Source organism: Phasianus colchicus, chromosome 2 (assembly GCF_987193195.1).
Source record: "Phasianus colchicus chromosome 2, bPhaCol1.hap1.1, whole genome shotgun sequence".
NCBI lineage: Eukaryota > Metazoa > Chordata > Aves > Galliformes > Phasianidae > Phasianus > Phasianus colchicus.
The window spans coordinates 84,524,302-84,627,277 of NC_143437.1; the positions used below are offsets into that span (position 1 = coordinate 84,524,302).

General features: G+C 37.6%; 2 protein-coding genes across 2 annotated transcripts; one reads left to right on the forward strand and one right to left on the reverse strand.

Moving 5' to 3' along the window:
- Nucleotides 1-18,199: 18,199 nt before the first annotated feature.
- On the forward strand, nt 18,200-89,801 carry LOC149919151 (protein eyes shut homolog). The gene is made up of 7 exons (XM_090136148.1): nt 18,200-18,432; nt 21,647-22,495; nt 24,534-24,647; nt 80,696-80,889; nt 82,066-82,193; nt 87,742-87,856; nt 89,748-89,801. Exons 2-7 carry the CDS (start codon nt 21,751-21,753, stop codon nt 89,799-89,801), a joined length of 1,350 nt encoding a protein of 449 aa, XP_089992274.1. The 5' UTR covers nt 18,200-18,432; nt 21,647-21,750.
- On the reverse strand, nt 40,529-47,232 carry LOC149919152 (uncharacterized). Its single transcript, XM_090136713.1, has 2 exons — nt 46,251-47,232; nt 40,529-40,551 (listed from the first exon to the last, which is right to left on the reverse strand). The coding sequence occupies exons 1-2, from the start codon at nt 47,191-47,193 to the stop codon at nt 40,529-40,531; spliced, it is 966 nt and encodes a 321-aa protein (XP_089992839.1). The 5' UTR covers nt 47,194-47,232.
- Nucleotides 89,802-102,976: the final 13,175 nt, after the last annotated feature.

Here is a 102,976-nt window from a genome sequence, read left to right on the forward strand (position 1 = left end):
AAGCCACAGCTCTCATTCCCATGATAACTTTATCAGGAACCAGCTTATAGGATGTTAATGTGAAAAGAAAGAGTCATAGCTCAGTTATCGGCTATGAGTAATTTGTTTTGTCAAAACAAAGACTGATATTAGAAGCCTTAGAAACAGGGCTGTAAACCAGTTTATCAACCCTTTGGAAAAAACAGTTTATCAACCCTATGGAAAAAGAGGATGAACTTCAAATTTAGTGGACTCGCTCAACCACCATTTCCAGCAAATACAGAGTAAAAATATCTAGCTGCCATTATGCTGTTTTCTTAACTCCCACCAAACTATAAAGCTGAAATGGATAGTGCTCAACAAATATTAAGCTCAAATGTAACCTTCTAGTACTTGCTTGTTGATCTCTTTCCTCACTTAACATGATATGCGATTCTGAAAAGTCAGGTTCAGAGTCCATAAAATATCTGGAGTGTTTCTATGGGAAAATGTTCAATTCAATTGCTGTGTCTCATGGCAGCAAATGAATAAATTAACTTTCATTTATACAGTATGCTCCAAAGCAGATACAGTTAAGTACAGTTCATGTCTATTCTATAAGTATAGCATTTAAGCCATATTTAAATTATTGTTTTTCTGTTAAGAGTATGCATATTCAAACTCTTATTCAAAGTTGCATTATTAAATTTGCATTGCCACTGTTTGTAGGAAGTTTAATAGTGTTAACATAGTAAATGGCTTTAAACAACACCAGCAAGAGGATGTAGTGTAGGCTTTCTACACAAATCCAGAAAATTGAGTTTATTTTTCCAGATACTTGAATGAATATAAATCCTTTGCATAAATAGATATATCATTGAGGGAAAAAAAAAAAAAAAAAAAAAAAAAAAAAAAAGGGGATCCAGAGAGGTAAAAGAAATAGTATTTTTGCTTTACATTACTACCTTAATGATAATATTTAATAGAGTTGAATAGAGATAATTTCACACCCTCCTTTATGGACTTGATTGGTCATGCTACAGTGGATGTTTTTGTTGTATTGTGTCATATGTCGTTTCTTAATCATGTTTTTTCTGAGGGAAGTTGTCATCTGTGAGCAGCTGCTCTACCTGCCAGACTGAGCAAAGAAAATGTCTATTTCAAGGTACAGAAGCAGCTGGGCTTCTTTAGTAGGTGCTAAAGGGGAATCTCAGTTAGTGCCTAATGAGTTTACATGAAGTTCTGCTCCCCCATGTCATTATTATCTAATCGAGTCCTTTTTCAATCACAATCTTTGTCAAAATGAGTACCATTAACACACTAAATATCAAATATTTAATCAATTTTATCTGTCTATGTGGAAAAGAACAGTAACACTGATTTTCCAATTTCTGTCAACTCTGTAGACAGAGTAGGTAAATGATGGAGGAAAAAAAGATGCCTACATTTTCCTTAAGTCTTCCTAGTATTTATTTAACTAGATATTTTTTCTAACAATATTTCTAAAAAACACATCTAAAATTTTTCAGATACTGTTAGTTTATTTACTTTCTCTTCAAAGCATAGTTCTTTTTCATCCATGTATGAAGAGTTTCAATCTCGAGTTCTAGGATTTCCACTCCTGACTGCCTATTTGTAAGCTCCTTTCACATTCACCCGGTACCTTCCCTTCCCTTGCAGGGCTTTTTATGTACTGCACTTCATAACACAGCTTGTATGTATGGCCCCTGCCCTCATTGTATTTCAGGTCCTTTAAAGACCCATTTGTTTGATGATGTAGGCTTATGGGCATTGAATCTAAGTAGGCTTGTGTTTCTACTTTTTTTGTGTGTGTGTGTGATTTTTCCCTTTCATTTCGTCCTCTTTGTTATTGGACTGTAGATACCAGAGGTCATCTTAGAAATGCAAAAGAAGATGCGTTTTGCACATTGAGAATGCAAATAAAAGAAATCCTAGTTATATGTATTCATGAAGATACAAATGAATAGAATGTGTAATGTTTTGAACATGCTGAAGCTTCTCATTTTAGAGAAAACTATGCTATAGAAAACTATTTCAGGTATTTTAGTACCCTATAGAAGTGAGAAATGTAGTAATAGAAGAATAGTATTTTCAGGACAGATATAATTGTGCCAAAACATCCAGTGCTCTTGGAGCCTCCCAGATCAGCATAACAGGAAAAGAAATGAGGATTTGATTAAATGAGCAGGAAATCAAGCATCCCAAGTTATTGATAGAGTAGTAAAAATTATCAAATTTCTCAGATTGCCTTTGAGCAAGTCTTGGTTAGGATTGATGGTTGCTGTGCTGTTTGGCCTTAGCCATTTTCCTTTCCATTTAAGACTTAACAAATATCTTCAGCATCTGCACACAGCTGCCCTGCTCCTTACCTCATCATTGCTTTGGCAAGTAAATTCTCAAAGTCATCTTCAGGTTTTAGCTTTGCTTTTGCAACAGTTTGCCAATTAAATCCTCCAAGGTAGCCATGCGGGTAGTGATGGTAGATAGCTGCTTTGCTTTCATTTGTCTAATGTCATTTTGTTTCAGAGCTAAGCCACTATTTCAAAGACATGAGGCTTTCTCTGTGAAGTGCTGTATATTGTTTTTTCAGCCGCTATGCTGATTTGAAGCTTGACATTTTAGCAATAAATTGAAAAGATTGCAGTGCTGCCATCTATTAGTTATGTTTAGCAACATGTCAACCTTCCTGTATTCTTTGATTATTATAAGTAATTGGTGACAAAGTAAATGAAATTGCTGAAAATCTTTCCCTTTTCAAATGTGAACTGTCACTGCTGAAATCAAGATTATTTTTTACTTTTCATACAGCATTGTATGAAAATTACCACGGATTGGTTTTGACCTGGTTTGGTTCTCCTTGCAAACTCTTTTTCTTCTTTGCATGTTCAACAATTTTTTTTTTAAATATTCTGATTATGTATCTCTTAGATTATCGTTACGGCATCTGCATCAGAACTGGATACAAGATTTCTCATGTTAAATATAGTTTATTGAAGTTGTGACTGGATCAAATGCTACAAATTATGTGCATGCTATGTAACTTCCTTTTTTTTTCCTTTAGTATGCAGAAAAGCTAAAGTCTTTACAGCTGTCAGAAAACTCCTGTTTTCACAATTAGTCTCTATACTTTCATAATCTGCACAGTTATTGAAGTAAGGAAGCTTGTGGCTGAAGAACAATAATGTTGTTTTTTAAGAACTTTATTCAATTTAACTCCATAAACACAGCCAACAAATGAACAGATTTATTTCAGATCTGAAATAACCTTAATTTATCAAGGGAATGTGAAAACACGTTGAAATACTCTCAGGTGATTTCTTAATGAAGATCTTTCCTACTTTCAAAGCATGGTTCTTGTCTAACTGGTGACATTGAAATGTGTTATTAAAAAGCAAAAATGATTCCAGATAAAAATTCCTACTTCCAAAAGTACTCTGGAAGTGGTGCAGTGTAATAATATGTAGCGTAATAATATGTAAATCAAGTTTGATTTAAGTTTTGGACATTGCATCCGATTTTGTCAGATCACAATATTTGTGGCTGGCTAACATTTTATATGAAACAGGGCAATTATAAACTCTTGGTATGCAAATGCAATAGCTTTATCCTTTCTGAGTATGTAGTAAAAATTTTTGTAGATAAAGATAATTGATATGAAAGGCTCTATACACTAACATAAAACTGAAACAATGGTGAATCAGCTAACTATTACCTGTGGTAATGTTTTTGAAAACTTTCTACGTTTCTTGTCTCAAATCCCTAGGATTTCTTGTCCAGTAATTTTTTTTTTTTTTTTTTTTTTTTCCGTCTAGTGATCTCACAGTTACACTATTTCCTGCTCAACACAAATAATGCTATAAATTGACTAAAGCATTGGGTATCACATGATATAGTTTAGTTGAGCAACTGGCATAATGTAAATTCTGGTTCTGATTTGTTTTTAAAAGTAAGAATTTGAGTAGAAGTATTCTGATAAGCAGGTTTAAATTTTAATCTCCTTAACTGTTTTTTACTGTTACAGAAGTTTTCATAATGAGGTTCCATTGCTGAGAACTCAGTATTGCTCCTGAAATCTCTGCAGAAATAATTAACCTCTTATGAGATGATTGTTTTCTTGGATGAAAAAAGGTGATTTATGTAGTATTTTTAGTCTAGAAAACAACCTTTTTATTATTATGTAGGTAATAGATTTTTGCATTTATAATAAAGCAATATGTACTGACATTTCTGATAATTACTTTCTTTGATTTTTCTTTTAGTGTGTCTTACCTAAATTGCTTCTGCAAATATGTACCATTACCTCCCAGTCACTAAGAGACTATCTCAGGAGAGCTAACACCTTTTTTCAAGTTCATTAACTGCTCTCATGATCTTCACCTGAAATGCTTGACTGATCAAATCTCATTTTCCTAAAGCCTATAACTTACATCTGTATACTCATCTTTTAAAGTGATCTCCTGCATCATTAGCGCTCCTTCAAATGCTGATGGGAAAGTGACTTCTACGTTCAAGATAATGCTTTCTACTACAGGGTAGTTCATTCTGTTAAAAGCCATAGTGGCCACTTTTGAAACAGAACATAAATCTTATTCCATTTTATTTCAGTTATGTGCTCTGGGTACTGTCATTGTACATTGCTGACAACAGATATATAAATGGTACAGCTGGCCAATAAATGCAGTCCTAAAAAAATCTGAAATACCACACACTACAAAATGTCAGCAGACTGGATAGCTTTATTTTTTTCTACACTTACTTTTATCTTGCTCTATGCATACATATATTTTTAGTATATGCATTTATTTCTTTGTTGGCCTAGCTAGCAAACATTAAGTTTTAATTATTGAAGCAATGGCTTTAATTTAAGGGTAAGGAAGATTATTTTCAAGTTCAAAAACATTTTTCATCCTATTCATATTCTATATGTTTAATAAATATTTTCCCAGCCGTCTGCTCTCCAGATGGGAAAAAAAAAAACAACAAAACACCCGTGCTGCAAATCTCCATGCTTACATTTACAGTATCACAGAGCAAATGCAGCAAATTACAAAATGAAGCAAACATAGGAAAACCTAGCACATGGTGTATACCTTTTCCTGAAGAAATGTTTGCCAAGTTACTAACTCTTGGTATTTCTGCTGAAATGCAGAAGATTCTAAAGAGTAGCAAATACCTCTGAGTAGGTTACTGCTATTATGCTAACGCAATATTTGTTCCATCCTACAAGGAAAGAAGACTTTTAAAATAGGTCATACATTGGTGTTTGGCTATTTCACTGTAAAGGGTGATATCATGGCCTGTTCTGTGAGAATGATTACCGTCAATTAACTGAACAGATGCTAAGCCTAACTACTTTATGAGAAATTATTACCATTTTAAAAGTTTTGAATATGATGAGTTGCTAGCAGCACATTTTTATGCAGTTACCTTCCTTTTTTTCTATTCCACTTGTAAATGTTTCATTGAACGTGAATTACAAATTAAAATTGATTCATGCATTTGTAAGAGACAAATTTCTAGCATTATTAATAATATAATTTTATAGGTCAATTATATCAATTTGTTTTATAGATCAATATGTATCAATTTGTTTATATACTTAGGGAAAGAACATTTTAATAATAGGAAAAGTAAAAAATGTGCACATTTTTATTCTCAAAATATGAATTGCCAGAAATATTAAACTTCTAATCTAATGAAGTTACAATGCTATTAGACAGATTTCTTACTACATCTAACCTACAGCTCAAATGAAAAAGTTACATGGTTATTTATGTATGAAACATTCAATCTAAAGTTATTATCCACAGTTTAATACTTCTCAGTGTAGCATATGCTAATATAAATACAACTCCTTATCAGAAGTTGTGTAGTTTAGCCAATGTGTTCCAGCTAGTAAGCTCTGCATCACAAGAGGAGTGGCCAGCAAGGAGAGGGAGGTGATTGTCCCCCTCTACCCTGACATTGTGATGGAGTGCTGCATCCCAGCTTGGTGACATCAGTACAAGAGGGAGGTGGAGCTTTTCGAGCAGATCCAGAGAAGGGCTTCAAGGATGATCAGAGGGCTGGAGCACCTCTCCTGTGGAGAAAGGTTGAGGAATGTGGACTTGTTAAGCTTGGAGGAGGCTCTGGGGAAACCTCATTGTGGCTTTCCAATTCTTGAAAGGAGATTATAAGAAGGAGGGAGAACAACTATTTATGCAGTCAGATAGTGACAAGACAAGGGGGAATGCTTTTAACTAAAAAAGAGCTAGGTTAGATAATAAGAACTTATTTATTTTTACTCTGAGAGTGATGTGGCACTGGCACAGGCTGTCCAGAGAGGCTGTAGATGCCCCATCCCTGGAGGTATTCAAGGCCAGGTTGGGTGGGGCCCTGCATAGCCTGGTTTAGTGGCTGGTGACCCTGTTCCATGGCAGGGTTGGAACTAGATGATCTTGATGATATTTTCCAACCCAAGCCATTCTAGAATTCTTTGATTCAAAAGGCAGTGTCTAGGAATAGCTACAGCTCAAAATATCTAGCAAATATACAGCTCAGGAAAAAAAAAAAAGGGGGGGGGGGAGGATGGTGGTGGGAAATCAGACTTTGACAGTTATATATAGAAGAAATGAGAAAGGCATAGCAAGGAAACTAAAAGGTTTTTCAACCACTACATGGTGAGCATACAAAAATTTTTGGGAAGTAAAATGTGTCAAATGGAAAAATATGAGAAAATAAGACTGAGGAGGGGAGAATGAAGTCTTACAGATAAATGCATTTCTTATTAATTTCTACAGAAGGATCTTTCTGACCTTTCTATGAAACTTTCTTCTCAAAACTTTCTAATCTGCAGATTGTGTTCTTAAAGATATATGGGAGTTGGACTTTTTCTTAGTGTTTGCGCAAATAACATAATAAAATCTTATTATGTGATTAGCTTTAAGAATAATATTTCTTGCAATTAATGAATAATGATAAATAGTTACAGTAACACAGAAAATCAATAGTCAATAAAATAAGCAAACAATTAAGAATGAAAAATCATTATAGAACTGTTCACTGTATTACAATTATATCATGTGTATTTTGCAGTCTGAAGTAAATATCTCTGAGTTATTTTAAAGATTTTAGTAAAATCTGTAGTATGGTTTCAATAAGACAAAACAAAATGAAAAATCATATTGATTGCTCAAGATAAACCATTCAGATAAGCCATGCTCATAAGAAAACATTTCTTATGACTAGTGTTGTCTGCTTCTTAGAATTTTGGAGGAATTATTAGGTAATCGTGAGATTTACAGAAGAAATCACTAGTAAAATGAAAGGCAACTTCTATATCAAGATGGTATGTTTTTGTGCTTCAGTAGATTTTTGAAAAACATTTTCATTATTTGCGTAATACAGAAATACAGATTTAGTTTACAGAACGTAATAAAAATAGTGCTTTTTCTAGAGAACAGATCAAAAACATTGTTCAGATGTACGAACTTAAAAGTCACTGATGATTAATTCTGATTAAAACCCCTAAGAAGTCACAGCAGTACATGACAACTGGATTTCACAGATGGAAAATTAATAGTAATACTGTTGGAAGATGTAAAATTGTGAATTTAATCATACATCAAATAAAAGTAATTTCAAATGTCAAAAATTGATTTGTAACCTCCAAGCATATCTCATATATTACAATTGTTAAACAAATACTGTTTTTAAAAATAATGCTTTTACACAAGGAAAACTGATGGTGATAAAAATTTTACAGTACCCAAAAGTGAGGAAAAATAAATGGACTGTAAATCTCATTTATGGGAGTTGAATTCCCTGATGAGTTAGTCAATATATCTGAAAGTAATTTCTTTTTCATTTAATATTTTTAAGGAAAGCAAATAAAATAATGTAATATCTAAGCATTTTCTAAAGTGAAATACCTGCTTTATTAATATAGGCATATTCCTTCAGAAAAGAAATTGCTATGAATTAAAAATATTTTATAGTTTTTGGAATGTTAATGCAAATTTCTGAAAATATTCAGAAACTGTTTTATGGACAGTGAGTTGAATTAATTTTCCAATTTTATTTATATAAGAGTTAATATAGTTAATTGTAACTAATGAGTTAATTGTAACTAATGGATTGTCTTTAGTCTTAATGTTGAAGACTTAGTAACTTTAAAAATTTGGAAAACCAGGATCTCTTTCCTTGGTTCTGAAGTGATGAACTTTTTGCATTTTTGGCTCTGATATAACAAATTTATTTCTATCATTCTTATGAGGAGATGAATGATATATCCTCTGGTATCATTTTAGAACTTCTGACATAGTTCTCACTTGAGCAATTCATTTTAGAATTTTCTCTCTACGAAGTCTGTCTCCTTGATACTTGTGACAGATGGTAGTGATTTCATTTGTTTGCTTACATTTTGCTGTGTTTTACATAATATGTTAAAATAAGTGTGGCTGAGCAGCAGAGAAGAGCAATATATGTTCCCCATCCTATCCTTATAGAAAACGATATCTACATGGAATTGTGAGCTTTGCCTGACTGTAGCTGAATAGAAGCTTCTGAGGAAGATGTTGCAATGCAGGTTTTGAGTATGAATCCCAGTAAACAAGGTTAGTTAAGCATGAATAGAGACAGGAGATTTGAAAGGAAAAAAAAAAAACAACAGGCATGTTTCAGAAATTTTAGGAGACACAGCCATTTTCTTCTCAGGTTCCTTAGAACACAGCAGGTTTTTTTTAATCTTGAAGAAAGATCTTCAAAAGCTGCTGAATCACAGGAAAGGTTGTATCTACACAAAACAGGTATTGGATTTTATAAACAACAATATTTTTTCTCCTTATCTGGTCATGTTTGGTCTATAAATAACTTGCTCTAATAATCCTAGAAATCCAAAATAATTGTCTCTTTTTAGAAAAGTGATTTTACTTTAAGCTGTAGCAGAGTTGGGGTCAGTAGCCATCAATCAGTTTCTAAGTATAGAAGTTTGAGAGAGACTTCACTAAATTTTTTCTTTGTCAGATGTTCTAAGGGTTTTGTTTTGTTTTGTTTCTGATCTCTGCTGAGTTTTGCCAAAGCCTACTGGGAGAAATGAAGTGCTCTCAGCACGAAGCATTGAACCAGTTTCTGTTTTGCTCTGCCAATTACAGTCTGCATGCTTCCTTCAGAGCTGAAATCTACTCTGGCAGATGAAACTCTTCCATGAATGATAGGGAGAACAGCACAGTTATGTGAAAGATTATTTTTCTGTGATCGTGATGAGGATCTGAGTAATATATAAACCTTTTTTCCGTATAAAATCTAACATTAGAACAATGGTATTCTCAAAACTCAGATGCCAATGCAAATTAATTTTGATGCATCAGTGACCTTTTTCCTCTGAGCCAAGAGGTGTTTCTGCCTTGATTTCTAACACAGGTATGTGACTGAATAAAATCACCAACTAAGTGAAAGCAGCCTGAGGACCAAAACAGTTATTTGTAGGCTATCAAATTTATCATAGCCTCTTTAGAGCTTCACAAGACACTTTGTGTCCTGCAATGTGATTCTGCAATTGAAACAAGTGACAAGATATCTGCCTTCTCACAATGAAAGCATTTGAATTCAGGAATTAATCCTAAGGCATTTGTTAACTAATATTGTGATCTTTTTTTTTTTTTTTTCCAAGGAGAGTCTGGAGAATATTTTTTTTCTTTTTCTATATACAGGTTTTTTACTTGAGTAAGTTAAAGTCTCCTTTTGAGTATTGTTGGTAGAGTCTTGATTACTTGAGTGTTCATTTTAGCTCAGCTTTTAGGAGAACTGAATGTTTATTCCTAATGCTATACTTTCCAGCTCTTCATATCTTTTTGACATTGTTGTGAAAATGTTAAGTCATGACCTGAACCAGCGATCAAGCAGCTGGTGGGAAGGCAGGGCCAACCCAGGGGAGCTCAGGAGCAAGCAGTGCATCTGAGTAACTGGAAGGGGTGGAGCCAGGATTCAGCCCTTTCCAGATCTCATTTAGGGGTTAGCAGTGGAGGTGAAGGTATCTCTTGCTGGAGATCCATGCCAACCTGTGGCCTGCCTAGGGTAAGCAGCTCTTTCCCTTCATTTCTGCAGCTACTGCATTCAGGTTCATTCTCATTTGCTGTACCCAAAGAATTTGCCACCCTGCTATTATTGCGGTACATTCCATCCCGTTATAGCATTGCAGACATTAATACTGAAGTTCTCTTATGCAATCCAGATGATACCTTGTTCAAAATTTAGATTAAAATTCTATTCATCTCAGCTAGTAGAAAGGCTGGCTTTGAAAAATGCTTTAATTTCCTGTGCTGTTTGTGGAAAAAAGATTTCCCCTGTGCACCTGCTGCAGTTTATCCCAGACAAAACATAGAGTTTTGACAGTAACTTGTATGTAAATGGTTGTTTGATATTCTGAATGTTGACAGTGATGACCTAAGGTAATTTCATCAGCAGTTCAATTGTTTGTTTGCTTCAAATTAAATAAGATGAGAATTGTGAGCTTTCTATGTTTTCATTCTTACAGAGGCTCCATATTCTTTATTCTGTGAGTTTGTGCAAGAATTTTGATGAGGGCAACTGAAACCTCAAAAAGTTGTATAACAGCTTTGCAGGTGGTACTATCTTTTGCTTTTTTAGTTATTATTTCAAAATTGAGTGTAAGGAAAGTTTGACATAGCAGGAGATGCAATGGGATGGTGGTTTAGTTCATGTTGTCCTGATTGTAAGCTAATAATTCACAAAATCTTCTGAAAGATAAATCATTTTTCCTTGGTACCTAGGTATGCTGTTGTACCTATAGTGTTAAATATATTAATTATTAACATTTTAAATAGATTGTCTTAATGCTAATATTAAATTTGTCGCATCTATTAGGAAAATTAAAGAAAAAAAAAGCAAACTATGGGGAACATACATTTCTAATACTCCTTGTGTATTCCTTGCATTTACTTATGCATTGTGGTAAGAATAAGGTTTCATCACTATGTGAACTAGAATATTTATCTGTAAGTAGGTATTGCGCATGCTGTTAGTATACATTTGGCAGATATGGGATGTTTACAAGGAAAGTTCCCAAATGTGAATTAATAATCACAGAATCACAGTATTGCCAGGGTTGGAAGGAACCTCAAGGATCATGAATCTCCAACCCTCCTGCCACAGGCAGGGCCACGAACCTTCCCACCTAATGCTAGACCAGGCTGCCCAGGACCCTATCCAATCTGGCCTTGAACACCTCCAGGGATGGGGCATCCACAACCTCTCTGGGCAGCCTGTTCCAGTACCTCACCACTCTCATAGTAAAGAATTTCACCCTGACGTCCAACCTAAATCTCCCCTCCCTCAACTTAAAACCATTTCCCCTTGTCCTGCTGTCACTCACCCTTTCAAAGAGTTGGTTCCCCTCCTGTTTGTAGGCTCCCTTTAGGTACTGAAAGGCTGCAATGAGGTCACCCCACAGCCTTCTTTTCTCCAAGCTGAACAAGCCCAGCTCTTTCAGCCTGTCCTCATAGGGGAGGTGCTCCAGTCCCCTGATCATCTTTGTAGCCCTCCTCTGGACCCTCTCCAACAGCTCCCTGTCTTTCTTGTACTGGGGGCTCCAGACCTGGACGCAGTATTCCAGATGGGGCCTCACAAGAGCAGAGTAGAGGGGAACAATCACCTCCCTGTCCCTGCTGGCCACCCCTCTTTTGATGGAGCCAGGATCCCATTTGCCTTCCGAGCCGCAAGGGCACACTGCTGGCTCATGTTAAGTTTTTCGTCTACCAAGACCCCCAGGTCCTTCTCCACAGGGCTGCTCTCAAGGACCTCTCCTTCCAGTCTGTAGGGATGCCTGGGATTCCTCCGGCCCAAGTGCAAAACTTTGCCGTGTTGAACCTCATCAGGTTCACCCGGGCCCACCTTTCTAGCCTCTCGAGGTCCCTCTGAATGGCATCCCTTCCTTCAACCGTGTCAACCGCACCACTCAGCTTGGTGTCGTCAGCAAACTTGCTGAGGGTGCACTCGATTCCGTCATCGATGTCATTGATAAAGATGTTAAAGAGCACCAGTCCCAAGACAGACCCCTGGGGGACGCCACTCGTTACCGGCCTCCACCTGGACATAGAGCTGTTGATGACCACCCTCTGTCTGTGGCCTTTCAACCAGTTTCTTATCCATCGAGTGGTCCACCCATCAAATCCACATCCCTCCTATTTGGAAGTAAGGATGTGTTGGGGGACTGTGTCAAAGGCCTTGCTCAAGTCCAGGTGAATGACATTGGTCACTTTTCCCTTGTCCACCGATGCCGTCACTCCATCATAAAAGGCCACCAGATTGGTCAAGCATGACCTTCCTCTGGTGAAGCCGCGCTGGCTGTCACGGATCACACACCCTTTCCTCATGTGATCAAGCATGTCATCCAGGATGATCTGTTCCTTGATCTTCCCAGGCACAGAGGTGAGATGTTGCTGCGCAACATCAACCATCGCCGTGGGGACAGACGATGGGCCAAACAACCAGCGTTCCTTCGCCGTAAGCCAATTTATTGCTGCGCAACAAGCACTTATATACCGTGACACGCGACCGCCCAGGAAACCCATGAACTTGCCCAGGAAATCCGTGAACCAGTCCCCACTCCCATTGTACCACCCTCAGCCCCGCCTGTTACCCCAACACTGAGACTCACCTGCCTGTAGTTCCCAGGGTCCTCCTTGCTCCCTTTCTTGTAAATGGGAGTGATGTGACCCTTCCTCCAGTCATCCGGGACCACACCTGACAGCCACGACTTTTCAAATATGATGGAGATAATGTCTAGGATTAAGTGAAACACGTAATTACTAAACTGTTAATTATCATTCAAAACCTTTAATACTGTGAGTGATAGAAATGAAATTATTGTCATCATTTTATTATTTACGTGTCTGATTTTTTTTTTTTTTTTTGCTTTTATATATAATTTGTATTTTAAAATCCAATAAAAGAGTAACATGTTCTGGGTATTTATTCTGGTTCATTTATTTTGCCAAAGTATTTAATTTCATGAAGTGGATATAGATTACTGTGTTTTGTCTTGTGTTTCCTAGCTCCCTGAAATGTAATAATCAAATTCAGCACTGAAGGCCTGAAGTTCTAAGAACTGAGCATTGACACAGGCTGTTTTCTAGTCCTGAGATTTGATGGGATGGTGTGACTTATCAAAGCTATCACTCTTTCTCAGCCTCCAGAGTGTCTGTCTACTCTCTGACTTTCTATTGAGAATGATCCTTGGCCAGAGATCTATCTCATAAACTGTGCCTCTAAATTCACTGATCAAGTCAGTTTGGTAAAGATGAGTTGATAATAGTCACAGCGGTTCCAAGAAACAGCCTAACAGCTGAACACTGAGGAAGAACAATGTCTTGTTCCTAGTACTGTACTTGGTAATATATATATATAAATTTACTCATTTATTTTTGTTGTTGTTGTTGTTGTTAATATCATTAGGCAGAGAAGTAGATATTTGTGGTCTAAATACTATTATTTATGCATCTTGCCTTCAGATTTGCTTTGACTTTGAAAATGTTTAGTGGTATGGATGTAGGTGTTGTATCTGCATTTTCAGTAATATCATACTACTAAATTTTGAAACATATATATGATTACGAAATAATACTGTTTTGTTTTTATTGGTAATAATTCCACTCATTTTTTTTTCTTTTATTGAAATAAGGGAAAATATGCATTCCAGTATATGACTTTAATAAAAGAGAAACAAACAAACAAACAAAAAACCTAAAATCATAGTCCGGTGATTCTTCCTGAACGCTTCGATACAAATTCAACAGAGAATCAAACCTTCCTTTATCATCCAACCTTACTCCATCTTTCTAAGTCCTTTGCTGTTCATTTTGTGCTTAAGTAGGACACCCAGGAGTCATCAGTAATCTTGCTCCTTTTTATCCTCAACTACAGTTACAATAGACTGAAATAGTCAAGCAATCCATGACTAATATAATTCCTTAAGAATGAAGAATTTAGGCTAATACTTCCTTTAACTGAGTTGTAGAGATCAATTCACAGTACCTAAATTAGCTGGGGTTAGCAAAAATAAATTTTCTTTTTAAATCTTCAGCTAATTTCAGGCAGATTAATCTACATGATTGATTTAATTCATTTCGCTCTAATTGGGGAACAATTCTGTTGAATACAGCAGGGTGTAACTCCTTGAATAGTTTTAGAAATTAGTTCTATTTTAGTTCACATTTAGTTCACTAAAGTCTACATTTCCAAGCAATGCAGAAAATAGAGAAATTGAAAGTGAAGCAGTGAAGCTACTTGATACAGCTACCTGATATCCATAACAGTCTCTTTTCAGAAGTGTTATTGCCAACTTGCCCTATACATACAGACTGATGACCGCTATTGGCTGCAGAGCACGGGTTAGTTAGTGAAATGTTTCTTTCAAGTTTGTTTAATTTGAAGGTCACTTGTTCTGAAACTGCTGCATTATGTGAACCAAAGCACACTAAAATGGTATAGTTTGGAGTGGAATTCAGAAGTAAAAATACTGTAGGAGCTATCACTAAGCTGATAATCAGTTTAAAATAGATTTGTGGATCTGAGTGTCTGGTACAGTAAAGATTGATTTGTTCTGTTCATATTTTTTATGTTCTTAAGGCAGTTACATATTGAAATTGGAAAAGATACACAAGAATAACTTTCTGTAGAATATAACTCAGTTTTAGCTAATGTGCAGATGATCCTAATTTAGTATGAATTGTGTTAATGACTACATAATATATAAACAGAAAAAAAAAGAGCAATACTTTTTTTTTTTAAAAAAAAAAAAAAAAAAAAAAAAGCTTAAAACACATCAGGAACAGTTTCAGTATAAAACAGGCTTCAGAAGAAACATATATGAAGTTTTAAATAGAGAATGGGTTCAGCAGGGCCAAGTGGTAGGTCCTGCACTTTGGCCATAACAACCCCAGGCAATGCTACAGGCTTGGGACAGAGTGGCTGGAAGGCTGTGTGGAGGAAAAGGACCTAGGGTTGTTGGTCAGTGCTCAGCAGTACATGAATCAGCAGTGTGTTCAGGTGGCCAGGGTCAATGGAATCCTGGCTTGTATAAGAAAGAGTACTGCCAGCAGGAGCAGGGAGGGTGATCATCCTCCTGTACTCAGCTCCTGTGAGGCTGCAGCTTGAATACTGTTTTCAGTTTTGGGCCCCTCACTACAAGAAATCATTGGTGACTTACAGCAAACCTGTGAATTCAGCAGAGTGGTGTCAGTGGTTCTAGAGGGAATGTCGTTCTCAGTGACTTGTGAAGCTCTCTTCCGGTTTGGCTGAGATATCTTCTGAATATGTCTTTTCCTTCTCTAGTTTGTACCGCGATCACATTTTTCACTAAATGTGATTGTGACTCATTGTGCCACCACAGGAATAACACAAGGACACACATCCTGGGACACAGTGATGTCTTCAGAGGATATAAGAAAAGGTGCTGTGTCAATCCTAAAGACAGAGAATACTTGTTCCTCCTAGAGAATCATGATCTGCATAGATCTTCTATTCCAGCAGGGTCCTCCAAAGGTTTAAGCAAAGAAAAATAATTTTTTTACTAAAAAAATTAGCAACTGTTTAATTATAAGTTTTGTAATAGAGAAAATGCAGGATAATCGGGAAAGATAGAACATATATAGATAGGGCTTATTAACAATTCTTCCCTGTTACACTATGTAGGTCCCTTAATCCAGTCATCTTGGTGAACTTCTGGCTTCCTTCAAATTCTGTGTGCTTCAGTCCTTAGAAAGTACTGTCATCACCCTGGAGGCCTGTGACTTCTCTTTAAGCATTGCAAGCGCCCAGCTACCTACTGTGCCTGCCTTGCCAATCAGTCCTGAATTTTCTCCTCTGAACATGAAAACTTTCCTTCATCCTTCTATCACCTCCTTCTATCGTCTCTGAGAAGATAAGCTGAATTCACAGGAGTCCACTTTTCAACTCTACTCCAGAAAACTGCAATGCCACTGAACAAAAAATAACTCAAGTTTCCCTGTTCATTAAGAATGAGCATAGTAGGACACTCAACTGAGAGGAAGGAGTAATGCCTTGACTCTGCCTACAAATGATGCTGTTAAATACATCAATTTCTTCTTAGCCTGAAGCCAGGATATCATAAAAGGCAAAGTCCCAATCCTGAATTTCTAGAGTGATTTTTATAATGTTCCTTTTATGAGGAATCCTCAGAGGACTCTGATAATTCTCTTGAGTCCTGACTTTGCATTACATCATATTGACTCTTCTCTAATATTTGACACGGAAGTATATCTCACAGCAAGAGGATATGTACAAGAATAAGTTATTTTATTTAATTCTTGAGTTCTTGTAACACTGGGTATTTTGAGGCATCAGACTCACTGTTGCTGTCTGTTTATCTACTTTTTCTATTAACGCTCCAAATGCTGACAAATTCTGTGTAGTAGATAACCAAACTCTTTGAGCAGAAAACTAAAATGTAATTTAGTTTTTCTAACTTATCTCTTCAAATGCTCCTGTTGTACAGAGAATGTCTGTTTGATATAAATGGAGGCTGCTATGCTTTCTGTTACTATAGTATTTCTAGTGATTTATTGTTCATTTCAATACTGTGTTATTTGCTTATTGAATTTTTCCATCCCTCTAGTGTTTTTTATATGAATCTATGCTTTAAAACTGTACCAATACACCAAAGCCTGTGATGTTTTTATTTCATTTATTTGTAGGGAATTGCAGATTGTGATATGTGCATCATTTCCTTCCTATGCACTCCTGTTCAGCCATATCAGCTCCTTTTATCTATTTGTCTGTTTTCAAGTCCTCATTAATGGCACAGCTTTTTTCCCCCCTCTAATACAGTGTCCTTAGATAGTGTTGGCTTTCTCTATGAGAATTTAACCCCGCTGAGTTCTTTTAAGACTCTTTCTACTAATTTAACTGTAAAAGTAGTTTCTTTTTTGGGAGCTGGGAACTAGAGTGGAGGTTTTTTATTTTGTTCTTCTACAATCATTTTGAATCTAAGAAAAGAAAGGCCTCTGCTAGAGTGCCATTCTTAAATTCTGAATAAAGAAGTAAAATATAACAAAAATAACAAATCATGGCAAGGCTTGCTTTGCATTTTGTAGGTTCTCTAACCTAATATTCCAAGAAACAGGCACTGATTCTATCTAAATATTTAACTGTTAATCTTTAAACATGCTGTGTTCAGCTGTTTGCCCAATTTACAAGGTAGCTGTAATCTCCTGTTATTCTTGAGCTTTCTTTCAGCCTTTGTGACCTCAGCAAGTGACTGTCAGGATCACAGTCAGGTGAAGCATCACAATCCCAGGTAGAGAAGTACAAGCAAAGAACACAGGAAAAAATAATGGTGCTTTCTATCTAGGCTATTTGAAAATGACGTATTTTGTCCAGCATGTATTTTGGCTTTTTGGCTCCTTGGACTTTATTTTTGGTAGTTGCTTGGTCTTTATATTGGTATGCAAGCACATTAGGTGCATAAAACTGCAAGAGAAGTAAACAGGAGTAAGAGGCATGGGGAAAGCTGCAGGGTTGTGGAGGAATCATGTCATGAATGGGCCTGTGCCCCTCATGGCTGGTTTCTGATGCTCTGCATCTGATGTTCGCAATGGAGGGAAAAACTGCCACCAAGCTAGAGGAGCTTACAGCCCAGCTCAAGTGTATCTGGCTCCATAGACAGTGGGAGCTGGAGACATAACAATGGAGGCCCACCACACCACTGCGGTACATATACCACCAAGGAGCTGCAGCTATAGGCAACCCACAGTATAAAGGTCTTGGGACCGGTGCTCTTTAACATCTTTATCAATGACATCGATGACGGAATCAAGTGCACCCTCAGCAAGTTTGCTGACGACACCAAGCTGAGTGGTGCGGTTGACACGGTTGAAGGAAGGGATGCCATTCAGAGGGACCTCGAGAGGCTAGAAAGGTGGGCCCGGGTGAACCTGATGAGGTTCAACACGGCAAAGTTTTGCACTTGGGCCGGAGGAATCCCAGGCATCCCTACAGACTGGAAGGAGAGGTCCTTGAGAGCAGCCCTGTGGAGAAGGACCTGGGGGTCTTGGTAGACGAAAAACTTAACATGAGCCAGCAGTGTGCCCTTGCGGCTCGGAAGGCAAATGGGATCCTGGCTCCATCAAAAGAGGGGTGGCCAGCAGGGACAGGGAGGTGATTGTTCCCCTCTACTCTGCTCTTGTGAGGCCCCATCTGGAATACTGCGTCCAGGTCTGGAGCCCCCAGTACAAGAAAGACAGGGAGCTGTTGGAGAGGGTCCAGAGGAGGGCCACAAAGATGATCAGGAGACTGGAGCACCTCCCCTATGAGGACAGGCTGAAAGAGCTGGGCTTGTTCAGCCTGGAGAAAAGAAGGCTGCGGGGTGACCTCATTGCAGCCTTTCAGTACCTAAAGGGAGCCTACAAACAGGAGGGGAATCAACTTTTTGAAAGGGTGAGTGACAGCAGGACAAGGGGAAATGGTTTTAAGCTGAGGGAAGGGAGATTTAGGTTGGATGTCAGGGTGAAATTCTTTACTATGAGAGTGGTGAGGTACTGGAACAGGCTGCCCAGAGAGGTTGTGGATGCCCCATCCCTGGAGGTGTTCAAGGCCAGATTGGATGGGGCCCTGGGCAGTCTGGTCTAGCATTAGGTGGAATAGTTGGTGGCCCTGCGTGTGGCAGGGGGGTTGGAGATTCATGATCCTTGAGGTCCCTTCCAACCCTGGCAATTCTGTGATTCTGTGATTCTGTGATAAAGGACAACTTGCTATGTAATAGACACAGATAGCACATATATTTGTAAAATGCACAGGATAGAAGCCATATTGTGCAAGCGCTTTAACTTGAGCCATTTTTTATATTATTTGTAGTTTAACTCATGCTTAAAAAAGATGTTTTCAGATGTGCATTGGAAATAAAGCAAGCGTGGTATCACTATCCCGTGGAGCAGCAAGTGGGCTGTCTTGCAAGGGTGAGGAGATGGTAGTGGGTGTGACAGTGAGCTCGAAGTACCATCACACAGCTGACAGCTCTGGTACCCCGAGCCAACAGTCCAGTGGTTCCCAGACTCAGGTCAATGAGAGAGAAATCCCCACATCAACTCAGGAAATTGAATATTTGAGTTAGGACCTGGATAAATGGGATACAATGCCAACTAATTTCCCAGCTCCAGCATAGCCCAGGTGAAGATCAGTTATGAGAGCCTGAGCTTAAATGCAGATCCTGAGTGAGGCAGGGGGTCTCCAGGAAGGTCCTCTACAGCTCTCCCAGCTCTCTTCATACCATCGTGATCCAAGGTCACAGCACTTTGCTACCAGAGCCAATCACAAGTGCGGACAGGCAGACCAGGAAGGATGTGTGCAAGATGCAAGGAGGGGGCAAGAAGTACATTCCTGGCCCAAGCAAACGGTCATGACTTTCCTAAATATTTTCTGATGTATTTCCTTCTTTGGCAAGTTCTTTTTTTCTTGGAGATTCTTTAGTAAGATAACTTGTATGGGTACTTCTGCAATCTTACTTAAAATGCATTTTGTTTTTGTCATTAATATTTAATAACTCATTAATAAAATAAAATAATAATATTTAAGATACTGGACTGGAATGCAAATGGCATAGACTTTGCTTTTTGCTTTTAAATGACTTCCCTGGGGTCCTGTGTAAACCTTGCTATTTCACTTCTCCATTACTATAAAAAGATTATGCTTTCTTTCACCCAGTCTTACATAACTTTTCCTTTGTGAGGTAGTTTTAAAGTATCTTACTGTGTATCTTACATGTGCAAGTCTTGGGTTTTTCTTTGTCCTTATAAATTACATGGAAGCATGTGGAATTATAAGAAGTATTTGTTCTTGCCTGATCTAGACATAAAATCTGACAGTTATAATTGCTTTCAAATTTTATCTCATGGAACGACTTTATCTCATGACTTATGGTATCAGCATTTTGTGGATATTGAATTTTTTTTGTTGACGTTCTACACCATCTATATTAGTATTGAAACTATTTCGTGCTTAGGTCTTAACTTTTAATACTCTTTACTGTATTTTTTTTTTTCCTCATGATTTTATTGCTAACACAAACAAATAATCTTTATTCACTCTTGGTTTTCATTTTCCCTATTCTTGCCCTATTCTTGCCACTCTCTTACAGGATGTATTTGCTTATTTAAAATTGCTTATTTAAAGTTAGTTATTCTAGTACTCTTACAGTAATATCTTTCAGTTATGTGAAGACTAATAATGAATTTTGTAAAGACCAAATATAAACTTTTTTAATGCTACTGATTACTTACTTAGAAAGAGTTCAGAAGTTTTTTTCCCATACAAATACTCTGTAGAAGTACCCTTTATCAGTAGAAAAGAAGCCCGTATTTGATATCAGAATTATGCAGAATTACAGAGATGAAAGAACTATGTGGGCAAGAATTCTTCCATGTTAGTCATTCAATTGCTCTCTTTTCAAAGTGTCTAAAAAGAAAGATAACCTTTTATAAACATTAATTTTAGTAACCTCTGACAAAATCTCATTACAAAAAAAGATGTGTAAAGACAGGTTGCAGAATGTAGAATTTCTTAATGCTCAGTAATACAAAGCATAGACTTTTATATCTGATAATAGTGACGGATGTAATAGAAGCTATAATGGATATAATAGTTCAACTTGCTAAATGAGAAGAAAAAATGCTAAATGATCCAAACTGTACATTTGCTAGAACATTATTTAATGGTATTGCTGAACATCATGTGACACTCAAGATGATGGAATAGTCTCAATATAGGTATATGCCAGTTATTCAAGGATAGTGATTCTGCAAAACTTTTTTTTTTAATTATTATTTTTTTCTCCTACGGGGAATTAGCTCCAACTGTGGAAGTAGTGAGAAATTAGAAATTATCTTACTGCCTGGCTGTGGAGTAGGTGGTTAGAGTATGTCTAACTTATCTGAAGGCAGAATTGGAATTTGATAATTAAATGAAAATAAAACAGTTTTGAGAAGGTGAGCAGAATGCATCTTCTACCTTTTGAATTTAATGTTCTAAGCCTCAGGTCTTGCACTGTTACTAGTTGCTAGTTAATAATTCACAACCTTATGGTTTCATCTAAGGCTTTAATAGCTCTGGTCATTGCTTCACAAAGGTCATTGGGCCAAGCTCTCATGCATGATTTACTAAGGAGGTCCAATTCTGTTAAAGGTTGGCTCAGACACTGAAGATTACTTTGAAGCAAAAGGAGAGGGAGAGCAAGAAGGCAAAGGCAAAAGCAAGTTGCTGACCAGCTGGAAGAGAAATCGTTTACTCCAGTGCAGTAAATGCTTGCCATGTGTTTTTAGCATAGTTAATACACAGTTTCATCAGATTGCCTATAGATTGTTTCTGCATGCACTGCAGTTGTGCATATAGGACTGACTGGATGTGGCTTTCTTTCGTCAGAGGCAGGTGCTATATACTGTTAAGCTTTACTCATAAATAATATTGGATCCTCCAATGGGTTTGCCCAAAAGAAAGAAAAACTGAGGAATGTCAGAGAAAGAATTCTGATGTTTTATTACATGTCAACCCTACTTTGCTGAATCTTTTCTTTGTTCCTTTCTTTCTTTTTTTTAATGAAGCTTTATCAATCTACTGCATTCAGCATGAAAACAATGTTTTTCTCTGTTTGAATTCCTAGGCTACCAAAGAGAATACAGAAACAGCATAGGAAAAAGGTGATCTAAATCCATCTTCAGTAATAAAACAGATGTGAATGAAGACTCCCACGTGCTAATTGAAACAATGACTCCAAAATCAACGGTTCACATGGTAGTGTGCTTTCTTCAGCTCTGCATTGTGAAGGCGCAGATCATATGTGAGAGGCAAATAACTGCTGAATGGCGAGTGGAACCAAAACACGTTGTAATGGAGTGGACACTAAGGAAAAATATATGCACAGACTTTTACTCAGAATGCTGGAATGAGAATAAAAATTCTACTAGGGAAGACAAAAATATCAGTGTCCCTCAGATATGCCCTGTACAGCTTCAATTGGGTGATAGTCTCTTCATCTCTTCTGAGACATCATTTCAATCCTATGGTATGAATTTGGTAAATGTCTCCAAGGAAGAATTTATTAATTGCCCTAAAACTGGCTTTCTTCAGGAGCAGCAGATTTTTGTTTGCCAGATAAGAGGACTGCACCAAGTTGACCCTACCTGGCTTGGTGTTGGAACTCATTACTTTGTGGAGCTACATAAGAGAGGCCCACATCTGTGCAACTTGGGCCTTCGTCTGAATGTAACTGTGAAGCAGCAGTTTTGTCAAGAGACTCCAAATGCACCATTGTGCTCCAAGCATGGAAGATGTTTAAGCCATGTTTGGGAAAAACAGTATAGTTGCCATTGTTTCTCACAGTATTCTGGAAAATTCTGCCAGAAGTTTAATCTGTGCTCCACTAAACCTTGCCATAACAATGCCTCTTGTACCGAGAAATCAGAAGGCACCAGAAATACATATGAATGCACTTGTCCTCCAGAGTTTTCAGGTATTTTTTTCCATCTATGACTAAGTGTTATTGTCCACTAAAGAGTATAAGTATATATAAAATGAGCATGTCATTAGCAATGTTTCCATACATTTTGGTTGTCCACTGCCCTTACTGTACATGCACAGTGCCTTTCACTGTTAGTCTCTCATACGAAACTAGGTAGTCATTCAAAGATAGTTTGTACTTGCTTACATTCTTGTGTTCATTGTAGAGGGAAAATTAAATGATCATCTTCATGCTTTTTTTCCTACTTAAGAACATGACAGAAGTAACAGATTTTTTTTAGTATGTTTGCTCAACAACAACAAAAAATTCTTATACAAAATAACAGAAATTCCTGGGAATCAGCCCATACAAAAACAACTACTTAAACAAAATTCTGAAAATTTAAAAAACAATGTCTTCAATAAAAATAATTCATTTAATTAGAAAAAAAAAAAAAGAAAAACCCAATACTTACGTTTTCCATAATTTTTACATTTTATGTTCCTTTCCAAAGAAGTTTGCTAAACATGCTTGTTTAACTAATTGTTGCTATCATCAGATTAAATATTTCATGTAATTATAATAATAAAAAAAAATGACTGAATTTTATGTATGTAAAACTGCAGTATTTATATTGTACATCTGGGCAAAAACATATTTGTTTGCTATCAGAGTACAGTACGATTATATACATTCTTACCCAGTCATTGACTTGATTTCATGGAAAAACAAAAGGGGATGATGTAAACAATGGATATATTTTTCCTGCATTCTGAATAATGCAGCTCAGGAAACCAGAAAGTACCAGAATTAGTCATTCCTATCAAAAGAAGGATTGTTGCAACTCTGTCCGTACTTGTGGAACAGAATTCTAGCAAATGTTCCTTCAGTTGCTGCCATTCTGTGCTCTTTCAATTGTGATGCTACATTATGATACACATTGGATGAGTCAGGAATGAGTAGGTTCACAAAAAGAATTTAAAGATTACGTTAAAATAAAGTTTGATGTAATTTATTTTTACTTGCTTTTCAAATGGCATAATTGTTCAGTTACCAATGCATTTGCAAATAGATTATGCAAGTATGAATATATCAGTGTTATGAGAAAAGTATTTTGTTATAATTTAAAACTTTAAACAGTAGCACAAAACTAATGGCAGAAATCACTGATGCAGTATGTTTCCCATTTCTTTTGTGACTTCTGGGGGCTGTGTAAAATGCTTTGAAAATAATAATGCCTAAAAAGCCTGCTACTCCTATTATTCAGACTGATTGGAATATTCATAAGTAATTAAAACTAATCATGTTTAGAGCAGACATTAAGCAACGCTCAAAATATTCTGCTAGCCTATATGAGACAGTGTTAACTAATGCTATCACTTTGTACTGACAGTACTGGTCCAATAAATAAACTGTATGAGAACAAGAACTAGGAGATTAAACCATCAAATCATGGCAACACAAAAGCACTGGAAGTAACAGCATTTCCCATAACAACAAGTGTGTTAGAAAGTGGGATAATTGCCAAATCATAAATTATGTTATAGTAACAATACAAGTAGGAAGTATATTCATGTTTTTTATGCCCATATGCTGTAATAGCATAAACAATTGATAATTGAAATGGCAATTCTCAGAAAGATGCATAATAAGAAAAACTTAGTTAAAAATTGGACTGCACATGAAAACAGCTTTGTGTTTCATTTTTACTTTTTATGCTGGAAGAAACTGTAAGCTGTATTCATGTCAAAAACAAACAAAAAACAATATCTACTCTATTAATTGCATTTCTGCATTTTATGTTACACGTGAATGTGTAACCGCGTGGTAGATGAGGTAGATAAACATTAGTTCATATTAAAGCAACTAAACAGTTTTGTACCGTTCATTAAAACTCCAGTAATTTTCTTGAAATATAGTGACCAGCATTAGCACTAACATCTATCTATCCATCTAATATATTATTTTATTTAACATATATATTAGAAATATTGAGAAAAAAATAAAATATTTAAATAAGTTCAGTGTTCTTATTACTCCTTTTAAATAGGTAAAAATTGTACAGAAATAGTTGGACAATGCCAACCACATACATGTTTCAATGGTAACTGCAGCAATGTAACTCCAAACACCTTTCTTTGTGAATGTGACAAGGGCTTTACAGGTAAGACAAAACGTTTTTTTTCTTGGGCTATAATAATGGTGTGAACCTTTTCTTTATTGAAATGGCTGATTTAGGTTGTTGTTGTACGGTTTTGCTTTTCCTCAGGTTTTCAAAATGTCTTGTATCATAAAGAAATCGGACTTCTTTAAAGGACTTCAAGTGAAACTGTATAAATAACAGAAGCTTTTGATACTTAATTTGCATCCATAAGGACCTTCCTCTTGGCAATATGACAAGAAAAGGTTCATAATCCTCATAATCTTTCAGAATCAATTCACTGGTTGTCAATTACAGTTTTGCAAGAATTCAGGATCAGTTCTTGTTGGATAATTTAGGATGTTCACAATGCTTGTATTCATAAATTCAGTATCCTTTTAATAGATGTGCTAGAAAAAATAAGATAGAAATAATTTAAAAAGTCAGTAATTTCCTGATTTAGTGGTGTCTCTTGATTTAAATAGAAAGAAGGTGACCAATTTTCTTCTGATTCATTTCACAAATAAAATGTCTTCATGAAAAAAGCTTAAATTAGAAAATATATCTACACCATGCTATTATACACACCTTTTTTTGGAAGTCAGACTTCAAATTTAAAGCTGTTCATTCTTGTACTTCACAGCAGAGATTTATTGTGTTGGTATAAGAGAAGTAGCAATATTCACAAGAACGGTAGTTAAGAATAAGATAAGCATAAAGCTAGTTAGAATTCTCAAGGGCAGTAAAACTTCTAAAAATGTACGTTTTGTGGAATCATTAGTTATCCCTGAAAAGAAAAAAAAAAAAAAGAAAAAAAAAAAAAGGTAAGTAAATCATTACATTGAGATATGGAATTAAAAGTAAGGCAAAACACAGTGGGTGGCAGGAGGGCAATTAGATGGAAGTAATAGGGATTCAAGTGTCAGTCTTTATTTTCTTAATGAGAGACTGAACATTCTTATTGACATTTTAGTTAAGTCTAAGTATAATTGTATTTTAAAAAATAAAACAGATGTTCCTAATTATATATTTTCTAACTCCATCTTATATTCTTCCTCCCTTTAGAATCACAGAATCACCAAGGTTGGAAAAGACCTACAAGATTATCCGGAACACCTGTCCACCTACCATCAATATTTCCCACTAAACCATGTCCCTCAGTTCAGTATCTAAATGTTTCTCAAACACCTCCAGGTTCAGTGACTCCACCACCTACCTGGGCAGCCTAGTCCAGCACCTGACCACTTGCTTAGAGAAGACTTTCTTCCTAACATCCAACCTGAATCTTCCCTGGCACAACTTGAGGCCATTCCCTCTAGTCCTATCGCTAGTTACTTGGGACAAAAGGCTGACTCCAACCTCATCATAACCTGCCTTCAGGTAGTTGTAGAGAGCAATAAGATCTCTCCTGAGCCTCCTCTTCTCCAGACTACACAACCTCAGCTCCCTCAGGTACTCCTCATAAGACTTGTGTTCCAGACCCCTCCCCAGCTTCATTTCCCTTCTCTGGAAATGCTCCAGGGCCTCAGTGTCTTTATTGTAATGAGGGGCCCAAAACTGAACACAGTACTTGAGATGCAGTGTCACCAGTACTGAGTACAGAGGGATGGTCACTTCCCTGCTCCTGCTGGCATCATTGCTTCTGATACATAAGGATGCCACTGGCCTTGTTGGCCACCTGGGCACACTGCTGGCTCATGTTCAGCAGAGCATCAACCAATACCCCAAGGTCTAGTTCCACTGCACAGTCTTCCATCACTCTGCCGCAAGCCTGTAGCATTGCCTGGGGTTGCTGTGCCCAAAGTGCAGGACTTGGCACTTGATTTTGTTGAACTTCATCCCACTGTGCTCAGTCCATCTATCCAGCCTGCCCACATTCCTTTGTAGGTCCTTCCTTCCCCCAGGCAGATCAATGCTTCCTGCCAACTTTGTGTCATCCTTCCTTCACTGTATAGGGCATCACAGTCAGCCACATTCTGTGAAAACTGAAAGTCCTTTTTTCAAAAGAAAAAAAACCTTTCAGTAAAGTTTTTTTTTTTTCCCATGCATGATCTATATCTTTATAAAATACCTACTTTTGTCCTTTTCACTCCTGAAACATTTCTTTTGAAATCTTTGAATCTCTACAGTTTTCACCTGCTGAGGTTGAGTTGGGGTGGCAAGGAAAATTCTTAAATATAGAAACCTGAACCCACAGTTACATGAATATAGTTCAGAGCACTCAACTCTAGAGAGGGTGGCATGGAAGCAGTCATTGCACTACAGTCTTCTAGGTTTCTGGTAAGAATTGAGAAGAAAAGTAAGGAAAGAAATTGTAATTTTGAATTCTCTCTCACTTTCTTCTCTGTCAAGTTTAAATGTAATTCAGTATTTTTTCTTTCTTCTAAGCAAAATAAGTACCATAGGAGGAGAAGGCAGGCCTTAAGGAATTGAGGAGGTTCTCTTTATCACTCTATAGAAAGTGATAGAACAAGAAGAAAATGAGTTGTGCCTGAGAAGGTTTAGCATGGATATATAGAAGAATTTCTTCATGGACATGATAGTCAAACATTGGAACAGGCTGCTCGGGGAAGTAGTGCAGTCCCTAGCCAAATAAGTATGTAAAAAATGCGTGGAAGTAGCACTAAGTGTCATGGTTTAGTGATGGGACTCCAGTAGGTCAGGTTAGTGTTTGGATTTGATGATCTTGGAGATCTTTTCCAACTTAGATGATTCTATTCTGTTAAATTACCTCATTTTTTCCTGTTGTAATATGAATTACTTCAGTTTTAACTGTTGGAAGTATGCAGTGCATTGGAATACCTTACATCAGAACTGATGCACAAATATAAAACATAGTATTGCAATTATTTTCTGACAAAATATGCTCGTTTTAAGTTTACATTTCTTTCTGTGCTAGCGTGTATTGGGGCAATTTCAAGAATACTTATCTAAAGAATTATAAAGATGTAAAAAGACATTCTTCTGTTGTTATTCCACTATAACTGTATTGTTTTCTCAGACAAGATGTTTTGTTTAATTACAAATTGTTTATTGAGAATGCTGTTACAAGTAGTAGATTAAAACCTTTCGTCTATTTTAGTGGTTGAACTCATGCGTAGAAAACATGAACATAAAACCAAGAATGTGCAAATGATGCTTAAGAACTTATAAACCTTAATAAACAAAATGCTACTGGCAGTAACAGTTAGCATGATCCAAAAGAAAATGCAAAATTTCTTGTCAGTGGAAATTGAGATATGTAAATGTACGTGTTCTAGCAAGTGAGATTCAATCGTGATAGATCAGAGAGGAAGACAGAGTTTTGTTGTTCTGTGCTTGTTTCAAGTCACTTTTGGTGGTTTTTCATATGGATGTTGTTAAAATCAGTGCCTTCTGTTTGGACCATCTTTATAGCTGGCCAAATTAGTGTCTTCTGCATACATGTGCATCCATCACTGGTATACCTGTTCATCTTTGCCACTGGTTGAACATGCAAATGGGAAAGTAGCAGCTTTCATGAGAAAGGATTCCTAGGTCTTTAGGTGCATAGGACTAGCTTCCCACAGACGAAAAGAGGATCCTTAGATTCTGGTCTCCATAGAGGATGTCCCTCTTATATATCCTCTATTCTAACAAAGAGAATGTTTCAGAAACTAGCATTCTGAGACATTTTGTGATCCTTAACTGAAGATGCACTGAAAATTAATGTGTCTAATTCACAAGCTGCAGGAAATATCAATATCTTAGCTATCTATAATGGCAATGCTTAGGATGTTTACCATGTACAGTGGTGGACTGAGATCAGTATTTTTCCACTTGAATATATTTTATTAAATCCAGGAAGCTTTTTATTCTATAGGTGGGGAAAAGGGAGACTTTATCACAAGAAGTGATTAAAATACAGTTCTGTATTGAACATGAGATTGTTGCCTCTTTTCACATATTTCTATAATTGAAATCCTTGTTTCATGCCTCCCCCAGAGACCCTGTTAGCCTCTTTACAGTCTATGACTAGTTCCCTCCTCACCTGTCAAACAGGAGATGTGATTGAGAATGAGGTGATTTTGTTTGAAGCTACTTTTTAGAGCTTCCATCATCTAGGTGCTTCAGTTTAAAATGGTCTGTTTGCTTAATCCATTCATTAAACCCCAAGTACTTTGAAAAAGGTCATAATTATAAAAAGACTTTAGTGTATATGTGTGTATATATATATGTGTGTGTGTGTGGAGTGAAAAATCCATTATTAGTACAATTAGTATTTTAACAGCCACATGTTTCAATTTATCCAATGCTAACACTCATAATCCAAATTAATACCCGAAACCTTATTATTAATATTCCAAATATATTATACAAGAGAAAAAACATGAAGCTACTCTTCCAAGTACCTATTTTTCACTTGGGTGTTATGCACAGCTTTCTAGTGTTCCTCTTGGTCCCAAGGTCAACACATGAATCTTCTTCATGGGGGAAATACTCAAAAGAAGTCATCAGCATTCTGAGAACTTGTAGGGAGGAGTATAATGTCCATGGTGGAAGATTCTTTCTTATTAGTCAAGAGACCATCTTAGGCTTCTATTACATACTTTACATATTTTCAGATGGAGCCTTCCAGCACTTCAGTGCCTCAAACACAAGTGACTTGTTTGTAAGGCACTGGGATGGGGTGGAGCCAGCCTGAAGAGATACTTGCTATACAGAATTTGGTTTTAACTGTTTTCAGGGAAGAGAGATGATAACGGGGATGCAGGAAAGTGAAGGGAAGTGGGCAATTAGAGATCAAGTCTTTTCAGGCTTAGACTATGAGGATGATGATCCTTGGTACTAAAATAATCCCCAAAATACAATTATTTATATATTACAACTAATATAAATATCTTATAACCTTATAACCTATAACCTAAATAAAAAACTTATAACTACTCAGTATCACTGGAGTGGAGAAAGTATGGCCAAGGTTTCTGGCCATTTTTATGCATGACACCAAAATGGCCATAGGTTTTATAGTGTTGTGGAAGAACATGCATGCAGTAGTTTGTTGTTTTTTTTTTAAATGAAGTGTTATTTTATTTATTTTTTTTTAATCATATGATTTCATGTATATGAAATCCATGCAGTACTGTGACATCTGTAACAGCATGTCCAGAATAAGAGTTTGCAATTCTCACCTATCTCAAGTCTCATAGATATATTTATTCCTTATTATAAAACGCTTTCTATACAATAAATCAAATTGGTTTGTTTTCTTTGTCCCTTTTGCAGTTTCATTTACAACTTATTTTTAATCTTTTTTTTTTAGAAAATTTAAATTAGAAATTTCAAAGTTTAGGGATTAACACTTACTCAGCATTCTTTGCTATATTTAAGATAATTATTAAATATAATTACAAATAATTATATTTAAAGTACAGTTTGTGCTTTAAATACAGCTGCAAAGTAGACATTTTGCTCCACTGCACATTCAACATGTTCCTAAAGCAGTTCCTGTCTTCTCCGATCTGATGGTTGGGACTCAACTATTTTCCAGATGGCATTCCTATTGCATACCAGAGATGTTATATGTCAGTCACATATGACTCAGACATGAAAATAAATTGCCTAAACTTGTGCCTGAACGTGGTACAGATAATCAGCCTTACCTAATAATAAAAATACTTAACAAAACCTTCTTGGAGCGACTCTAAACAATGAGTTAATTTATCTGATTTCGCAGAATTTTTCTTAAATGTTCTCTTCATGCGTGATTCTGCTGCACACTTCAATAATCTAATTTTCAAAATTTCTTATGAGTTTTGATAAAACCTTCTGCATAATACCATGCTTTTCCTTTTATTAATGGAAAAGTGTCATTAGTTAATAAATAATATTCAGGTTTTGAGTATATACTCAATATCTGATAGTGCTTTATGATAGGCAAATATAATTACACTAGGATAACACTGAACACATATTCTTCCTGTAGTTTACAGTTAGCTACTAGAATAGCTTCAAACACTGAGGAGGTCAGTGATCCTTTGCTCACTTTATAGGTATTAGTCAACTTGCACTCAAGTTTCCTTATTATTAAAATTTATGTCAGGGCAAATTCTATTGATCTTTCCAAAGCTTAAATGTAAGTCAAGACCTTGGAGAGTAAATTGTACATTTCATTGACACTCTAATCCAACCCGTCAACTAGCAAGCATTTAACGAAGTGAATTATAGTTATATATATATATATATATATATATATATATATATATATTTTTTTTTAAAGGAATGATTACTGAAAATGAGATGAATAAAAATATGTATTTCTACAGTTAGAGAACTTGACCTATTATAAGAAAAAGTGACACTGTCAACACCAAAAGAAGTCTAAAATAGATGACAATGTGTTAACACTTTTGGATTGTGTACTGATTTTAAGTATACTGATTATAAAATTCACTGGGGACGTGTACTTCAGCTTTGATAAAGTGAACTGTTTGGCTGATGAAAATGTAGAGTACAATATTAGGAATGACTAAACTCAGAAAATGTATTTTTCCTCATCAGTTCTATTCAGCTTTGTGAAAGCACGCTGTTTGTTGATAGTACAGGCAGTGTCACATTAAAAATTTGGTTTAAAAATATTTATTTTTTATTATTTATTTATTATGTGATTTGAAACCCCTTGATAACCCTGATGATATGAAGCTGGGAAAGAGATTGTCTGACACAACAGAAGTCTGTGCTGCAATTCAGCAAGTCCTGAAGTGGCTAAAGAGTTGAATGGAGAGGTTATATTATAAGATTCAACAAGGGCAACTGTAGAGTCCAACAGCTGGAGTGAAATAACCTCATGCATCAGTACAGGATAGTGGCTAACCTACTGGAAATGAGCTCTGCAGTGAAAGACCTAGGTGCCTTCTGAACACCTGATTGTCTGTGAGCTAGTAGTGTGCCCAAGTGAACAAGAAAGCCAATGGCATCTTGGGATGCATTAAGAAGAGCGTGGCCACCAGGTTGGGGGAGATGAATCCTCCTCCTCTGCTTTGTCTTGGTGAGGCTGCATCTGAAGTACTGTGTCCAGTTCTGGGCTCCTCAGTTCAGGAAAAATAGGAATTTCTAGAGGTGGTCTAGCAGGGGGCTACAAAGATGCCTGAAGCATCTCCCCTGTGAGAAAAGGCTGAGATGACTGAGAGGGAATCTCATCAACACTTATAAATATTTGAAGGGTAGAAATCAAGTAGATGAATCAGGCTTTTCCCAGCAGTGCCTAGCAACAGAACAAGTGGCGAGAGGCACAAACTGGAACACAGGAAGTTCCATATGAATACTTCAAGAAAAGAACAGAGCTTTATACAAGTGATATAAGTGCATATGAATATGCAATTGTATGACTAGACCCAGTTGCATTCTCTCCTAAGTGATTTGCTGGATCAGGGCCATAAGCTATTTCACACTTCCTTAAAATTTTATGGCTGATGTTACAGTTGGGAGAGTAAGATTGTTATCAAAAAGAAAAAAGACAAAAAATAATAACTTTGAGATTAAAAAAAAAAGAGAGAGAGAGAGAGAGAGTAATTGAATGCAATACTGTGTGGCCTAAAGTGATTTTTGCCATCAGTTTCAGTCAGTAGATTATATTACTAGTTTGTTCTGAACTGATACATTTGAAAAAAGTTGAAAACTGAGATTTCTTATGAAATAACTCTTATTAAAAACTAACCAAACAACAACAAAAATAGCAGTAGTCCAAATGCTGCATTTTACTGAGGTGTCAAGTATTACTGTAGATTTACTTTTTTTTTTTTCTTTTCTACACTATGCTGAATATTTTAATAAAGTCTTGTAAGACTTAAACATTATTATCTAAATATCTAACCACTAAGATCTAAACATCTATAAGTTACAATGAAGAAATGTATGTGTCTTCTCTATGTGCTGATAGCTTTTCTAGTTGCCTGTTTACAAAAAGTAAAAGATCCAAAATAAATTAGAAATTGCATTTTTATATATGGATATTGAAATAAAGAAGACTAGAGAAAAAATATATTTTCTCATTGCTATTCAGTTAAATATATTTTACACCAAGCTTAATTTCATCAGTAATATAATTTAGGTTAATGTATATGAAGTTGATATTAATTTTATTTTAGAGAAAAAGAAGCATACAAAGACAAATATATAAAGAGAAAGTGTCTCTTTCAAAACTATGCTTTCCATGTGCTATAAAAAATAAGGTCTGTGGCATCATGGATATAATATTTTATAAATGCATTATAAAGGAGAAAAAAAACCAACAAAACACTCAAAACCCAGCATTTGTTACATAATCACTGAACAAATACGTTGAATATCAGATAAACTATTTTTGATTAACTGTTTTTTGATAGGGACAGATCTTAAGTCTTTAGAGAATTTGTATAAACCATATGAATTTTTATAATCTCATAGAAAGGCCTTGGTTGAAAAGGTCCTCAAAGATCATTTAGTTTCAGCCTCCCTGTCACAGGTAGGGTCGCCAACCAAGACGCCAGCCAGACCAGGCTGCCCAGAGTTGCATCCAGCCTTGCCTTGAATGCATTCAGGGACAAGGCATCCACAGCCCACATGGGCAACCTGTTCTAATCTTAATTGTAGTTGTTTATTCAAACTCCCTGTAGAGAGATATGTCTTACTTTGAATGAAGTAAAGGCATATTCAGCAGAAAAAGTGAAAAATTTGGAGAAAAATTTTTAAAAACTTAATTTTTAGTTATAAATCACTTAAAGTATATGATAAACTTTTATCTCGTTGTAATTTAGAATTTTTTGAGTGGTGGAATGTAGCTTCAGTGTTCCAGCATTTCTGTACTTCATCCAAAGGTAGTATGCTTACTAATACATTGCAATACATTTTTTTCTTTTACTTTCTCAGTCCCATTGTTCTCTTCAGATACCAAATAGGGATGTTCATATCAATTTTCTTTTTACAAATCTCTGTTCGTTTGAATCAGAATGCAATTGTAGTTCACTTTCTATTTAAAATAGTTATGGTAGGAAATGCAAAAATGTTTATCTAATTGTAATTCCTAGCATATAATCATAAGTCTTCTCTAAATATCAATCTTAGAACACATATTTCTATTCAGAGAAGCTTGGAGACCAAGGGAGAACAGGGGTGTGTGGGCTGAAAGTAGAATTCTTGTTTGTATTCTCCTCAAGTACTTGATATAATTGCCCTGAATAGAGAGAAAAATGAACCCAATATTGTAGGAACTAGTGTCTACAGTAGTTTTTATTTCAGCAATAAACACATAATATTGTGACAGTAGGGATAATAGTAGATGCTCTGAAGCACTGTTGAGTGTACCTACAGTTTACAAAATCCATGAGAGAATAAAGATGGAAGCAGTATCTAAGAACCTGGATATTTCAGTCTACACATGGAAAATCTACCTTGGTGGATGAACTAAATGGGATATTTGAGAATTGCAGCCAAACTGTTCTCATCTGTATTTGATTGAATAATGGGCTGAAAATACTAATGACTTAAGAAGTAATGTAAGGCAATATTGATACCAAAAACATTTGACAGTTAACTTATAAATGATAAAGATTGAAATAAGTCCTAAAGAGCAGTTTAGTAATGATACAGTCACTGTCCTACAGATCCTGGTACTTAAACTGCACTAATGAATCATAATGAAATGATAAAAAATGATAAACCCTTGCAATGCAACAACCTTTTCATATTTCAGGAAATCATAATCATGACTAGACTAGACAAGCATCTGTTATCATTAAGAGATAAGATGAGGGAACCTAATTTTATGGTTGATAATTAGCTCCAGCTCTAAACAAACAAGCAACAGAAAAAATGCATAGTTTAAAAGCAAACAAAACACATGCCTCAAGAATGGATGTTACATGTTACAATCACTGATGAGTAACCTACATTTAATGATATGTAATACAGAAGTTATAAAAGGTGCTGGCATGTATGCATATGTGATGTGAAGCCTGTTAATTTGTTTCATAGGCAGATGTCTGTAATGCATATTTCTTGGATATTATCAAAAGAAGGAAAAGAGGCAAAAAAAGGACGGAGGGAAAGAAATTGAATGAGGAAGCAAGAGAATGGAGTGAAAGAAAAAAGAAAGAAATAGAAGGGAAGCAGGTTGGCAGGAAAAGATTAGACAGTTTCTCAGAGGTCTCACTGACATTAAAGCTGACTACAAGCTGACATACCCATCAGCTCATTAGAAAACTTCATTGTTCACTTTGTCATGCTGTAATATCTCAAGATTTTTATAATGAGGTACCTTTTTGCAATCCTCTTTACTCCTATGTTCCTGAAAAATCCACTGTCTCAGTCAGACATGTGACTTATAACAACTGCTGATGATCTCAGTATTTTAGTTTCATTATGATTTCAGAGTGTTATACATCTGATTAGTTAATTTCCTATCTCTGTATTTCACTGGCAAATTACTCTGTATCAAGTGCATTTGAGTGCAAAAAAAATGACTTTCTCAAAAGGGATAAAATAGATTTAATATGCTTAATACAGTTGGGTACATTTACTGCTTTGTGCTTTAAATCACCTAAAAATCTCATGCCATTTTTCTGTGGGTCTTCTTTTGCATCCAGGTAGTATAGGTTGGGCTTTTTTTCTTTTCTTTTTTTTTTTTTTTTTTTTTTTTCAACTTAGAAGGTAAATTAGCTGTGCTGAAAGAGGTTTTCTTTTGATGTTGATGACGTACTTTTGGCTGAACTACGTATTTAAATTCTATCTTTTAAACAACCAATTGCAAATAGTTTTGTCAGTGTGATTTGGAAAAGGCAATAGGTAATGCCCATGCTTTGTAATATATTGCCATATGCTTTTAAAAGCAAGAAATATTTAATACCCTCGTACCATTGATGACCATATAATTAACACTTATCAAAGCAGTCTTCTGAAAAATAGATCTACTTGAAGGAACTATACATAGTGTTTATGTATTAAATTTAGACTTTTCAAAATAACAGCATCTGTAAAGTGCTAAGATAAGTACTAGTGTGTAAACAATACAAACATAATTGTCAACGATTTATGGGCTGGTTTGGCCCAGTTCTGTGACTAGCGAGGTGGAGGAATTTTGCAAAATCCACGCCCCCAGAAACAGGGAACAGGGGACCCCAAAACAATTAAAAACAGCAGCAACGATCTGAGGAGAAACAAACTAATTTACTAAAGATATTATCGGAATGCAAGATAACACACTATGATACAATATAATTAAAATTGAAGCTAATAAATGAAATATAATGAGAGAGATAATGTCCGAAAGTTGGATAGGCCTCACCACAATGCTGAGGTGAGATGCTCGATCCAGTTGAGCAGCAGAGAGACAGCAGGAGAGCAGACGAAAAAGAGCCAATGAAGAAGAGCGCATCAGGTGACCTTGCCAGGAGTTATATCTCCTCTATGTGGCCACAAAGTCCCCTGGGGAATGTAGTTCTTCTTCTCTTCCGGGCCGATACCCAGAACTTGAGCATTAACAGTTAAACCCTCAGTGCCCCACATGATGTTATGATGTGGAATACTGATAACCAAAAATCATAAAACCATGACATTCCACCCCTTATTCTACGTCACTACATCATGCTTAATATATACAAGCTAGAAATAATTCACCCTTGTTCTGCCAGTCCAGGTCTATTTGAGTCACCTCAATTTTGGCAGCTCGGTCTACCTGATGTTATTTTGCTGTTCTTCAGAAGCTCGACTCTTGGGCACATGAGCATCTACATGGCGTACCTTCATGACCATATTCTTTATTCAGGCAGCAATATCTTTCCACAGTTCAGCAGCCCAAATAGGTTTACCCCTTCTTTGCCAGTTACTTTGCTCCCACTGCTGTAACCACCCCCATAGAGCATTTGCCACCATCCATGAGTTAGAGTAAAGATAAAGCATTGGCCACCTCTCCCGTTCAGCAACATCTAAGGCCAGTTGGACAGCCTTTACCCCTGCAAATTGGCTTGATTCTCCTTTCCCTTCAGTGGCCTCTGCAGCTTGTCGTGTGGAGCTCCACACAGCAGATTTCTATCTGCGATGCTTTCCCACAATATGACACGATCCATCTGTAAACAGAGCGTATTTTTTTTCATTTTCTTGTAAGTCATTGTATGGTGGGGCCTCTTTAGCTCATGATACTTCTTCTCCTGGTGATGTTCCAAACTTTTTGCCAGTCCATGATGACCTCTAGGATTCCTGGATGGCTGAGATTCCCCATCCGTGCTCGTTGCATAATCAACACAATCCACTTACTCCGAGTGGCATCAGTTGCATGATGGGTGGAGGGAACCTTTCCTTTAAACATCTAGTTCAGCATTGGCAGTTGAGGTGCCAGAAGGAGCTGTGTTTCAGTACTGATTACTTCGGAAGCAGCCCAAGCCCCCTCATACGTGGCTAAGATCTCCTTTTCAGTTGGACCCTCTGTACACCCGACTCCAAACTCCCGGAGGAGTTTCGGAGTCAGCCTCGGGTCTCTCCTGAGGCTCTTTGCCACAAACTCCAAGTGGGACCTTTCTCTTCAGCAGCAGTGTAGAGGATGTTCTTTAAATCCTGTCCCATTCGTACTGGCCCAGGGCCACAGCACGGGCTATCTCTTCATTAATCTGCTCAAAAGCCTGCTGCTGCCCAGGACCCCACACAAAATCATTTTTCTTCTGCGTCACCTGATAAAGGGGGCTTACAATGAAGCTGTAGTTTGCAACATGCATTCTCCAAAAACCCACTATGCCCAGAAAAGATTGTGTCTCTTTCTTATTAGTGGACAGAGACATGGCAGTGGTTTTGTCAATCACATCTGTCAGGATCTTGCCACTTTATACCCAGGAACTGAATTTCCTGAGCAGGTCCTTTCACTTTGCTTCGCTTAATAGTGAAACCAGCATGCAGAAGGATCTGGATTATTTGTTCTCCTTTCTCAAAAACTTCCTTTGCTGTGTTGCCCCACACAATGATATCATCAATATACTGTAGGTGCTCAAGAGCACCTCCCTGTTCCAGTGCAGCTTGGGTCAACCCATGGCAAATGTTTGGGCTCTGTTTCCACCCCTGGGACAAACGATTCCAGGTATACTCAATGCCCCTCCAGGTGAAAGCAAAAGGCATTAGCAATATCAATGGTGGCATATCATTTGGCTGCTTTTCACTCCGGTTCATACTGGAGTTCTAACATGTCCAGCACAGCAGCACTCAATGGGGGTGTGACTTCATTCAGGCCACGGTAGTCCACTGTCAGCCTCCATTCTCCACTGGCTTTACGTACTGGCCATATGGGGCTGTTAAAAGGTGTGTGAGTTTTACTGATCACTCCTTGACTCTCTATTGACGAATCAACTTCTGAATGGGGAGCAAGGAATCCCTGTTGGTGCGGTACTGCCGTCTGTGCACCGTTTTTGTAGCAATCAGTACCTGTTGCTTTTTCACTCGTAGCAACCCCACAATAGATGGATCTTCTGATAGTCCAGGCAAACAGACAACTGCTTAACACCTTCTGTGTTTACAGCAGCTACTGGAAGTTGAACTCCCAGCGCCCCACATGATGTTATGATGTGGAATACCGAAAGCCAAAAATCACAAAACCATGACACATAATTGACTGACAATGTCAGGCATAAATCATTATCTTGTGTTATTATTTCCGTATTGTTCCTAATCTGGTCAGTATCAGAGTATTGTAGAAAACATGAAATGAATATTTGTAAAAGGTTTTATAACTAGCAGATGATGCATTGCTTCATTGCTTGGGCAAGCAATGGAGAAGTGTGAATGGACGAAGTGAAGATGGGCCTGCAAAAATGAAGAGGAAAGATGTTTATTGTTTATCTTAGTTTCTCATTACCAAACTCAGTTTTAACTGCCAATAAACCAAATTAATTTTCCCTATATTGAATCTAGTTTGCCCACAATACTAGTGGCAAGCAAGCTGCTGGTCTTTACTTCAATTTGTGAGCTTTCTTATTCCTATTTCTGCTTCTTTCCTGTTGAGAAGGGGGGATTGAGCAAGCATCTGCATTAGGCAAGGTTAAACCACTCCAATATTTTTTTCATGTGTTCTTAAAGATTTGCAAAAACAGAAGCTTCATAATCTTCCAACCCTTTATTTTCTATTACCATTCTCATTAACAGTTTTTCAAACAGGCAATTTAAATCTTTTTTTGTGAAGTTTTGTTTGCTGCTATGATCTAAGCCTAGCAAACAGAGCGGTCTTTCCTGCCTGTAACTGTCTTTGATGTACCTGAAGATGGTTATGCCTCTCTTCAGTTGTATCTTCCTTAGCTTAGCCTATTTTAAAGGTTTCTTCTCCAGAAGAGTGAGAATGGGCTGCCCAGGGAGGAGGCCGAGTCACTGTTCCTGTAAGTGTTCAAGAAATGGTTAGATGTTGTACTGAGGTGTCCCTGAGGTCTTGGTAGGGAAATACTGGTGATAGGTGGACGAGTGGGCTGGATGATCTTGGAGGTCTTTTCCATCCTTGATGATTCTGTGATTCCAAATGTTCCAATCTCTATGCTGTCTTCTAGGTGCTTTTACCATACATGTGTTCATGCACTTTAATAAGTTTCCAAGCAAAGTGGTTGATGCCCTATACCCCTCAGAGATTGAAAGACATTTGGATAACATGTGCTTTAACTTTTACATATCCCTGAACTGGTCAGGGATTTGAACTTCATGATCTACGTAGGTTTCTTCCAACTGAACAAATCTAGTCTAGACTATATTCTGTACAGTGTTATGGAGAAAAAGGACATGAATAAAACAAAAGTTTTTGAGTAAAACATGAGTAAAACAAAAGTTTTTACTCATGAGTTAAAGTGGAGTTGAGGGGCAAAGAGAATAATTTTGAACATTAATTCATTTTAGTTCATTCAGATGATTGAAATGTCATCAATATGTTTTTATGAAGTAACCACTTCTGTAGAATACATTTTTAAAGGAGATACATGCTGCTTCTCTTACAGCTACAAAGCATGATGTTTAAATTATCTTCATTAAAAGAAGAATATATGAAGCAAGACAAAACAGCAGAAGGATGTCTGCTTCTTTCCAAAGACCAAAACAGAGAATACAATTGTTTTTTGTTTTGTTTTGTTTTGTTTTGTTTTTGTTCTACCTGTGCTGCCATTTCACTTTCAGAGTTATAAATTACACTTGCTGAAGCAAAAAACACACAAGGGGATATGTAAACTTAAGTATAGGAAGCATGCAAAAAGCTGGCAAATTGTGACTAAAGGGATGCTAAAAATAATAGTAATCCTAGGAAGAGGACAAATGCTGCAGGAAATAATAACATTGAAATAACATATCATTGCTGGAGCTCAAAAGTCACTCAACAAGATGCTGCAGGAGCCAAGACTACGGCTCAGGTGCTACACACCTGTGCTTATTTACTGGATAAATTTGCAATGAAATTATGTATGTGTAAATGACTTGCATAGTGTGCATATTACTGATGAATTGTAGTACTGTATGCAGCACATACCAACCCAAAGTGATTAACCAAAAAGAAGTTTAATGAAAGAAAATACTTAGTAACAATAAAAATATACATGACGATAGAAATCATAGTATGTGTTCACTTACCTATTCACAAAAATGAGTGTTACTATGATGAACCATTTTATATCCACAGTAATTACTGCACTCCTCATAGGAAAATGAGCAATTGCCACCTTGCTAAATATTTTAAATATCTGATGGAAATATCTATATCAATCAAAGAACATATTCATCTATAGATGTTCAAAAGAACTGTGGTTTGCAAATCTACATCGTACAACTGTCTATAAAGGTGACTACATTTGGAAATGATTCTTGAGGAAGTGGGCTGTGCAAATATGCATGAGACGGGAGCAGCAATGACTTAATATCAACCCACTAATGACTTGAGTGCACAAGTAAAGATGTGGTAATGAAATTTGCTAAAGACTCCAGTTAGAATGCTCTGTCAATAAAAAGGAGAATTAGAAAATTTTTACAAGTTTTGAGTGACCTTCAAAACTGGAGTAAGAGAAGCATTAAATATTATACTCTTAAGGAGTAAAACTAAAAAAATCTGTTGAAATGCAAGCTCGTCACTAGATGGAGAGGAAGATGTTGGTTTTTGGCAAATCCCAAAGCAATCCAATCCATGCAGAGCAAGCAGTACAGTACTATTCTGAAAAAACAAAACAGCAACAAAAAAAACCTACAGTCCTATGATGTTTTACTCAAGGTATTTTCAACTGATATACAGAAGAATTCACATCTTTACAAAGCTCAGTAATTAAATAAGAATCTTAATTGGAATATATTCTGTGAAGTTATGCTTATTTTCTTGCAAAGCAAAGCACAAAGGAGTGAACAGGGGATTATATCAGTTCTATTTCTGTAATCTTGCAAAACAGTGTGAAAATACAATTATTATTATTATTTTTTTTTCTATAGTTTGAAAGACTTCTGTAATTTTGGACTGTGAATGTGCAATAAAACTGACAACTTAACTTGTGAAACATACAATCTGAAAAATTTTGAAATGAATCACTGAATCACAGAACAATGGAAAGGACCTCTCAAGGTTATCTGGTTCATATGGGTCTTGCTTAAGCAGAGACACCTAGAGCTAATTGCCTAGGACCAGATCTAGACAACTTTTGACTATCTCCAATGTGATCAAGAAAAGATTACCAAGAATGGCCTCACAATGATATCTGCCAGCTCCCAGAGCTCATGGGTGCATCCCATCAGACCTTTAGTCTATGTCCAGTTTGTTTAAGCATTCCCCGAGCTATTCCTCTTACATCCTGGCCTCCAGAGCCTAGACCTGTTTGTAAAGACTGAGATAAAAAGGCATCTTGTGTCACCAAGTCTCTGACTTATTAATCAGTGGGCCTATACTTTGCCTGATCTTCATTTTGTTACAGATGCACTTATAGAAGTCCTTATTGAGTTTGACACCCTTGGCCATATTCAATTCTAGCTGGACTTGGGTTTTCCTGATTGAGTCTTTGTATGTTTGGGCAGTATCTCCATAACTCTCCCAGGTTACCTGTCTCTGTTTCCATTTTCTTTATGTTTCATTTGTGTATTTGAGCTTGGTCAGGAGCAAATTGTTAATCTGTGCAGGACACCTAGCATTTCTGCCTGACTTCCTGGTCATTAGAATAGACCACTCTTGAACTTGAAGGAGAGGATGTTTTAATATTCACCAGTCTTCCCTGACCCCTCTTCCCTCCAGGGCTATATCCCAATGAACTCTTCCAAGCAGATAGTTGAAGAGGCCAAATCTGTGCTCCTGAAATCCATTCTTTTTTTGATCTCTCTCCTCTTAGGCTCCTGAACTCCATGATTGCGTGGGTATGCTGCAGTCAAAGCTGCCTTTTTACCTTCACATTTCCAGCAAGCCCATCCTTGTTTGTGAATAATGGCTTAATGTCCAGATGGAGATTAGTGATGAGTGCTATCCCTCAGGGGTCAATACTTGGTATGGTGGTCTTTAACATCTTCATTAATGATACTGACAGTGGGATGTAGTGTACCCTCAGCAAGTTTTCAAATGACACCAAGCTGTGTGATGTGGTTGACATGTCTGAGGGGTGGGATGAAATGAGCCCAGGTGAACCTTATGAGGCTCAACAAACCCAAGTGCAAGTTCTTACATCAGGATTGTGACAACCCCTGCTATCAGTACAAACAGGGGGATGAAAGGATTGAGCACAGCCCTACCAACTAGGACTTGAGGGTATTGGTGGATGGAAAGTTGGACATGAGCAAGCAGTGTGCTCTCGCAGCCCAGAAAGCCAACAGTATTCTGGTCTGCATCTAAAGAAGCATGGTCAGCAAGTCAATTACAGTGTCACCCGTACTGTTCAGCTCTTCAATCCTTAACTAAAAGCTCTTAATTCTCTGCATCCCCTGGCAGATCTCTGTGCTTTCTATATTCTGTCTTCTTTGTACTTCTGTATAACCCTTTAGAAGAACTCCAGTCATGGGAACTATCCCAAGTTTCTGTCAGAACAGCAAAATCATAGCCCTGCAGCTATAATTTTGATTCTCAAGCTCTCAAATTCCTCATGTTTCATATTGTGCGGTGTGCATTAGCATACAGGCACTTCAGAGTGGCACCCATGCATATTGATTTCCCGTAATGACACTAGGGTTTGTTTTATTTTTCATAGTGTTGCTTTGTTGGTACTTCCTTGCTTACAAGACAAAACACCAGAGGTGATCCCACTTTAGCTCTGCTTGATGATTTTGTGTTCATATCACTCCAGGCCCTACGCTTGTCAACCCTGTCCCTAACTCCCTCACAGACTATCTGGTAACTTTGTTCTTCCTCTTTTGGTTCTAGTATAAAACTCTCCTTGTTAAGTCAGGTATCCTACTGATGATGCCTTTACCCTGCTTAGTCAGATGGATCCCATCTCTTCAAATACAGTGCTTGTTCATTTTTAGGAAAGTAATTATATGCTGTAGTGCTTTTAAAAAGGCATGGGACTCTACAGTACAAAGAAGTATTTTTAATTTGTATATTCCCTTAAAGTAAGTATAATCTATTTTTTATCAGCAGAACATTATTAGTGACCTCCCTTCACAGCAACTAAACAATTGTAATTGAACTAACGATCCTGGATTGATACAGACTTTTTTATTCAGTTTAGAACTTCCGAAGTAAATATTTTCCACCAACTAGCATTATATTTTGGGCATAATATGTTCCTTGATAATATCATATAGTATTCTAGTTCAGTTCATTTAATATCATTTCCCATGAGTCCTTAACAGAAAATAGGAAATAGCAGTTAAAATGATTGAAAGAAGAAATGCTGGAAAAAAACCAAAATTGTTTAACTTAAGAATATTGTAATCTGTAATCAGATCTGAATAAATTATGGAACTAGGTAGCATCATACAATAAACTAAAGACTATGTAAGACTTTCTTAATATTTATTAAAGGACTACAAAATAAATAAAGTTTCTCCATAAAAGTATAAGAGGAAGAAGTGAAGAATAATAGAAGGCTAACTTGATAATACGGTTGTTATGGTAACCATAAGAAGTAATAGCTGCACTATCACTGCTGATTTGTACTCAGTAGTAAAACGAGTAAGCTAGTATTTCCTAGCAAGAAAGAGCCTGTGTTATGTCTGAGTTGAAATTAGGTTAGTTATAACCTATCTACTATATGGCACAGAAAACAACATACCAGCATACAGATGATAATGAGGTAAATATTTTCTTTGTATGAAAATGTTATTACCCATAGCTTCATCCCTACAAATTAATATTTTTCTGGCTTTCACATAGTAGGTCAGATTTACAAAACCAGCATGAGGCTATATTATCAACATTCTCAGAGATATGGTAGTATTTACATTTGCTAAACCATGATTGCAGCATATCTGTCACTTTTTTTTTTTTTTCCAGAATTTTAAAAATGTCTCTAAAATAAAAATAGAATCAGTCTACAAAAACTTTGTTGCCAAAAAAAATTAGTTTGATCTACATTTCATCTCAACAGTTCCTATAAATTCTACTCATCCTGAATAAAACAAGCTTGCTTTTTGTTTATTTTGTTTGTTTGTTTGTTTTTCTCCAAAGCTCTGTAGTGCCAGAAATATTCAACATATCCAAAATACCAAACTGTTTTCTGTGTTTCTTTAAACACATGGATTTTCCAGGAATGTCTTCACAGAGTCACTACTAGCTCAGTATATGAAGATTGGGTTTTGTGGATTCTTCTTGAGAAATGACTCCCATTTTTGTAGTCAAAGAATTTTATAGTACTGATGTGATTAGTACCATAAATGCCCTAAAAATATTATTTATTTTTCACTGTAGTTAATTTGAATGCTGTCCTTTTTCTGTATGGTTTGAAAGATTTTTCCTGAAGACCTTGTACATATCAATGCAGATTCTGTGACTCAGCAAATTCTACCTTTAGATTTCCATACTGCAGTGATACTGCTGCCACTCTACTAAATATTTATCTTGAGAGTGTCCATTTAATGTTTCATCAAACTCTTTTTCAGCCATTTACTGTTTATTATCTCAGCAGTGAAAAGAGATTTGAGTAATTTGTTATCTGACATACAGATGCCTGGACCTATGCATTCATGCCTAAAGAGGTATATAGCTGTGCTGCTGATCTCAATACTTAAAACTATATTCTGTCATTTTATATCAGTAAAACCATTCATACAGTCTCATGTGGAAAGCATTGAGGTGTTTATTCAGATGACTGCAAGTTTCTAACTTTTGTACCTTACTTAAAAATGGTTTTGAAAAATGAGCAGAACACATTAATTCAATTTTTATTTTTATTTTTTTAATCCAAGTTTGAGTTTTTAATATTCCAAAACTGAACTGGATTTCTCTGTCACCCATGTACATTTTATCAGTTATATTATCAGGCTAGAGATATTCTCTCACAGATATTTCAGTGCCTCATTTCAGTGCACAGGTCTAACTGACATTTCAGCATCTTCTAACTTTCCTGTATTGCAAAACGGGATCAGGACCTTAATTTCCTTCATGCTGGTGTACATATTTAATCACTTGATCTTGTGATCAAAGTAGTTAATTATACATGACATGCATTCTAATATGTGCATAATTATTGACAAAGAGTAATTATGGTACAGAAAATATGGTGCAGCAATTATATAAATTTTGATTTAGAACAAAATCCATGTCATAAAAATGTTGACAAGTATGGATTTTTTTATGCCTCCTAAGTACAACCTGTATGTTTTACAATAGCACAAAAGCACAAACTATTGTACTACCACTGTTTTTGACATTGAAAGACCTAAGCAGTCCACCTTAATCAAGGACCTGTGCCATTTGCCACCATAAATTACAAGAAATACACTCAAAAACTTGTTTGAATAATGATTTATTTCTCTGAAGCCACTAGTCACGGAGTTAACTAGATCATTCTAGTTCTAATTCCACCCCTTATTCTACATCACTATATCATGCTTTATATATATATACACATGTATACAAACAAAAATGATTAAAATGCATCACACACACATCTATATACATATACATAGAATTACTGTCTGCACTCCCCCAGCATCAAGTTTCCTTGTGGTACACATTGAACATCCCCATTTTTCTGCATTACCCACCAAGTGGATGCAGGTCCCTGGGCAAAAACTACCATGGAGAGGTTTGCCCTTCCCAGAAGCTGGAAGAACCCAAACTGCTTTTCCCAACATGCTCTTTACATGTACAACAAGGACTTTATTTCCCTCTACAGTATGTAGGGAGCTGGATTGGGTAGGACTATCACGATTGATAGATCCTCTGGTACTGACTAACCATGTGGCTTCAACCAAATGCTTCTCCCAGTGCTTAAATGTTCCGCCACCCATTGCTTTCAGCATAGTTTTTAACAACCCATTGTATTGTTCAGTTTTACCAGAGGCTGGTGCATGGTAGGGAATATGGTAAATCCACTCAATGCCATGATCTTTGGCCTAATTATTTACAAGAGAATTTTTGAAATGAATCCCATTATCTGACTCAATTCTTTCTGGGGTGCCATGTTGGGGGTAGCTGTTGTTCATAGCTTTGGAGCGTAAGAATCAATTTAAAAACTAAGGGTCTTCTCTGTTGGTCCTGGTATCTGTCAAGTATTGCCATTAGCGTACTGGCGTATCTGTCTGGTGCTGTCATTGTGAGTTTCTGCCATATATCAGGCATCGTCCTCACTCTCTCAGGGTCCTGGTCTTGGCGTGGGTGGTTAGGAACAAAGTTAGGGTCATACAACATTTCCGCCACAGCTGTTTTCCTCAAATACTGGATACTCTTTTCAGCTGTATCGCACCTTTTCATCACAGGCTTCAAGCTGTCTTTGAAGGGGTACCTTTCCTTCACGGCTATTAACACTCGTTCCCAGAGGATGTCAGCCCCATCCAAACATCGACTAATTCCTCTGTCAATAGCTGGATCTCTGGCAATGGCTCCTAGTTGGCGAGCTTCATTACCATCTAGAGACAAGCTACTGGCTCTGCCGTCCCAATAGCAAACCAACCAGGAAACGAGGGTTTCATTTGGGCGCCGTGTAAACTCCTTTCTTGAGCCTTGGATTTCAGTCATCTTCAGAGGTCGACGAGTAGTTATGGAGATTTCCTCTTCATCACTCTCTTCTGCATGACTCTTAGTTTTTCCTTTTGCCTTTCTTGATGTTGGTGGTTCCGAGGAGGGCCCCTCACCTGGATCTTCCTCCACCTCCTCCTCCGCTTCTTTTTTCCGTTCTAGATGCGAGGACACTTGTTTCCATTTCTTGCCTTCCACAGGGGCAACTGATACTGTTACTGGTGTCTCCTGTAATTGATCAGATTTGACTTGGAGATTCTCCCCTTTGGCTTGAACCTCAGCTCGGAAACTCTCTCTCTCCGGAGTAGTATTATATAGGGCGCGGTAAGCACAAGCCAAACCCCAAATAAGTTGTACCTCGTTAGATTTATGTAAGCCGCACTGTCCCTGACTCAAATACTGGCTTAGTTTCTCAGGATCCCACAGGTGTTCAAGATGAAGTCCCATGACCCTGCGGGTCTCCATGCTCCTAAGATTTTTCCTAAACCTCTCCATATTCCCTGCCAGTCAGCATTCTCTGGTTTTGGAGGAGACTCCTTCCACTTACCACGCCTGTATTGGAATACATTCAAGGAGATTGATAACATGAACAGGGCTATGCCCACAAACATGAGCATTAACTCAGTATTCGAAAAACATCTTACAAACCGAGAGGAAAGCTGGAAACTGGTCTGAACATCATGTTGTTTGTAAAATTAGTTATTCCATTTGGAATGTAGTTGTTTGTAAAATTAGCCATTCCATCTGGGATGCAAATGTCAAAATTCATGTCATACCACATTGCATATAGGTACCAATATAGGTACCATACAGGTGTCTCCATCAGTGCACTTATGTGGTTATATATGAACACAATTCCACAACAAGTAATTATGACATTGATGACTGACCAGTAAGTCACGAGTAACACCATAGCATTTAATCCCTTACACAGCGCCCCCACGATAAAGAGTGGGTTCATCGCTGGTATCTGCTAAAAAGGGGTTAATGAATTGAAGCTAACAAGAGGAGGGGGGAAAAAAAGAAAAAAAGGCACTACCCAGACTAAGCAGTGCTCAAAGTTTACAAATATCCCAGAATACTGGCAGTACGCCTAGTCTTTCAAGGTCAAGTTTTCCAGCACAAAAACCTGGACTACTGATAATGCTCCCTAACGAAGCTCTCTAAGAGCAGAGAGAGAGATTCATTCTAAAAGCTAAAAAGTAGCTATGCCCGCATCCTCCACCAAAATCTGTCACAGAGTTAACTAGATCAATCTATGCCCGTGACAGGGGGCAGTAAGCCCATGCCCCCACACTCCTCCCCCCAGCCCCACAAAATGGGAAGGAAGAAAGGGAGGAAAAAAAAAAAAACAGTGGCAACAATCTATGGAGGAAAACTTATTTTACTAACTGTGATATTGGAATGCAAGATAACACAATATAATACAATGTAATCGAAATTGAGACTAATAAATCAAATAAGATAGGAGAGAGAGAGAGAGTTCCCAAGACCGAGTCAAACCTGAAAAGCTTGGAACGGCTAGGAAAGCACCCTCCAGCACCCACTGCCAGGCAGGAAGAGACCGCCCCACCCGGAAGGGTCAGATCCCATGACTTCCATAATGTATAGGGATAGGTACCTGGAATTGGAGCATTAACACTTTAATTCCAGTACACTAATGATGTTTTGATGCAGAATACTGAAAAACTAAAAATATAAAACCATGACACCACTGCAGCATCTGATTGTACTATAGAAATATATAGCACTTTTCTTAAACATTCTGTGTTGCAGGGAATCACATCAGCTTGTTCAGAAACAGAACTGATATGCTAGAAGGAGTTTATTACATCATCACTGTCAACTGATATTATTCTTATAATTTTTCTTCCACTGAGAGAATTGATATGGCAGTTATCATGCATCAGAGGTAATGTTCCTCACTCTCTTCTTGTAGAGTGAGAACTTGACTTTCTCTTATGAATAAAATCTCTTTCTTTACATGCCATCAATCATAGACACTGTCTTTCTGTCTCACTAGTACCCCCTATATCTTTTTATTTTAGAGGGAGTACCATGAGTTTCTGTTGAATTGCTTTATTTCATCTGTTTGGTAGTCTTAAATATATCATGAAGAGGGTTCTGCTGCTTTGTGATGGGCAGCTTAAATTACATTTAGCATTTTGTCAGAAATGACAGATGAATGATTTAATGATGTTGAATTCTTTACTTTGCACTAGTGATTCAAAGGACTTGTCTTTCATCAGCTGACTGAATTTAATTATCTCCACTGAAATGTTGTGCATTTGCACTGTCATAGGGTGCAAATGCCTCATTGTAAACGTATTTGACATGATACTGTTTTGAATTTTGTTGAGTTTGCCTCATTAGAATTTTAAAATTTTAATTTATGCAGCTTTCTTGTTTGCCTGGTTTTACATTTTCCTCAAGGTTTGTGCCATATTTGTATTTCACAGTGTACTGATGAAATCACTTTTTATGGGGAAAAAAAAAAAAAGTAACAGCAAACAAACCACTTCCAATATTTTTCATTGACAAAGCAAAGAACTTTTTCTGAGCCACTGCATGCTGCCTGAAATACTTGCATTCTGACTGATAAAAGTCAAGGAAACTTTTATACTTCCCAGTATTGTCTGCTCTGTTTCTCTTCTCCAGTACATGATAATGTATTCCTGCATCTTTCCTTATGGAAAGGTATATTCTACTTTTTTAGACCACTACGTTTTTAGAAGGTTGCTACCATATAATTGCTAGTCATTGTCTGCCTTGACTTTTCTTTAGTGTTTCTTATCATGAAGGTATTTTGCACCAGAAAGTGCTGGTCTATTTTGACCCCAGTAAGAAATGGACTCAGACTCTGTGAAGTAGTGTGTTAAATGATAATTTAAAATTCCTCTAGAATTCCTAGAGAAAAGAAGAAGACGTTATAGTAGCCTTCCAGTACTTAACAGGGAAAGAGACTTATTTAACATGGAGGTTAGCGATGAGACAAGGGGCAACGGCTTTGAACTAGAAGAGGGGAGATTTAGATCAGATATTGAGACACTGGAACAAAATTTCTGGAGAAACTGTGGATGCCCCATCCCTGGAGGTTTTTAAGACCAGGTTGGATCAGGCTTTGGTAGTGAGAGATGTCCCTGCCCATGGCAGGGAGGTGTTGCCGTTCTCTCTGCAACACTCGTTTTCCACTTTCGCTTTGCCAGCGAAACCGACCCCATACCAGGTCGGGGCCAAATGCTCACACAGACTCCAAGTATAGGTGAAGCAAAATGGCGTTTATTAAAATGTAGCAGGCACTTAAATATTCTCGTCCCGCTTTGTCTACACCCCTTGCATACACGCTGTCCTATTATGGGACAGCACCTGGCAAGCCCTGAGCATAGGGAACCTGACCCCGTCACACACCGTCTCCTCGCCACGCCTACTACATCTCCCCCTCCCTATGCTCAGTAATATCCCGTAACAGTGCGAACGCAAACGCTACAATTGTTCCCGATACCCGTGATACTCTATACTCTATGCATTGGTCCCTAAGCTACTACATAATCCTTAGCAAGCAATTCTGAAAGCACATAATCACACACGGCAGAATAGCGGCAATACACACAATTACTAAAAGTGCTAATACTATGCCCTTAACGATCTTCGCAATCCAACTCCCGAAGTTGCCAAACGTCTTCTTGAACCAGTCTCCGATGGGGTCGTCGTCCACCTGGATCCTCTCCGTATGGTCTCGCAGGGCTTTCAGCGCTTTATGGATGGATACGCTGTGGTCGCTAAGATTGAAGCAACACATTCCTTCTAGGTCTTCACATTCATGCCCCTGTGCCAGGAGCAAGAAGTAGATGGCTGCTTTGTTTTGCAGCACCGCATGCCGAATGCTGTTTGTGTCCTCTAGCATCGCATTCAATACTAATGTTGTTAAATTCGCCTGCTTAACTGACCAACATGCTAGGCGTTCTATCTGAGCCAAGCTCTGTGCTGCAGCAACCCCAGGGTCGTTCAGAGATTTTATCAAACATGCCGTTTGGCTAGCTAGATCGGTGTTGTTACGGAAGCTGGAATGGTTTGTAGTGTACCTAACAAAGGCTTCTAACGTGTATTGAGAAATGCCCATTAGGCAAGTGCAAAAGAGTGAGGTTGCCGATTGCAAGCTAAAGCAAAAGTCGTTTTGGCTCATCTTATTTACCTAAGTAACCCATAAATTCCCTGACAGTGACAAAAGGTGAATTCCCTCGCTCCCTGTGATAAAGCAATAACCACCACACACACTAAACATAGCATTTGCCTGTTAGAAACGCGTTTTCTCGTTGGCAGCAACGGTTGAGTTTCCTCCACGCTTCTCCTGGCCTTCTTTCGGGGTTCCTGGGCTGTCTCCTTCTTCGGTGTTAACAGGAGCCATACCTGCAAAACTCAGAGTCCCTTGTTATTGTTCTCTTTCATCAGATCTGGTTTGACCTTTCTCGACGGGATCCACATGACACTTCCCGTATTGACATGTTTTACAGCAGCATACCCTCTACCCCATACTAGAATCCTCCATCCTGGCTCCCATATTCCTGCCTCCGTTCTTATTTTGACTAGAGGGCCTTCCTCTAGAATTCTGGGTCGCCAGTGCTTTTCTACTGGTGCCCTGCTGGCATCCCCTCTTTCATAGTGATTTAAGGCAAACTGAGCTTTGGCCAGTATCTCTCCTTGTCTTGCTATTGGGATTCTGTCGTTATATCCCTCCCCCTCCCCAAGAACATAGATCTTTTCTTTGAGGAGGCGGTTAGCCCTTTCAACAATGGCCTGTCCTTGTGAGTTTCCCGGAATACCCGTAGTATGCTGAATTCCCCAGGCCTCTAACCAATCCTTGGTAGATCGTGATGTAAAACATGAGCCGTTGTCCGTTTTAATCTGCACTGGCAAGCCAAGGACCGCAATAGCTACAGCCCAGTGGGCCTGGGCCGAGGTAGAATTAGCTTTTCCGTGTTGGGTAGCCACGATCATCGTGGAGGCTGTGTCAACAGTAACTGCCAACCACGACCGAGGTGACATTCGCGGCTCCCACGTAAAGTCCGTCTGCCATATCTGCAGCGGCCCTAAGCCGCGGGGGTTGACCCCCGCCCCAATAGCAGGAGCTGAATTACAGTGAGGGCAGGCCTGCACCACATCCCTTGCAGCTGTAATGGAAATACCACAGGCTCGAGCGAGTGCCCGGGCGCCTATGTGAAGCGTGGAGTGGAGGTCTCTGGCCTTTCGGATCGTCAGGACACGGGACCCTGCAGCCGCATCTGCGGCTGCGTTGCCCTCTGAAAAGAATCCTGGTACATCCGAATGACTTCTTACATGTAAAATTGCTACAGGCTCTACTCGGGTGCACAAAGCATCTTCTAAGATAAGCGCTGCTTCCGTACTAGGGATGCCTTCTTGGCCCATTTTCAAAGCGAGCTTAGCTGCAAAAGCAGAATCTGTGACTATGTTACAGGGAAGGGAGGGCCAATAAACAATCGCCATCGCAACAGCCCTGACCTCGAGCATCTGAACGCTGGCGCCCGGATCTGTGAAGATTATGGAATCCCAGCGACCATTTGTTTCCCACACTACTGCCCCTTGCCCCGTTGATGATGATGCATCGGTAAACAGGGTAGGCCCTTCCACGGGCGAGTCTTGCACCCTGCACCGTAACGACAGCTGCAATGGTCTCGCCAGTTCGAAAATAGGGGGCGAGTCCGCAAATGTGAGGGAAGCTGACGTCCCTTCCAAAGCAAGCAAGATGGGCTCTGGGAGTGGTAAAGAATCACGAAATGATGTAGGGAGATAGATAATAGAAGGTTCTTGTCCAAAGGTTCTGACAGCTGTATGACGGCACTTACGAAGAAGCCTAGCTAATATTTCAAGCCAGGAGGAGTACGCACGCGTGGGCTGAACGGAAAAATGCCACCACAATGGTTGCGGTTTGGCTCCCAAGTCATGGCCTATAACAGCAGCCGCCCCACTCTCGCATTTACAGGCAGCTACTTCTAGCTCCTTTCCAGGATCATATCGAGACAGAGCCGATTGACAACAGGATTCTGTTATTTCCTTCCATGCCTCTGCCATTTCGGGCGTGATGGAACGCGCCTCGTTCGGATCCGAGCCCTTAAGCTGCTCATAAAATGGCTGCATGAGGCGAGGAGGGATCCCCAGTGCCCCTCGAATCCATTGTAGGGCTCCTACTAGCTTCTGCACATCCCATAGCGTGCGTATCCGGGGTTTGATGTCAACCCCGACTGGGTGGACAGTTTTGTCTCCCAGCCGATATCCTAAAAACTGGACCCCCAATCCTCTCTGGATCTTTTCAGCAGAAATAGTGAAGCCGGCTGATGTCAGGAGCGTCACCACTTGGGCTTCTAATGACTGGAGCCCCGATGGGGTCGGGGATGATAGCAGCAGATCATCCATATAGTGCAGCAGGAGGAACTGCCTAGGGGACTGTCGGACCGGACTCAGAACTCTGTCAATCACTATCTGACAGATCGTGGGAGAGCACGCCATCCCTTGTGGGAGCACTCGCCAGTGATACCGACGAGCCGGGCCTTGGTTATTACGGACAGGAACCGTAAAGGCAAAAGCCTCCCTGTCTTGCTCAGCCAGGGGTATGGAGAAAAAGCAATCCTTCAAATCGATAACAACAACCCCCCAGCCTGCAGGCACGGCGGATAGTACGGGCGCACCCTGCTGAACTGCACCAAAAGGCACTAACTGAGCGTTAACTGCGCGCAAGTCGTGCAGCAAGCGATAGGATCCTGACCGCTTCTTTATCACAAATACAGGAGTGTTCGATTGACTAAGAGAGGGTTCTATATGACCTAAGCGAAGCTCTTGCTGTACTAATGCGTGAAGCGCTACAAGCTTTTCTGTCGGTAAGGACCACTGATCCACCCAGACAGGTCGCACTTCCTGTCTCCAGCGCAGTGGGATCGCATACTGCGCTGACAATTGGCAGATCGTGGCCCCCACTATAAATTGTTATGCCTGCTGCCACACTCCGCAGAAAGTTCCTCCCCAAGAGGGTTCCCGGCACCTGCGCCACTAACGGGGTAAGCAGAACAGGCCTTTCCAGGGAACCATCCCTGCTGATTACGATAATCTCAACCATCTGGGCGGACCTCCGGGTGGGCGTTGTTCCTCCCACTCCCGCTATCATCTGTGCCGCCCCTGTAGGCCATGTAGAGGGCCAATCGGATTCCGCAATAACCCAATGCGATAGAGAAAGCGCCCGTGTTTGTAGGGTTAACTATAAACGCAGCTGGATTCGCTAGGCCCTTTTCTTTCGCTTTCTCTTTAACTTTAGCCCAGTCAGTAACCAGGCCCCCCCCCGGCCGCGGGCTCCCCCCCGGCCGCGGGCTCCCCCGCCCCGCTCCGCCCACCGCCCTATCGCGTTCTTCAAGGGGCGGTTCTGGCTGAGACGTTTTGTCCAAAGAAGGGCATAAAGACGGGGCAGGGTAAAGCGGGGGCGGAGCTGTCGGCTCACATGACTGACTCGGCGACTCCTTCTTCTCCGTCTCTCTGCCTCCGCTCTCTGCCGTCGCCGCCATCTTGGCCTCGTCGGATCTATGAGAAAGCAAAGACCCGCTCCCGGCAGCCCCCGTCACGCTCCGATCCTCCCCGAACCCTCCTTCTGCCTTTGCCGCTTTGAGAGCCTCAAGTATCAAGCCCCACGTTTTAAGCTCTGAGGCTTTTTGGTCGGACATGGCGCGCTGGCACAGCGCCGAAGTAAGTGAGTCCCACTGATTTGAATCGAGCACCTGTTGAGGGGAGTCCAGCTCACCCTCCTTTTCTAGCCGCGATAACACGGCCGCGATCTCCTTCTTAGAAGGAACGGTTTTACCGCAATAGCTTTTACAAAAATATAAAAGTACCTTAATTACTTGATCCATAATTACACACGCGACCTGCCGCCACCTCACAGGTTCCACCGCAGTGTGTCTTCCGTAGGCGACCTGCCGCCACCTCACAGGTTCCACCGCCTTACGGGCACGCCGGGCAGCTACTACTCACAGGGTGAATCACATCGGGGTCACCATTTGTTGCCGTTCTCTCTGCAACACTCGTTTTCCACCCCATAAGGTGCTGCTTTGCCAGCGAAACCGACCCCATACCAGGTCGGGGCCAAATGCTCACACAGACCCCAAGTATAGGTGAAGCAAAATGGCGTTTATTAAAATGTAGCAGGCACTTAAATATTCTCGTCCCGCTTTGTCTACACCCCTTGCATACACGCTGTCCTATTATGGGACAGCACCTGGCAAGCCCTGAGCATAGGGAACCTGACCCCGTCACACACCGTCTCCTCGCCACGCCTACTACAGGGAGGTTAGGAACTAGATGATATTCAAGATCCCTTCCAATGTAAACCATTCTGTGAGTCTGTACCAGTTACCACCTGCAATTGTAGTTTACTACTTTTCCTCTCTAAATCTATACTGATACAGTCCTTTCTGTAAGCTTCACAAATTTTGATTGTATGTTAACCTTTCCTATATAGGGAGTTAAGAGTTTGTTGTTTCATGTCATTCATTGCCCTCATAAAATTGTAAATATAACATTTTGTGACCTCCTGTGTTTTTCCATCATACTGAATGTGTTGCCAAAAGAGTAACACAGTAACAAGCTTGCTCTTCGGAACATCAACTGTTGGCTCACCAGGTCTTTACGTAGTGAATTCATTTGTGAGTAATTGCATATTGTTGTTTTCCTTCATTTGTTTTGCCATTCCAGGCAGCTTCAAAGCCTTCCAGCTGAGATTTGCTGGCAAAGCATTTCTAAATTCCAACTATGACATCTGCCTATCACTTTTTCTATGTTTCTGGACTGCAGGAGTTGATGTAATCAAAAATAAAAGGACAGGTGTGGTGTTGATTTTGAGTACATATCCAAATTATGTGATCATAGCAAGAAATACTGTGTAATCTCATTCCTGTTTTCCTGTATGTTAATTATATATTGACATATCAAGTTGAAAAAAAGATATGACAGTAATGTATAAATTGTTTGAATATTGTCAATGAATAACATTTTATTTAATGCTTGATAGTAGAAAAAGTGTAAACTTCCACATATTCAGGTTATTTTAGATCTGTTGTGTGTGTCCACTGCTCAGAACTGCACAGTGCCACATAGGAATAAGGGCAGTTTTCGAGCCCTTAGAACTTTAGAAAATATCACTGCTGCCTTAATTTCTATTCAAAATCATGCCAGTGCCCAAAATTAAAAAATTAAAGGAGAAAATATTTTACAGAAAATACTTATATATATGTGTGTGTGTGTGTGTGTATGTATGTATATATACAGTAAGTTTTTCCCTTTATACAAGTTATTTTTTTCAACAGAAAGAAATCAGTGATTTGCATTTTGAATGTGATGGTCTAAAAGCATGAAACTCTTTTCTGAATGCTGTTATTTAAGCAGATATTGAAAAATATCTGCTTAAATAGATTAATTTTCTTTCTTAATTATAGAATTCTGCACATGATCCACAGGATTGCATATTACATTTCTGAAGTATTTTGAAATCTATATTCCATAGCAAAAAGCTGTTCTTCATACATCTTAACAATTTGTGATTATAGACTCTGAGTTGTATCAAACTCATTTTTCAGTGTGACCAACATGATTTTATGGATTTATTTCAGTGATCATTTACAAAAGATTTAAACCCCCAAGTCAAACATCATTCCATAAATGAATTCACATTAAGAACTGCAAGAAACATGTTTTGAATAGACTGAATTGCAGCTGCAAGATTACTATAGCTTTATTGGCTAAGAGGAACAAATCACTTAAACTGGCATTTAGTTTTATGTAAAAGAACTAGCCAATCTGCATATATTACTTTACTTTAAAGTGTATTTTTGTATTTTGTGATTGAATTATTTAAAACAAATTAAACTTAATTATAATCATTAAAAATCATTAAATGTTTTTTGAAACAGTGAAGCTTCTGAAAGCTTGTGAGTATAGTGACATGTTCTGTAATGGTATGTCTATATATTTTCTGAATATTTGAATTTTAAATGCAAGACAAAGTTTTGTGAACCAAACATACAAACATTCTGCAGTAAGTTTTAATGAAAGTGATATGGTCTACACAGAAAGTGACTAAGTCTCAGTTTTATTAAAATTATCTGTGATTGCCTGTAACTGTAGCCTTTTATGATGTGGTGTGACTTTTTTGATATCAATATGAAAGTCTTTCTCTAATCATGTATAAAATATTAAGCTTTTCTGGTAATGTAAAGAGTCTTCTAATTTTTATATCCTCACTGAAAATGGGTATAAAAGCATCACAGTAAGAAAAGTACAGATAAGCTGTTGTCTTAGTCTGTTACTTTAATTAGAAGTGAATAAATATCATTTAACTCCATTATCCCAGTTACAGCACTGAAGATGGGCAGTAAACACATTAGATATGGGCAGCTCTACCCTAAATATGGCATCTGCATATTAGGCAAATATAGAAGACAGAAAAATCAGTGCCTGTAGAATGTGATTGCCTTGAGGGATAGGCAGTAGCTGTTTAGAGGGTATTTTACCACAGTTCTGTATAGAGAGAAAACTTAGTTACCAAAGTCTTGTAATTGATGCTGAAATTTTCATGAGACCTAGGATTCAGATTACATGATCTTCCATAACCAGGCTTCCATATACACAGTATGATTTATCCAGGCTTAGGTGGTTTATCCCTGTGCGTTGCTTGTAAAAGAGCTGACCATTGTATCTTGAGGTGATCCATTACTGTATATTGATACAGAATGTTGAAGTACACACATAATATGATTTGTCCAAAAGAGATCTCTCTCACTGAAGGAATAAAGAGCTTAATAAGTGTTCATTATCAAAATTAGATGCTCACAGTTTCTTACTGTTATTATTGGCCTTTAAAACCAGCAGGTATTCTCTACTCTATTAATTTTCTAGAAGATCACTTAACAGGCACCATTTTATCAACAGTCAACAACTGAAGAATGATTTGCTTATCACAGTAGGGTTTCCTTAATTTCGTATTTTTCTATACAAAGAAACAGAACAGTTACTGAAACCAGATTCATTCAGTGTACAGAATGCTTTACTATACTGTCTTAAATTGTTGTTCAAGACAACAGCTTGTGTGGATGCTTATTAACGTAGACAGTCATATATGGAATTCACCCCTTTAGAGAAATGCTGTGGTATGTAAGGAAATAAGGTTTTTTTTTAATGATGAGAATGATTGCAAATGCAGAAAAGTTAAAAGGGTAGTGTAAGATATTGTATAAAATGCTGTTGAGATCGAGTACTTCTGAATGCTTTTCCTTTTGTTTGTTGGATATCTTTGTAGAATGTAAACTCATAATATATTTATTCTGACTGTGCACTGAGAACTCTAGAGTTCAAAAAGAAAAAGAGAATTGAAAAGAGAATTCCATACATGTTTTATAGATTTAACTTATATTGTAGGTACACATACAATTCCATTTGCTCCATTACAGTTCAATACTTAAAAAAATATATATATGCTAATGGAACAAAGTTGCTGCTCTTTATTTTTCTATATTTGAACCTGTGTTGTTGTTTTTATGGAATCTGGGGAATAATATTTTTTAGTTTGCTACTGGCAACTCTTACACCTCTCTTAAGCCCTCAGTGCTTTACTGGTCAACTTGTTGTAGTTTGTTCAGATGTAAAGCTATTGTGTGCATGAGCAGTAGTTTGAAATTTCTTTTGACGCTAAGAATGACTACAGGAGCATATCAATCTACAGTCAAGAGAACTGCACTTCTTCTTCATCTCCTTTTGTTACTATGACTTATTTCTTCCCTCTGGCTTTTCAGCTTTTTCTCAAGCTAATCGGTTCTCAACTCTGAGATACCTGATATCTTGCCTTGTCATTAATCACTCTGAAGTTAACAGATAGTATACCTTTCAGCACTATCTTTGTCCGCACAGTGATGAATCAAAGTCATTAAAATATAGGATAGTGCTTTTTGAAAGCAAAGCCTCTTTTCTTTTTATATTAGTCAGTGTTTCATTTGTAGAAAGTTTTATATTGTTTCAAAAGAATGCCAATTAATTTGTTAAAAAGTTAATTGCACGTGCAATTAGTAATATAAACATTTCCTGTAACTAAATTTGAATTTAATTATTATTGAAATAATGTTAGTGTTGGTGAACTATTACATAATTTAAGAATATAACTCCTTGAGGCTTTTTGCCATGACATTTCAATTTAGAATTTTGTTTTTTCTTCCTTACTGTATGGACAAATTATTGGTTATCACATTGATCATTGTGTGAAAATTATTGGTCTATACGTTGACAATTGATCTGTATAGCAATTTTTGTCAGAAGTTCCAAATAGAAGAGATTTAAGTAGTCTGCAAATTCATTTTACCCATAATTCATTTTGAAATTCAGCCTCTATGCTGGTGTTCTTTCCTGCAAAATAGGCCAAAAAAATTCAATGAAAGGTAGAGAATGATTATTGACTGATTATTTAGTTTACTATCCAGAATAATAATTCTAATTCTAAAATGTGGTTCTACATTAGAAAAAAAATTCAGAATTTAATCTCTGCAGCAAAAACCTAGTAAAAAACTTACAGCTTGTTGTATAGTTATATAGGCATCCTACCAGAATTATATGCCTCCAAATGCATAGATTGTTATGTCCTATAAACTTCATTGCAATGTTCTATCAATAACTACAGCTCTTTTAGGACTGTATATAAGTCCTAATATATATATATATATATATATATATATATATATATATATATATATATATAAGTATTCACATCATCTCTTGCGCACAAAAGATTTACAGATATGAAAATAATATCTTTTTTAAAAATGTCTTCCTGTCTCCTCTAATTGGTAGTAATAGTATTAACTGTAAACTTATATCATGACTCAATATCATCAGTACTTTCATCGTTTTTATAGAAATATTCAAAGTATTTCATAAAAGTATTTAATAGGACAGTAAATCCAGAACAGAAGGCAGTTCAGTCAAAAGGCACGTAGGAGGGAGAGGACTGTAAGTAAGTCAGTATTATAGACATCAGTGGCATCATTCTAAACTAACTGAAGCAAGCAGTATGGAATAATGGCACCCATTCAGGAGAGCACTTAAAAGGTTTAGATAACAAACAGAATCACTTTTGTTTGATGATCTTACTTGATATATTATGTCCCTTTTAGCCAACAAATAAACCAATGATAAAACAATAAAACAGAATTTAAATACATGCCTATGTATTTTGCATAAATTTATTATCTTTTTAAATCAATTACAAAGACAATTCAAACAAATCTCAACTTATGAATCTCTCCTTCAGTATATCTCATGACCTCATCCTTCCAAATGGCTTTTGACTTCTCTGAGGAAATCTAGACTTAGACCAAGCCAAAAACGTTAAAACAAAACTAGATCTAATTTCAAAGGTCAGTAAAGACTATATGTAATATCTTAAAAGCTCAGTTTATTTACTTCAAGAGGCAACTGTGTAACTGGTTATTGAAGCCAAATTACCCATTCTAATATCAGCTCATAACCAAAAAATCTGAAAATATGTACTCTCACTCATCTGGAGGGAACTCAAACAATATGTGACCCAGTGGCTGCTGCTGCACTACTTTAGCTTCAGCTTTGGGAATAGTAACTCTGGGTGACACCAGCACTGCCACAAGTCACTGCTTAACTGTGCCCTTGCTGTGCATGGGACGGGGGCCACAGCTGGCAGCCTAACGGAAGCAAGCTGTGATAGGAAATTATGTTTAAAGTAAACAACCTAGGCCTGAGACAGAGGAGGAGGAAACCACTTCAATGAGCATAACTTTCATCAGGAAGGCACTAAAATGCTCATACCTCTCATACTTAATGCTTGAACATTCATCTCCTTGTTGAAAAGTACGATAACTATCACCTTTGTGATCCAGAAAGCCATTGGAAGGGTGAATTTGACATCAGAGAAACAGGATATTAGTACATTTTATTCTATAATATTTTAGGGCTTTTTAACTTTTCTACATTAAATAATGAATATAAATTGTTAGGTTATTAAAACATTAATTGGTCTAGCTAAAATCATTGGCTCATTTGGTGTTTCCTTTTACTCGTAATAATGTGAGCATAACACGTAACTCTCATTTTCTACCCAATTCATAACACATTAGTAGAATTGTTTTTACACCATTATAATCTGCATAGTATTACTTCTGCATTATTTGTCACTTTCTCTTGTTCTTGCTATAGTTAAATCCATCATACCTTTCCCATTTGAGAACATCATAGTTTATCCTCTGCTTTAACACCAGCAGAAGAGTAACACTGGTTGCTAAATAACATGTTAAGTGAAAAGTTATTGTCATGGTTTTCCATAGGTATTCCATAACTATTTCAAATCATGACATCATGCAATGAACTGGTGGAACTGGAACTGCTGCTAAGGGAGGACTAGAGTTCCCAGAGTGCTCCAGTCCTTCCCAAGTGATTTCTGGGAGGGAAATACAAAGTAATGTAGTGACGTGAGAATGTCTTCTTCTGCTCTGCACTTCCAACCTTACAGCACTTGGTTAGGAGATACTCCCTTTCCCACCTGTTTGATTTATTACTCTTGATCCCTTTTATATTATATTCTCTCACATTTCTTTACTGTTTTTAGTAAGATTGTTTCTCTTTATCTCAATTGAGCAGCAACTCTCCTTGTCTCTTCTCCACTGGCTTTCAATTTGGAGAGGAGTGGGAGGAGGTTAGGCCCTGTCACATGACAAGAAAATGAAGGAAAAGAAATTCAACTTGTGACAGGTATAGATAGAGTCCATTATGCTTTTTGGCTCCATCTTCAGGAATAATGTCCTGGGAGTTGTAACTCCACTCATTCAGCATCAGAAATAGTACATTAGTGTGTAGCACTTAAATAACTCAATAATTAATTTAGCTAATGCTTACAGTTAAGATTTAGTTCCTAAGAATTCATGCAGATTGAATGGATCTGTCTTGACTGATAACATTGTATATCAAATAGGGCAGAGGAGCTCTCACTCTTCAGTGAACAAATTAAGATTGCAATTGTTTTTCTTGACTCTGAAACTCAAGCAGCTTTAAAATCAGATAGGAAGCTATAAATATTATATATAAATATTTGTGTATGTTTGCCCATTTTATAGCGCTATCGGCATTTCTGTTTTGTCTTCCATACTCTCTTCTTTCTGATTTGTTTTTCTTAACTTGGAGTAAATAATAAGGTAATCAGTACATTTTTTTACTAGGCCACACTAATACCTTTTGTTTTAGCTTACTTGAAATGAATGTATGTTTACTATAATAATGTTGTATTATAATATACTATGCTACAATAGACTAAAATATACTGTACTATTACATGTTGTACTAAACTGTTCTGTAGTGTACTATATTACCTATTAATGACACCAAGTTGAGTAGTGCTGTTGACATGCTAGAGGAAAGGAATGCCATCCAGAAGGACTGATGGGCTTGAGAGATGGGGCCATGGCAACCTCATGAAGTTCAACATGGCCAAGTGCAAGGTCCTGCATTTGGGTCAGGGCAATCCCAAGCACAGATACAGGCTGGGTAGAGAAGGTCTGCTTGAGAGCAGCCCTGAGGAGAAGGATTTGGGGATGTCAGTTGATGGAAGACTTAATATGAGTTGACAATGTGCACTTGCAGTCCAGAATGCCAACTCTATCCTGACTTATATCAAGAAAAGCGTGTTCATCAGGCTGAGGGAGGTGACTTTGCCTGACAGCCATGACTTCAAATGTGATGGAATGTGGCTTGGCAACCACATTATCCAGCTCCTTCAGGACCCTAGGATGCATGTCATTTGGCCTTATAGATTTGTATATGTTCATTCTCATGAGGTGGTCTCAGACTTGTTCTGCTCTTACAGTTGGATGAATTTTGATTCCCTGACCCCCACCAAGAGGTCCAGGGACACAAGGAGTGGGAAGCTTGACTGCTAGAGAAAATTGAAGCAAAGAACTGAGTCTTCTTCATGTCCATTGAAACCAGGTCTCCCTTCACATTTATCAGAAGAGGTACACTCTCCTTTGCCTGTCTTTTCTGACCAATGTACTTATAGAAAAACTTCTTGTTATTTTTCATATCCTTCACCAATTTCATTTCCATTTGCACCTTGGTTTTCCTGATCCCATCTCTGCGTTTCCTTACGGCATCCATGTATTCTTGCCAGGCCATATCTCTTTGTTCACTGCCTGTACATTTCCTTCTTATGCCTAAGTTTGATCAGCAGATCCTTGCTCATCCATGCCTCCTCTTCTTGATTTCTTATGCTAGGGGATGGAAAGTTCTTGGACTTTCAGACAGGCATTCTTAAATGCTGCCAGCTATGTTCCATTCCTGTGTCCCTGAAGACAGTTTCCCAGGGGATCCCATCCAGTAATTCCTTAGAGAGTCATAAGTTTTCTCTCTTGAAAGTCAGGATCTTAACTGCATTTTGCCAGGTTCATATTCCTCAGGATCATGAACTTAACATGGTTACTGCAGCCTAAACTCCCTCCAGTCTTAACCTCCTAATAATCTCCTTTGCATTGGTGAGCACCACGTTCAGTAATATAGTTTGTCCAATGCCTGGGCCAGGAAATTATCTTCAGTGAACTCCAAGAGTCTCCTCAATCTTTTGCAACCCACTGTCTTGCTTCTCCAGCAGACATCTGGGTGGTTGAAGTATCCCATCAGACTGAGAGCCTGCAAATGTCACACCTCTTGTAACTGAAGAAAGAAGATCTCATCAACAGGCTCCCCTTGATCAGGTGGCTTGTAGTAGATGTAGTAGATGGCCAGTAGATCTGGCCACTAGATGTTCTTTTATTGGCTTGGTCTCTAATTTTAACCCACCAGCTCTAACCTGATCATGGCTGTTTCTCAGAGGCAGCTCTTTGGAATCCATCTACTTAACATAGAGAGCAAGTCCTCTGTCTCTCTCTCCTGCCTTGCCTATGCCTTCTAAAAAATTTGTTGCCCTCAGTTGTAGTATTCCAGTGGTGCTATTTGTCCAACTATAGCATTCAAGTCACAGTTTTCTAATTGCACAATGGTTTCTATTTCCTCCTGCTTATTTCCCAAGTTGTGTGCATTGTTATTGAGGCACTATCTGAGCTTTTGGGCATGTTACATTCTTGGATGAAATTCCTCCAAAATTCCTCTGGGACAAATCTGAGATTTTCTCCTGCTGCATCCTGAAGTTACAGCATTCCTCGAACCTTCTCTATCACTCAGAAGTACATTCCCTTCCCCCATCAAATATAGTTTAAAGCTCTGATGATCAGTCCAGAAATCTTGCTGCCCAATTAAGAAGATTAAGAGGATTTTAAATAAGACAACAAAGTAAAACAAATTTGAGTCGTATTTGCTGAATTGTTCAAGCATAATAAAATTCTACTCAGATATTTTGAATTAAAAGCATTTTTCAAAATGGATGGAGATAAAAGATGAAAAAAAAAAATGTTTTAGAAGAAATGAAAAGGATATGTTAGCCTTTGTCTTAAAAGTGTTAAAGCAAAGGTAGGAATGCATCACATTTGAAATATGTTGTCTTTCATTGTTTTCTTTTCCAAACAGTAACAAGTAACTTAAACAAACAAACAAACAAATATGGTTTACCACGCTGACAGTAAAATCAATAGACTAAAAACCATTATTTTTATCAATTAACTTTTGTGTTTTTCTGCAAAGCATTGTTTTTGAATGCTTCTGAAGATGAATCTGTGGTAAGACTGTATTCTCTGATTTATCAGTTTCTTTGAAAAACATTCAGATGTCCTTCATAGGCTGGTATAATATTACTTCACATCCATTGCATAGAGTTCCGTATGTAACCTGAACTATTTATTTGTTTTTCCCTGTTTTGTTAGAATACAGAAAGCTTGCCCAGAAACGATTCTTTGCATCTGTCATAGACATTTTTTTAGGATGGAGCAAATAATCTTCTGAAGCTGCTTAATTTACTTTAGTGGGTTTAATAAGAGTTTATATATGTTTATATATATTTATGTAACACCTGTAAGGTCACACAAAACTTTTTTTTTATGTGTCTTGGAGCATGGACCTCTTATTTTGCTAACATTGGATGTTTCAATTTTTACTGTTTGAATACAGGACTCTTGAGGTAATACTGTGTGTATAAAGGCAAAATATGTATAGTATAGTTGAAATATTAACAGCGTACTGCACAGAAAATATTTCAGTAATAATTACAGTTGTCGTATACACATTTCTCGACTTCTAAACCTTTTCCAGAAGCTATGGTTACCCTTTTCCAGCTTCTTTACATCTAAGAGATTTCATACTGTTTTTGACAGAAGGGGTCACAGGGTAATTTGTCACAACTTGGAATACTTCTAATTTCATCTTCTTTATTTTAGCATCCACTTTAGGTCATATTTATATTTGCTTACATGCTTTTATACTTTTTCTTTGTTGGATTGCAAGTCTTTGTTACATGAATTTCTTGCATACAATGGCCTTTGTATAAGTTAGATATTCTTTCTTTCTTCATTATTTTTACCCTTAACACCAGTTTATCTCAGCTCCAGGTCTACTTTTCTTTAACTAACCACTGATAAGTTGCTTATAGCCACCAAATCTAGTAAAGGCTGTGCCCCAGATCATCCCATTCTTGTATTTCCTTACGCATCATGCTGTCTCCGCTTTGCAAAGGTCCTTTATTATACCAGGCCTGTATTGATCTATATTACATCATTGTTTTAGATTTGTAAGATTGTGACAGTGCCAACCATTTTTGATGATGCCAGTTCCTTTTATGAAAGACCCCAGACCCTACTTCCTTCTTCATATTATTACCCTGGCATGTTGTCAATGCCAAGCACATTCTATGTCTACAGTGTTTTCTGAATTACTGGGTGCCCCAGAAGGCTTTCCAATGTCCAGGGATCACTTTGTCCCATTAAATAATGATGTATCTCAAATTTGGACTCAGGAAATTGAAATATACTCAAAGGTTATTGGAGATTAAAAGTTACAGTTCTAAGAAGATTTGATTGCTCTGAGGCTGATTTTCTAGAAAAGGATGTTTGTACTGTTTCTTCATTACTGAGGTGGACTCCTTTCCTGATACTCAAGGGCTCTTTTTGTTTTCACTTTTTCTACTATTCAATCCCTCCTCCTCCTCCTCATAAGCATCAGCATCAGCAGCAGCAGCAACAGTAGCAGTATACTCAGTTTCCACTTTTGCCTCAGGCCTACCCTTTTCTAGCATATCTTCCTGTTCTCTGAAGTTGCTTGAGCATACACCCTCAAAGAATATATTTCTGTAATTTATGTTTCTTCCTCAACTCTGACCTTGCTTATTGAATTTCAAGTGGATATCTCTCCAAGATCTGTTTTTGCAGAGCTTGGTAGTTGCCTCAAATCTACAGACATGTTTCTGCACAATGTTAAGTAATTTAGTAGGGATGTATCTCAGCTGAAACCCTCTGTTTCACTGTAATGAAAGGAATCTGCTATTAGGCTTGTTATTTTTGAAAACTATGGAAACAAAAGATAGCAAAATGCTGGCTTTCCCTCTGCTGCTTTACTTAAAGCTTTTCCTGGGTTCATATGACTATCTAAACATTTAATAAGTTTTAGTGATGATTGCTGAATACTGAGGAATACAGTACTAGAGTCAATTTTCAGAAGCCTTGTAGGGAAAAGTCCATTTATTTCTCTTTCTTCTTTAAACTTTTATCTTTTTGTGTCCAGAGACCTAAAAAATATTATTGATCTGGGGACTTCTATCCTGTAGGAAAGAAAGATGAGGAATTTGCTAAATATACTTATTGCATTTGGTGATGCATTTCATTGATATACATTCAATAGTTTTCTTAGAGGATGTCTTCTGTCTCTATCAGATTGTGTGAGAATACATACACTGAGACAAGATAGCCTATAAATATGACTATGTCTGCCTAAAGATGGGATATATGACATTTGCATGTTTGTATTAGTGAATTAAAAAATGACCCAAGAAATATAACCCAGATTCTTACCAAAGGAAGGTGTATATGTCTTCAATCATTTCTTTCTACTCTGTCACTTTTATACCTAAACCTGTAGAAATGGGAACTTCTGTTTTATGTGTCTCTTATAACTGTAGTAGCTATTCTTTGACTCAGAAGCTTTAATCAAAGTTTCAGAGTTCCTGAATTTTTTCATATAACATTGGCAGGTAAAAAATGTAAGTTCATTTCAGACTTTTTGTCTCATCAATCACAGAATAATAGAAAAACATAAATCTATGAGTTGCATTTAAAATTATTTGGTAGCTTCTATTCCAGGGAGAGAGGAAGGCTTATTTTTCTAGAATGTATCATTCTTTCTGTTAAAAGCCTTTTGTTGTTGTTGCTGTTTTGTATTGTTTGTTTGTGTTTGTTTTTGTCATTATTTGTTTTTAAACCTTTAATTTTGGAGACATAGGATACTCTCAATGTTATTAATTTTAGGTTGTTCTTGCCTGAACTGCAAATACATTCATTAATGACAAAACTATATGCTATCTGAGGCCCCATGAGTAACTAAACTAAATAAAACTGTGCTATGAAATGCACAGAGTAAATCTCATGTATTTCAAAGATACACTGGGGAAAAAAAAAGAGAAGGAAAAAGAAGATGGGCAAAATAAATTATTATGTAGAATTCAGTAAACCTACTAGCATATAGTTCACGATCACTTTTGAAAAACATATGGTTGAAATGTGCTTTCCACTATTTAAAGCTGTTATTTATCACCATGTTTTCTGTGCCAGCAATAGAATTTCCATTCTATGGGGACCTAGATTGTTTTTGAAAATGGGGCTTCACAGAATATCGAAGTAGCTAACTCGCTTCAAAAATGAAATTTAAAATTCAATATTGAGCTGCCAACACTACTTTATAACAAGCTATTTTAAGATGTGAAATTGTCTGACTTTACTAGAAGAGATCTCTAAGTGGGATATTTCACATACCACATTTATTTTGTGTGTCAATCCATTTAGGTGCTTTCAAAAATGTCATTCAGGCTTTTCTGTGTTCTTTAAAGTCTCATCTAGTTTTACAGTATTAGGAAGGTAAGTACTAACAATCATAAATAACAAGATTGCACATAATATGACTAAGATTGTTATTCATGTTGTGAATGTTTTTGTAAAACAGAATGTCCCGAAGTATGTTGAGTGTTTCAGAGTTATGGCCAATATTTTATAAATCTCATTAAAAAGGCATTCAGTATCTGCTGAAGTATTTTTGCCTCTTTCTTTGTCCCTTTTCATTTTAAGCAAGAAGAGTCTAGAAGAAAATCAATTGATCAAGTTAATTCAATTTAAAAAATGTTGATTTTGGGTTCTGTAACAGTTCTGCAAGTCATCAAAGACTGGTGGAAGTTAAAATACATTTATTGATTTGATAAAAAGCTGCAGAGGAATAAGATAGCAAATAAAAAGTCAAGGTTGGTCTACAAAAGCCATTTTGTTCCTACAGATTTCCTTTTGATTAATTGTGTCAAGCTTTTTTTATGCTCTTTAGGATTTTAATAAAGAGCTGACTTCACCAATATATTACCGTAAATCTCTATCTGTTTTAACTTTGAAAACTTAAATTTTCCTGCAGCTGTTATTTTAAGAATAAATATTTATCATCTACCTGTACTTTTATCTTCTTTCTTTATATCATATTTCTTACTTTGTGTACTGACTGGAGATAGGTCATCTTAATATTGTTCTAGTCTTTTTAGTAATAAAAATATTCAATTAAATAGAATCTTATTGTTGTCACAACTGTACCAAATTATACGCTTTGCTAATTTTTGAACTGCTATTCTATTTATTTTGTTTACCTATGCTGAGTCCTTTCAGTTTATAAAATGATTAACTATTTTCTCATCCTGCTTTGGCTGCCAAGTCAGCAAATCTGAGCAAAGTAAATATAAATAAGAGATTTTGTTTTGCTGATAATATCATCTAAATGTACCTGTGTAGCTTTCTTTAGTAGGTATTCCATAGAAAAAAACATAGCATTTCAGGGTCAGGGCCTTTCTCTTAATTTTTAACTATGTCAATTCTGGAATAAATGGTGAATCTGTTTATTTTGACAGTTAATAATTTAGACATATTTTAGAAGTTAAGTGCATTTAAGATATCTTCAATTACAGATTAGATTGTTAAGACACCATTTTTAATTGTTTAGCATTTTCTTTAGTCTATGCAAGTGCTTGCCATGTCTATCACATTATCTCTAGAGCATGTTAGAGGATACTGATGCCTTACTAGGAAACCTTCTCTCCCTCCTAGTCTTCCTTAGCTGAGTGAAATATCATGATTATTTATTTATTTATTTATTTATTTATTTATTTATTTATTTATTTATTTTCAGGAGAAGAAAGGGTAAAAATATTTTACAGGATGGGATTTCAGTAGGCAGTTAATCATTGTCATTATGAAGTATTGAAACTACCTATCATAGAATCATAGAATCATAGAATCACTAAGGTTGGAAAAGACCCACAGGATCATCCAGTCCAACCATTCACCCATCACCAATGGTTCTCGCTAAACCATGTCCCTCAACACAACATCCAAACATTCCTTGAACACCTCCAGGGTTGGTGACTCCACCACCTCTCTGGGCAGCCCATTCCAGCGCCCGACCACCCTTTCAAAGAAGTAGTATTTCCTAACGTCCAGCCTGAACCTTCTCTGGCGCAGCTTGAAGCCATTCCCTCTAGTCCTATCACTAGTAACACAAGAGAAGAGGCTGACCCCCAGCTCACTACAACCTCCCTTCAGGTAGTTATAGAGAGCAGTAAGGCCTCCCCTGAACCTCCTCTTCTCCAGACTGAACAATCCCAGCTCCGTCAGCCGCTCCTCGTAAGATCTGTGCTCCAGACCCCTCACCAGCTTTGTCGCCCTTCTCTAAACCTGTTCCAGGGCCTCAGTGTTTTTCTTGCAGTGAGGGGTCCAAAACTGGACACGGTACTTGAGGTGCGGCTTCACCAGAGCTGAGTACAGGGGGACAATTACTTCCCTGTTCCTGCTGGTCACACTATTTCTGATACAAGCCAGGATGCCATTGGCCTTCTTGGCCACCTGGGCACACTGCTGGCTCATGTTCAGTCTAGCATCAATCAACACCCCCAGGTCCATTTCCTCTACACAGTCTTCCAGCCACTCTGCCCCCAGCCTGCAGTGTTGCCTGGGGTTATTGTGGCCAAAGTGCAGGACCCGGCATTTGGTCTTGTTGAACCTCATTCCATTGGCTTCAGCCCAGCTATCCAGCCTATCCAGATCCCTCTGTAGGGCCTTGCTACCCTCAGGCAGATCAACACTTCCAGCCAGTTTGGTGTCATCTGCAAACTTTCTGAGGGTGCACTCAATGCCCTCATCCAGGTCATCAATAAAGATATTGAAGAGGACAGGCCCCAGCACTGACCCCTGGGGAACTCCACTCGTAACTGGTCACCAGCTGGATTTAACTCCATTCACCACCTCTCTCTGGGCCTGGCCCTTCAGCCAGTTCCTTACCCAGCCAAGAGTGTACCTGTCCAAGCCACGGACTGCCAGCATCTGCAGGAGAATGCTGTGGGAGACAGTGTCAAAGGCTTTACTGAAGTGTAGGTAAACTACATCAACAGCCTTTCCCTCAGCCACCAGAGGTCACTAGGTCATAGAAGGAGATCAGGTTGGTCAAGCAGGACCTGCCCTTTGTGAACTCATGCTTGCTAGGCCTGATCGCCCAGTTGTCCCGCACATGCTGTGTGATCTCCCTCAAGACAATCTGCTCCATAATCTTCCCCGGCACCAAGGTCAGGCTAACAGGCCTGTACTTGCCCGGATCCTCCCTGCAGCCCTTCTTGTACATGGGAGTCACATTGGCAAGCCTCCAGTCTTCTGGGACCTCACCCATCAACAAGGAGCGCTGATAGATGATGGAAAGCGGCTCGGCTATCACCTCTGCCAGTGCCCTCAGCACTCTCGGATGAATCTCATCCGGTCCCATGGACTTCTGACAGTCCAGTTGGAGTAGGAGGCCTCTGACTGTTTCCTCCTGAATCATGGGGGGTTTAGCATGCTCCCCAAGACTGCCAGGTCAGAGAGTGGAGAAACCAGAGGATAACTGGCCTGACTCTTAAAGACAGATGTAAAGAAGGCATTCAGAACCTCTGCCTTTTCCTTATCCTCAGTGGTCACATTCCCAGCCTCATCCAATAAAGAATGAAGATTCTCCCTGGTCCTCCTCTTCCTGTTGATATCCTTGGAAAAGAGTTTCTTGTTCCCTTTTACCCCCGCAGCCAGATTGAGTTCAAGCTGGGCTTTTGCCTTTCTGATTTTCTCCCGGCACATCTTAACAACTTCTTTGTATTCTTTCCGGGTTGCCCGTCCCTTCTTCCCCAGGAGGTAGATTCTCTTTTTCTCCTGGAGCCTCAAGAATAGCTCCCTATTCATCCACGCCGGTCTTCTTCTGTGCCGGCTCATTTTGCGGCTCAGGAGGACAGCCTGCTCCTGCACCTTTAAGACTTCCTTCCTGAAGAGCAACCAGACATCTTGTACCCCTTTATTCTCTAAGACTGAACGCCAGGAGACTCCCCCTACTAGTCTCCTGAACAATTCAAAGTCTGCCCTCCGGAAGTCCAAGGTAGCAGTTCTGCTGTTCTCCCACCTGACTCCACCAAGAATCGACAACTCTACCATGTTGTGGTCACTCTGTCCAAGACAGCCCCCAACCTCCACATCTCCCAGTATACATTCCAGAAACCTCCTAGACTGCTTCTTCTGCACTAAGTTGTATTCCCAGCATATGTTGGGGAAGTTGAAGTCCCCCATGAGGACAAGGACTCTTCATCCCAATTCGACGGTCTGTAACAGATGCCCATCAGGATGTCTGCCTTGTCAGTTCTTCCCCTGATCTTAACCCATAGGAATTCAACCTTATCATCCCCAGTCATAATTTCAGTAACCTCAAAGCACTCTTTAACATAAAGAGCCACGCCACCACCCCTCCTTCCCTGTCTATCCTTCCTGAAGATTTTGTAGCCATCCATTGCAACACTCCAGCCATGGGAGTGGTCCCACCACATTTCCATAATGGCAACTAGGTCATAGTTTGTCTGCCGCACAATGGTTTCCAACTCTTCTTGTTTGTTGCCCATGCTGCATGCATTGGTATAGACACATTTTAGCTGCGCCCCTCGCCTCACCCCTAACCCCATTATCGCTCCCCAAGGCTCATCTCTAGCAGGCCTGGTTTTATCCCCTTCCCCCTTCGTATCTAGTTTAAAGACCTCTCTACAAGTCCCGCCAGCTCCTGGGCAAGGATCCATTTCCCCTTTTGAGACAGATGATACCCATCTGCAGACCACAGGCCGGGTGCTGAGTGGATCGTCCCATGATCAAAGAACCCAAAATTCTTGCATTTGCACCAGCCTCTCAGCCATGTGTTTATGCGATGGGTTTTCCTGGTCATTGCATTGTCTTTCTCTGCCACTGTAGGAGTACCTTCAATTACTACTTGTATGCCTGCATTGTCAACTGTCCTCCCCAGTCCGCTAAAATCATTTTTTATAGCCCTCAGGCTTCTGTCAGCAACCTCATCACTGCTGGCCTGAACTATCAATAATGGATAGTAATCAGAGGGGTGGATCAGACTAGGAAGTTTTCTAGAAATATCCCTGACCCGGGCCCCAGGGAGGCAGCACACTTACCTACGGGTAGGGTCAGGCCGACATATTGGGCCCTCTGTTCCTATGACTATCTATGACTATGACAATCACCCTCCTTTCTTTTCTGGAGGAGGCAGTTTTTAAGCGTGGAGATGACCTCCCCACCTTAGATTCACTTGGAGGCAGTCTTCCACCTCATCCTCACTCACCTCTCCCTCCAGTTTCAGGGCATCAAACCTATTACATATAGTCACTGAGGAACCGAGGTAGGTCGGGGTGGGGGTCACCTGCATCTCCAAGCTGGGACCTGCTGCCATTCCTCCTCTCCTCTCCTCTCCTCTCGAGTTGGCTCTCTGTGCTCGAGTGCAGCAAGGGAGAGGGTCCACTACAGTTTGGGGGGTGCAATCTCTGCATCTTTCACGCAGAGAGTCACTCCACCAGTCAATCTCCCGCTCGCACTCCCTGATAGTTCTTAATCTCTCCACCTCCTCCCTGAGCTCCACCACCAGGCTGAGCAGCTCATCTACCTGCTCACACTTCACACAGGTGGCATCCTTCCCATCCTCACTAAGTAGCAGTAGGCTCGGCACTCCCTGCAGCCAGAGACCTGCACGGCCACGTTACTGGGCAGGCCCTTTGTCTGGGTCGCCACAGCCTTCCTGGGGCAAGCTCACTGCCTGGTAGAGACCATGATCAAACTGGTGGTCTCAGAGACTGTCTGTAGGAGAGCTGGTCTCCTGAGCAAAGACAAAGGAAACAAGAGAAACACTCACATGTCCTGCCACAAGACACACCACCCCTACCTGCTACTGCAGTGTTGTGTGGGTAGTGTGGGCTGTGCTCACACACTGACCTCCCTTCCTGTTAACAGTGAAAGGTAACACTTTTTCTCACCCTCTTCTCACCAAGGGCGTTAAGGGGGCAGAAGCTAGCTTCCACCCTCCCGAAGAATGCTTCTAACTCCACAGCAAAGGGGTCAAGGTTGAGCTCGGGAGATAAGAGTGGGCAGTGCTCTGCCCCTGCTGGCTCAGCAGCCCACCCACAAGCTGCCAGCCCCCTGGCACCGGTACAGTGCTTTTGCTAGCTTCAAAGAAGCCCTAAAAAGAGCTATTTGGCTGGCCTTTTTTCTTCAGGTCCCTTGTCCAGTGCAGTCTTATCTGCTCTGAAGCTGGTCTCTCATGACTCTATTAAACTCAAAAGAAGGTAATATGATTTTCTTGCTTCACAAACAACAGAAAGGTTCAGACTTTTCAGGGTTTTTTTTTGTTTTATTTTGTATTGTTTCGTTTTTCTTCTTTTTTTAATAGACATCCATAGAAGTTTTAAGTAACACCTCTTTCATTATGAATTTAATAGACTTACACGCCTTAAGGCGTATTCCTTTCCCATATCATTAAGCTCTTCAGGAGTGATGTTGCTCTTCATTTCTAGCTGGCCATAAACACACAGACAGTAAAGTAGAAAAAGCTGGATCATATTTGTTCTAAGTAATTTTATTTTCTTCAAGATTTTTTAACCTATCATTCACTGAAAATAATGTTTTTATTTTTTACAACAGCTCTTGAAGATCAGTAAATATACATTGCTGTGACACGAATAGCTAAGGATATATGCCATTTTAGTCATTTAACCTTTTTCTTTCTTCTGTGATTGTTTTCTTTCTATTCAATTTATTCTTGCTGCTTTGCCCACACTTTTTTTATATAATAGAAATTGTTTATATCTGTTTCCTCAGGAAACAACTTCTCAAATATCCATCATTAAGTCCTGGGAGCTTGCTGAAACTTTAAATCTAAGCTTTACATGTGTGGGCAGAGCTGGTATCCTGAACATTATAGCTATTCTTCCTACTACTCCTAGCAGCAAAGTGAACATCTATTTCTGCAACAAAATGAGTAACTATGAAATGATTTTAAATCAGGAATAATATACTGCTCTTTTACAACTAGAACGATACCCTATCCTTGCCCTGGGGAATAACAGCCTTCCATTAGTATCACTGACTTCATTGTAGATAGGGTGGCATCAGCTAGTCAATCCACCTCTATTTGCTTCGACCATTTTATAATTTCTGTACACTCTGTTTAGTTAAGATATTAAGTAAAAGAAAAAGTTGACAAACACTCTCAATGAATCCCTACAGCAGTGCCATTATTTTGCCTCTAATCGGCTATTTTCTAATGGAAGCTAATGTTTTCATTCATTTGCTTCAAAAATGTCTACTCTCAAGTCTACTGACTGGAACTTTGTGTAAAGCACATCAGTGAGCTTTGATACAGCCTATTTTGTCTAAAATTATAGTTATATTATTGTATTTTGTCTAAAATTATAATTGTCTATTACATTTTGTCTAGAATTATAATTATAGTATTATATACTGGGCTCCATCAGAAGAGGGGTGGCCAGCAAGGACAGGGACATGATTGTCCCTCTCCACTCTGCTCTTGTGAGGCCACATCTGGAGTACTGTGTCCAGGTCTGGAGCCCCCAGTGCAGGAAAGACAGCTGTTGGAGTGGGTCCAGAGGATGGCCACAAAGATGATCAGGGAGCTGGAGCGCCCCCCCTATGAAGACAGGCTGAGGGAGCTGGGCTTGTTCAGCGTGGAGAAAAGAAGTCTGCGGGGTGACCTCATTGCAGCCTTTCAGTACCTAAAGGGAGCCTACAAACAGGAGGGGAATCATGTCTTTGAAAGGGTAGATAACAACAGGACAAGGGGAAATGGTTTTAAGTTGAGGGAGGGAAGATCTAGGTTGGATGTCAGGGGGAAGTTCTTTACTATGAGAGTGGTGAGGTACTGAAACTGGATGCCCAGAGAGGTTGTGGATGCCCCATCCCTAGAGTGTGTTCAAGGCCCTAGGCAACCTGGTCTAGTATTAAATGGGGAGGTTGGTTGCCCTGCGTGTGGCAGGGGGGTTGGAGATTCATGATCCTTGAGGTCCCTTCCAACCCTGGCCATTCTGTGATTCTGTAATTAAGTTTGTAGACTTCACAGTCTTTCAGGAAGGTTTGCACGCAGTCCCTTCTGAGACTTAGGTTTATGCCTTAATTTCAGTTTCATTTTCTTTCAAACTCTATTGAAAATTCACATGGAAAAACAAACAAACAAACAAACAAAAAACCCTGTTGTTGTTTGTCTTATTAGAAATGTACATGGAATTATCAATACCATATGTATATTTTGTGGAATCATGTATGGATGACATAATAACTTGGTTTGGAAGAGACTTTAAAGATGATACAGTTCCAGCCCCCCTTCTTTACTTTGAGGGTTACGAAACACTGGAAAAATTACACAGTGAGATCATATTCTCCTGGATGCTTTATTGTGTGACCTACTTTAGGGAACTTGCTTTAGCAGGGGAGTCGGACTAGATCATCTCCAGTCTCCATCCTGCTTATAATCTCCCTTGAAGTACTGAATGGCCACAAAACATCTCCTTGGAGCCTAAAAAAACCCAGCTCCCTCAACCCTTCTTCACTGGAGAGGTGCTCCAGCACTCTGATCAGCTTCACAGCTCTTCTCTGGACCCTCTCCAAGAACTTCACATCTTTCTCATTTTGTGGACCCCAGGCTAGGACACAGTACTCCAGATGGGTTCTCAAGAGAGCAGGGTAGAAGGGGACAATCACCTTCCTTTCCCTGCTGGCCACCCCTCTTTTGATGCAGCTCAGGATACTCTTGGCATTCCAAACTGCAAGCGCACACTGCTGACGTCCAGTTTTCATCCATCAAAACCACCAAGTCCTCCTACTCAAGGCTGCTCTCAATGAGTTCCTCTCCCAGCCTGCACATATATCTGGTATTGTCCCAACCCAAGCGCAACACCTTGCACTCAGCCTTGTTGAATCTTACTAGGTTCTCATGGGCACAATTCTCAAGCTTGTTCAGGTCCCACTGGATAGTATCCCTTTCTTCTGTTATATCATGTGCATAATTTAGTGTAATCAGCAAACTTGCAGACTGCTCTTGATACCAACTGGTAATTGATTAAGATGTTAAAGAGCACCAGTCCCAACCTGGATTCCTAAGAAATACTAGCATATTGCTGTACTTCAGGGTCTGAATATGTGAGAGACAAGAGCTTGTGTTGCAGTATTTTTCTAGATAGAAACAAAATATTCTTTCTATGAGGGGAATTACTAAAATCCATTTCAGCTTTGTGTTTAAAAGAAAGAGCAGCTACTGAAACTCGTAGATGTAAAAGCAAGGAGTGAACTGAATGAGACTAATTACAATGAATTGCTAACTGAGCTGTGCAAATAAGGATTAATTTAATTACAGAAATGCTTTCATTTAATCAACTAAATTTCAATGGTCCTCAGATTAAAAGAGCCTTATTCTGGAGTTAGTTTTAAAGTGAAAAAGAGTGCTGAGCATGAGTAATGACATGACATAAGAAGGACAAAGGGGTTTATGTAATTTCAGTTATCATACTAAGCATATTAAAATATTAACAATTTTTAATATTTGAATTACTGTGTTTCTCAGCATTCACAGATTTCCTGCTGTTTGCTGCCTACAGTGTGTCTTGGTCTTTGATTGTAACTCTCAGCAACCATTTGTTTCATCTAAACCAAAAATAAATCACTTTACCACTAAATAGTTCCCCCTTTTTATGCTAACCCTGAAATATTATCTCTTTAGTCCAAATAGAGTACTGATAAGTGAATGATTATTGGTATAATACATACCTTTTCTGAAATATTAGACTGGTCTTTACACATAGCTGCTTTAGAAAATATTTTTTTCCTAAGGGATTTGACAAAATAAAAGTACTGAAATCATATTAAAGTGTAGCAAGTTAAGATGATCTTTCACATATTTTGCTACTCTCTCTCCCTAAGAGGAATATATAAATACAAAGCCCAGAGAGACTCATATTAATATATATATAGATAAATTTATGTTAATCAGTATATTTATGTAAATGGCACTATATAGTATCTCAATAAACTGATTGATCTTTATCAAACATATCAACAATGTTCTTTTGACTTTTAGTGGATAATCTTTCAAACATAGCAGTGAAATTATGAAAGACTAGCATAGTAGGGATACAGTTAAATGAAAAAAACCCCTGCTGTTACTTGACTTTTTCAAATGAAGATTGTGAAGAATTTTATTCATTCAAATGTAAAAGCAAAAAAGAAAATAAGTGTATTTTTAACAGGAAATTTGTAGGAATTTTACACAATCTTTAACGTGTCTTGTAGATCATTTGACTCAAGATAGATTAAAAGATTCCTAAATTTAGAGAACTTGTTCACCTGTTCTGGCCAGATTTTATATGGCTTAGCTTAGCTACATTCTAAGGCTTCTATCTTATAGATGGTTAAAGTATAGTCTTTCAAAAACCATCTAGTCTTGACATAAAAGCATCAACAACTGTAGAATACAGTTTCTTCATGATAGTCTGTTGCAGATAGCTCATTCGTAAAAATATGTGAGGCATTTCAAACTTTATTTGATTCAGCTTTCTCTTCAGACAAGTGTTTTTGTTACACTTTTCTCCACTGAATTAGAAAGCCCTTAAGTGCTTGACATTTTCTCCCACTGAGAGCTGTAATCAAGTCACCTTTCAATCTTCTTTTGAAAATATATTCAATGTGACAGGTTTGGGAATTAAAGCATAAAAAAGCTCAAAACATTGGTTCTCCAGAATTCCTTTTGTTGACTTGATTTGTCAAACTCATCAGGCATAGGCGTTCAGGTAAAAAAAGCATTGTTATTACTTTTCACAGATTCTGAACATAATATATTATAAAGCAGAGGAATGCCAAAGACATAGCTTTAATGATTGAAGAAACATTCCTGTTTAGCACTGAACTCTTCCTAAAAGATGTTAGACCATTGGTATTTATTGAATTCACTCTAGATAGACCTATTGAAGTTGTATTTTAAGCTTTGTATTTTAGATCACGATTACAGTTGCTGCTTCCGTCTCTTTAAAATTGATCCTCTTTGACTTGGTTAGATAATTGGCTCCTAATTCAAACTTAAATGCACTCTTCTTCCAAAAAAGATATATATATTTTTTTCCTTTTTGCATGATGATGTCAAGGAAAAAAGAAGTTAAACTTTTTTTTGCAGTCCTTGAACCACATATTCTTTCCTCCCATGCTGTGATTAACAATTTCCTTTTCTCCTGTCAAGCTTTTTCTCTATTCCTCTTCCAGCTACTTTTAGTCTTCCCTAAAAAAAAAAAAATAATGTTTCACTATGTTCTTTTTAGCAGAATAATAGCTTTACTTCGCTTTGCAACAAATGAACACAGTGTTACCAAAAAGGAACCTCTTTCATCATTTTTTTTCTCTTCAATTGGCCTTCATTGTACTATGTTATTTTGTTCATTTATCCTTCCAGTGTTCTAATAATCACACCCAGTGGCATTTTTATCAAAAGGCTCAGAAAATTTGTGTGTTTCTGGTGGGAAAATGACGATGAGGATTAGATTTTAGGGGTAGAAACAATGTAAAGAACAACTCAGTAGTTCATTTGGTTTGAGGAACTATGTCATCTGTCTTTTGGTAGACCAGTTGAGTCACAGATGATTTGCCTCCTGCAGCTGTGTAATGTGGGTGACTCAGGAGTACTCATATTTGTCAGATGTTCTCAAGTCAAAGGAAAAAATAAATAGGGTAAGCATTGATGTATAATCTGTTTCCATACAAAGATCATCTTTGAGTGCTCCTGAGTTACAGTATTGTACTGAGGAATAACAGGACAGCAAAATATTAAATCTAATAATTAGAAATATTTCCCCCCACTTTCTGTTCCAGTCACTGGCCTCATTCTGAGGATTGGCATTCTTGTTTTTTCCTATTAGCAAGCCCTAACATCTACAAGCTGCTATCGTTTTACTGTAATTTTGTTACTATGGTGATGAGAGATATAATCAAATTTAAAAAGGATTCTTTGAATATCCTCTGATGCAAAAGGAAAGTGAATAATATATCATTTAAGATAAGTCTGATTTATTTTGCCTTACTGAAACAACTGGTTCCAGTGTATGGAGTGAGTGATAAAAAGGAAAATGTTGTTTGACCCTTTTTCTTCTAATTTCTTGGTATTTTCTTGCAAGGTATTTGTTCTATCAGCTGTTTTTGTATATAATAGAGATTGATTATGGTATTTGGAACCTAGTTAACCTTGTTCCACATACTTACAATTATTCCATATAGCTAGTATGTATTGGCAAGAAAATTATTTAGTGATCCACATGTTTATCTACAAATTGGTTTAGAACAAATTAGCTGTTTTCTTAGCAGTTTACAATTCTGCGTTTAAAGGCATTTTGTTTACCATTTCAAGAAAAAACATCTTTTTAACAAATGCATGAATGTATGAATGTCTATATTTCTTTTGAGACAAGTGACTGACTACTACATCAAAATGGATTTATTATGAACTTAGTGTTTTTGCTACAGCAAATAATTGAAAAGTACTTCTGATGTAATTTGTAAGCAGAATATCAAAGTACCAGATATGCAAAAAATCGTATTTGCTTTATGATTTTCCATAAGTAAATGGAAGTACTCTTGATTGCTGCATCCTGGCCACAGTGACCTGCTCTGGAGCACTATAGATTCAATCTGCTGTTGTCCTTCTACATCTTTGATGTTGCACCACTAAAAAAAATAAAAAAGTTAATTGCCCAAAACAACAAGGCAGCTCATAATTGTTGGAGTATATTGACAGATTTATAAGCCCCTAAATGGGCTTGCAGTAACTGAACAGAACATAAGAAATTACTGAAAACAACACTGCTGAGTGAGTAGCTGGCAGAAGTTACAGATAGTACCATGGATGGTGAATGGATTTCACAGATGGTCGTGGGAGAATCAACTGAGACAAATTTCACAGATAGTTAAGGTAGGGGGGAGGATTGAGGATTTTGGGAAGATGATATTCTTCCCAACATGTTCTGTGCAAGAATATCAATAATCTCACATAAAGCTAAGGTTATCTAGGTCACCATATCAGAAATACTGAGTTTGTGTGCGAATGTGACAAAACTGGGGTCAGTGGGGACAAAGACTTAGGAAAGGTGGATGTAAATAAAAACATGGGAAAATGCAGAGGTGTGACAAAAGTGGTGATGGAGTGTAAGTGGACAGTCACTCTAAATGCTTGTTTGGCTGAGCCTTGCATCTGATTCACAAACAAAATAAGTAATTTCTTCTACAGTTAAAAATAGAATTAATGTGGAATAATAGTCAAGCACTACATGGTAACAACAGAATACTTATGGGCACACTAAGAAGTATCCTTCTCTCAAGCACACTCTGATTTTCTATGTTTGTTTTTTTAGGTCCTTTTTGTGAGGAACCTGGTGACCCTTGTGCATCTCAGCCATGCCTGAACAGGGGCGTATGCCAATATTATCAGTCTGGATATATTTGTGATTGTCCAGCAGGCTTTCTTGGTCACAATTGTGAAATCAATATCAATGAGTGTTCTTCAAGGCCATGTCAAAACAGAGGTACATGTATCGATTTGCCAAATGTAAGTGTAAGCTTCAGAGATCTGTATTTGAACACAGTGCCAAACAGTTTAATTCTAATTTAAGGTTAGCTTTAGATGTTTCATAAAGAAACATTGCATTAAATGCACATCATGTTTATAATATTTATTGATTAATAAGCCTTAAAAGGCCTGAATTCCCCATTTTCAGTTGAGATGTTTGGGTATCACTTAAGAAGCTAGCAGTGTTTTTTCTTTTCTTTTTTTTTTTTTTTTTTAATCTTTCTTCAATAAAATGGGATATAAAACACAATACAATCATCTTTATTGCCTTATTGTTGCTTTTCCAGTGATATGTTGTATATTCTTTTTTTTTTTTTTTTTTTTTTTAATAAAATGAGTTAGTGCATGCTTACCAAGGTATGATAACAGAGTCATATTTGGTAGTATTTCAAACTGCATTGCCAATTTTCTTTCATTAACATGACTATTGTAAATAGCAGTGATTACAGAGAAGCAAAATAGTAAAAGAAGAGTTCAAAAATTCACTTAACATACAGTAATGATATATGCTTATTCACAACAACAAAAAAAGAGACATCTAAGTTTTTAAAAATATGATGGATTTCTAAATTTTGCAAATTGTGATTTTCATCGGGGAAACAAACCCATATATAATTTTTGTTTACTTTCTAGTATGAAAATGCCTGTAAAGGTCATTATACTGTAGAGAAAAATAAGAATGAGAGTATTCGCTCTAATAAATATTTTGTTGTAGTATAACATATTGTTCTTTCTGTAACTGTCTTTCGCATTTTGAGGGAAAAAAAATACAAACCATTTTTTTTCCTTCTGTAGTTATTGAGTATTCTGATATCTGATATATCTCATGCACTGCTACTGTTACTGAGACTTTCATGCTGAAACATATATAGAAAGGACAAAAAACATAAACAAATTATAAAGCTCCTTCACAAAGCCAGATATATTTAGAGCTGGAACATTTCCAATTAGTAAACCCAACTCTGGTGTAATTTGTGCTGGAAGGCCTATTCCACTTGTCCTAAATTATGTTTAAAACATATCTGTTCTTTGCTATGTATACGTAGACTACTTACTGTGTCCTCTTTAGGATCTTTGTAATAATGGAAATAAATACTAATTTTTTATTAATTGAGTACAACATTTATTTATTACCAATTCCCTTTTCTTCTATAGGATGTAGCATGTAGCTGTCTGCCGTTATTCACTGGCAAGTTCTGTGAGAGAATACTGAATCCATGTGAATTATTGCCTTGCTTAAACAATGCAACCTGTGTATCTCAACAGCAGAACTATAAATGCCGGTAAGATAGAAATCAATTTGTTTCAGTACTTAATTGGGTCACTCGATGTAATTGATTGCAGAAAGAAAAGACGTCAGTTACAGAGAATGCAAAGAACTCATTTTAACATTTTTTTCCTTAATTTTGGTGGTCTACTGTGTTGAAAACTCATGAAGTATCAAAAGGAGCACTTAATGAGGTATAAATTGCGTAGTCATTAATTCTGCAAGAAGAAATATATGAGTCCTCTGAGACACTCTGAGAACAAACGACACAATTAAATTACAGGTACTACTCCCATTCAGGTGGTTTGATGCTTATGATGTGTTTCTAAAAAGATAAGACAACTGTATTCATTCCTAATCCATAGACATACGTTAGTAGTTCTTAGATTGATCCTTCACGAACCATGTTAAAAATTGCTTTATTCAGAAAGACCACACTGAAAATCATCCTGTTGCAAATTACAGAAGTGTTCCAGTAGGTATATAATTTTATTCCATTTTAAACAGCTTTATAGATATTTTCTTACACTACTGAGGAATACAATTTTTTTCTCTTCACTTTTGCTTGTCTTTTATCTGCTTGTCTTAAAATAACTTCTGCTAAGTATTACTGAAGTGCAGCAAACAACTTGCAAATTTTAAGACATTCATAAAAGTAGGAAGTTGAAAGCTGTGTTACACAGAAGTCTGAAAACACAATATGAATGAACTTAGAAACTGAAAACACATAACAGAAATATAGAACATTGAAGTTACAGTCCATAAGAAGTTTGGCTAAAAAGTCTGTGAATTTAAATATGTGTAGAACTATGTTTACATCTTTCCACACTATAAAAAAGATAAATATTTTTATTCATTCTTACATCTACATATATTCTGGCACCCACATATATACAGAGATAGGTTCTCACATATAAATATGTATAGCACACAATGACAGTGTTCTAATTTATTTTCCTTTATGTTAAATCTAGATATAAGATGCTAATAGTTTACTATTATATATCCAGTCTTTTACACAGTATGATGGTGCATAAATTAGTATGACGAATCATTGCTTGAATTAGTATGAACTGTTGCCTAAAGTTCACATTTAAAGTATGCCTTTTCTAAAAATAATAATAATAACAAATAAAAAATCATGGTCCTGTGTGTGATGAAGTTTCAATAGTTTATAGTTTCAAAAAGCACAGCTGGAGATGATGCTTTACTGTGAACCTTGTACAACTGAATGCAGTTAATAAAAATAACTATGGAAAGACATGGTTATTTAAGAGACAAAGAGCGGCAGACGTTATACAGATCAATGTAATGAAAAGTAAAAATGGACAATTAACAAGACATTTATATTGATTATAAAGAGAACGACTTAAGTTATGTTATTAAAGGTAGCTATCAGAGGTTTAAGTTTGGGGCCCTAAAAAGGTGCAAGCCTGTTTACCACTATTATCAAAGACTAAGATCCTATTAGTACCAGTGTTGCTGAAATTTTTACCTTTAATAGTTGTGCATCATTCATGCATCCTGTTGTGCTCTTTGTAAAATACTTATTTAACAATATGACAGGAATGTCACATTTGTGGAAAGCTAGTTTGAGAAATACTATAGTTTTTAAGTTTATTTTTTTAACACCAAGAATGATTTTGAAAGAGGAATAACAGCTTAGAGAAAACATTGTGAATATAGCAATGAAAAGTGCATACTTCAACTTTGTAAAACATCACTGAACATACTATTCAAGTAGAATTTTTGGCTAGAGTTCTTGTTCTTTCCACATGATGTTCCCTAGCATCCAAGCTATACACTGGAATTTCTTGGTAAAGGAAGAGATCAGCTCCAAAAGGTGATTCATCCTTTCCAAAGTGAGGAATCCAAGATAGGTGAGATAAAGCATTTTCTGAAGGATCCCATAATGCACTGCAAAGAAGTACAGAGAAAGCCCAGACTTCAGTCCTAAAATAGATACTAAAACTGCAGATTTTAAAATGAGATAAAAATGTTTACACTGAAAATAGGTTTCAGTACTCAGCTTTAGTTATAACATTCAGTCCCTGAAGGCTCCAACTCTCCAACTATCCAACTATTTTCTTTTTTACTAGTATCACAAGTCTTCAAACACTGTATTGCTAATAAATCAAAGTGATTTTTTTTTCATTTTTTTTCTGTGAAGATAAGATCAGTTTTTGACCACTTAATACCAAATACATAATAAATGCAAATTACATATATATTTATACCCGTATACTTGGAAGAAAGCATTCAGTGAGAGAAAGCATTTTAAGGGAGTATGTAGGTACTTTTTCACAACGAGACCAGATGAAGTAACTTAGTTGTGAGAGCTGCAGTCTTGCCAAAGTCAGAGCGCTGAAATGCAGAGGATGTGCTGAGTTCTTGGGGAGGTCCAACTGTCAGCAGATTCTGCTATTTTTAGGATTCAAAATTCTCTTTTTAAACCTGTATCTTTCATTAGCTACTTAAGATAAATGAGGATGTCAGAAGACCTATCAAAGGAGTGGTTTAACAATTTCAGTTTTGTTACATTGCAGACTTTGATGTTTTCTGGGAGTGCAAGTCATGTTTTTATAACGTATTTTACCTGAAGAAAACCTACTTTTGCTTTATTCAGGGGGATAGGAGCTGGGCATTCAGAGTTCTAAATGGAAATTTTGTTTCAATTTTGGTAATTATTTTTAAGTACTTTAGGTTCTGACTATAGCTGGAAAAATTACATGTGTTTTATTTAACGCAATAATATGACTTGATCCATTTAAATAGTATTTTAGCATTTTAAATAAGTGTAACAACTTAACTTACATAGGTAAACATATACAATACACTTGACCTTTTTGCTCATTACATTTTATTTTGGTTGTCCCTATTTTATCTTCTTCTCCTTATGCTCAGGCTGCATTCTGTTTATATCTGTCACCCTCTGAGCTTCTATATCTCCTTTTCTTTTTTGAGAAAGTAATTGTTTTCCAGTCTAAACATATAAACAAACAGATTCAATTTAATTTTCTTCACTTCGGTTATGATGTATGACTATATCCTAAGTTCATCCATTCAGTCTTCATATCAAGCACAACCTTGTGCTAAGAGTCTAATAGCAACATTTTTTCTTAAATGTCAGAATTTAAGGTGAATTCAAATAGGCAATGAACAAGGATATCCATCACAATAAATTGTGATTGTTTAGTTTGTGTCTTCTTTTATTATTTGTGTTCTTCAGAACAAAAATATGAAAGGATGTTCTGTTGGTATCATCTTTGCCATTTTACTGTCAAGTTTTTTTTCTGCTGATTTGCCTTCATTTACCTCTGACATAGTCATGTCCACTGCAAAACAACAAAAACAAAACTATGAAGAATGTTCAAATGTACAAATTAGAAGAAACGGCTTTAAAAACTAGTGAATTATCTATTTTATGAAACACTCATAGATAAGACAAATTCAACCAGGAGTATCAGGAGCTCTTCCATCTGATTTCAAATCATAGCTGTAAACAAATGAGTAAAACAAACATAATCAAGTTACTCTGATTTGGTTTACAGTGTGATTTAAACAAACAGTTACAACAAAAGATATCATATAACTTTTTTTGTTCTTTTTTTTTTCCTTTATATTCCTCTGTATTCCTATTCTGAAATGGTAGCAGTAGGATTTGGTATAGGATTTGCATACAGAAATCCTTAAGAGGGGGTTGAGGATAATGTTGAAGATTATGTGCATCCAGTTCTGGGGCCTCCAGTGCATGAGGGACTATTGGAGAGGGTCTAGAGAAGGACCACGAAGAAGTTCAGAGAGCTGAAGCACCTTGCCTATGGGGACAGGCTGAGAGAGCTGGGGCTTTTCAGCCTGGAAAAGAGAAGACTCCAGGGGGACCTTATAGGGGGATTCCAGTGCCTGAGAGGTGCCTACAAGAAAGCCAGGGAGGGACTTTTTATAAGGACACATAGCAACAGTATGAGGGAAAATGGTTTTAAACTGGAAGAAGGTAGATTTAAACTAGATATTAGAAGGAAATTCTTTACTGTGAGAGTGGTTGAGACACTGGAACAGGTTGCCCAGTGAGGTTGTGAATGCACCGTCCTTGGAAGCATTCAAGGCGAGGCTGGATGGGGCTTTGAGGAACCTGGTCTAGAGGGAGGTGTCCTTGCCTATAGCAGGGCATTGGAACTAGATGATCTTAAAAGTCCCTTCCAACCCAAACCATTCTATGATTCTATGTTATCCATTGCTACCTACGGGTAGCATATAGCATCTTCCTGTAGTTATTTCTATATTAGTCTCAAAAAGTTTTGTAAAGATTTATGGAAAGAAGATTTTCCAATAACCACTGACCTTCCTCCTCATGGTCCTATATGGAGGCTCTTTGTGGGTTTTTTGTGAAAACCAGCCTGTTTAACAGTTTTCAAAATCTAATTAACAGTGTGTGCTTCTGGACACATTAAATGCCTCTGTGCATCTTGAATAGGCATTCTTAGAATTCTTTTATTTACAAAATACAAGTAATTCATGCATTTTCTTTTAAATTTATTCTCTATACTATATTTGATATTGTATATATATGCCTTACTGTTGGACACCATGTGACTGTGTGAGGCTTCATGTGTTCTATAACCAGGGATGGCATTATTTTTTAAATTCAGGAAATGGAAGTGACATGACTGAATATTGCACCAATTAGGAACAAGAGCATAGAAAAAACAAATGCAATTTTGTATCATCATCATGATTTTCATCTGGACTGAAGCATTAGATTATGTGTCCTTCACAAAACAAACAAACAAAACAAAAACTCCCATTTATTACTTCGAAGTTCCACAACAAAACCAGTTTTTCAGCTAACTGGACACTTCCTATTCTAAGTATTTTAATTTCACACTAGCTGATATGCCCTTGAAAAAGAGGAACATGCTAGGCATGTCTCTAAGTACGTACTGAGTGAATTTGGCGGAGATTATTTATCTCCCAAAGAGCAAGAGCTTTTGCAATCTACCTTTGCGTCTTCTACCTTTTTCTTTTGAGCTTTAAAGAATTTGCTGAATCCAGTTAAGAAAAAAAAAAAAAAAAAAAACAGCCACGAATTATCCTGTGCATACATCCCTTAAATCATTTCTTCTTTCTTAAACTTGTCATTATTGACACACTAGTTAATCATTAGCAACAATTATTGCTATTTTAATCCTCATTTACAGTCTTATTTCTCATGTTTATCTCTGATAGTTTAATTAACCTCTTCTTTCTAATAGATTTAGAAAATGTGAATTTTAGCTTTTTATTAGATATTGCCTCATTCTTGATTGTTTTTGTTTCTGAAAGATTATATTAAGAATTGGAATGAAAACATTTATTCAAAGAAAAGAATATTTTACAGAGAAGCAAAATATCTAAAATCATGAAACTGATTTTGATTGCTTGAAAACCTGTCCTGCTTGTTTTTAATAAGTTATGGATTCTATTCTGCTACTGCAAGAACATTGTTTAATGGAATTATGGAACATAATTAAATACAATTAACTTTTAAAATCCAAGCCTTCTAAAATACACTGGTGTATTTGCAGCTGCATGCCAGGATTCACGGGAAAGAACTGTGAGGAAGTAATTGACTACTGCAGGCTGCTCAGCATCAACTGTCTGAATGAAGGATTGTGTCTTAATATAATTGGAGGATTCACTGTAAGTAATTTAATACATGTTAAACTAATTCAGTGCTCCAAAGCTGCTTCAAACAACCAGAACTGGAAATGCATTCATTACTCTAAGATACAAGAGGGACATACATTTATGTGTTTGTTATTTTATTTATTTATTTAAATCAGTAACACGAGGATTATTCACTGAGTTATATGGAAGTTTTTTATTTCTTTTCTACTGAGACCATGTTTTGTATTTTGTCAAGTAAGAGGACTGAGGATTACTTTTATAGTTAAAAGAATATATAACTAATTTTGTTCCAGTGCTATTGCTCTAAGTCAGATATTGCTTTGAACATTGCTCTAAGTCAGATACTGCTGTGAACATTTATAGTGTCAATAAGAATCAGATTCATATCACTATTGACTTCATCACAGTCTCCCAGTTTCTGTCTTGTCCTTTCCCTTGATCCAAATTCCTTAATTGAAAGGAGTACCTATTTATTTTCACCTGTAACTCATTCAGGTGCTTGCACTTCTATAGATACATAATCTGATCTGTAGCAGATCATTAACAAGACTTTTATTTAGAAAAATGACAAAGTTCAGTAAATACATGTAAATGATAGCTTGAGAAATTAATGAATATTTTTTCTTACTGAAACAAATAAGCATGTAGTATCTGCTAAATTCTGAATACCGATTAATTAAAATTATTTTAACATTTCTGCTTTAGGAAGAATTCATGTATTGTCTGTAAATATGCTTTAACTATAATAATAGTACTTAAATGTGTTTTAATAGTAACCTGAGGCAATTTGCAAAATATTGAATAGCGGAGACTTTTACTAATAGTGTATTAAGGCATATACTTCTAGAATAATATAATTTCATTTCTGTTGAATATGCCATATATAATATACCCACAGAAGAATAAAACAGATGGCCAGGAAATGCCCAAGGATTTGCCCCTCTGTACTGTGGATAGTGGATGCAAAAAGCAGTAGCGCTGAAAGCAGTTCCACTGCCCTGAAATAAGGGGATTTGAGAAAAGAGTATGCTTATTTAAAGGTGTTGGTATCTCACAGTTAATTTATCTATATGACAGGAATATGAGATTCAAGACAAAAATACTGTCTTTAGTTCTTTTCAGCTATTTGCATCTTATATCCACTTTTGTCAAGCAGTAGTAAAAAAATACAGTATAGCAGTTAAAATACAAAAGTAATATAATTAGTCATTGAGTACAATATGTGCAACATACGCAGTAATCAAAATTCATTTTAATCAAGAACAAATGGGAAAAAAAGTTTTAGGAAAGAAAACAACCAAATCAAACATAAAAAACATCACTCCCCACCCCTCACACTCCTAAAAAAAAAAAACATAAGAAGTAAAATAGGTGTTTGGAAGTAAATGGTTGCACATTATAAAAATAAAATGCATCTGTATAAGGATGTGATACTCCCTTAGCAGGTACTTGATAGGTTACACAATGCAAGGAAATGAACTACCATAGCAAAGTCTGGATTATTTTGTTTAGACTCTACTGCTTACAGTTCTGAGTGATATGGTATAGAATCAGAGAATCATTCAATTTGGAAAAGATCCATAAGATCAGCAAGTCCAGTTATCATCTAAAATTACCAAATCCATCACTAAATCACGTCCCTAAATGCCACATCCACCTGTATCTTAAACACCTCCAGGGATGGCAACTCTGTCACTTCCCTAAGAACTTCTATAAGAGGACTTGACAGAGAACTGACAAAAGAATTTTGAAAAAATCAAGCTGTTGAGTTGTAACTTCTAATTTATGCATGGATTTTGGATTTGAAATTCTTCTCCAGCTTAGTTTCAATGGTAGCAATCAGAAATGAAACAGTAATGTTAACTTTATAATGTATGTTAACTCGTGTAACACTTTGTTACAGGAAGAATTTATTGATGATGCTATGGAGTCAGATAAAAGAACTGTTACTTCTTAGGAAACTGACCGCCTCATATTTCATGTTCTCAAATTCTTATACATTTAATTCTTTTATCTCATAATTTAGAGTACTGTTGTAGTAATAAAAAAAGAAAAATCATTCTTTCTGTTCTTTTCCACCACTCTGAGAACCAAAGTAATGAAGTATACATTGATATAGGATTTATCAATAGAAAAATAGTGTGTAGACGCATAATTAATTGTGGTTAGCATAGCTTAATGAAAACAGATCACATCAGACATAACTCACTTATTGAGAAAACTACATGGACAGAGATGGAGAAATATTTTTTTGCTGCAATTTTCTCTCATTAAGCAAAATAATGGAGCTCAGTTTTAAGGAAAAAAAAAAATCTACTTCCTTATCATGCTTTAATGGATTTAGGCAAATAAAAATATTGATGGAGAGAAGATGTCTTGCTTCCAGATAGTCAAACACTTTGCATTTTGTAGCCTTCCTCCCTCCTCAGAAGAAGCACATGATTCTACAGTGCATATTGCTGGATGTACATGTTATGGCCAGCTTCCAAGAGAGCTGTAACAGAAGTAGATTTCTTTCATAGATTAATTTTTGATTTTTTTTTTTTTTTTCAGAATTAGAAAAAAGATATACACTAAGATTTTAAATATCCAAATGCTCAGTAAAATCTTGTATTATCATCTTACAGTCTTGAAAATCTTTGAAGCAGTTGTTGACATTTTAAAATGTTACTTACCATAGAATCACCAAGGTTGGAAAAGATCTACAAGATCATCCAGTCCAAATGTCCGCCTATCACCAGTAGTTCTCACTAAACAATGTCCCTCAAAACAATGTCTGAAGCTTCCTTGAACACATCCAGGGTCAATGACTCCACAACCTCCATGGGCATTCCAGTGCCTGACCAGAAAAGTATATTTCCTAACATCTAGCCTGAATCTCTCCCGGCACAACTTGAGGCCATTCCATCTACTCCTATCACTAGTTGCATGAGAGAAGAGGCCAACACCCAGCTCACTATAACGTCCCTTCAGGTAGTTATAGAGAGCAATAAGGTCTCCTCCCCTGAGCCTCCTCCAGACTGAACAATCCCAGCTCTCTCAGCCACTCCTTGTAAGACTTCACCAGTGCTGAGTACAGATGGACAATTACTTCCCTTCCTCTGCTAGCAACACCATTTCTGATACAAGCCAGGATGTCATTGGCCTACTTGGCCACCTCAGCTGAGCATCGATCAATACCTGTGGTTCTGTTTCCTGTACTTAAATATTTGTGATTGCCATTCTGTGATTCTGTGATTTGTAAATCTTATTAAATTATCTAAAATGGAATGAATTACCAAATAGAACAATAATTATAAATTGGGAATTATTGTCCCCTGCTAGTGTTCTAATGGGCTAGTGATTGTAATACCTTGTTTATCTCGCTGTATCTTCCTCTTGGAGAATCAGAACTCAGGTGAGACTAGAGACCATGGGACCAGGAAGTACAGATCCGCAGTGCACTGTGCCTGTGTACCCAACAGCCGACTACATGATGTCATGATATGGAATACTGATAAAGTCATGATCATATAGTAAAATACGAATTTCCTTTGAAATGTGCAGATGACTACGGAGAATGCTTGTATCATTAGTATGCACATCTGATCAGCATTTCTATGGGAAGGAAGTGAAAAAGGAATGCAATGCTGCATGCTTAGGAAAAACTACCAGTGTTTGTTTCCTGATGTTCAGTGACAAGACAACTTTGAGCTCCTGTTAGATATTTGACATGAGATCTCAATACACTATTGATGGACAGCAGGACAATCCATGTCATCAAAGACAGAAGCACTTCTGTGTGGACATAATTCTGTGACTGTCAGTAGAAGGCATATTGTGGGCAGTTCTACAATGAAAATTGTTTTAATGAGTCTGAAAAATGGAAAACTCCTTAAGAATGAGTTTTGTAGTATGCAGATATTTAAAAACTATATTCTTAAAAGTATATGGAAATTCACAAAATTTAACTAGTCCACGGGCCATTAGTTTTCCTAAGGGAAAAAACAACAACGAAGGAACAGCTATATTTAAAATATTTAATTCTATGTACAAAAAAAATTAAAGCCATATTAGCATGGAAATGCTAACTGGTTTTGCACTTAATTCTCTGCAGCTGTTTTTTGCATGCACCACTGACTACACCAAAAGCATTTTCAAAAATTGTTGTGTAGTAAAATACAATGTAATGCAGTCTGTCAGCGATTTTTAGTTAAATCAGGAAGGCCAGGTCATAGCTGTCCTGTCTTAGTAAGTACAGCAAACATCAAATTTCATGAGGATAAATTACTGTGGTATCCAAAACCCAGGATTCCTATGAAAAACTATGGACTGGAGATCCACTGTGGATGGCTTCTAACAGGCGTGCAGCAGACTCATTCCACTGATATTAAAATGTTGGGACAAAAATTATATTTGTCAGAGCTGCCATGAACAGTATCAACATTAAAAAATCACTTCATTTGGAGTCTCTAGGAGATCAAAAATAGCTAGTTTCTAAAATGTGGAAAGAAAGAGATGCAATCTTTCTTCGGTTTGAGAAATTTAGATCTCATTTGAACACATAATGTTATCAGGTCAGAATTAAAACATTTGAAACTAGAAATTTTCTGCTTTCAGAAAATCTTTCTATGGAAAATTCTGCTACTTACTACTGATTTGTCAGTTACCGAAAGAACTCAGCTACTGAATTTCTTCTGCTTTTGTCGTGGTTTTATGATTTTTGGTTATCGGTCACATCACAACATCATGCAGTATACTGGGAGTTAAAGAGTTAACACTGCAGCTCCAGTCTTGGAAGCAAAGAGTGAAATACAGATCTCAGAAGACTTGATTATTCTGTTTTCATTTTCTGGTTGGTGGGAAAGACAAAACTGATTGTGAGTCAAGAGATGTTTTCTCTTTTGTCTGCCTTGGCTCTGTGCATTTGCTGGCTATCTCTCCTACAATTAGAGTGAGGCCTTCAGTTTTCAAACACTCCCCCTCTCATTTTTTTTTATTTATTAGCTTCAATTCTGATTATATTGTATTATATTGTGTATCACACGTTCTGTTATCATATTTAGTAAATTAGTTTTCTCCCTTAGCTTGTTGCTGCTGTTTTGTTTTTAAGACCATATCCCTCCCTTTTCCCAATTCCTCTTTTCCCAGGGCATGGGTCCGTGGGTCCCTCTGCCTCATTAGTTACAGGACTTGATCGAATCAGGCCGGAATCATGACAATTTTCAGCTGCAGTTTTGGATTCACTTTTAAAAATCTATATGATCTCTGATAACCTTCTAAAGATAATCTAATCTAATTTTATTTTATTTTTATTATTTTATAGTTATATATCTCCTCTGGAGTAGAGGAGGCTCAGGGGTGACCTCATTGCACTCTACAACTTCCTGAAGGGAGGTTGTGATGAGGAGGGATTTGGCCTCTTCTGCCAGGCAACAAACAGGACCCGAGGAAACAGCCACAAGTTGCACCAGGGGAGATACAGATTAGATAGAAGGAAAAACTCAGAGGGTGATCAGGAAATGCAATGGCCTGCCCAGGAAGGTGGTGGAGTCACCGTCCCTGACAGTGTTCAAGAGGTGTTTGGATGACAAGCTATGAGATAAGGTTTAGTGGCTTGTGTTAGCAATGGTAGTGGGAGGTCTATTGGACTAGATGATCTTGTAGGTCCTTTCCAACCTTGTGATTCTATGATTCTATCATTTTTCTTTGATATCCATTACATACGAAAAAATTTAATTCATTCTATCCTCTGATTCAGCAGCTCTACCTTAAACACCTCTACCTGCTTTCTCCAAATTATAGGACAAAGGCCACTGTTTTAAGGAGAAAAAAAAAATAAAGAAATGCAGGCTTGACTGAAATCTCACTTAAAAAATGACAGATTCTGAAAGTGTAAGCCAATTGTACGTAGATTTATTCAATTGAAGGAATGGAACTATTCTTTTGTTTATTTTGGCAATAACTTCTTTCTTTTAAAAAATCTAAAAAAAAATTTATCAACAGAAGCACATTTCAACAGAGGTTTCTATTCTCATGGTCAGTTCTATTTTTTATTAAATTGATTTTATTAATGAAAAGTCATCAATTTGCAGTTGATGGTATTTTCTCAGAGCTTTTAATCTGTAATTCTATGGCAATTTATAAGGATCTGTTATTTTTATCTTTTTGTGAGGATGGAAAAAAAGGGGCATTCAAATAAGATATCACTCAGGGAACATGCAGCTTTCCTGTAGGTACCAAGGTGGAATCCAGCTACCTTCAGCAAGTAGCTCAGATCTCTGCTTAAGATCTACTCTTTTGTTTCTTTTTCTCTAATCACTATTTTTGAAGTTAAATAAATAAATACTGAAACCATGGTTAGTAAAGAAATCAGAGATTAAGCTAAATTATTCTAAATGATGAAGATAACAGAAGGGTCCATTATCAAATTACTGAAACCTGGAAAAACTAGCAGTTTCTAGAACATGATGGTGGAAGGTTGAGGATTTGAAGACGGTCAGCTTGCAAACATGGCAGTGTTACCTCTCTGCAGAGAGACAAAAGATGGTGTTCTTTGGTTTCAAACATTGAATTGCATAGCATTTACAGAATCACATGGGTAATTACAACTTCCTGTAGAAATGAATCTGTGGGAGAAGGTGCAGCCCTACAGTATTTGCAAGCAGGGCATTTCAAATAGCGGCATATTTTTTCCTATTTCTTCTCGGTCACTCACGTTATGGAGGGTGTAAATGCAGATTAAAAATGTATTTCACTTCTGGCACTGTGTAAAAAGAACCCATTCACAATTTTTTTTTTTTTTTTTTTTTCTGAACTGCTGCTTACCATGTTAAAAGCAACAATCTATCAACTTAAACAATTAATATAAACCTAATTTGCCAATGTGCCATCATTCTCCCATCATCCTGATTCATGGAAGCTTATTGATTACTGATAATAAAAGAACCGAGATACATGGACTCAAAACTGAATCTGAAAGATAAAGTCAAATCAATTCCAGTGAAGGGTGATTTCCATTTGCATGTACCACACCTGAGTCAAGGACTGAGCAAATCATACATACTGCCTCAATAACAAAGCTGTGTTGTCAAGCAAATAAATACTAGAGCAGCATAAAAGAAATAGGCATGGATCTTTGCAATCATTGTGGGGTTTTCAATTACACCTGATATAGATGATTCAAAGCAAATATTTAAATTCTCTTTGAGAAGCTGTACTAATACTGAAATGTGAAATTTAATGTGGGGATCATTGTCAATGGATGCCTTGGTGCTTTTCAAAATAGCAGTAGAAGCTGTTGTTCATTCTTGCCTTGTATTTATACAGAGCAGTGGAGCAGACTGTGCCTTTACAGCACAGTCTTGTGCTGTAAAGGCAGAGCAAAATCCAAAAGGAGTAGTGTTTTTAACTTCTATGTACATCTTGCAGCAGATTTTTTTTCTGTAAACATCCAGCATATGCTTGGGAAGTACTGACTGATAAAAGCTTGTATTAACCAGATCAAAAACCACCTAATTATGTACCAACACGCATGCTATTAAGAGAATCACTCTCCAGTCACTTAGTTTTTGTTTTCTTATATGGACATGTATTTAATAGGTAGACTACATCAAATACAATGCTCTACAATCCACTGTGAGAGGACAGAAAAAAATAACAAAATAGAAAAGGTCAGTATCTAAAATCTTGTCCTGAGGATAGCTCTATGGCTGTTCGTGTAATACACTTTTGATCCCTTTCCTCACAACTGTCTATCAAAGCTTTAGTTGTTATACTTGGGGTTTTATGGTGGACTTGAGATATTTCAATAACAGAATGTGTACCAAGTGGCTATGTGGTTGAAAAAGTACAAATGAATTGTGAGTACGAATGAATAATTGGTAAAACCAGAGGTCACGTACTGTAGTTTGGATTAAAAAAAATCAAATGTGTGCTGTCCAAGGATCATCATGTTCACTATTAAAGCAGAAGAGGCTTACATACTAACATAAAGAACTGCCTTTATTGAAGGCAGTTATATAAGTTCTTTTATAGGAATGGGGGAAGAAGGAAGGAGTACGGAACCTCTAACTTGTTCCGAGCTAGATCCTTTCTGAATACTGATAAGCTGTATGCTTTCACCAGAACATGAGCAGAAATTACAATCAAACAGACAAAGCTGTAAGTCTCATTCATAACCAGACGTGTTTTGCTCTTGTGGGTGCAGAATTTGAGCCATCAGCCAGCTGCTAGATTGGGAGTCAGTCAGCCTGCTTCTTTACAGAAGATTGGCAAGCAGCGCCAAGCCTGCAGGCATATGTTAAATCCCAAACCAGCCTGAACAAATTTTGCAAACTCTGCTGCTACAATTTCCTCTTTTCCACTTTGTAAACTATTCTCTAAGGAGTCACTATCAGTCCTAATGCTCTTTGACAATAGTTTATCTCCAGAAGTCCAGTTGAATTTGTAACCTAGAATCTTCCAACTTGAGCTATGTCAGTTAGTCTGCTTAGATTTCTTAGCCCTAAGAAGGCCACAGACATACTCTTAGAAAACCCATTTGTATTTACTGCATGAGAGAGAGAGGAGAAACAAGTTCTAGATAGCGTACTCAAAATGAGAAGGAAGTGTAGCTGATAGAAGCATTCCCTTGTTCAACATATGTAGTTCTGAAAGAAAGGGGGAGGGGGAGATGTGGAGGGCATGAGGGGGGGAACGGGGGGGGGGGATGGGGGGAGGCGGGGAGGGGAGGAGGGGAGGGGAGAGCAGGGGGAGAAGGCGGGGGGCGAAGGGGAAGGTAGGGGGGAGGTGGAGGAGAAAGTAGGGGGAGAAAGGGTGGGGGAAGGAGAGGGGGAAGGAAAGGTAGGGGGGAAGGGAAGGGGATGGTAGGGGGGAGGAGAAGAGGAGGAGGAGAGGGAGAGGGAGAGAGAGTGGTAGGGAGAGGGGAGGAGGATGGCCAGTGTCACTCCGGTCTTCAAAAAGGGCAAGAAGGAAGATCCAGGTAATTACAGGCCAGTCAGCCTCACCTCTGTCCCTGGAAAGGTGATGGAACAGCTTGTGCTGGATGCCATCTCCAGACAACTGGAAGAAAAGGAGGTTATTAGAAGTAGTCAGCATGGGTTCACCCGGGGGAGGTCATGCTTGACCAACCTGGTAGCCTTCTATGATGTTGTCACTGGCTGGGTGGATGGGGGGAGAGCAATAGATGTAGTCTACCTTGATTTCAGCAAGGTGTTTGATACTGTCTCCCACGACATCCTTATAACAAAGCTGAGGAAGTGTGGGATAGATGAGTGGACAGTGAGGTGGGTTGAGAACTGGCTGACTGGCAGAGCACAGAGGGTCGTCATTGGCGATGCAGAGCCTGGTTGGAGGCCTGTTCCCCAGGGGTCGGTGCTGGGTCCAGTCTTGTTCAACATCTTCATCAATGACTTTGATGAGGGGATAGTGGCCACCCTCAGCAAGTTTGCAGATGATACGAAGTTGGGAGGATTGGCTGACACGCCCGAAGGCTGTGCTGCCATTCAGTGAGACCTGGACAGGCTGGAGAGCTGGGCAGAAAGAAACCAGATGAGGTTTAACAAAAGCAAGTGTAGAGTCTTGCATCTGGGGAGGAATAATCCCATGCACTGGTACAGGTTGGGGGATGACCTGCTGGAGGGGGGCTCTGCAGAGAGTGTCCTGGTGGATGACAGGTTGGCTATGAGCCAGCAGTGTGCCCTTGTGGCCAAAAAGGCCAATGGCATTCTGGGGTGCATTAAAAAGAGCGTGGCCAGCAGGTTGAGGGAGGTGATTCTCCCCCTCTACTCTGCCCTGGTAAGGCCTCATCTGGAGTACTGTGTCCAGTTCTGGGCTCCCCAGTACAAAAAAAGACAGGGATCTCTTGGAAAGAGTCCAGCGGAGAGCCACAAAGATGGTGAAGGGCCTGGAGCATCTCCTCTTTGAAGAAAGGCTAAGTGAACTGGGTCTGTTTAGCCTTGAGAAGAGAAGACTGAGTGGGAATCTGATCCAGGTCAATAAATATCTAAGGTGTGGGGGGCAGAGTGGCGAGGCCAGACTCTTTTCAGCATGTGGAGACAGGACAAGGGTAAACAGACAGAAACTGGAGCATAGGAAGTTCCGCACAAATGTGCGCAAGAACTTCTTTACGGTGAGGGTGACGGAGCACTGGAACAGGCTGCCCAGGTGGTTGTGGAGTCTCCTTCTCTGGAGATATTCAAGACCCACCTGGACGCCTACCTGTGTGACCTGGTGTAGGGAACCTGCTTTGGCAGGGGGGTTGGACTCAATGATCTCTGGAGGTCCCTTCCAACCCCTACGATTCTGTGATTCTGTGAAGGGAAGGCAAGGCAAGGCACAAAGCAAAGCAAGGCAAGGCAAGACACGGCACTAGGGCTATTTTAAAGCCCTCTTCACTGTATCAATCAACATTTATTTTCTGAGAATAATAAAAAAAAGCCTTAAGGAAACAAACATTTAATATGTTTGGCATGCTATATATTAAAGCAGTTGGTTGGAGTGATAAAATTGTTATGAATATTTATAACAGTTCTGCTAGCTATGTTAGAAGCAATGAAAATTGGCACTGAAAAACCTACTGCTCTCAGATGTAATTTTTATACTTATGTACAACATATAAAATAGATTACTGTCATTTTCCTTTTAAAAAAATTCTAGAGTCTCTCCTACTGTTTTGTCCCCATGGACTATCTGAGCAGTGTAGTTCTATCTCTGTGAAGACACTTTGCCACTGTCATTAATTCTACTGATGTCGCTCTTGTGTTTGTCCTTCCAGCTGACTGTTCAAACAGCAGCATTTCAAAGTCAGATATTTCCATTTGGGGCTAGTATTGCACAAGTTAATTAGCCAATTTCCTTCCACACAGTAGTAACAATTCTACAGAGGAGGTCACATAAATTTTAACACAGCCTGTATAGTTCTTGTGCTTCTTCAGTATTTAATTGGAACTTTATCAAAACAACCTTTTCCTACTTTTCTATTGAAATAAACAGGATCAAAGAACCCTAAGTGTGTATCACACTCTCTATTAACTATCTCTGAACATTACAGAAGCTAATGAACAGTGGAATTATTCATGTAATGAACTAAATATTCTTCTTTACAAGTGTTAATTTAGAAGAAAAATATTAAAGCTCTGATAATGCAATTTAAACAGAGGTAAAGATACAATGTGTCTTAATTATAATACAGTGATTCTTAATTGATATGATATAATGGCATATAGTTATGCATAAATGCATAATAAAATACACTGGAGATAACCCATAAGAATGTTGTATTTTGTTTTTTAAACAAACCTACAAGAAGATGGCACAGACATTTTAATCCAGTGTCAGCAAAGCAAACAAAAACATAAGACAGAAAACAAAAAGAGAACTAAATTACTCAAAATCAGTAAATATTACAATAGAAGAGATGATACATGATAATCATGAAATGTTAATAACATTAATAAGAAGGTGACTAAAACCTGTACCAGAGTGGAAAGCCGTGTTCTTTAAATATCGACCATATGTAAACTTATGTGTCCGCATTGTAATTCCAGAGTATAGAATCACAGAAAATAGAGTGCTACTGTGCAGCTATGGTTTTTTGTTTGTTTTTTGTTTGTTTGTTTGTTTGTTTGTTTGTTCTTTCATTAATGAATTTTAGTTTTCATTTCCTCTAGTGGAGCCAGAATTGATGCACATAAAAGTTGAATATGTTGGATACCAAGTAACCACAATGTTAATAGCCAGTGCTCCTTCAAAAAAAGTTTATTACATAATCTTTCAGTGATTTAAGTCCTATATATTAAAAAATACATAAAATTACATATTAAAAATATACATATATAAAAAATTACATTAAAAAGTATGTTACTGCCTAACATAGCAGTTGGGCAGTTCAAGCATTAAAGAGAAAAGATTAATTTATCCAGGTGTTAAGAAGTTCTCCAGATAAAGGTAAATTTTATTTTCAATAGATAAGATTTTTAGCCAGTTTGCATCAGTGTATATCAAGACTTGAGCTGATGCAAATCTTGTTTCAACTGGATATAGGAAAAATGCTTACACATTACAGTTAGTTAAGAACTGGAGCTGCTTGGTCAGAGCTGTTATGCAAACTCCAATCTGGAAGTTTTCAAGAGTCAGCTGAATAATGTTCTGAACACTGAGCAACCTAGTCTGATCTTGTAGTTAACCATTCTTTGAGCAGAGACCTCCTGAAGTCTCTTCCCACCTGGAAGATTAAAAGGTTGTGTAGAATATACTAACTTAAAAGGTGATCTATTAAAAAACAAAACAAAACAAAACAAAACCAGAAATAAGTTACAGGTGACATGCAATTGTAATTGTTTTCATTGAAATAATGATATTATTAAAGAAATTAATTTGCTTTTTGCATAACATAATGTTCATTTTAAAAATATTCCAGTGATTCCTCAGTATTATTTCTCCATTTCCCCTGTGTGTCAATTTATTTCTTAAATCCTCAAAACCTGAGCCAGACAATTGTCAGCTCATAAAAGCTGTACCAGGACTGGAATGTACAGCTTACACAAGCCACGTAGATTACTCAACAATTCCCAGTAGTCGACTAGTGATAGTAAGGAACACATGAGGTATATATAGCAATGAAAATTGTAAAGCGTATTGACTATGTTTCAGCATCAACTAGTTTAAGCTAATAGTTAAACCTCAAATTTTTAAATTTGAGGATTTTTTTTCTATAGCTATACTTTCATTGTTAGCAGGCAATCATAAATATGCTATGCTATATGAGATTATGAGATATCAGAAGCATTTTTACTTGCCAACATGAATAAATTACAATCATAATATCAAATTCTTAACACAGTGATAGGTTGTAACTAGAATTCCCTTTTTTATTTGATAATTTGGCTGAGTATAACTTAAATTACTAGGCAGCTGTGTAAAATTAAAAATTAAGTTTTTAATCTGGAAATTTCTGATTTATGAATTTCCTGTTCCATTACTGAAACTGGTAAGTTCACCATACTTTTCATAATTTAACAGAATCATTAAAAGCCTCCACAAAACCTTCATTTTGAGGAAGCAGTGAATCAACTATCCCCAAAACAGAACTAACAGATAGAATGAAAGCAAATCTGCTGTTTCTTTTATGTTGGTTTCATAAATAAACCAAAACAACAGTTAGAATACTTTTGCCAGTGAAAAATAAATGTGCTGATTTTCTAAGTAAAAAAACACAATGAATGAAATATCTTTAGCCAATAGGAATTAAACTGGTATCAAAGAGGAGCAAAGGATCATAATAGTAGTTGTAGGGGAACTGTTACTTCACAGCTTGAACTGATGATTGAGAACCTGGTAAGGAGGAGGTGTCTGGCCCAGGAAGCACAGGTACAAACAATTTACCTGTGCTTCCCACATGATTGAAGGCTTGGCTCATTTAAAGGCTAGCCTCAGAAGAGAGAATGCCTTTTGGATAAAGGCTACTTTCTGAGGAGGAATGGTATATAGCTAGAGACCCTCATCACCAGTTTGGTGAGTCAGCTTTTGTCATGTGTATGACTGTTGGTATTCATCATAATTACAATACCTTGCCTGGTTTTGTGAAGGACTTGTCAGTAGTAGTTTTGCTGTGTTGCAAGGTGAGTATACTGACTTCACACTGTCTGAAAACTAAATTGATGTAATAATTATTTCAACTGTGATTATTTACAGTTAAGCCCAAGTTACGAACAAAGAAAGAATGTGGACCATGAACTTATAAGAAATATGGGAAGAAATCAGTCTGCTTTCTACTTTGTGAGAGAACCTGGTTGAGTCTTTCATAATCTGTATTTCTTTTGATCTCTTGTCTTAACTGATCTGGAATATTAGTACTTCTGGGATAAAAGAAAGATGGGGCTTGGGGTTTAATACTCCTTTGAATAACTGATAACCTAGGAAATAAACTTAGACTGAATTTTACTATTGTATTGTACTTGAAATTTTACTTGTAAATTTTGTAAACTTTTGTTAATAATGTAAGCTAAATTTTCACTGTTAGTAAGATAAGAAGGATCCATATCAGGTGAATATGTATTGTCTACTATGCATGTATGAGGCCCCATCTGAAGTGCTGCTTGGGACCTCCAACGTAGGAAGGATGTAGAGTTGCTGGACCAGGTGCAGAGGGCCATAAAGAGAAGGTGCTGAAGCACTTCCCTCAACCTTTCTTCATAAGAGAGCTGGATTTTGTTCTATCAGAGAAGAAAAGGCTCTGAGGAGACATCATTGTAACCTTCAGGGGAACTTACAAGCAGGAGGAGGACTGACTCTTTACATGGTCTCATAGTGGTAGGATGACAGGGAATGGCTTTAAAGTAAAAAAAGGCTTATTTACATTAGACGCTAGGAAGAAGCTCTTTATTCAGAGGCCAGAGAGGTCCTGGAACAAGTTTCTCAGAGAAGTTGTGAATGCCCCATCCCTGGAGGCATCCAAGGCCAGGGTGAATGGGACTCTGGGCTTCAAGATCTGGTGGCAGGGGGTACGAGCTAGGTTGTCTTTAATGACAGTGTTTAATAGCAGCAGGAGGGATGAGTTTCCCCTGCCACTCTGTAAGTTACAATTTTATGACAAAATAGACTGTTGGACTGTGACACTTTTTCCTAGGAAATGAAAGCAGTTTGCTCAGCCTTGCATATTGCATGGGAAAGTATACATTTAATAATATTGGGACTGACAGCTTTGTGTAACTACTGAAATATTTTTTTCCCCATATCTCATGAAGTACTTCAGAGAGAGCAAACTGGCTGAGTTTGGACTTTTATTTTTAATCAGTTAAAAGTAAGGATGTGCTCAGCCTTAAACTACTTTTCAGGGGTTCAGAAATTCCCCAAACATTTTCTGTGCTGTCTTCCTTATTCCCCATCTAATGGGAAGCTGGCCCCTTGACATAAAGAGGATGTAGAAAGACTCCTTAAAAATTCACCCAGCTGTCTCAGCAGTGTGTATTCCTCAGGTACTTAACTAACAACAAAATTGTTTAACCTGCTTGTTAATGCCATGTTAAGTCAGATACATATTCTCCACAAATCCTATGATGCTCTCAACAGCTGTTTCCAAAACTGCACAGTGAGTGTCTAGTGTGCACTACAACTACTTGATGATTATTTTTTCTCTCTCAGTATCTTTTT

What these genes read in the sequence shown, in the direction of transcription:
- LOC149919151 (XM_090136148.1), top strand. Translation starts at nt 21,751, where the DNA reads ATGACTCCAAAATCAACGGTTCACATGGTAGTGTGCTTTCTTCAGCTC. An exon ending in CATGTATCGATTTGCCAAAT is followed by an intron (nt 80,890 to 82,065) that starts GTAAGTGTAAGC and finishes TTTCTTCTATAG; the next exon opens with GATGTAGCATGTAGCTGTCT. An exon ending in CAGCAGAACTATAAATGCCG is followed by an intron (nt 82,194 to 87,741) that starts GTAAGATAGAAA and finishes GTGTATTTGCAG; the next exon opens with CTGCATGCCAGGATTCACGG.
- LOC149919152 (XM_090136713.1), bottom strand. Translation starts at nt 47,193, where the DNA reads ATGGAGAGGTTTAGGAAAAATCTTAGGAGCATGGAGACCCGCAGGGTC. An exon ending in AGCACCAGACAGATACGCCA is followed by an intron (nt 40,552 to 46,250) that starts GTACGCTAATGG and finishes TTTTATTGACAG; the next exon opens with AGCATTCTAACTGGAGTCTT.